The sequence below is a fragment of the Loxodonta africana genome, unplaced genomic scaffold (genome assembly GCF_030014295.1).
Source record: "Loxodonta africana isolate mLoxAfr1 unplaced genomic scaffold, mLoxAfr1.hap2 scaffold_92, whole genome shotgun sequence".
NCBI classification, from domain to species: Eukaryota; Metazoa; Chordata; class Mammalia; order Proboscidea; family Elephantidae; genus Loxodonta; species Loxodonta africana.
Genome location: NW_026975666.1, coordinates 86,000 through 230,178, shown reverse-complemented (window position 1 = coordinate 230,178; position 144,179 = coordinate 86,000). Strand labels below are relative to the sequence as shown.

Below are 144,179 nucleotides of genomic sequence, written 5' to 3'. Positions count from 1 at the left end.
GACAGTCTCAGCAGGGATCTAGCCACCACACACAAGCTACACAATGCTCTGGAATCTCAGAAAAAACAGTCCTCACCAAACAACATAAGTAAACTTTGTATATTTTGCCAGGCTACTCTCTTCTATATATCTGATTCCACCCCTCATTGCCCCAGCCAGCTTCATTAACATTGGAATTCTCTGTGCTAGAGAGTGAAGTGCACTGCTCGATTTTTTTTCTTCTTTCTTTTCTAACCCATTCCCCTGGCCTGAGAAAAGCAGCATTTAACAATCAAAGAAAAAATCCTTCCCTGACTTCCCTAAACTGGAATAACAGTACAGAATCAGCTCCATCCAGGCATTAAGAGACCCATAGTCTTTGGCTTTTACCCTACAGGTAACTAGGTGGCTATTATAATGCAAAGGCGATTCTGATAGAGATCTCACCATAATTATTTTAGCTCGGCAGTGGAAAGGCAAGTTTTGGAGATCAGATACCTCTCTACCTACTAAACAGAGCCCTCGCTGATCCACACCAGCGAACTGAGGGCTGAGACTCCACCCACACCACCTAGCCACCTGCTAGAGGGGTCTGAGAATAGTGACATCTCCCAAGCATTGGGTGCCTAAGATACAGCTGCAGAGCCCACCCACCAGAGTGCTCTAGAGAATAGAGCCACACCTACCTCACTGACACTTGAAGGAAGGCTGTCAGCATCCTGCCCTCCTCGAAATGTGACCCCCTGCCACTAATAGAAACTGGTGCATACAACCATCACCACTACTCCTCTAAGATAATAGGTGAGAGCCTACACCACACACTAGGTTACCAGCTATCAGGACACCTGAGCTGATTCTATTCAAGAATAGTGAATGGGCTCATACAATTATATACCTGGTAACAGCTCAGGCAAGCTGCTAATAGGACGTAAGTGATTCAAAACCTACAGCAATCACCATACCACAACCTAGTAGCCCATCTGAGTGTATTGTAACAGAACAAAACAACAAGATAAGACTCAGTGAGCAAATATAAAAGAAAATATTACAAAATCTTATAGATGGCTCAGAGACAGCAGTCGACATCAAATCACATGAAGAAGCAGACCATGATTGCTTCTACAAACCCCCAAATCAAAGAATCAAAATCATTCCTGGATGTAGATACATTCCTAGAATTGCCAAATATAGAATATAAAACAATTGTATACAGAATGCTTCAAGACATCAAGAATGACCTCACAAATGAAATAAGGCAATCTACAGAAAAAGCCAAGGAATACACGGGTAAAGCAGTTGAAGAAATCCAAAAGGTTAATCAAGAACATAGTGAAAAAATTAATAAGCTGTAAGAATCCATAGAGAGACAGCATTCAGAAATCCAAAAGATTAACAATAAAGTCACACAGACAACTCAATAGGAAGTCAGAGGAGCAGACTCGAGGAACTGGAATGCAGAGTGGGGGAGCTGGAAGATAAGACAATTGACACAAATATAGTTGAAGAAAAATCAGATAATAGAATTTAAAACTATGAAGAAACCCTAAGAATCATGGGGGACTCTATCAAGAATAATTTGCGTGTGACTGGAGTTCCAGACAGGGAGGGGTAACAGAAAATACAGAGAGAATAGTGGAAGATCTGATGGCAGAAAAATTCCCTGGCATCATGAAAGATGAAAAGATATCTACCCAAGATGTTCATCGAACCTCATACAAGATAGACCCCAAAAGAAAATCACCAAGACATATCATCAAACCTGCCAAAACCAAAGATAAAGAGAAAAATTTAAAAGCACCCAAGGATAAACGAAAAGTTACCTACAAAGGAGAATCAATAAGTTTGCACTATTCGGCAGAAACCATGCAGGCAAGAAGGCAATGGAATAACATATATAGAGCACTCAAAGAAGAAAAACTGTCAGCCAAGAATCATATATCCAGCAAAACTCTAAAACCTGAAGGTGAAATTAAGATATTTACAGATAAACACAAGCTTAGAGAATTTGCAAAAACCAAACCAAAACTGCAAGAATTACTAAAGGAAATTCTTTGGTCAGAAAATCAATAATATCAGATTCCAACACAACACAAGGTCACAGAACAAAACATCCTGATATCAACTGAGATAGGGAAATCACAAAAACAAAATAAGATTAATTAAAAAAAAACTGCTCAAAACAGGGAATCATTGATGTGATTATGTAAAAGATTACAATAGACAAAAAAGAGGGACTAAAATACAGGAGGCATAGATCTTACATATGGAGAGGAAACCAAGGCGATACAGGACAAAACAACTTAGGTTTTTACTTAGTCAAACCGGGGTAAATATTAAGGTAACCACAACGAGGTCTAACAATTCCATACTTCAAAATAAAAACCAAGATAAACATAACGACTCACCAACATAAACTCAGATACTATAAAAAGGAGGAACACACATTCTATAAAGAAAAACTCAGCACAAAAAAGTAAATGGAAAAATGAAATTGTCAAAAACAGGCATCAAAATGACAGCACTAAACTCATACTTATCTATAATTATATTTAATGTAAATAGACTAAATTCACCAATAACGAGACAGAAAGTTGCAGACTGGATAAAAAAAACACGATCAGTCCGTATGCTGCCTAAAAGAGACATGCCATAGACGTAGAGACACAAATAAACTAAAACTGAAAGGATGGATAAAAATATATCAAGCAAACAACAATCAAAAAAAGACCAGGAGAGGCAATATCAATTTCCAACAAAATAGACTTTAAAGTTAAATCCACCACAAAGGATAAAGAAGGACACTACATAATGATTAAAGGGACAATTTACCAGGAAGATATAACTGTATTAAATATTTATGCACCCAATGATAGGGCCGCAACATTCATAAAACAAACGTTAACAGAATTAAAAAGTGAGACAGACACCTCCACAATTATAGCAGGAGACGTCAACACAACACTCTCGGTGAAGGATAGGAAATGCAGTAAGAAGCTCAATAGAGACACGGAAGATCTAATTGCTACAATTAAACAACTTCACTTCATAGACTTATACAGAACACTCCACACAACAGCTGCAAACTATAATTTCTTTTCTAGTGCACATGAAACATTCTCCAGAATAGATCACATATGAGGTCATAAACCAAGCCTTTACAGAACCCAAAACACTGAAATATTACAAAACATCTTCTCTGAACGAAAGACCATAAAAGTAAAAATCAATAACAGAAAAACCAGGGAAAAGAAATCAAATGCTTGGAAACTGCACAATACCCTGCTCAAAAAAGACTGGGTTATGGAAGACCTTAAGGAGGGAATAAAGAAATTCACAGAATTCAACGAGACTGAAAACACTTCCTATGAAAACCTTTGGGACATGGTGAAAGCAGTGCTCAGAGGTCAATTTATATCAATAAAGGCACACATATTAAAGAAGAGCCAAAATGAAAGAACTGTCCCTACAACTTGAACAAACAGAAAGAGAGCAACAAAGGAAACTGTCAGGCACCAGAAGAAAGCAAAAAATAAAAACTACAGCAAAATTAAATGAATTAGAGAATAGAAAAACAATCGAAAGAGGTAACAAGGCCAAAAACTGCTTCTTGGAAAAAATTAACAAAATTGATAAACCATTGGCCAGACTGACTAAAGAAATACAGGAAAAGAAACCAATAATCCAAATAAGAAATGGGATGGGCCATATCACAACAGATCCAACTGAAATTAAAACAATCATAACAGATTACTACAAAAAATTGTACTCTAACAAATTTGAAAACCTAGAAAAAATGGATGAATTCCTAGAAACACACTACCTATCTAAACTAACACAAACTGAAGTACAACAACTAAATAAACCCTTAACAAAAAAAGAGATTGAAAATGTAATCAAAACACTCCCAACAAAAAAAAGCCTTGGCCCTGACGGCTTCACTGCAAAGTTTTACCAAACTTTCAGGGAAGACTTACCACTACTACTGAAGGTATTTCAAAGCATAGAAAAGGACGGAATACTACCTAACTCCTTCTATGAAGCCAGCATAACCCTGATACCAAAACCAGCTAAAGACAACACAAAAAAAAGAAAATTACAGACCTATATCCCTCATGAACATAGATGCAAAAATCCTCAAGAAAATTCTAGCCAACAGAATTCAACAACATATGAAAAAAAAATCCACCATAACCAAGTAGGATTTATACCAGGTATGCAAGGTTGCTTCAATATTAGAAAAACAATTAATGTAATCCAGCACATAAAAAAAAAGACAAGAACCACATAATTTTATCAATTGATGCAGAAAAGGCATTTGACAAAGTCCAACACCCACTCATGATAAAAACTCACAGCAAAATAGGAATAGAAGGAAAATTCCTCAATATAATAAAGGGTATTGATACAAAGCCAATACCCAGCATCATCCTAAATGGAGAGAGCCTGAAAGCATTTCCCTTGAGAACGGGAAACAGACAAGGATCCCCTTTATCACTGCTCTTATTCAACATTGAGCTAGAGGTCCTAGCCAGAGCAACTGGGCTAGACAAAGAAATAAAGGGCATCCAGATTGGTAAGGAAGAAATAAAATTATCTCGATTTTCAAACGACATTATCTTATACACAGAAAACCCTGAGGAATCCTCAAGAAAACTATTAAAACTAGTAGAAGGGTTCAGCAAAGTTTCCGATTACGATATAAACATACAAAATCAGTTGGATTCCTCTATATCAACAAAAAGAACATTGAAGAGAAAATCACCAAATGAATACCATTCACAGCAGCCCCCAAGAAGATAAAATACTTAGGAATAAACCTTACCAAAAATGTAAAAGAGCTATACCAAGAAAACTACAAGGTACTACTGCAAAAAAACAAAAGGGACCTACGTAATTGGAAAAACATACCTTGCTCATGGATAGGAAGACAACATTGTAAAATTGTCCGTTCTACTAAAAGCCATCTATAGATACAATGTACTTCCGATCCAAATTCCAATGACATTTTTTAAAAAGATGGAGAAACAAATCACCAACTTCATATGGAAGGGAAAGAAGTCGCGGATAAGTAAAGCATTACTAAAAAAGAACAAAGTGGGAGGACTCACTCTTCCTCATATTACAACCAATTATACTGCCACAGTAGTCAAAACAGCCTGGTACTGGTACAACAACAGACACATAGACCAATGGAACAGAATTGAGAATCCAGATAGAAATCCATCCACATATGAGCAGCTGATATTTGCCAAAGGCCCAGTGTCAGTTAATTGGGGAAAAGATAGTCTTTTTAACAAAAGGTGCTGCCGTAACTGTATATCCATCTGCAAAAAATGAAACAGGACCCATACCAGGACCCCTACCACACACCATGCACAAAAACTAACTCCAAATGAATCAAAGACCTAAACATAAAATCTAAAACGATAAAGATCATGGAAGAAAAAATAGGGACAACATTAGGAGACCTAATACATGGCATAAACAGAATACAAAACATTACTAAAAATGATGAAGAGAAACCAGATAACTGGGAGCTCCTAAAAATCAAACACCTATGCTCATCTAAAGACTTCACCAAAAGAGTAAAAAGACCACCCACAGACTGGGAAAAAGTTTTCAGCTAAGACATCTCTGCCCGGTGCCTGATCTCTAAAATCTACATGACTCTGCTAAAACTCAACCACAAAAAGACAAACACCCCAATTAAAAAATGGGCAAAGGATATGAACAGACACTTCACTAAAGAAGACATTCAGGCAGCTAACAGATACATGAGGAAATGCTCTCGATCATTAGCCATTAGAGAAATGCAAATCAAAAAACTACAATGAGATTCCATCTCACTCCAACAAGGCTGGCATTAATCCAAAAAACACAAAATAATAAATGTTGCAGAGGCTGTGGAGAGACTGGAACTCTTATACACTGCTGGTGGGAATGTAAAATGGTATACAACCACTTTGGAAGTCAATTTGGCGCTTCCTTAAAAAGTTAGAAATAGAAATACCATACAACCCAGCAATCCCACTCCTCGGAATATATCCTAGAGAAATAAGAGCCTTCACACAAACACATATATGCACATCTATGTTTATTGCAGCACTGTTTACAATAGCAAAAAGATGGAACCAACCAAGGTACCCATCAATGGATGAATGGATAAATAAGGTATATTCACACAATGGAATATTACACATCAATAAAGAACAGTGATGAATCTGTGAAACACTTCATAACATGGAGAAACCTGGAAGGCATTATACTGAGTGAAATTAGTTGCAAAAGGTCAAAAAGTGTATAACACCACTATTATAAGATCTTGAGAAATAGTTTAAACTGAGAAGAACATATTCCTTTGTTGTTACGAGAGGGGGGAGGGAGGGAGGAGAGGGGAGGGGTATTTACTAAAGAGACAGACAAGAACTACTTTGGGTGAATGGAAGGACAACACTCAACACAGTGGAGGTCAGCACAACGGGACTAAACCAAAGCAAAGAAGTTTCCTGAATAAACTGAATGCTTTGAAGGTCAGCAAAGCAGGGGCAGGGGTTTGGGGACCATGGTTTCAGGGGACATCTAAGTCAACTGGCATAATAAAATCTATTAAGAAAACATTCTGCATCCCACTTTGAAGAGTGGCATCTGGGATCTTAAATGCTAGCAAGCAGCCATCTCAGATGCATCAATGATTCTCAACCCACCTGGATCAAGGGAGAATGGAGAACACCAAGAACATAAGATAATAACGAGCCTAACAGACAGAAAAGACTACCTGAACTAGAGACTACATCATCCTGAGACCAGAAGAACTAGATAGTGCCGGGCCACAACCAATGACTGCCCTGACAGGGAACATAACAGAGATCCCTTGAGGGAGCAGGAGAACAGTGGGATGCAGACCCCAAATTCTCATAAAAAGACCAGACTTAATGGTCTGACTGAGACTGGAAGGACCCCAGTGATCATGGCCCCCACACCTTCCGTTTACCCACTACGGGAACCATCCCCAAAGCCAGTTCATCAGACATGGGTTGGACTAGACAACGGGTTGGAGAGGGATGCTGGTGAGGCGTGAGCTACTTGGTTTGGGTGGACACTTGAGACAATGTTGGCATCTCCTGCCTGGAAGGGAGATGGGTGGGTAGAGGGGCTTAGAAACTGGCAAAATGGTCACGAAAAGAAAGAGTGGAAGGAGGGAGTGGGCTGTCCCATTAGGGGGAAAGTAATTGGGAATATGTAACAAATTGTGTATAAGTTTTTATGTGAGAGACTGGCTTGATCTGTAAACTTTCACTTAAAACACAATAAAAATTATTAAAATAAAAAAAAAAGAAGCTGACCCATGATTGCTTCAACAAGCTCTCAGAACAAAGACTCAAGCAATCTTCTGGATGAAGGTGCAATCCTGGAATTACCAGATGCAGAATACAAAAGATTAATATACAGAACTCTTAAAGACATTAGGAAGGAAATGAGGCAAGATGCAGAACAAGCCAAGGAACACAAAGATAAAGCAGCCGAAGAAATTAAAAGGGTTACTCAAGAACATAATTAAAAATTTAATAAGCTGCAAAAAACCATAGAGAGACTGCAATCAGAAATTCAGAAGATTAACAATAAAATTACAGAATTAGAAAACTCAATAGAAAGTAGGAAGAGCACAATTGAAGAACTGGAAGGCAGAATTACTGAGACTGAAGATAAAACTCTTGGGACTAATATATTTGAAGAGAAAGCAGATAAAAGAATCTTAAATGAAGAAATCCAAAGAATCATGTGGGACTTTATCAAGAGAAATAACTATGAGTGACTGCAGTACCAGAACAGAGAGAGCTAACAGAAAATACAGAGGGAGCTGTTGAAGATTTGTTGGCAGAAAACTTCCCTGATATCATGAAAGATGCTCATCAAAATCCATATAAGGTATATCTCAAAAGAAAGTGACCGAGACATATAATAATCAAACTTGCCAGAATCAAATATAAAGAGAATTTTAAGAGAGGCTAGGGATAAAGGAAGTCACCAACAAAGGAGAGTAAATAATAATAAACTTGGACTACTCAGCAGAAATCATGGAGGAAAGAAGGCAATGGGATGACTTATACAAAATACTGAAGGAAAAAAATTGCCAGCCAGGAATCAAACCATAACCCTGGCCCTCTAACTCTAGCCCCTAAGCCCTAAGCCCCAAAGCCCCTAAGACCCTAAGCCCTTAGGTCCTAACCCCCAAGGCCCTAAACTCTAAATCTAACCCAAACCCTAACCCCTATACCCTAAAACCTACAACCTAAACACCTACACCCCAAAACACTACACACCAAAACCCTACACTCTATACTCTAAGCCCCAAACCCTAAACCCAAACCTCAAACCCCAAAGCCCAAACACTAAACCTAACCATAAACCCTAAACCCTAACACCTAACCCTAACCACCCTAACCCTAACGACCCTAACCCTAACCCTCGAACCCTAACCCTCTAACGCTAACCTGAAACCCTAACCCAAAACCCTAACCCTCTAACTCTAACCCTCTAACCATAGCCCTAAACCTAACCCCAACCCCCAAACCCAACTCCAAACCCTAAACCTCAAATCCCTAGCCCTAAACCTAAGAATGAGCCTAAGCCTAACCCTATCACTTAACCTTAAACCATAACACTTAAAACCCTAACACCCTTAGCCCTAACACATTTAACCCGAACACCCTAAACACCAAAACCCTAAACACTAACACGCGTAACCCCAACCTCTAACCCTAACCCCTAAACTTAAACGCTAAACCATCGAACCCTCTAACCCTAATACCCTAACCCTAAACCCTAACCCCAGCCCCCAGTCCAAACCCTCACTCTAAGCCTTAAACCCTAAACCTTAAGCCCTAAACCCTAGGCTCTAAGCCCTAAGCCCTAAACCCTAAGTTCTAAAACCCTAAACAAACCCTAAGTCCTAAAACCCTAAACTCTAAGCCCTAAACCTAACCCTCTAACCCTAAACCCTGAAACCTAACCCTAAACCCATCCCAAACCCCTAAACCTGAACCCCTAAACCCTAGCCCTAACCCCTAACCCTAAACCTCTAAACCATACCCCTAATCCTCTAACCCTAAACCTCAAACCCTATCCCTCTAACCCTAAGTCTCTAACCCTAACCACAACACCAACCCCAACTTCTGAACCCTGAAACCCTAACCCCCTAACCCGCTAACCCTAAGACTCTGAACCCTAAGCCTAAACCCTCGAACCCTAAACCCTAACCTTTACCCCCTCACACCCTCACCTTCTCACTCCCTCACTCTATAATCTTCTCAACCTCTAACCCCCTCACCCTCTAACCCCTCACCCTCTAACTCCCTCAATCTCTAACCCCCAACCCCCTAACACCCACCCTCTAACCCAAACCACATATCCCAAACAAACCCAACACCAACCCCAACCCTAAACCTAAACCCTAACCCCTAAAACCTAACCCAAACCCTAACGACTAAACCCCAAAACACTAAACCCCCAAAACCCTAAACCCCAAACTGCAACCCCTAACACCTAACCTATAATTCCAAACTCTAACCTCAAACCCTAAACCTAACCCTAACACCTAACCCCAATCCAAAAACCCTAACCGAAAAACCCTAACACTAAACTCCAACCCCAAACCCTAACTCTAACAACCCTAACTCTAACATCCCTAACCCCAAACCCTAACCCTTTTTGTTAGCGGCCATAGCACTTATCCACTAGCCACCAGGGTTTCCATGAGCAGTCACAGGAATTGACATATGCACACCCGTGTTCACTGCAACATTATTCACAGTAGCAAAAAGACGGAAACAACCTCAGTGCTCATCCACGGAGGAACGGATAAACAAACTACGGTACATACACACGGTGGAACCCTACACGACAAAAAAGACCAATAATGAATCTCCGAAACATCTCACACCATGGATGAACCTGGAGCACATCACACTGACTAAGTCAATCACAAAACGACATACACAGTGAGAGACCACTATCATAAAATCTCATGAAAACATTTACGCACAGAAACAATCCTTGATGTTCACCAGGGAGACGGAGTGGGTAGAGAAAAGCTAACTAAACAATAACCAAAACAACGAAACCCACTGCCGTCAACTCGATTCCAGCTCATAGAGACCCTATAGAACAGATTAGAACTGCCCCATAGAGTTTCCAAGGAGTGCCTGGTGGATTCGAACTGCAGACCTTTGGTTAGCACCGGTGGCTCTTAACCACCACGCCACCAGGGTTTCCTACCAAACGACAGATATGTGGTAACTCTGGTGAAGGACGAGACAGTACACAAGACTGGGGAATCGACCTCAGCCTCACTCCAACCCTAACCATAACCCTAAACCACTTGTGCCCAAGCCTAGTAACCCCAGCCCTAACCCCAACCCCCAACCACCTAAAACCTATACCCCTAAACCTAACTCCCAAACCTCTAACCCCCAGACCTGAACCCCTAACACCAAACCCTAACCCCTAACCCTAATCCTCTAACCCTTCTGCATCTCTGGGCCTCTCGAGTCTCCGTCTATTTTCTCCCTCCAAATCCTACTAACACTCGGTGGAATTTTGAAGTTTCAGCTGTGCTTTGCTTCTTGTTGTCTCCACCGGTCCCATCAAGGCACTGCATCATTTGCTCTGCTTCACTATTGAGTTCCAGAACCATGGCTTAGAATCCCCTTACACTGAACTTCAGCGATTCGGCGCAAGGGGGCGTGAGGGCGCGCGCACCGCCGGTTCTGTTCTGCCCACCAGGCCCTCCGAGCATGGGAACCTCCTGGACCTAAGCCGGGACGACCTGGGTACCGCTCCAGTGGCGACAGCAGAAGCTTTTCTTCCCGAGGGACTCAACGCCCCAGGGCGCTCTCTCAATACTCCCATTAATGCTATGATTATCCTAACCCACTCCTTCTGCAAGACCTAGTGGGTCCTCGACCAGGCCCAGCCTTCACGACCCACACCCCCCCTGCCGTGGTCACGTAGAGGAACCTGCAGGGCCGCGCCCTCCCTGCCCAAGCTCTGCCCCTCCATACCCTGATGCCCTGCAGGCCTCTACGAGGTCCCCGCGCAGGGGAGAGCTGTCGCCCCGCACGAGGAGGGGGGGCCACGAGGAAACATTCGGAAACCACCCCCCAGGCATGAAGCCCACTGCCCCTATTGAGACCATGTGAGCAGGGCTGCCCCGCCGACTGGAGCCTGCAGGGCATCACTCACGTTTGTCAGCATCTCACCGCCCTCTGGGCTCGGGGTCCCAGAGCAGCCAATCCCCCCGGGGCGGGGGAGGCGGTCGGTCCGCAGGGGCTGGAAGATCGGGTTGGTGCCCATGGCCGGAGCACTTAAAACCCTTATAAACCCTCATAAACGGCCAGCTCCAGACCTTCAAATGTCAGCCCGAGAGACACCTAATCTCCTCCAACCTAAAAAAAAAAAAAAAAAAAAAAACCACACCTGTGGCCATCGAGTCAATTCTGACTCATAGCGACCCTATAGGACAGAGTAGAACTGCCCCACAGAGTTTCCAAGGAGCGCCTGGTGGATTCAAACTGCCAACCTTTTGGCTAGCAGCCTTAGCACTTAATCACTAGCCACCAGGGTAACCCACTAAACCCACTGCCACCAGAGTAGAGGCTCCAAATCCCGCCAGTGTGAGGAACCCTCAAATCCCCTCAGCACCAGAGACCGCGTCCACAGCGACCGGTACACAGCGCCGCACAAATGCTCAAGTTAACAAACAACATGGGCGCTCAGGACCCCTTCCTGCTACCCCCACCCCCGCCACCCAGAGGGGGAGCGGGACCGGCATCCACACTGTTAACACACACTGAATCGCTGCTTCCACAAGGAGTAGGATCCCCGCACTGCTCCACAGATTCCCAGGACCCCTTCCTTTCCACGTGGGGCCGGGGCCGCGCCGACGCCGCAGCCCTGAGAGTAGACCAGCTGGGCGCGGGCGAGGGCGCGGGGTGCCTCAGCCTCCCAGGCACAGAGCCCAAAACAGTAAGGGGCAGCGGGGCCTTGGGCGGGGGATCGCTCTCTCCCCGTCCCTGGCACCCTACGGAGTCTGGTGGGGGTGGGACGACGAACGGGGGCCAGTGCCCCGTCCTCAGTCTGGAATGTCACCGCCCCCGGGCGAACTCTGGGCCTTGGTTTCCCCCCTGGCACAGGGAGCAGGTGGGGGGTGGGGGGCAGGCGCCCATCCCCCAGCTTGGCCCGCAAACCTGCCCCAGGCAGAGTAGGGACCTTGGCGCAGCCCTGGACACGGCCTTTCTCCCCAAACCCTTCAAGCCCCCAGGCCCGAGGGCACTCCGCAGCTGGATCCCGCGGCTGGACCCCCCCCCCGCAAATCTATGGGGATGCAAATTTCGCAGACCCCTAGAGTGGCTGTGTCCGCCCGGCCCCGCACCGTGTCCGCCCCTGGGGATCACTCGGGACGCGGTACGCTGGAGGGGGCGATGCAAGCTGCTAACCCAACGTCCGGACTCTCCAACCTCTGGAGCCCACGAGATGCTGGCACTGGAAACCGCCCTCCTGGCGCCTTCCCTCCACACCTTCGAGGGGCCGGGCTTGTTCAGTCTGGGAGCGGGTCCCTCCACCCACCTGCCGGAGTTTCATACCTTTCAGAAAACACGGCACGGAAAGCAGCAGGAACAGCATCCTCTCTAAGGCGCGCCATCCAGCCCAGGCCCCTCACCACCCCACCGGGCGCTTCCGTGAGTAACTGGCTGGACGGCGTGGAACATGGCTGCTGGCCCCGCCCAGCGGCCGGGTGTGGGGCGGGCGTGGGGGGGTTGGGCCTCCAGAGGGGAGGGTGGGGTCTAGAAGCAAGGACTACGCCAAGGTGTAAGGGGTGAGGAGACAGAAGACGTCAGGAGAGGGCCCTCTCGCGTACAGAGTTAAGTATTGGAGGTGCAACGGTTAAGTGCTTGGCTAACTGAAAGGTGGGCCGTTGGAACCCACCAGCTCAGGGGTTGAAAAGATCTGGAGATGGGCTCCCATAAAGATTCTAACCAAACAAAATACAAACCAGTTGCTGTTGAATCAATTCAGACTCGTAGTGACCCTATAGGGCAGAGTAGAACTGCCCCATAGGGTTTCTAAGACTATAAGTCTTTACAGAAGCAGACTGCCATGTATTTCCGCCAAGAAGCAACTGGTGGATTTGAACTGTCCACCCTTTGGTTAGCAGCCGAGCTCTTAACCACCGTGCCACCGGGGCTGCACCATAAAACGCTGCAACCTAGGAAACCTTGTGAAGCAGTTCTAAGTTGTCATACAGGGTTGATATGAGTCAGAATCTCCTGATGGCACACAACCATGATTGTACTAAGAAAAATTCCTCCAAGCAGCTGTCTACATGACTCCTGAAGCAAACATGCATGCACGCTACCAAAGCAGTGCGGTCAAAGACAGGAAACTGGAATAGAGACATTATAGAGTGGACAGTGAAAAGTGATTTCTGAGGGGCGTGCAGCTCAAGCGGAGGAGGTAGCATACAACTAAATGCCCTTCTCCTTCTATTGTTCAATGGTCTTGAGAAAGAATGTGTCCCAGGAATTAACTGTAGCCCAGGAGAACTTGAAGACAGCAAATACAGAGGACCGGTCAGGATGCCTCTGCAGTGGTCAGGGTGAGCAGTGATGGTGGTAGTGCAGGTGGGAACAGTGGGCAGGCTTGAGGTGTACTTTGGAGCTTGAGCGGCCAAGAATTGCTGGTCGATCAGACGTATGGGATGAGGGGAATGGAGAATCAAAGGTGACTTCTGGAATTCAGGCTACCATGAGAGCATGGTCACCAGAGCCATTCTCTACCATGTGGAAAACCATGGAGGAACAAACTTGAGAAAATGACCAAAAGATTTTTTCTGGACATGTTAGATTTGGATGTCTGAGGTCATCCAAGTGTGGAGAACAGTTTCCAGCTGTGGATACCACTCTGAGGTAGAATAGTTTTCCAGGTTCTAAGAATTTGGAGATCATCAGCCTATAGCTGATTTGAAAGCCACTGGTGGTGCAGTGGTTATGCATTTGGCTGCTACCAAAAGGTCTGCAGTTTGAATCTACCAGTTGCTCCTTGGAAACCCTGTGGGGAAGCTCTACTCTGTCCTGTACGGTCCCTATGAGTCAGAATCCACTCGATAGCGACTTCTTTTTGTTTCATTTTGTTTTAATACTAAGGTCAGAAAAGTTGTGTGTCAGGGTTGTATTTTTTCACAATACTTATTCAAGCAGTTCGAATCTACCAGCCACTCCTTGGAAACCCTATGGGTCAATTCTACTCTGTCCTTTAGGGTCGCTGTGAGATAGAATTGACCCAACAGCAATGGACTTAGAACTTGGACTTAGAGGAGCCCTTTCTTTGTCAAAGCTGAAAGTTTTACTTCATACTTTTTAAAAACTGCCATGTCTCATGCTACGTGGCTACACTTACAGGAGCATTTTTGGTGCTAACTTGACTTGTTCTTGGTGAAGGGCTCTGTATTCATTTTCTAGGGCTGCCATAGTAAATCACCAAAAACTCAGTGTCTTTAAAAAAACATATAATCCATACAGTCCAAGAAGCTGGATCATATGAAGAAGAAGGGGCACCAGGATTGGAGGAAGACTCATTAACAGCCTAGACATGCAGATGACACAACCTTGCTTACTGAAAGTGAAGAGGACTTGAAGCACTTACTGATGAGGATCAAAGACTTCAGCCTTCAGTATGGATTACACTTCAACATAAAGAAAACAAAAATCCTCGCAACTGGAACAATAAAAAAATCACAATAAACAGAGAAAATACTGAAGTCGTCAAGGACTTCATTTTACTTGGATCCACAGTCAACACCCATGGAAGCAGACTTCGAGAAATCAAATGACATATTTTATTGGGCAAATCTGCTACAAAAGACCTCTTTAAAGTGTTAAAAATCAAAGATGTCACTTTGAGGACTAAGGTGTGCCTAAACCAAGCCATGATATTTTCAGTCGCCTCATATGCATGCTAAAGCTGGACAATGAATAAGGAAGACAAAAGAACTGAAACTTGAATTATGTTGTTGGTGAAGAATAATGAATATGCCAAGGACTGCTAGAAGAATGAACACACCTGTCTTGGAAGAAGTACAGCCAGAATGCTCCTTAGAAAACTGGGTGGCAAGACTTGGTCTCACGTACTCTGGACATATTATCAGGAGGAATCAGTCCCTGGAAAAAGACATCGTGCTTGGTAAAGTAGAGAGTCAGTGAAAAAGACAAAGATCCTCAATGAGACAGATTGAGACGGCGGCTGCAACAGTGGGCTCAGACATAGCAATGAGAAAGGCCCAGGGCTGGGCACTGTTCCGTTCTGTTGTACACAGGGTCACTATGAGTTGGAACTGACCCAACAGCACCTAACAACAACATCATAAACTCACTAGATCTCCTGGGGATAGAATGTCATATTCACTGTGGAGTAGATAGTTTGTCTGTTTGTTTACCATATTTACTAATACTATGATTTACATTTGATAACTTCCACAATCAGTTGGATCGCTTTTCTTTGGAGTGGACACAAACGTGCATCTCCTGCAGTCTGTTGGCCAGGTAGCTAGCTTCCAAATTTCTTTGCATGGTGGAGTGGGCATGAACAGTGCTGCATCTGTTTGTTGAAACAACTCAGTGGATGTTCTGTCAGTTCCTGGAGCCTTGTTTTTCGCCAGTGCCTTCAGTGTAGCTTGGACTTCTTGCTTCACTACTACCAGTTCTTCATCATGTGCCACCTCATGAAACGACTGAAAGCTGACCATTTCTTTTGGTACTGTGACTCTGTGTATTCTTTGCATCTTTTGTGTGCGTGTGCTTTAAGTGAAACTTTACAAATCAAGTCAGTCTCTCATACAAAAATTTGTATACAGCTTGCTATGTACTCCTAGTTCCTCTCCCACCAATGAGACAGCACACTCCTTCTCTCAACCCTGTATTCCCCGTGTCCATTCAGCCACTTTCTGTCCCCCTCTGCCTTCTCGTCTCCCCTCCAAACGGGAGCTGCCCACATAGTCTCATGTGTCCACTTGAGACAAGAAGGTCACTCCTCACCACTATCATTTTCTATCCTATAATCCAGTCCAATCCCTGTCTGAAGAGTTGGCTTTGGGAATGGTTCCAGTCTTGGGCCAACAGAAGGTCTGGGGACTATGACCTCCAGGGTTCCTCTAGTCTCAGTCAGATCATTAAGTCTGATTTTTTTTTATGAGACTTTGAGGTCTGCATCTCACTGTTCTCGTGCTCCATCAGGGATGCTCTGTTTCGTTCCCTGTCGGGGCAGTCTTCGGTTGTAGACGGGCATCATCTAGTTCTTCTGGTCTCAGGCTGATGTAGTCTTGGATTTACGTGGCCATTTCTGTCTTCTGGACTCATAATTACCTTGTATCTTTGGTGTTCTTCATTCTCCTTTGCTCCAGGTGGGTTGAGACCAATGGATGCATCTTAGATGGCCGCTTGATAGTGTTTTTAAGACTGCAGACGCCACTCACCAAAGTGGGATGCAGAATGTTTTCTTAATAGATTTTATTATGCCAATTGACCTAGATGTCCCCTGAAAACATGGTCCCCCAACTGCTGCCCCTGCTACTCTGGCCTTTGGAGCATTTGGTTTATTCAGGAAACTGCTTTTGATTTAGTCCATTTATGCTGACCTCTCCTTTATTGTATGTTGTCTTTCCCTTCACCTAAAATAGTTCTTGTCTACTATCTAGATTTGCAAATATCCTTCTCCCTCCCTTTCTCCCCACCCTCATAACTATCAAAGAATATTTTCTTCTCTGTTTAGACTATTTCTTGAGTTCTTATAATAGTGGTCTCATACAATATTTGTCCTTTTGCAACTGACTAATTTCACTCAGCATAATGCCCTCCAGATTCCTCCAAGCTATGAAATATTTCACGGATTCATCATTGTTCTTGATCTGTGTGAAGTATTCCATCGTGTGAATGCACCACAATTTATTTATCCATTCATCTGTTGATGGGCACCTTGGTTACTTCCATCTTTCTGCTATTGTAAACAGTGCTGCAATGAACATGGTTGTGCATGCATCTGTTCATATACAGGCTCTTATTTCTCTAAGATAGATTCCAAGGAGTGGGATTGCCATATCCTATTGTAGTTGTATTTCTAGCTTTTTAAGGAAGTGCCAGATTGATCTCCAAAGTGGCTGCACCATTTTAAATTCCCACCAGCAGTGAATAAGTGTTCCAGGCTCTCTACAACCTCTCCAACATTTATTATTTTGTGATTTGGCATTAATGGCAGCCTTGCTAGAGTGAGATGGTGTCTCGTTGTAGTTTTGATTTACATTTCTCTAATGGCTAATGATTGTGAGCATTTCCTCATGTATCTGTTACCTGCCTGAATGTCTTCTTCGTTGAAGTGCCTGTTCCTATCCTTTGCCCATCTTTAAAATGGATTATTTGTCTTTTTGTTATTGAGTTTTTGCAATATCATGTAGATTTTAGAGATCAGAGGCTGATCGGAAATGTTATAGCTAAAAACTGTTTCCCAGTCTGTAGGTAATCAGTTTACTCTTCTGGTGAAGGCTTGGGATGAGCGTAAGTGTTTGATTTTTAGGAGTTCTCTTTTCTCTTTGGGTGCTTGCACATTGTTAGCAATGTTTTTTGTACTGTTTATGCTACATATTTTTTTTTTTTATTAGGGCTCCTAGTGTTGTCCCTGTTTTTTCTTCCATGATTTTTATCATTTTAGATTTCATATTTAGGTCTTCGATCCATTTTCAGTTAGTTTTTGTGCATGGTGTGAGGTATGGATCTTGTTTCATTTTTTTGTGGAGGGATATCCAGTTATGCCAGCACCATTTGTTAAAGAGGCTGTCTTTCCCCCATTTAACTGACTTTGAGCCTTTATCAAATATCAGCTAATAAGTGAATGGATTTATGTCTGGTTTCTCAGTTCTGTTCCATTGGTCTATGTGTCTGCTGCTGTACCGGTACCAGGCTGTTTTCACTACTATGGTGGTATAATAAGTTCTAAAATCAGGTAACGTGATGCCTCCCACTTTGTTCTTCTTTTTCAGTAATGCTTTATTTATCTGGGGCCTCTTTCCCTTCTATATGAAGTTGGGGATTTGTTTCTCCATCACATTAAAAAATGTCCTTGGAATTGGGATTGGAATTGCAGCATTATCTATAGATCGCTTTCAGTAGAAGAGACATTTTTACAATGTTCAGAGTTCCTATCTATGATCAAGGTATGTTTGTCCACTTACGTAAGTCTCTTTTGGTTTCTTGTAGTAGTGTCTTGTAGTTTTCTTTGTATAGGTCTTTTATGTCTCTGGTTACAATTATTCCTAGTATTTTATCTTCTTGGGGGCTACTGTAAATGGTATTGATTTGGTGATTTCCTCTTCAATGTTCTTTTTGTTGGTGTAGAGGAATCCAACTGATTTTTGTAGGTTTATCTTGTATCCTGATATTCTGCTGAACTATTAGTTTTAGTAGTTTTCTTGAGGATTCTTTAGGGTTTTCTCTGTATAAGATCGTGTTATCTGCAAATAGAGATACTTTTATTTCTTCTTTACCAATCTGGATGCCCTTTATTTCTTTATCTGGCCTAATTGCTCTGGCTAGGACCTCCAGCATACTGTTGAATAAGAGTGGTGATAAAGGGCATCCTTGTCTGGTTCCCGATCTCAAGGGAATGCTTTCAGGCTCTCTCCATTAAGGGTGATGTTGGCTGTTGGCTTTATATAAATGCCCTTTATTGTGTTGAGGAATTTTCCTTCTATTCCTATTTTGCTGAGAGTTTTTCTCATGAACGGGTGTTGGACTTTGTCAAATGCCTTTTCTGCATCAGTTGATAAGATCCTGTGGTTCTTGTCCTTTGTTTTACCTATATGGTGGATTACTTCGATTGTTCTTCTAATGTTGAACCATCTCTGCATACCTAGTATGAATCCCACGTGGTCATGGTGAATTATTTTTTTTGACATGTTATTGAATTCTATTGGGTAGAATTTTGTTGAGGATTTTTGCATCTAATTTCGTAAGGAATATAGGTCTGTAATTTGTTTTTTTTTTTTGTTTTTTTTTGTAGTGTCTTTACCTGGTTTTGGTATCAGGGATATGCTGGCTTCGTAGAATGAGTTTGGGAGTATTCCATCTTTTTCAATGCTCTAAAATACCTTTTCTAGTAGTAGTGTTAACTCTTTCCTGAAAGTTTGGTAGAACTCACCAGGGAAGCTGTCAGGGCCAGGGCTTTTGTCGTTGTTCTTGGGAGATTTTTAATTTTTTTAATTACCTTTTTCAACTCTTCTTCTGTTATGGGTTTATTTAACTGTTCTACCTCTGTTTCTGTTAGTTTAGGTAGGCAATGTGTTTCTAGAAATTCATCCATTTCTTCTAGGTTTTCAAAGTTGTTAGAGTATGATTTTTCATACTAATCTGATATGATTCTTTTAATTTCAGTTGGGTCTGTTGTGATGTTGGGTAATTTGCTTCTTCTCCTGTTTTTCTTTTGTCAGTTTGGCCAATGTTTTAGCAATTTTGTTAATTTTTTCAAAGAACCAGCTTTTGGTCTTGTTAACTCTTTCAATTTTTTTTCTGTTCTCTATTTCTTTTAATTCTGCTCTACTTTTTATTATTTAATTTCTTCTGATGCCTGAGGGTTTCTTTTGTTGCTCTCTTTCTATTTGTTCAAGTTGTAGGGATAATTCTTTGATTTTGGCCCTTTCTTCTTTTTGGATGTGTGCATGTATTGCTATAAATTGACCTCTGAGCACTGCTTTACCTGTGTCTCAAAGGTTCTGGTAGGAAGTGTTTTCATTCTCATTGGATACTGTAAATTTCTTTATTCCATCCTTAATGTCTTCTATAACCCAGTCGTTTTTGAGCAAGGTATTGCTCAGTTTCTGAGTGTTTGATTTCTTTTCCCTGATTTTTTTGTTTGTTTGTTTTTGATATCTACTTTTATAGCTTCATGGTCAGAGAAGATGCTTTGCAATATTTTGATGTATTGGATTCTGTTAAGGTGTGCTTCATGGCCTAATATGTGGTCTCTCCCAGAGAATGTTCCATATGCATTGGAAAAGAAAGTATACTTGGCTGCTGTTGGGTGGAGTGTTCTGTATATGTATGTGAAGTCAAGTTGGTTGATTGTGGCATTTAGATCTTCCATGTCTTTACTGAGCTTCTTTCTGAATGTTCTGTTTTTCACCAAAGTGGTATGTTGAAGTCACCTAATACTGTCGTGGAGCTGTCTATCTCACTTTACAATGCTGTTAAGAGTTTGTTTTATGTATCTTGAAGCCCTGTCATTGGGTGTGTGAATATTTAATATGGTGATATCCTCCTGGTATATTCTCTGTTTAATCATTATATAGTGTCCTTCCTTATCCTTTTTGGTGAATTTAACTTTAAAGTCTATTTTGTCAGAAATTAATATTGCCACTCTTGCTCTTTTTTGATTCTTTTTTGCTTGATATATATTTTTTCCATCCTTTGAGTTTTAGTTTGTTTGTGTCTTTAAGGAGTGTCTCTTGTAGGCAGTATATAGATGGATCGTGTTTTTTAATCCATTCTTTCACTCTCTGTCTCTGTTTGTGCATTTAGTCCACTTACAGTCAGTGTAATTCTGGTAGTTATGAGTTTTGTGCTGTCATTTTGATATCTTTTTTTGTATGTTGTCGAGTTTCTTTTTTCTGCTTAATTTTTTGTACTGAGTAGTTGTTCTTTGAATATGGTCTTTTCCTCTTATTCATTGTTGATTTTTTTTTTCTGAGTTGTTACCTTTTTCTTGTATTTTATTTTGATGTGTAGGATTGTTAGTCTCCTTTTTGGTTCCCTTAATATTTGCCATTATTTTTCTAAGTTTAAATCTAACTTTTATTTCTCTCTACCCCTTGACTATCTCTCTATATGAAAGATCTATGACTACATTTTTCAGTCCCTCTTTATTATTTTAGTATTGTCGTCCTTTACGTAATAACATCACTGTTTCCCTGTTCTGAGCATTTTTTATCTTGATTTATTTTTGTGATTTCCCTACCTGGGTTGATATCTGGTTGCTCTGTCCTGCATTCTAGTCTTGGGTTGATATCTGATATTGTTGATTTATTAACCAGAAAACCCTCTTTAGTATTTCTTCTAGGTCTTTTTTTTTTTTTTTTTTTTTACAAATTCCCTAATCCTCTGTTTATCTGCAAATGTCCTAATTTCACCTTCATATTTGAGAGACAGTTTTGCTGTGTATATGATTCTTGGCTGGCAATTCTTTTCCTTCATCACTTTATATAACTCATCACATTGCCTTCTTCCCTGCATGATTTCTCTCGAGTAGTCTGAGCTTATTCTTATTGAGTCTCTTTTGTAGGCGACTTTTCGTTTATTCCTAGCTGCTCTTAAAATTCTCTCTTTGTCTTTGGTTTTGGCAAGTTTGTTTATAATATGTCTGGGTGACTTTCTTTTGAGATCTACCTTATGTGGGGTTCAATGAGCATTTTGAATAGATATCTGCTGCTCATCTTTCACGGTATCAAGGAAATTTTCTGCCAACAAATCTTCAACAATTCTCTCTGTTTTTTCTGTTAACCCTCCCTAATCTGATACTTCAATCACTCTTAGGTTATTTCTCTTGATAGAGTCCCGCATGATTCTTAGGATTTCTTCATGTTTTTAAAAATAATTTTATCTGATTTTTCTTCAAATATATTGGTGCCACGTTATTTATCTTCAATCTCACCAATTCTGCTTTCCATTTCCTCAATACTGTTCCTCTGTCCACTGAGTTGTCTAATTCTGTAATTTTATTGTCAATCTTCTGAATTCCTGATTGCTTTCTTTCTATGGATTGTTGCAGCCTATTAAATTTTTCTTTATGTTCTTGAGTAGCCTTTTTAATTTCTTCATCTAATTTATCTGTGTGTTCTTTGGCTTGTTCTGCATTTTGCCTGATCTCCCTGATCTCTTGAAAGTTCTGTATATTAACCTTTTGTATTCTACATCTGGTAATTCCAGGAAGACACCTTCATGTGGAAGATTCCTTGATTCTTTGTTTTGAGAGATTGTTGAAGTGATCATGGTCTGCTTCTTTATGTGATTTGATATTGACTGCTGTCTCTGAGCCATCCATAAGTTATTTTATTTTATAATTTTACTTTTGCCTACTGTATCCTAGCTTTTTGCTTTGTTTTGTTTTGATATGCCCAAATAGGCTGCTTGAGTAGGTGAGCTTGATCATTTGCAACTTTCAAGATTTAACGTCCTGTCACCAGATGGCTAGAGCAACCAGGTATATGAGCCTAGGAGTCCATTCACTTTTCTTGTATAGATTCAGCTCAGGTGTCTAGATAGTTGGTCATCAATTGTAGGTCATCAAGTCCTACAGTCTTAGATTGGGAGGGGTGATTGTTGGAGACACAGGTATCTGGTTGAAGCAGGGGGTCACACTCTGAACAAAGGCAGGGGGCTGACAACCATCTCCGAAGTATCTGTGAGAAAAGTGCACCCCTGTTTTCTATAGTGCACAGGTAGCTGGGTTCTGCATTTATACCACAGGCACCCTATGCTTTTGGTTGTAAGGACTGGGAGGCACCTGTTATCCTTGGACCCCTGTCTTGGGTGTCTAGATGATGTGGGTGGAGCCACCACTCCTCAGGCCACCAATGTAGGTAGGTGAGGACCCTGTTTAATAGGCAGAGCAGTGTCAAACATCAAAAACACACCTCTCCACTGCAAGGTAAAACAGTTGAAGTTGGATACCCAGCACATACACCATTGCAGTAACAAGGGCCTAATCTCCTGAGATGGGCCTACACAGGTCCATGCAGGGGTGAAAGGTATTTAAAGTCCGTGGACCATTTGTGCCTGGAAAGGAGCTTCTTCTGTCCTGAGCTCCCCAGCTTAGTGGAGCTGGCAGATTATCTTTTCCACCAGTTGTTAATTTATTCCTTCTTCAAGGCCAGGAGAATGGCTCAGGCTGCACAGCAACACCTATCTCAGGTGCAGGGAAATCTACAGCTACTGAAGCTGTCTTGGGGGCTGAGCGCACAGTAAAACGAATGCAAGTACTTAGCTTTTGCCAACAGCACTGTTCTTCTCTGGTTCCGGAGTTGTGAGTAGACTGTGTGACTTGCTGTCTCCCCCTGAGGAAACTGCATCCTGAATGCTACTGCCAGCCCTGCCACTGTCCCTCCAGGGGACTGTGTCCAAGGGGTGCAATTTCTCACCAAGTCAGGTCCGGCAACTGCTTCCCACTTCTGAACCGTGTCTCCCTCCCCCTGCCACTCAGTCTGATTTCCTAACTTGCCTTTGATGTTCAGGGCCCTTATCTTGTCATGTATAAAATTGTTCCACTTGTTTTTTCAGGTCTTTATTTTTTTTTTTTTGGTTTTTGTTGTAAGAGGGATCACTGGAAGTGTCTGACTACTCCGCAATCTTGACTCTGCCTCTCTCTATCTTCTTTTGATGCTTTCTGTGTCATTTAATATTTTCCCTGTAGAATCCTTCAATATTGCAACACAAGGCTTGAATTTTTTTCTTCAGTTCTTTCAGTTTCAGAAATGCCGAGCATGTGCTTCCCTTTTGGTTTTCTAAACTCCAGGTTTTTACACATTTCATGATAATATTTTACTTTGTCTTCTTGAGGTGCCCTTTGAAATCTTCTATTCATCTCTTTTACTTCATTATTTTCTTTTTGCTTTAGCTACTCTACATTCAAGAGCAAATTCGGAGTTTTTTCTGACATCCATTTTGGTCTTCTTTTTTTCTTTCCTGGCTTTTTAATGACCTCTTGCTTTCTGTTTTTTCCAACAGATATACATATATATTTTATTTTATATCTTTATTGTCATACTTTAGATGAAGGTTTACAGAACAAACTAGGTTCCCATTAAACAATTAGTACACATATTGTTTTGTGACACTAATTACCAACCCCACAATATGTCAACACTCTGCCCTTCTAGACCCTGGGTTCCCTATTACCAGCTTTTCTGTCCCCTCCTGCCTTCTAGCCCTTGCCCCTGGGCTTTTGTGCCCCTTTAGTTTTGCTTTATGGGTCTGTCTAATCTTTGTCTGAAGGGTGAACTTCAGGAGTGACTTCATTACTGAGCTAAAAGTGTGTCCGGGGGACATATTCAGCATCTCTCCAGTCTCTGTCAGGTGAGTAATCTGGTCTTTTTTTGAGAGTTAGAATTTTGTTCCACATTTTTCTCCAGCTCTCAGACCCTCTATTGTGATCCCTGTCAGAGCAATGACCTCTTACTTTCTTCAAGTATGATGTCCTTGATGTCATTCCACAACTCATCTGGCCTTCAAGCATTAGCCTTCGATTCATCAAATCTATTCTTGAGATAGTCTCTAAATTCAGGTGAGATATAATCAAGGTTGTACTTTGGCTCTCGTAGACTTGCATATGAGAAATTGATGGTCTGTTCCACAGTCAGCCCCTGGTCTTGTTCTGACTGATGATATTGAGCTTTTCCATTGTCTCTTTCCACAGATGTAGACATTTGATTCCTGTATATTCCATCTGGTGAAGCCCATGCGTATACTCACCATTTAAGCTGTTGAAAAAAGGTATTCGCAATGAAGAAGTCATTGGTCTTGCAAAATTCTATCATGCTGTCTCCAAGGCCAGATTTTCCAACTACTGTTCCTTCTTGTTTCCAACTTTCACATTGCAATCATCAGTAATTATCAATGCATCTTGATTGCATGTCTGATCAATTTCAGACTGCAGAAGTTGGTAAAAATCTTCAGTTTCTTCATCTTTGGCATTAGCAGTTGGTGCATAAATTTGAATAATAGTCATATTAACTGCTTGTCATGGATTGAAATGTGTCCCTAAAAAATATCTGTCAACTTGGCTAGGCCATGATTCCCAGTATTGTATGACTGTCTACCATTTAGTCATCTAATGTGATTTCCCTATGTGGTGTAAATCCTATCACAATGATGTGATGAGATGGATTAGTCGCAGTTATGTTGATGAGATCTATAAGATTAGATAGTGTCTTAAGGTAATACCTTTTGAGATATAAAAGAGACAAGAGAGCAGAGAGATATGGTGACCTCATAACACCAAGAAAGCATCCCCAGTAGCAGAGGATGTCCTTTGGACCCAGGGTCCCTGCACCTGAGAAGCCCCTTGACCAGGGGAAGATTGATGATGGAGACCTTCCCACAGAGCTGACAGAGAAAGTTTCCCCTGGAGCTGACACCCTGAATTTTGAATTCTAGCCTACTAGACTGTGAGAAAATTAATTTCTCTTTGTTAAAGCCACCCACTTGTGGCATTTCTGTTACAGCACCACTATATGACTAAGACACCGGTCTTCCTTGTAGGCATATGGATATTATCCTATCACTGACAGCATTGTACTTCAGGATAGATCTTGAAATGTTGTTTTTGATGATAAACTTAATGCCATTTCTCTTCGATTTGGCATAGTAGTCCATGTGATTGTCTCATTCAAAATGGCGAATATCAGTCCATTTCAGCTCACTAATGCCTAAGATATTGATGTTTATGTGTTCCATTTCATTTTTTAATGATTTCTAATTTTCTTAGATTCATACTTCATACATTCTATGTTTCTATTATTAATGGATGTTTGCAGCTGTTTCTTCTCATTTTGAGTCATGCCACACCAGCAAATGAAGGTCTCGAAAGCTTGATTCCATGCATGTCATTGAGGAGTGTGTGCAGTTTTGTTCTTATGTAACTTGTATCTTTTAAAATAAATCTTGTAAAGCTTTTGTTTAATTATATGGTTTTGAAAATTCATCTAAAACCATTGCTAAGCTTTCTGTTACACTTCATCAATTGCATTTAATTTCTATTAGGTTTTCTGTTTACACTATTGTATAACCTTCAATAATAATTTTTTATATCAATTCACAACCATTATAATTTCTTTCTCTTTCTTTTTTGGGGGGGTGTAAATCTGAAATCTGAATATGAATAGAAGTGTTAAGAGCAGATATTATTTTCTCATTTCTTCTGTTAAATAAAGTTTTTTTTATTAACTTTTATTGAGCTTCAAGTGAACGTTTACAAATCAAGTCAGTCTGTCACGTATAAGTTTATACACATCTTACTCCTTACTCCCACTTGCTCTCCCCCTAATGAGTCAGCCCTTCCAGTCTCTCCTTTCGTGACAATTTTGCCAGCTTCCAACTCTCTCTATCCTTCCATCCCCCCTCCAGACAGGAGATGCCAACACAGTCTCAAGTGTCTACCTGATATAATTAGCTCACTCTTCCTCAGCATCTCTCTCCTACCCACTGTCCAGTCCCTTTCATGTCCGATGAGTTGTCTTCGGGAATGGTTCCTGTCCTGTGTCAACAAAAGGTTTGGGGACCATGACCGCCGGAATTCCTCTAGTCACAGTCAGACCATTAAGTATGGTCTGTTTATGAGAATTTGGGGTCTGCATCCCACTGATGTCCTGCTCCCTCAGGGGTTCTCTATTGTCCTCCCTGTCAGTGCAGTTATTGATTGTGGCCAGGCACCAACTAGTTCTTCTGGTCTCAGGATAATGTAGGTCTCTGGTTCATGTGGCCCTTTCTGTCTCTTGGGCTCTTAGTTGTCATGTGACCTTGGTGTTCTTCATTCTCCTTTGCTCCAGGTGGGCTGAGACCAATTCATGCATCTTAGATGGCCACTTGTTAGCATCTAAGACACCAGACGCCACATTTCAAAGTGGGATGCAGAATGTTTTCATAACAGAATTATTTTGCCAATTGACTTAGAAGTCCCCTTAGAGCATGGTTCCCAAACCCTGGACCTTGCTCCGCTGACCTTTGAAGCATTCATTTTATCCCGGAAACTTCTTTGCTTTTGGTCCAGTCCAATTGGGCTGCCCTTCCATGTATTGAGTGTTGTACTTCCCTTCACCTAAAGCAGTTCTTATCTACTAATTAATCAGTAAGAAACCCTCTCCATCCCTCCCTCCCTCCCCCAGTCGTAACCACAAAAGTATGTGTTCTTCTCAGTTTTTACTATTTCTCAAGATCTTATAATAGTGGTCTTATACAATATTTGTTCTTTTGCCTCTGACTAATTTCGCTCAGCATAATGCCTTCCAGGTTCCTCCATGTTATGAAATGTTTCACAGATTCGTCACTGTTCTTTATCAATGCGTAGTATTCCATCGTGTGAATATAGCACAGTTTATTTACCCATTCATCCGTTGATGGACACCTTGGTTGCTTCCAGCTTTTTGCTATGGTAAACAGAGCTGCAATAAACATGGGTGTGCATATATCTGTTTGTGTGAAGGCTCTTGTTTCTCTAGGGTATATTCCGAGGAGTGGGATTACTGGGTTGTATGGTAGTTCTGTTTCTAACTGTTTAAGATAACGCCAGATAGATTTCCAAAGTGGTTGTACCATTTGACATTCCCACCAGCAGTGTATGAGAGTTCCAGTCTCTCCGCAGCCTCTCCAACATTTATTATTTTGTGTTTTTTGGATTAATGCCAGCCTTGTTGGAGTGAGATGGAATCTCATCGTGGTTTTAATTTGCATTTCTCTAATGGCTAATGATCGAGAACATATTCTCATGTGTCTGTTAGCTGCCTGAATATCTTCTTTAGTGAAGTGTGTGTTCATTTCCTTTGCCCACTTCTTGATTGGGTTGTTTGTCTTTTTGTGGTTGAGTTTTCACAGAATCATATAGATTTTAGAGATCAGGCGCTGGTCGGAGATGTCATAGCTGAAAATTCTTTCCCAGTCTGTAGGTGGTCTTTTTACTCTTTTGGTGAAGTGTTTAGATGAGCATAGGTGTTTGATTTTTAGGAGCTCCCAGTTATCGGGTTTCTCTTCGCCATTTTTGGTAATGTTTTGTATTCTGTTTATGCCTTGTATTAGGGCTCCTAGGGTTGTCCCTATGTTTTCTTCCATGATCTTTATCGTTTTAGTCTTTATGTTTAGGTCTTTGATTCACTTGGAGTTAGTTTTCTGCTTGGTGTGAGGTATGGGTCCTGTTTCATTTTTTTGCAAATGGATATCCAATTATGCCAGCACAATTTGTTAAAAAGACTATCTTTTCCCCAATTAACTGATACTGGGCCTTTGTCAAATATCAGGTGCTCATATGTTGTTGGATTTATATCTGGGTTCTCAATTCTGTTCCACTGGTCTATGTGCCTGTTGTTGTACCAATACCAGGCTGTTTCGACTACTGTGGCTGTATAATAGGTTCTGAAATCAGGTACAGTGAGGCCTCACACTTTCTTCTTCTTTTTCAGTAATGCTTTGCTTATCCAAGGCTTCTTTCCCTTCCATATGAAGTTGGTGATTTCTCTATCACATTAAAAAATGACATTGGAATTTGGATAGGAAGTGCATTGTATGTATAGATGGCTTTTGGTAAAGTAGACATTTTTGCTATGTTAAGTCTTCCTATCCATGAGCAAGGCATGTTTTTTTACTTAAGTAGGTCCTTTTTAATTTCTTGTAGTAGAGCTTTGTAGTTTTCTTTGTATAGGTCTTTTACATCCTTGGTAAGATTTATTCCTAAGTATTTTATCTTCTTGGGGGCTACTGTGAATGGTATTGATTTGGTGATTTCCTCTTCGATGTTCTTTTTGTTGATGTAGAGGAATCCAAGTGATTTTTGTATGTTTATCTTATAACCTGAGACTCTGCCAAACTCTTCTATTAGTTTCAGTAGTTTTCTGGAAGATTCCTTAGGGTTTTCTGTGTAGAAGATCATGTCATCTGCAAATAGAGATAATTTTACTTCCTCCTTGCCAATCTGGATGTCCTTTATTTCTTTGTCTAGCCTAATTGCCCTGGCTAGGACTTCTAGCACGATGTTGAATAAGAGCGGTGATAAAGGGCATCCTTGTCCGGTTCCCGTTCTCAAGGGAAATGTTTTCAGGCTCTCTCCACTTAGAATGATGTTGGCTGTTGGCTTTGCATAGATGCCCTTTATTATGCTGAGGAATTTTCCTTCAATTCCTACTTTGGTGAGAGTTTTTATCATGAATGGGTGTTGGACTTTGTCAAATGCCTTTTTTGCATCAATTCATAAGATCATGTGGTTTTTGTCTTTTGTTTTATTTATGTGATGGATTATATTAATGGTTTTTCTGATATTAAACCAGCCTTGCATAAAAAAAAAAAACCTGGTATAAATCCCACTTGATCGTGGTGAATTATTTTTTTGATATGTTGTTGAATTCTATTGGCTAGAATTTTGTTGAGGATTTTTGCATCTATGTTCATGAGGGATATAGGTCTGTAATTTTCTTTTTTTGTAATGTCTTTACCTGGTTTTGGTATCAGGGAGATGGTGGCTTCAGAGAATGAGTTGGGTAGTATTCCGTCATTTTCTATGCTTTGAAATACCTTTAGTAGTAGTGGTGTTAACTCTTCTCTGAAAGTTTGGTAGAACTCTGCAGGGAAGCCGTCTGGGCCAGGGCTTTTTGTTTTTGGGAGTTTTTTGATTACCGTTTCAATCTCTTTTTTTTTTTATTGAAGTTTTTTGATTACCGTTTCAATCTCTTTTTTTGTTATGGGTCTATTTAGTTGTTCTACTTCTGAATGTGTTAATTTAGGTAGGTAGTGTTTTTCCAGGAATTCATCCATTTCTTCGAGGTTTGCAAATTTCTTAGAGTACAGTTTTTCATAATAATCTGATATGATTCTTTTAATTTCAGTTGCTTCTGTTGTGATGTGATCCTTCTCGTTTCTTATTCGGGTTATTTGTTTCCTTTCCTGTATTTCTTTAGTCAGTCTAGCCAATGGTTTATCAATTTTGTTAATTTTTTCAAAGAACCAGCTTTTGGCTTTAATTCTTTGAATTGTTTTTCTGTTCTCTAATTCATTTAGTTCAGCTCTAATTTTTATTATTTGTTTTCTTCTGGTGCTTGATGGATTCTTTTGTTGCTCACTTTCTATTTGTTCAAGTTGTAGGGACAGTTCTCTGATTTTGGCTCTTTCTTCTTTTTGTATGTGAGCATTTCTTGATATAAATTGGCCTCTGAGCACTGCTTTTGCTGTGTCCCAGAGGTTTTGATAGAAGTATTTTCATTCTCGTTGCTTTCTATGAATTTCCTTATTCCCTCCTTGATGTCTTCTATCACCCAGTCTTTTTTCAGGAGGGTATTGTTCATTTTCCAAGTATTTGATTTCTTTTCCCAGTTTTTCTGTTATTGATTTCTAGTTTTATTGCCTTGTGGTCTGAGAAGATGCTTTGTAATATTTCGATGTTTTGGACTCTGCAAACGTTTGTTTTATGACCTAATATGTGGTCTATTCTAGAGAATGTTCCATGTGCGCCAGAAAAAAAAGTATACTTTGCAGCAGTTGGGTGGAGAGTTCTGTATAAGTCAATGAGGTCAAGTTGGTTGATTGTTGTAATTAGGTGTTCCGTGTCTCTATTGAGCTTCTTACTGGATGTCCTGTCCTTCTCCGAAAGTGGTGTGTTGAAGTCTCCTACTATAATTGTGGAGGTGTCTATCTCAGTTTCCAGTTCTGTTAAAATTTGATCTATGTATCTTGCAGCCCTGTCATTGGGTACATAAATATTTAATATGGTTATGTCTTCCTGGTCAATTGTCCCTTTTATCATTATGTAGTGTCCTTCTTTATCCTTTGTGGTGAATTTAAGTCTAAAGTCTATTTTGTCAGAAATTAATATTGCTACTCCTCTTCTTTTTTGCTTGTTGTTTGCTTGATATATTTTTTTCCATCCTTTGAGTTTTAGTTTGTTTGTGTCTCTAAGTCTAAGGTGTGTCTCTTGTAGGCAGCATATAGATGGATCGTGTTTCTTTATCCAGTCCGAGACTCTCTGTCTCTTTATTGGTGCATTTAGTCCATTTACATTCAGCGTAATTATAGATAAATAAGTGTTTAGTGTTGTCATTTTGATGCCTTTTTATGTGTGTTGTTGACAATTTCATTCTTCCACATACTTTTTTGTGCTGAGACGTTTTTCTTAGTAAATTGTGAGATCCTCATTTTCGTAGTGTTTGACTTTATGTTTGTTGAGTCGTTACTTTTTTCTTGGCTTTTATCTTGAGTTATGGAGTTGTTATACCTCTTTGTGGTTACCTTAATATTTACCCGTATTTTTCTAAGTAAAAACCTAACTTGTATTGTTCCATATCGCCTTGTATCACTCTCCATATGGCAGTTCTATGCCACCTGTATTTAGTCCCTCTTTTTGATTATTGTGATCTTTTACATTTTGACTTCAGTGATTCCCTGTTATGAGCATTTTTTTTTTAATTAATCTTAATTTGTTTTTGTGATTTCCCTATTTGAGTTGATATCAGGATGTTCTGTTTTGTGACCTCGTGTTGTGCTGGTATCTGATATTATTGGTTTTCTGACCAAACAATATCCTTTAGTATTTCTTGTAGCTTTGGTTTGGTTTTTGCAAATTCTCTAAACTTGTGTTTATCTGTAAATATCTTAATTTCGCCTTCATATTTCAGAGAGAGTTTGGCTGGATATATGATCCTTGGCTGGCAGTTTTTGTCCTTCAGTGCTCTGTATATGTCGTCCCATTCCCTTCTTGCCTGCATGGTTTCTGCTGAGTAGTCTGAACTTATTCTTATTGATTCTCCCTTGAAGGTGACCTTTCTTTTCTCCCTGGCTGCTTTTAAATTTTTCTGTTTATGTTTGGTTTTGGCGAGTTTGATGATAATATGTCTTGGTGTTTTCCTTTTTGGATCAGTCTTAAATGGGGTTCGATGAGCATCTTGGATAGATATCCTTTCGTCTTTCATGAAGTCAGGGAAGTTTTCTGTCAGCAGATCTTCAACTATTTTCTCTGTGTTTTCTGTCCTCCCTCCCTGTTCTGGGACTCCAATCACACACAAGTTATCCTTCTTTATAGAGTCCCACATGATTCTTAGGGTTTCTTCATTTTTTTTAATTCTTTTACCTGTTTTTTTTTTTCCAGCTATGTTGGTGTTAATTCCCTGGTCCTCCAGATGTCCCAGTCTGCATTCTAATTGCTCGAGTCTGCTCCTCTGACTTCCTAGTGTGTTGTCTAATTCTGTAATTTTATTGTTAATCTTTTGGATTTCTACATGCTGTCTCTCTAAGGATTCTTGCAACTTGTGAATTTTTCCACTATGTTCTTGAATAAATGTCTTTCTTTACTCTCTGGTTCTTTTTAAGATTTTTTATTGTATTCATGTACTGAAGTTTCACTACATTATATCTTGATTCAGATTTATTTTTACTTTACCCTCTTGGGATATCTTTGCCTTCCCTAATCTAAGGATTTATATGTTTCATTGTTTTTAGTCACTAGTTCCCCAAATGTTTTTTCCTATATTTTTGAAGGGATAGAATTCCTCCACGTTTTGTGAATATATGTACATCATATTTACAATCACGTTTTTAAAATGGTTTTGCCCACGAGGTAGCTAATATTTTCCTAAATTAAAGAAGTGGGGAAAACAGCACAATACAGAAGTAAGGAATGCCACATCAGATCAGTTATTTGATGCCATGTCTTATGACTGCCAATGTAACATATTGTTTTTTATCCATGTCTCCCTGTTTATGTGCTAGTATCCTGTCCTGTGAACTCATTTCAAGGGCTGTGTGCCTGACCCGGAAGCAGCTTTAAGCATTTTCCCCAGGTCTAAATAGAAGAGGATGTTTTTTCTTCTGTAAAAATAAATCCAAATAGGTTTTTTTTTTTGTCCCTTTTATTTTTATTTTATCCATTGAAAGAAAAATAAATATTTATTTGTAGTCTATTTACAAAACTTTTAACCTGTCTTTATTTTTAATTTTCCCCCATAATTTTGTGATATGGGCACTAGCATTTATTACATTATACACAAAAAGAAAGGACAAGGAGAAAAAAATCTGATGATAGTTTCAGAGAAGAAACAAAAGTGGGAGAAACAAGCCTTAAATCTGGACCATGACCATACATGGGAGGTAAAACTTTTATTCACCACCTTCACTGGGTGACACCTAAAATATTTCAGGATTTGTGTCAGGATTAAATTGTAGTTTATACTTCACACAACCTCTTAAGGTTGATATCACCACTGACATTTTATAGATGATAAAATTGATATGAGGGATTTTAAGTAGTTTTCCCTAAATGTCCAGCTAAATTATGTATATATATAAAACCTTTTAAAATACATACCCTGTAAACCAAACCCATTACCATAGAGTTGATTCCAACTCACAGCTACCCTATATTATCTCTCAACTATTTGGAACTGGTGAATCTAAAGGGTGGTACACTTTTTAATGACATAGAACAGAAAGAGAGAGAGAAAGGAAAGAAGTAAAGGAAGGGAGGGAGGGAGGAAGAGAAAGAGAGAGGGAGGAAGGAAGGAAGGTAGGAAGAAAGAAACGAAAGTTATTAAAATAGAAATTCTCTGTATATAGTACAGGATCAAAAATATATATAAAAGAATTTTTATTCCCAGATGAAATTGTTTTAGTGTTAAAAATTTATTCATTTTAACAAATTCTTGTGTTTATATTTCATCATATGTCCTGGCTCTAACATATTCTCATTCAACAGTGAGTTATTCTAAAACAACCAAAATCTAATGAATGATAGAAGGAGAATGCGTATATTTACTTAAGAGTCTTAACTAAATATACGCATTCTTCTCTTTAAGTATAACTTCTCCGTAAAACAGCCTTTCAGGAAAAGAGATTGAAAAGAGGTCAGCATTGCTCTCCTTTGAGTGCTTACACCCGAAATTTACTAAGAAAATCACCCTCATAGAAAATTTCTTTCAATGACGTCACACATTTATTATGACGTTTCAGGGGAATGAGGTCATTTCTAAGTTCCAAAGGAACAAATTCATTGGAATTCAATGCATGTGGAATTAAAGAAAAATAACTTCTTAAAAAATGGGGGGGGCGGAGCCAAGATGGCGGACTAGGCAGACGTTACCTCGGATCCCTCTTACAACAAAGACACGGAAAAACAAGTGAATCGATCACATACATAACAATCTACGAACCCTGAACAACAAACACAGATTTAGAGACGGAGAAGGAACTAATACAGGGAAGCAGCGATAGTTTCCAGAGCCTGGAGCCAGCGTACCAGTCAGGTACGGCACAAGCACAGAGACCTGCTCCACCCCCCTGAACTAACCCCGGGAGGGGGACCAGCCGGATCCACGGGCGGCGTGGGACACAGCCGGTAGGAGAAGTCCCCGGGAGGCAGTGACCGATCTTGGAGCAGAAAGAGCAGCATCCGAGCCGGGGAACCGTCCCGCAGGGATTTGGACTGCTCGCAGGTACGCCATAAACACGGAGAGTTGCTCCACCCCCTGAACTAACCCCGGGAAGGGGACCAGCCGGGTCGCGCGGGCGGCATGGGACGCAGCCGGTAGGAGAAGTCCCCGGGAGGCAGCGACTGGTATTGGAGTGGGGAGAACAGCGTTCCAGCCGGGACACTTGGTTGCGGCACAAGCACGGGGAGCTACTCCACCCATCTGAACTAACCCCGGGAGGGGGCCCACCTGGTTCACGGGGGCGGCACGGCCACGCGGCTGGAGGGACGAGAAGTCCCCGGGAGGCAGCGACTGATTTTGGAGTTGAGAGTGCACCGTCCCAGTAGGGGAGCCTTGATGCTGGGCGTGGGGCTGGAAGCGGAGGATCTGACTGTGACTCCAGCGGGCCAGACCCCCTGGGGGCAATCTCCACACAGCCAGCACACATAGGCGACGCGCCCGCGGGAATCTCAGATATAACAGTCATTCCAAGCAAGACAAGCAACTCTGGCTATATTCTGAGGTGCTACTCTCCTATCTCTCTGTTCCCTCCCCCACCCTCCCCAGGCGGCTTCATTAACATCTGAATAGCCTGAGCCAGAGGGAGAACTCTGATAGGGACCTGACTGCAGTTTTTTTTTAGCGGATTTTCTGGAAAAACTAGTTTCCCAGTGATGGCTCGGAGACAACAATCCATATCAAACCACTTAAAGAAGCAGACCATGACAGCTTCTCCAACCCCCCAAACAAAAGAATCAAAATCTTTCCCAAATGAAGATACAATTTTGGAATTATCAGATACAGAATATAAAAAACTAATTTACAGAATGCTTAATGATACCACAAATGAAATTAGGATATCTGCAGAAAAAGCCAAGGAACACACTGATAAAACTGTTGAAGAACTCAAAAAGATTATTCAAGAACATACTGGAAAAATTAATAAGTTGCAAGAATCCATAGAGAGACAACATGTAGAAATCCAAAAGATTAACAATAAAATAACAGAATTAGACAACACACTAGGAAGTCAGAGGAGCAGACTCGAGCAATTAGAATGCAGACTGGGACATCTGGAGGACCAGGGAATCAACACCAACATAGCTGAAAAAAAATCAGATAAAAGAATTAAAAAAAATGAAGAAACCCTAAGAATTATGTGGGACTCTATCAAGAAGGATAACCTGCGGATGATTGGAGTCCCAGAACAGGGAGGGGGGACAGAAAACACAGAGAAAATAGTTGAAGAACTTCTGACAGAAAACTTCCCTGACATCATGAAAGACGAAAGGATATCTATCCAAGATGCTCATCGAACCCCATTTAAGATTGATCCAAAAAGAAAAACACCAAGACATATTATCATCAAACTCACCAAAACCAAAGATAAACAGAAAATTTTAAAAGCAGCCAGGGAGAAAAGAAAGGTTTCCTTCAAGGGAGAATCAATAAGAATATGTTCAGACTACTCAGCAGAAACCATGCAGGCAAGAAGGGAATGGGACGACATATACAGAGCACTGAAGGAGAAAAACTGCCAGCCAAGGATCATATATCCAGCCAAACTCTCTCTGAAATATGAAGGCGAAATTAAGATATTTACAGACAAACACAAGTTTAGAGAATTTGCAAAAACCAAACCAAAGCTACAAGAAATACTAAAGGATATTGTTTGGTCACAGAACCAATAATATCAGATATCAGCACAACACAAGGTCACAAAACAGCACGTCCTGATATCAACTCAAATAGGGAAATCACAAAAACAAACAAATTAAGATTAATTAAAAAAAAAAAAAACACATAACAGGGAATCACGGAAGTCAATAGGTAAAAGATCACAATAATCAAAAAGAGGGACTAAATACAGGAGGCATTGAACTGCCATATGGAGAGTGATACAAGGCGATATAGAACAATACAAGTTAGGTTTTTACTTAGAAAAATAGGGGTATATAATGAGGTAACCACAAAAAGGCATAACAACTCTATAACTCAAGACAAAAACCAAGAAAAACGTAACGACTCAACTAACATAAAGTCAAACACTATGAAAATGAGGATCTCACAATTTACTAAGAAAAACGCCTCAGCACAAAAAAGTGTGTGGAAAAATGAAATTGTCAACAACACACATAAAAAGGCATCAAAATGACAGCACTAAAAACTTATTTATCTATAATTACCCTGAATGTAAATGGACTAAATGCACCAATAAAGAGACAGAGAGTCACAGACTGGATAAAGAAACACGATCCATCTATATGCTGCCTACAAGAGACACACCTTAGACTTAGAGACACAAACAAACTAAAACTCAAAGGATGGAAAAAAGTATATCAAGCAAACAATAAGCAAAAAAGAAGAGGAGTAGCAATATTAATTTCTGACAAAATAGACTTTAGACTTAAATCCACCACAAAGGATAAAGAAGGACACTATATAATGATAAAAGGGACAATTGATCAGGAAGACATAACCATATTAAATATTTACGCACCCAATGACAGGGCTGCAAGATACATAAATCAAATTTTAACAGAACTGAAAAGCGAGATAGATACCTCCACAATTATAGTAGGAGACTTCAACACACCCCTTTCGGAGAAGGACAGGACATCCAGTAAGAAGCTCAACAGAGACACGGAAGATCTAATTACAACAATCAACCAACTTGACCTCATTGACTTATACAGAACTCTCCACCCAACTGCTGCAAAATATACTTTTTTTTCCAGCGCACATGGAACATTCTCTAGAATAGACCACATATTAGGTCATAAAACAAACGTTTGCAGAGTCCAAAACATCGAAATATTACAAAGCATCTTCTCAGACCACAAGGCAATAAAACTAGAGATCAATAACAGAAAAACTAGGGAAAAGAAATCAAATATTTGGAAAATGAACAATACCCTCCTGAAAAAAGACTGGGTTATAGAAGACATCAAGGAGGGAATAAGGAAATTCATAGAAAGCAACGAGAATGAAAATACTTCCTATCAAAACCTCTGGGACACAGCAAAAGCAGTGCTCAGAGGCCAATTTATATCAATAAATGCACACATACAAAAAGAAGAAAGAGCCAAAATCAGAGAACTGTCCCTACAACTTGAACAAATAGAAAGTGAGCAACAAAAGAATCCATCAGGCACCAGAAGAAAACAAATAATAAAAATTAGAGCTGAACTAAATGAATTAGAGAACAGAAAAACAATCGAAAGAATTAACAAAGCCAAAAGCTGGTTCTTTGAAAAAATTAACAAAATTGATAAACCATTGGCTAGACTGACTAAAGAAATACAGGAAAGGAAACAAATAACCCGAATAAGAAATGAGAAGGACCACATCACAACAGAACCAAATGAAATTAAAAGAATCATTTCAGATTATTATGAAAAATTGTACTCTAACAAATTTGAAAACCTCGAAGAAATGGATGAATTCCTGGAAAAACACTACCTACCTAAACTAACACATTCAGAAGTAGAACAACTAAATAGACCCATAACAAAAAAAGAGATTGAAACGGTAATCAAAAAACTCCCAACAAAAAAGAGTTCTGGCCCGGACGGCTTCACTGCAGAGTTCTACCAAATTTTCAGAGAAGAGTTAACACCACTACTACTAAAGGTATTCCAAAGCATAGAAAATGACGGAATACTACCCAACTCATTCTATGAAGCCACCATCTCCCTGATACCAAAACCAGGTAAAGACATTACAAAAAAAGAAAATTATAGACCTATATCCCTCATGAACATTGATGCAAAAATCCTCAACAAAATTCTAGCCAATAGAATCCAACAACACATCAAAAAAATAATTCACCCTGATCAAGTGGGATTTATACCAGGTATGCAAGGCTGGTTTAATATCAGAAAAACCATTAATGTAATCCATCACATAAATAAAACAAAAGACAAAAACCACATGATCTTATCAATTGATGCAGAAAAGGCATTTGACAAAGTCCAACACCCATTCATGATAAAAACTCTTACCAAAATAGGAATTGAAGGAAAATTCCTCAACATAATAAAGGGCATCTATGCAAAGCCAACAGCCAATATCACTCTAAATGGAGAGAACCTGAAAGCATTTCCCTTGAGAACGGGAACCAGACAAGGATGCCCTTTATCACCGCTCTTATTCAACATCGTGTTGGAAGTCTTAGCCAGGGCAATCAGGCTAGACAAAGAAATAAAAGGTATCCGGATTGGCAAGGAAGAAGTAAAGTTATCACTATTTGCAGATGACATGATTATATACACAGAAAACCCTAAGGAATCCTCCAGAAAACTACTGAAACTAATAGAAGAGTTTGGCAGAGTCTCAGGTTATAAAATAAACATACAAAAATCACTTGGATTCCTCTACGTCAACAAAAAGAACACCGAAGAGGAATTAACCAAATCAATACCATTCACAGTAGCCCCCAAGAAGATAAGATACTTAGGAATAAATCTTACCAAGGATGTAAAAGACCTATACAAAGAAAACTACAAAGCTCTACTACAAGAAATTCAAAAGGACATACTTAAGTGGAAAAACATACCTTGCTCATGGATAGGAAGACTTAACATAGTAAAAATGTCTATTCTACCAAAAGCCATCTATACATTTAACGCACTTCCGATCCAAATTCCAATGTCATATTTTAAGGGGATAGAGAAACAAATCACCAATTTCATATGGAAGGGAAAGAAGCCCCGGATAAGCAAAGCACTACTGAAAAAGAAGAAGAAAGTGGGAGGCCTCACCTTACCTGACTTCAGAACCTATTATACAGCCACAGTAGTCAAAACAGCCTGGTATTGGTACAACAACAGACACATAGACCAATGGAACAGAATTGAGAACCCAGACATAGATCCATCCACGTATGAGCAGCTGATATTTGACAAAGGACCAGTGTCAATTAACTGGGGAAAAGACAGCCTTTTTAACAAATGGTGCTGGCATAACTGGATATCCATTTGCAAAAAAATGAAACAGGACCCATACCTCACACCATGCACAAAAACTAACTCCAAGTGGATCAAAGACCTAAACATAAAGACTAAAACGATAAAGATCATGGAAGAAAAAATTGGGACAACCCTAGGAGCCCTAATACAAGGTATAAACAGAATACAAAACATTACCAAAAATGATGAAGAGAAACCCGATAACTGGGAGCTCCTAAAAATCAAACACCTATGCTCATCTAAAGACTTCACCAAAAGAGTAAAAAGACCACCTACAGATTGGGAAAGAATTTTCAGCTATGACATCTCCGACCAGCGCCTGATCTCTAAAATCTACATGATTCTGTCAAAACTCAATCACAAAAAGACAAACAACCCAATCAAGAAGTGGGCAAAGGATATGAACACACATTTCTCTAAAGAAGATATTCAGGCAGCCAACAGATACATGAGAAAATGCTCTCGATCATTAGCCATTAGAGAAATGCAAATTAAAACTACGATGAGATTCCATCTCACACCAGCAAGGCTGGCATTAATCCAAAAAACACAAAATAATAAATGTTGGAGAGGCTGCGGAGAGATTGGAACTCTCATACACTGCTGGTGGGAATGTAAAATGGTACAACCACTTTGGAAATCTATCTGGCGTTATCTTAAACAGTTAGAAATAGAACTACCATACAAGCCAGAAATCCCACTCCTAGGAATATACCCTAGAGATACAAGAGCCTTCATACAAACAGATATATGCACACCCATGTTTATTGCAGCTCTGTTTACAATAGCAAAAAGTTGGAAGCAACCAAGGTGTCCATCAACGGATGAATGGGTAAATAAATTGTGGTATATTCACACAATGGAATACTACGCATCGATAAAGAACAGTGACGAATCTCTGAAACATTTCATAACATGGAGGAACCTGGAAGGCATTATGCTGAGTGAAATTAGTCAGAGGCAAAAGGACAAATATTGTATAAGACCACTATTATAAGATCTTGAGAAATAGTAAACCTGAGAAGAACACATACTTTTGTGGTTACGAGAGGGGGAGGGAGGGAGGGTGGGAGAGGGTTTTTTTATTGATTAATCAGTAGATAAGAACTGCTTTAGGTGAAGGGAAAGACAACACTCAATACATGGAAGGTCAGCTCAATTGGACTGGACCAAAAGCAAAGAAGTTTCCGGGATAAAATGAATGCTTCAAAGGTCAGCGGAGCAAGTGCGGGGGTCTGGGGAGCATGGTTTGCGGGGACTTCTAAGTCAATTGGCAAAATAATTCTATTATGAAATCATTCTGCATCCCACTTTGAAATGTGGCGTCTGGGGTCTTAAATGCTAACAAGCAGCCATCTAAGATGCAGCAATTGGTCTCAACCCACCTGGAGCAAAGGAAAATGAAGAACACCAAGCCCACATGACAACTAAGAGCCCAAGAGACAGAAAGGGCCACATGAACCAGAGACCTACATCATCCTGAGACCAGAAGAACTAGTTGGTGCCCGGCCACAATTGATGACTGCCCTGACAGGGAGCTCAGCAGAGGACCCCTGAGGGAGCAGGACATCAGTGGGATGCAGACCCCAAATTCTCATAAAAAGACGAAACTTAATGGTCTGACTGAGACTGGAGGAATCCCGGCGGCCATGCTCCCCAGACCTTCAGTTGACACAGGACAGGAACCATCCCCGAAGACAACTCATCAGAAATGAAAGGGACTGGTCAGCGGGTGGGAGAGAGATGCTGATGAAGAGTGAGCTAATTATATCAGGTGGACACTTGAGATTGTGTTGGCAACTCTTGTCTGGAGGGGGGATGGGAGGATAGAGAGAGAGGGAAGCCGGCAAAATTGTCAAGAAAGGAGAGACTGAAAGGGCTGACTCAAGACGGGGAGAGTAAGTGGGAGTAGGGAGTGAGATGTATGTAAACTTATATGTGACAGACTGATTGGATTTGTAAACGTTCACTTGAAGCTTAATAAAAGTTATTATAAAAAAAAAAAAATGAACTACCATAAACAGTGCCACTTTACAATGGAGACTTTGTCTTCCACAGCAGTGCCCCCAAAGGGTGGTGGGTCTCTGGGGAAGAAGAAAGAAAGCATGGGGTCTGCAGAGGTGGAGGATGTGGTGATGGAGAGGCCTCCAGCGGTCCCTATGACCAAAGCTTTGGGGTCACAGGTGAGCATAAGGACCCTGAAAGCTCTACTAAATCTACTCTCTATTCTCAGAGGTCTCTATCCAAGAGGAAAATGCCCAGGAGTCAACAATACCCCAAGCAAAAAGCCCAAGTTCCAGGCCCAGGAAGATTCCAAAAACCATCAGAGAGCTCTTTTCCTTCATTTTCCACCAAGCAAACCTCTCACTCCTCCAGCTAGGGGGCTGCCCCAGGAAAGCGATGGGTCATGTGCGCATATTTCACCAAGGTGCACACAGTCAAGGGGGTGGCGGTCGCCTGGCAGACCAAAACCTCCTTTGCCCCGTGGGCAAGATGCCCCAGGTCTTTGAGGCCAAGCTCTCTGAGGAGAGCACGATCAGCTCTGCCCCTACACTGGCCAATACTCAGTCCCTGGTCAGTACCCTGGAGCCCTGGCAGGACGGGACCCAGACCTGTACTCCGGACACCACCGACCAAGGGGAGGAGCATGGGGAGAACCCCGCGCAACCACCCCGGAGTGGCTGGTGAACCGTGAGCACGGCTTCCGCTGCGTGGTCCGCTGCCCCGTGTTCGAGTCCCGGGAGGCCCTGGTTGCGCACGCGGCGCGTGGTGTGACTCAGGGCTTTAGCTACCGGGTCTTCTTTGAAGAGCTGCTGGAGAGGTGGCTGCCACGCTCAGTCCAGTGCAGGCGCCAACGCTGCCACCAGCTGGCCAGGCGTTACCTGATGGCCTACAAGAAGAGGGAGGTGAGGGAGAAGAGAGCAGTCTGCAGGCACCTGTAGGAGCAGCTGGAGAAGCAGAGAGAAGAACTGAAGAGGCTGAGGCACCAGCTGGACAGGCTGCAGAGGCAGGCCAGGCTGCAGAAGGCACAGCACCAAGGCCAGAGGGGGAAGCACCTAAAGACCTGCTAGTACCCTGGGACTAGGAGGAGCAGGGCCTTTGGGCTGGAAACGTGGGCCCTTCAGGAGAGACCTCCATTCAGGGTCGTTTAACCCAGCTTCCCTGGAAGATCCTAGCCTCCTTCCCGTGTGCCCACCAGCCTTCAACCCCAAGGGCACAAAGAGCTCCAGCCCTAAGCGGGATCTGGATGGAAGAAGCCCCAGATAGCTGAACACAGACACCAGGTCCCCTCAGAGGCTCCCCTGGCCCAGGAGAGGACAGGACAGGCCTCATCTTGATGGTGAGGTCTTGGGACCCTAAGGATGAGCACAGCGTAAGTAGGGAAAGGGGAATGGGATTTCAGTGGGACTTGGGAGGCTAAGGGGGACCCTGTTGAGGTGTGATGGTGAAGGGGGTATCACTGAGTTCTTTGGAGAAGGAATCAGAGAGATGGCAGGGTGTCAGGAAACCTGCCTGCAGGTGAGCAGTGGGCATAAAGCCCTAAACGAAGGACTCTGGGTCCCTTCCCAGCAGCATACAGGCAGAGAAAGAGGTAGGGCTTGGCAGAAGGAGAGGAGGGCCCAGTGAAGGAAAATGAATTCACCCCAGCCATGTCTTCTGGTCTCCTAGGGTGAATTTGGGGTTATGATTAGGATGCATTGTTGTTGCCTCATTAGGGGAATGTAACTGGGAGGTGGTGTAGAAAAATCCCCCTGGGTGTTAACCATTTCTGGATAAGAGTTGATCCAGCGCTTGCAGGGTATTTCTTGTAGAGTATGTCCTCGGGTAAGGGGCAGAGCTTTGGAACTTTTTCTTCTCCTTTAAATAAAGCTGTACATTCCGGTTCTTGACACGTCAATAAATCTTGTTAATTTTTTTTCCCCCCCTGTGGTCAAATCTTACCTGTCCCGAGGTCAAAGAACTGGAAGAAAAAGGCCATCTGAGATCAAAGAAGCAAAAGAGAGGAGAGGCTTCTGAACCTGGGGAGAACAGCGAGAACACAGGTGACCAGAGGTATGGATGGGAAGAGGCAAATTCAGGCCCAGACTCAACAGTGGACAAAAAAGACCAAGTCTCAGTCACAACATCAAATCCCAGGTGTGGGGAAACCCTGGACATGACAGGGATGTATCCATCTCTCTGGGCAATGAGACCGCAGAGGGCAGAGGAAAGGAGGGCAGGGTCTCTAGGATGGACACCTCCGTCCACAGTCTGTCCTGTGTGTATGCCTCAGAGTGACAGAGACAGCTCCTGTGAGGGAGAGGGTCACAGGCAGAGAAGAGCCAAGGTGTTCAGGCCAGGTAAATTCTGCAGTCTCCTAAGGATCCAAACCGAAAAATCAGAGATTCTCAGAGGTATCAGGGTGGGAGGAGTTGGCATTCCCAGGCTGGGGAGAGGCTGGCTGGGGAGGTGCTGCTTTCTGAAATCTTTTGATCAACGTCTTTCTTCTTAAAAGCTACCTTCCCAGTTGATGTCCTCTTTTATGCTCTAGGCTCAGACCTGAAAAGGGCCTCGAATGCACAAAGGCGGGTTATACAGTGGGTCAAGGCAGGGAGGAGGTGGTACCAGCACATCCAGGAAAGAGAATTTTCTGGAGCGCCATGAGTTACCTAGTGAATCGCACATGGTGTCCAGCCTTCTACATTTAGCTGTAGACATGTGCTTGCAAACGTGTTTGGGGGTTAATTCTACTGAGTTCCCAAAATTATTTTTGGTCATTTCCAGTTATAGAGACCAGAAGAGCTCACTGGTTCCAAGAACAAGAAGAAATGCACTGGATCTGATTATTACCGTCTGTGGTGTGCTCTCCTTCCAGTGATTAAAATCTTTTGTCTGTCATTATAGAAAATTTTCACCTATTTAAAATATCTAATGAAACACATTAAAATATACATGTATCTATGATGTTTATCAACTTCCAAAGTTCTGAAATTGTTTTTTATTACATTTTCAAGATTACAGATTTGTATGACAAAAAAGTTATGTCAGGGTCCCACCCTCATATGTAATTTGCTCCCACTCCCACAAGGTATCCAATGTTAATAGACACATGTGTGTCTTTCCCTACATTTCTCTGCAGGGAAACATATACACAGTTATAGGTACACAAGTACATCTGCTGGAGTGTTTGCTTTTATGGAGACTTCGTCTCACTCTACCCACATTGTTCTCGCCCCTTCTTTCACTTGACATTCTACCTTGATTCTCTGTAAGTCATTAGATATGGCACTAACACTATATTTTGGGGTCTTTAACTTACATGAATAATTTAAATAGATGGTATCAACTCAGTACACTTTATCTGGACTTATACATGTTGTTGTTAAAAGCTATCAAGTCAGTTCTGAGTCACAGTGACCCTAGGCACCACAGAACAAAACTCGGTCCGGTCATTGCAATCCTAATAATCGTTGCTATATTCGAGCACACTGTTGCAGCCACTGTATCAATCTCATTGAGGGTCTTCCTCTTTTTCCCTGGACCTCTGCTTTACTAAGCATGATGTCCTTTTCCAGGGACTGGTCCCTCTTGATAAGATGTCCAAAGCCATCCTTACTTCTAAGGAATATTCTGGCTTTCTCTGCTCAAGATAGATTTATTTGTCCACACATAACACTACTAATACAGAAGCATTATCATCCATGCTTTTTAAGTCCACTCTTCCTGCATGTTCTAATTCTCCTCCCCCTGTTCCTTCCCACAAGTGAATCCAAGGTAATTCAGGTTAACAATGTAGTAAGTAGTCTCTCCTATCCTTGCTTAAACAAGCACACACAGACATACATGTATCCTCATCTTCTCATTTATACACACACATAAACATCAACAGGTATTCAAGCATATTCAAACAATTGATATTGTTTAACCCAGATGTGCTCATTTTATATACACTTCTCTGCACCTTGATTGTTTCAGTAATACTTCCATAATACTTCATAGAGATTTCTCCCACTCAACTACTACAACTCTTTTTCATTCTAATGACTCCCTGTTTTATTGAGGATGTAGCTTTACCATAAGTTCTCTATCATTCCACCATCAATGGACAAAGTTTGGTCATATTAATAATAACTATCCTTTCTATACTATAGGATTTGTTTCTGTGGAATAGACTCCACAGAGTGAGATTTCCAATTCAAAGAATGTTAAAAGTACACAGCCATGGCCATGTCTTTCCCCTAGAGGCTGCCATAATGCACCTTTCCAGCCACGTCTCAGGGTATCCTTCTCTCCACAGCCCAGCCAGCCGTAGGTTGCGCTGATTTTCCAATTCTGCCAGTTTCACTGGCAGTTTGATATTTTCTTAACTTGGACTATGTTTACTGGGCATGTGGATTTGCTCTGAATGAACTGTTTGAATTCACTGCTCATTGTTCAAGTGCTTAACTTTTATCCTTCTGTGTAAAATGGAAATTGTTATTAAGCCTTGTCCTCTCCATTTCACATGATTTTCCAAATCTATCATTTGTGTATCACATTTTTGCAAGCTTTTTCCCCCAGAACAATCACTTGAGTCAGCACCATTTATTAAATAAATATAATTTTCTTGAAATGCTACCTTTGTAAGTTATTGTGACTTCTTAACAGATTTTCTGTTTCATTGGTCTACTTGTCACCTTCTATGCTATGTAATATCAATTTGTTCTGTTACCCGAAGAGATAGACACCTGTTACTATCCTGCTTTTTCATGTTTTACTTTGGTAAAACCGCCCTGGTTTTGCAGCGATTAAGTGCTCAACTGCTAATCCAAAGAAAGTTTGGCAGGTCGGACCCACCAGGTGGCTCCAAGGGAGAAAGACCTGGTGTTCTGCTCCCATAATGATTACGACCTAGAAAACCCTATGGGGCAGTCAGATGGGATGGCTTTGAGTCCAAAATCGCCTCCAAGTCTCGTAACAACAGGAATATTCCTTGTTATCTATTCTTTGTTATCTACTGTACTATTTGTAGAATATGATCACTGTATACAGTTCAAAACAACTATCTTAATATTCTGGCTAGAAATGCATTCCACTTATATATTAGTTTTAGGGACCTTCATTTAATTGACAAGACGTTCCATTTGAAAATATGGCATATTTTTGCATATATTCAGGTTTCATTTTATGTACTTTAATACATTGTCTTCCCTCATAGAGGTCCTTTGCTGCTCTGGTTAAAACAATGTTTTGCTAAATATTTTACAGTTTTGGACACAGTGTGGTACAGTCAAGTAGTAGGGGAAAGAGAACGGTCTGCCCTTCCCACCCTTGCCAATTTTAGACCCTTATTCTATACTGGAGAGAAACCATTGATTTTGATGCATTTGTCTTTTATGCAGGTATGTAATTATATCATCATTATTTTAAATATCTTTTAATACTTGTACTAGTTATTTAAATTTTCTAGTTCATTCCTTCACCTAAAAACTATGTTGAGTAATACCAAAATTTTTGTCTAGTTCCAAATTTATCAGAATGGGTTTAATATTTTTCCATTTATCTCACACCTGATAAGTTTGGGGATATTTTGTTATGCACCAATAGATAACTAATACTCTGAGCTACTGACCTTTATGGTAATCTACACACAACTTGTTTCTGACAGTTAAGTACTTCCACCTGGCCTCTGTTCAGCTGGGATACCATGATTTACATTGCTACTTGGCAGCCCAGCCTCCACTAAAACCTGAGCCTATAGAGAATTGTTCTTGTTAGCTGTCATCAAGTCATTTCTGACTCATGACCACCCCATGTGGGCATAGTAGAAGTGTTCAATAGGGTTTTCAAGGCTGTGATCCTTTAAAAGCAGATCGTCAGGACTGTCTTCTGAGGTGCTTTTGAGTAGGTTCAAACCACCAAACTTTCAGCTAGTATAGAACACTTAACTGTTTGCGGCGTCCAGGGACCCCCTGCAAAGGTACATATTGGTAAGCTCCATGTTGCTGGTGCTCCCCTCAGCTCTACATTCCTTATTCTTTTAATGAAATGGGTGTCCTTCAGGACCTCCAAGAAATGGTCTTATAGAAGACTAACTCAGACATGCCCACATATTGGAGGCTTTTATTCCCTCTTCCAACACCTGACACAGTAGGTCTGGTATTTCGATTTCATAGAATGTGGGCCGTTGCCTTTTCCAAACTTCCAAAAGCAATCCCACAGCATATTAAACCCATTTCCAGAACCCTTGCTATGGCAATAAATCCTTGTCAACAAACAAAGTCTACATAAGAATTACAGTGTTTCCTTGAATGGACAACATTTTACATGCCCCCATAAAGAAAATGCCTCAAGGGCAAAGTTTAAGAGTAAACCAAGGCATTTCCCATCACTCCTTACCTGAGAGGCTCTTTGTGAGGATTTCCTGACACACATGGCAAAGGACGTAGTAGACACTGCCTTCTTTTTTACCTCTTCCCTCCTAAACAAACAGAGACCTTTGCTAAGATGTCAGGTGTCAATTCCCAACTCCTCTTCTTATCCTGTATGTAAGTTCTGTAATGAGACGAGGACCCAGGCAGTATTTCCCATCTTTCAAAGTTTCGAGGTCCAGTGAAATCCTGTTACAAGTCACTAGATCAGCCCAGGAGCTGGAAGACTGAAATTCCTGGTCCTCTGACAAGTGGGAAGGGCAGGATGGGATTGGGCAGAGCCTCCTTGACCATCACTTGCCCCAAGAGGCTCTGGAGGCTGCTTCATGTTATAAGTCAAAGGCCCTTCCAGCCCAGTCGCATAAGAGCAGCGAAAGACTTTTTCCATTGAAATAAAAGATGGGCTCAGGAGCAGCAGATTTGAGGCCATTCAGCTTCGGTCAGCTTTGCAGCTTCAGGACATCCTGGCCGCTGGTCACCTTCACAGCTGGGCCTTTATACCTTTTCACCTCTCTCTCCCTCCCATTTTTCTCCCAGTACCATGGGCTGTGGCTTCTGCTAGTTTCAATGATTTCAGTGTTTCAGTAGCTCCTCGCCCCGCTCAGAGGAGGCAGCTTTGCAGGGTGTGAGGGACAAACCCATAGTGCTGCTTAGGTGTCCTTCAACAGAAACAGTCCTGAGGTGACAAGCTGTCCTGACTGATCCTGACACCAAGACAGAGAGAAACTCAGTGAAAGGGTCATTGGCTTCTGCAAGTGTCAGCACTCTCAGGGTCATGTCCTGGGGTCATGCCCAATTGCAGGAAAAATGAACTGGCTCTGAACCAGTACACAGGCCCCGGAAGCCTCAGGAGGATTCTGTCTTAGTCTAACCCAGCACTGGGGAAATCCTCATGGGGTGGGAGCAGTGATATTCCTGGGATCTTTATTCAAAAATCTCAGAGCAGTTGATACAGTCTTGGGAGGTGGGAAAAGAGAAAGCTTGGGACCACAGGGTGGCAAAAGAAGGAGCCTCTTATCACTCACTCTCTCTGGGGTCTTGTTCAGGTTTTTTTTTTTTAATGCAACTTGGGCTCCAGGCAGGCACTTATTGCTAAAGTTCTATTTCTCTGTTTTAATTTGTGATATCTAAGTCAAATCTGGAGTCTTGAGCTCATTTTGATAATTCGTCTTTAGTCTGTGCAGACAAGAGTCCGCTCACAGCCATAATGAGAGCAGAGGAAATAAATTCCCTAGCCTAGACCAGGGCTGGCTCTCTTGCTCCTCAAAATAAGAGTACCACACTTGGGGAGCTCTCCTAGGGCAGCACAGGCGGTGAGTCCAGTCTGGGGCCCTGGGAGGGGGACAGAGGTGGGTGCCAGGCAGTATGGCCTCTGTGGCTTCACCTTCTCCTCCGGGAAGTGCATCTCGAAGGCCTCCACATTCGGATCCTGACGCTAACCAGAAGTTCCCACCCTTCTGTGTCCACTGTCTGGACCCAAGTCCCCATATGCCTCCTCTGCCCTCCTATCCCATCATAAGCACTATGATAAGGCTTAGGTATATACCCTGGATCTCGCCCTCTATGGCCTTAGGCTTCCCCTAATTCTATTGGGACCTGCCAGCCTGCTGAGTCTGAGGTCCAGGTGGGGCTGGGTGGGCTGGGACTGTCACAAAAGGCTCCTGAAGCCAGCTCTTTCCTGCTCCCCGCCAGCTTGTGGTAGGGCTGCCCGGGACCTCGCGCCTCCCCCGGGTGCCCCTCTCTGAGCATCCCTGCTGCCCCCTCCCCTAGCTCTTGAGGCGCCTTCTCTTGATGCACAGGTGCAACTGGGCACCTCACCACACTGAACCCGAAGTCGGTTCTCAGCTAGATTATAGACCTGAACCTGAAATGCACAACCTTAAAACCACTAGAACCAATAACTTGTTGTCATCTAATCCATTCCAACTCATAGGGACCATAAAGGGCAGAGTAGAACTGCCCTGTAGGGTTTCCAAGGAGCGCCCGGTGGACTTGAACTGCCAACCTTTTAGTTAGCAGCTGTAGCTTTTAACCACTACTCCACCAGGTTTCTTAAAACTGCTAGATAGGTGTGAAATGAAAAAAGAAAAAAAAAGGAAAATAAAAAAAATTTAAGAAAAAGAACAATTACAGAATATATAAAAGAAAAAAATAACAAAACAAAAAAACAACTACAAAAAAATCACATAATATGAGACTGTAACCTCACATTATGGACTCAAGGAGGCTGGGTTGTATCTTTCTTTGCAAATAAGTCTTAGATAAGGGAATTGGTACCAGGAGTAGATACACACTCTCACTTCAGGAAAATGGAAAATCTGGGATTAATTGACCTGGATGAGGTGGAAAACAGTGATAACCACATAATATTTAAAGATGAAATCCTAACAGCCTAAAACATGCAGTGGAAATTTGTCTAAGTAAAGTAGCATCAGAAGAGGCCTTTAATCACTACACAAAATGGGTCAGTAGTTCGAGATCTCCCTACAAAGATGGAATCAACTCGATGGCCAACTGGTTTTGGGTTTGGTAGATCACTTTTAGGCAGGTTCCAGCAAACATGCAAAAAACAGATCATTTCAACCTTGTACACAGTCAATAAAGAAGAGAAAGCTATGAGATGCTCCCCAACTTGTTCCCTAAGGCTACTTTAATATTGATACCAAATTAGAAAAGGAAGGTATAAGAAGAGTTACAGGACAAGCACACTAAGCAACTGAGATGCAAAAACCTACATAAAATGCTGGCAAAGAAATCCAGCAAAGTATAAAGCACGTAATATGCGAGCATCAAGGGGGGTTATTGTCAGCATACAAGCTTGAGTGAACGTTAAAGATTTAATAATTTAATTCACCACATGTGTAGGTTAAGGAAGAAAAGACATAGGTTCACCTCAAGAGACGGTGAAAAGGCAGTGATAAAATCCAACCACACTGAGACATAAGAACTCTGAGCAAACATGGAACAGAAAAGGAGTTCCCGAATATGGAAAACTACAACTCGCATGATAATTCCTGGTGAAATGTGGGACATTCTCTTTAAAATTAATTAGAAATAAAATAAAGATGTTTTCTCTCATTATTTCTATTAAATATTTAACACGGGAGTACAAAAAGAAAAACATATAACTCTTATTATTCATAGATTACAGGAATGTCTCCACAGAAAAATTTAAGAACCATAGAAAATATTAGAATTAATATTAGTTAATCATAAATTTTTTTTTTTTTATAAATACAAAGTAAAAAATAAAGTGAATGTCTATGCAGCAGCATCAAGGCAACTCTGTCATAGCTCTCAGTGAAAGCAGAGGACACTGACAGGGAAACAGCAGGATTCAGGTGGGCTAGACCACGGAGGGGAGAGCACTATTTTACACTGGGCTGGATTTATAAGCACAGGTATGTGTGTTAGTTACCTAGTGCTGCTGTAAGAAAAAAAAAAATGACAGTTGGGTGGCTTTAAAGAACAGAAATTCATTTTCTCACAGTTCAGGAGGCTACCTGCCTGAATTCAGGGCACGGCTCACGTCTACTTCAGCTTCTAAAAGCTTCCAGCCACCCTTTGTGTTCCTGGTCTTGTAGATGCATCTGCTCCGTTGTCTGTCTTCCTCTGCCACTGAGTGTGTCTGTGTCTATTCTGCTCTTTGTATAACTCAGAAGGGACTAGGTTTAGGACCCAACCTACACTGGTATGGCCTCGTCAATATAATTTTAAAATCCCTTATATCCAAATCAGGTCACATTTACTGGTACAGTGGTTAGGATTTCAACATACCTTTTGGGGTTACACAATTCAGTCCATAATAGTGCCCTCACCAGATACTCTGGACTGAGAATACTAGCATGAGCAGTTGAGAATGGTTCTATTTTTTTTTCTGCATTAGTTGTTTGTAACTTGTCTCAATGGTCACTCATATGAACTTTGGAGCAACTTATTATGAAGACCCTGACCAACCTTTTGTACCCATGTCCATTGTGTGGAAAAACACACAGACTCCCATCACTGAAGCCTTGGGAAATCCATTGATAAGTGTGGGGAATGGAGTTGGGACCAGAATTGTTTCGTGGCCTTGATAACATGGCATAGCTGTTAGATACCCACATGGAGATGTCAGGTAATAATACTAACAGCTAACACTTACTGAGTACATGCACTGGTGCCAGGATTCTTGTAAGGGCTTCTCCTTTCCTAAGATATTTGTTCTGCTTGATAGCCCTGTGAGGAATGTACCATTATAATGCACATTTTATACATGAAGAGGCCGATACAGAGATTTAAGCTGATATTTGAGTATAAGTCTGGACCCAAGAGGAGTTGAAATGGCTGGAGGTGTGAATCTCACATCCTCAGCTACAGACCGATGGCTGTGGACTCACTGAGGCATCTCAGAGAGAGGGTGTCAACACAGAGAGAGGACTAAACACCGAGCGCTAGGGCACCCTGACGCCTACAAGCTGGCCAGGTGAACCACAGCCAATAAAGCTCTCTGAAGGTCAGTGTGGTTCCTGGAAGGTGGTCTGTCCTTTCTCTAGGCCGAATTTCCCACTGCCTCTCCCACCTGCACTGGCTTGTCCCCTTCCTAATGGCAGGGACAGTGTGTAACTTTCACCACTGCCCAAGATCCCAAGGTTACAATAACATTGGTATGGAAAGCAGAATGATGGAGTCAGGAAGCCTGGTGGTCACATGCAACCAGTTGGAAACGGAAAAGAGGAAATAAAGACGGGGAGAAGACCGTGAGCCAGAGGAGTGGGAGAAATGAATATTTCCTGAGTGCTAAGTAAGGCTGGGCGACTGCTAGTGGCATGTAGTTCCTCACTTAAACTTCAGAGGGACACAATGGGTGGAATAGACATTGCTATCCACTTTCATCATGCAAACGTTTTATTATCTTTGATTTTAACAGTAACTTCTTACAAAAACAAATGAGAAAATAGAAAAGAGTATAATAAAAGAATAAAAAAAGAAAACATCTCATCAATTCAGTACTATCATTTTGCCTCAGCAGCTACACATTTTTGTTGTTGATGTAAATATAACACACAACCTTTGCCAAGTGAACGAGTTATAAAGGTGTACACACTATTGACAGGAATTACATTAATAGGCTGTGCAACCCTACCCTTAATCAGTGTGATTTTTCCATAATTGTAAACAGAAACTCAGTTTCCATATGCAATAAAAAAAAATATGCAATAACACCCCTTTATTCCCTCCCTCCTGTCCCTGGGAACCCCTATAAACTTTCGTCTCTATACATTTGCCTGTTTTTGTAAAAGGCATGCTTTTTAATTTGAAAGTTCATGACAAGCTACAAGGGAGAAATCATGTGGAAGCAGAAGTTATTTGCAATACATACATCCTACTACAAACTTGGTTCTAAAATATGCAAAGGATGATTCATAAAGAAAAAAAACAATTCAATAGACAAGTAAATACTTGAGTGCTCTCTAAAAGATTTCTGTATGGCCAACATACATATGGAAAGGGACTACATCAGTTATCAGAGGAATTCTAATAAAAGCTCACAATGTGATCCTAACCCTGCACACCAGAATGGCTAAAATAAAAAAAAAAAAATGGAAATACCAACTATTTGGTAGAACACGGAGCAACTGGAATTCTAATCTACTGCTAGTGAAAGTGCAATTTGGTACAACCACTTTAAAAATGCTTTGGCCATATCTACTACAGCTGTGAACATCCATATATTCTATGACCCAGCAATTCTACTTCTAGATACATACCCAATAGAAATGGGTACATATGTTCACCAGAACACATAAGTCTAACCATCTGCTAAGGAATGAACACCCTCCTTCTGAATGCCTAACTTTTGTTTTTAATTGTTCTTTAGATGAAGGTTTACAGAGCAAAGTAGCTTCTCCTTAAACAGTTAGGACATATATTGTTTTATGACATTGGTTACCAACTCTAAGACATGTCAACACTCTCTCTTCTTGACCTTGGGTCCCCTATTACCAGCTTTCCTGTCCTCTCCTGCCTTCTAGTCCTTGTTCCTGGGCTGGTATGCCCCTGGAGTCTCATTTTGTTTTATGGGCCTGTCTACTCTTTGGTTAAGGGTGAACCTCAGGAGTGACTTCTTTATTGAGCTAAAAGGATGTCTGGGGGTCATATTCTCAGGGTTTCTCCAGTCTCTGTCAACCTAGAATTCTGGGTTTTTTTTTTTTTTTTAATTAGGATTTTCTTCTATATTTTTCTCCAGTCCTGTCCTGAATGTCTCACTTAAAAAGCACTATTCTCGTCTGTTCTAAGGTGATGGCCATATATAATGATAAACTTATAAAGAAAAGTCTAGAGCTTTCTGTGAAATGCAGCAGCAAATCTCTGGAGGCTCATGTTCTTATAGCTTCTGCTCCCTCTGGAGCTACTGCTTCTGTCTGTCCTTCTGCTGGGCTGCACCACATGGAACCAGTTATAAAATTCAACCTCATCTTATAAATTCACAGGAGTCCTACTCACACAAAATTTTTATTGGCTATGAGAACAGGTGTGTAGAGGAGGTATAGAAGGGATTTCTATTGCAGCAAAGCAAAACCTTAATATGAAATGGCTGGGAATGGCGGGCCTCCTGTAAAAATGCTTTTCTACATGGAATATGGGAAAATGCAGTTAAGATATGGCTTATGCAAAAAGGCAAAAAGGAGTGCTTGCAGCAATTTGGTAATCATTTAGATCACCTGTAAAAATATTTTCATCCTTTTTCTCATAGCTTACAGGAAATGAAATTCCAAAAGGATCGCATATTTAAAAGTAAAATACGTCACCATACAAATTTCAGAAGAAACTATGAGAGATTTTGTTTTGCTTTTTGTTGGTAAAAAACAAAGATTATCTAAAAATCCCAAAGCTGTGAAGGCTAAAACTGGTAAGATACAGATATAGATGTTTGGCATATGAAAAACTATATGAAGAAAGCAAAAATACAGGCAAAAATCTGAAGAAAAATTCGTAGGCTAAGGATTTGAATAGACATTTCTCCAAAGAAGATATAGAAATGGTCAATAATCACATGATAAGAAGCTCAACCTCATTAGTCATTAGGGAAATGCGAATCAAAACCAAAACGCACTATTATTTCAAAACCACTGAGATGGCTCAAATCAACAGGATGGACAACACAAGTGGTGAGGATGTGGAGAAACTGGAACCCTCATACATTGCTGGTGGACATGTAACATGATCCAATCGTTTTGGAAAACAGTTAGGTGCTTGCTCAGAAAGTTAAACATAGAGTTAGCATGAAACATAGCATTCCACTCCTAGGTATGCATCCAGGACAACTGAAGCACGTTCACATTATAACTTACAAAAGAATTTTCATAGCAGAATTATTTATAAATAGCCAAAATGTGGAGAGAATCCAAAAGTCATGAATTGATAAACTGTGATATACTCGTAAAATGGAATATTACTCAGCCATTAAAAGGCATCAGGTACTAATACATGGCACTATATGGACAAACCTTGAGAACGTTATGCTAAGTGAAAGAAGCCAAACAGAAATGACCGCATGGTGCATGATTCCATTTACATGAAATACCCAGAACAGACAAACCAACACAGACAGAAAGTAGATTAGCAGTTGCTATGTCTTGGAGGAAAGGAGTAATGAGATGACTACTAATATGTAGGGCGTTTATTTACAGGGTACTGAAAATATCCTGAAGCTAGACAGTGGTGATTGTTGCACAACTCTGTCCATATACTAGCAACCACACAATTGTGCACATTATAAAAGGCAATGTTATGGCCGGTGAATTATATCTCAATAGAAATATTTGTGATTCCCGAAAGACTAACATTTCAATGAAATATATACAATCCATAAATCAGTAGGCGAAAACAACCCATTTTACCATATCTCTCTCCAGCCAAAGTGAAGGGGGTACATTCTATTAATACATCTTATTTTTTTATCTCTTCATGAACAAGTTCTGTTCTCATTATACATAACTAGTCTCCATTTCTAATTATACATAACCAGTCTCCATTTCCTTATGCCTGTTTTCACTATTGTAACTACATAAACAGAGCACTTCCATGGCTTTTATAAAAACCCACCCACTCATTCAATCAGACATATCATATTTGGAAGCTTCTTAGGTGCCAGGAACTAGGATACTCTGACCAACACAGCAGACAAGGTCCTGCCTGCATGGGCCTTCTATTTTTGTGGAGCACTCAGATGATAAACCAGCCAAACAGTATGTAATGTTACCTAACATCAGGAGGGAGACGTATAATTTTGGAGGTGTCCCAAGCTGTGTCTCTCTCATGAAGAGTTCCCTCTTGCCTCTGAACCCAGTGGAAAGTAAACACTTTGAAGGAACTGTGAGGTCAGTAAGTGTGAAAAAAGACATTTCATTTCAGTTTCATTTTGTTGGTTTTACCTGCTACGCTGTCGACATTTTTTTAAACACTATCCTGCAGCTGACATCAACCAACCCCCCAAAAAACAAAAACAAAACCCGATGCCATGCAGTCGATTCTGACTCACAGCGACCCTGTAGGACACAGTAGGGTCTCCAAGGAGTTCCTCGTCTTAGCGCACAAATAATTCCTGCTTATGAGAATCTGAAAGTTGTTCACTGTGGATGTGTGAGGGACTCAGTAACACTTGCAGAGATTCCATGTGGGTGTGGTGCTCAAGTGTGAGAATCGGGGGGAATGGACCCCATGGCACTTTGCATCCTTCTGGAGATTATGACACAACAAACATTCCCTCCTCATCGTCCTGCATCTTGTAAGAGAACAGAGGGAATTGTTAGGCAGAACCATTTGAAAATGCATGGCAAGAAATTTTATTGAAACATTAAATTCAAAATAAAATCTTCCTATGTTTTTCAACCTTCCCTACCTCATTTCAAGAGGTAACTGGACTCACAGAGTTAAAGCCCTGAAACTTCGAGACTCTGAAGAGTCTGTTGGAAGAGTCTCAGCTCATTGCAGTAATCACACCGAGTGAACTGGAAACCAAGGGAAGAGTGGGAGTCAGACAGCAGAGACCTACACATTGGGAAGGGGTGAGGCCTGCTTCTTGATAATGCCCTGGGCTAGGTGGCAGCACCTCAAAGGGTAATGCAGGCACACAAGTAGACAAACCACGTTATGGTGTTCCCAGCCCTGCCAAGGTTCTCATGCTCCATCTGAGAATGGAAGCAGCAGAGACAATGCTTCTAGAGAGATCACCCACATAGGCTGAGGCGATGGGTGTGTTAAAGATCTTCAAACCTTGGTCTTTCTTTAGACCCCGGGGTACCTAGAAAATAAACCAACACCAAATATACCCCTGCAAAGAAGTAAGGTTAAAATTTTACCCCAATTTTGTAAGCCGAGAGCTCTGAGTTGGAATTCAGTTTATTTAAAGAAATATCAAGTTTTCTTGTACACATGAATTTGTGCTGATTCACTTACAATTCGTATTATTCATTCATCCACGAAGTCAGCAAACATTTACACTATAACAGCTACATGTGAGACCCTAAGGCAGTTGCTCTTGATGATGAAATGACTCAGAGAATTTCCCTCAATGCCTGGTGAGAGAAACAGCCAAGTTAACAGTTGTATCAGTCATGTATTGCTCTGTAACAAATGACCCCAAATTGTCGTGTCTTAAAAGAGCAACAATTTACCAGCTCACAATTTTTCAAGTTGTCAGTTTGGAGCTCTTCTGATCTGGGCCAGCCTCAGTGGCTCACAACACGGCTTCCTCATGTGTCTACAATTTGCTTCCAGGTAGCTGGGAGCCAGTTCATAACATCAAGTCAGTGAAACCGCTGGATCCTCCCTCCATTGGTCTTCCATCATCTAGCAGGCTGGCCTGAGGATGTTCCCATGAGTTCTCAGGGTTTAAGAGCAACAAAAGGGAAGTCTCAATGTAAAGTCTTTCAACTCTCTCATTTTATCAGGTTTTCTACCATCCCAATGTCCAAAACAATAATGTCAGCCCCAACTAAGGGATGGAGAAAGACTCCTACTGCTAATGAAAGGCTCTCCAGAGTCTCATAGAAGGCATGGGCACAGACAGCAGATAAATGTGTAGACATTTCTTACATCAACCACAAAAAGTAAATGCAATTGTGTTTTATGCTGTGGTAAAGGGTTTTGCAGGTACAATGGAGTAGGGAGCAAGAAGTGAACAAATCTACCAGGAGGATATTTAGGGACGTGATGTCTGAACCAAGTTGAGAATATGATTGGATAGTTAAGGGGTGACAAAAGGCCCGGGTCCAGGAAGCCCCATGTCTTCTCCAGAGAGAAGTCTGAGGAGACAGGCTGAAGCCACTGAGGCATTTGGTACATTTGTGACCAGATGCAGATCATCTTTTGTTCTACTGTTTTCCAACCACTCATCCCTATTTATAGTTTGGAGTCATACAAGAGTAGACCCTAGCATTTCCCTGTTGAAAATTTATTTTCCTCTGAGAAGTCATCACCACCCCAATGTTCTTAATTGCTTCCTCAAATGCTGTCTCCATTTACCAGCTCCTTTTCTAAATGGGCTCCAGAGTGAAAGCAGAGCCTGGAAGATGCAGAGGTCATGGACTTTCCCCAAGTCAACTCCTAAACCTCCCATTCTGGCTGACCACAAATTCCTGAGTCTTAGCATTTTATGGTGAGCTCATAAGCCCAATCTGTTCCAGTGGGGTCAGTTCTCTTAACCACCATGCTTCACCAGAGAGTAGGCCATCAGATGGGATGGGAGAGAAAATCTAGTCACGGGGAAGAGCCTGTGTGAAGCCTCAGAGGCTAAGGAGACCTGAGAGGTGTTCAGAGTGGACGTTGTATGACCAGGGCTGGAGAGACACGATTCCAAGAGAGTCAAATGAGAAGTTTTGGAGAAATCAACTCCTGGTCACACTGTAACGATTCCATGTACTCTCTCTCTCCCCACCAAGGGATAGTAACGACATGGAGTGCAGAGAAAAGTTGCAATTCCTTTTTTATATCCAAGCCCCCTTTTCCCAGTCTGGGACTGGCAGTATTCAGGCTCCTACTTGAACTGTTTCATATTTTTCTTTTTCCTGTGTTTCTATTCAAAGTGGGACCATGGAACTGAGCAATGTCAGGAATGATGTCACACAGGGTTATGGAAGCCATGCCGTTCATGCTGATCTCACCTACTCTTTTGGAGAGGGTGTCGATCTGAGATCCTGTGGGAGAGCACCTGGAACTACTCTATCACAGAAATTCTGGACTAAACCGGGGTCCCCAAGTCACCAAACGGTCATGCATCATGAAGAACTGGGAAAAGGGATAAAGATCCTTCAGAACATCATTATGATTGGACATCTTCACCCAGAGAGGATGAAACACTGATACAGAAGGAAGAGGCCTTTCTCTAAGACTCTAGATAAGGGTGAGAGGAAAAATTGTCCCAGATTGATGTGTGTTACGGAACAAAGGGTCTGGTTTCCACCAGAAAAGACAGCCATGATAGGACAAGATGAAGGAATTGGGAATGGATAAGGTCATAAGGAGGAGCGTCCTGAGAAAGCATTTCCTGTCATTTGGTGGACAATTAACCAAATTCTTATATCAACAAGAAATGTAGGAAAAAGTGAGGGATCAAGCTACAGAATTCATTGGGAGTTTGAGAGCTTTCCAGAACAGATTCAGACGAGGCACTCTGCTGTTTAAGATCTGTACCTGGTGGAAAGGAAGGAAGCCAGTGGACAACTAGGGCAGAGAGTAGAGGATGGGGCAAAGGGTGGTTAGAGAGAAGCGTACTTATTATATTTTCTAATGACATGATATTAATGTACTATGTGAAGAATTAAGAAAATATCTCAGGAGGTTCTGGCAGTGAGAAGTTGAAGGAGCCCAGAGCCCACATCATTGAGGGCAGAAGATGGCTTGCAGACTCCTCCCCTAGATCCAGCAACTCCCCTTCTCCTCCTATGTCTTCTCCCCACATCTCCCGAAGGGCCTAAGAAACCCTTACAGCAAAGAGAGCTGTAGGATAGAATTTTTTTACATTCCTACTTTTCTTAACCTGAATTTTGTCTAGGATCTTTAATTTGCCACTCCTTTCAGGGCAGTTTTGTTGCCCTCTCCACTACCATTATTTTTGCTGCCCCCCACCACTACTCCAGTGCTGCCCTCCACTGGCCCTATTTCCTTTTGCTTCCTAGGTTTCTAACTGGCCTCTAAAACCCTCTTGAGAGATCCTCTGCTACAACTTCTGTCACGGAGTTTGCACTCCACTCCCAAGCTGCTTCCATCTCTTTCTTCCTTAACTCGCCAATCCTACCTTCATACTCAGAAAAATACAGACCCTTATGTTGACATATACAACCCACCCACACACACAGTTGATGTGGTTGTGTCTTGGCTACTGAGATTTGTACCATCGGACTCTCAAATATGGACATCTCTTTCGGCCTCACACTGAAAGAGTATTTCTCATAATGACATGGTGAGAGCTTTCTGTTCAGGGAAAGGCAATTTTAAAGGAGAAGCTTTAAATTATACATATACAAATTTTGCTCTAAGTATAATTTTTTGAATAACAGGTCTTCCTTTAATGGCCACATAAACCAGGGACTCCATCAGCCTGAAACCAGAAGAACTAGGTGGTGTGCAGCTACAGTCAATAACTGCCCTGACAGAGGATACTTGCAAGTTATAAAAATGATGGTACCCTCAAATACAGCCCTTATACTGAAAGAAAAGACCAATATGAGTGTCAGAGATACTCTGAAACTTGCTCTTGAACGTAAAGTAGCTAAAGGAAATGAAAGAAAAGATGAAGTAGAAGAGCTGAAGAGAAGATTTCAAAGGGCGGCTCGAGAAGACAAAGTATGATAATGACATGTGCAAAGACTTGGCGTTAGAAAAACAAAAGGGAAGAACATGCTTGGCATCTCTCAAGCTAAAGGAACTGAAGAAAAAATCCAAGCCTCTACATGCAATAGTGAAGGATTGTACGGGCAAAATATTGAACAACACAGGAAGCATCAAAATAAGATGGAAAGAATACACAGGGTCACTGCACAGACACACACACACACAAAAGCATGGGTCGATGTTCAACCATTTCAGGAGGTAGCATGTCATCAAGAACTGATGGTATTGAAGGAAGAAGTCCAAGCTTCACTGAAGGCATTGGCAAAAAACAAGACTCCAAGAACTGACAGGTACCAATTGAGATGTTGCAACAAACAGATGCAGCACTGGAGGTGCTCAATCGTCTATGCCGAATAATTTAGCCATCCGATTGGAAGAGATCCATGTTTGGGCACATTCCAAAGAAAGTGATTCAACAAAATTCAGAAACTATCAAACAATATCATTAATATCAAAACCCAGTAAAATTTTGCTGAAGATCATTAAAAAGAAGTTGCAACAGGAATTCAAGTCAGATTCAGAAGAGGATATGGAATGAGGAATATCATTACTGATGTCTGATGGATCTGGGCTGAAAGCAGAGAATACCAGAATACCAGAAAGATGTTTCCATGCGTTTTATTGACTATGAAATGGCATTAAACTGTGTGAATCATAACAAATTATGGGTAACACTTCAAAGAACGGAAATTCCAGAACACTTAAGTTTGCTCATTTGAAACCTGTACATAGACCACGAGGCAGTTCTTCAGAGAGAACAAGGGGTACTATGTGGTTTAAAATCAGGAATAGTTTGTGTCACGGTTCTATCCTTTCATCACATTTATTCAATCTGTATGCTGAGCAAATAATCCAAAAAGCTGCACTCTATGAAAAAGAACGTGGCATTAGGTTTAGAGGAAGATTCATTAACAACCTACGATATGCAGATAACACAAACTTGGTGAAAGTGAAGAGGACCTGAAGCACTTAGTGGTGAATATCAAAGACTACAACCTTCAGTATGGGTTGCACCTCAACATAAAGAAAACAAAAATCTTCACAACTGGACCAATAAGCAACATCATGATAAACAGAGAAAAGATTGAAGTTATCAAGGATCTCATTTTATTCAGTTCCCCAGTCCACGCTCATGGAAGCAGCAATCAAGGAATCAAATGATGTATTTCAAATCTGCTGCAAAGAACTCTTTAAGCTGGTGACAAGCACAGATGTCACTCTGAAGGCTAAGGTGTGCCTGACACAAGCCATGACATTTTCAAACGCCTCATACGCATGTGAAAGCTGGACAATGAATAAGGGAAACCGAAGAAGTGCTGCCTTTGAATTATGGTGTTGGTGAACAATATTGAATATACCATAGACTGCCAGAAGAACAAACAAATCTGTCTTGGAAGAAGTACAGCCAGAATATTCCTTACAAGCACAGATGGTGAGTGTTTGTCTCACATACTTTGGACATGTTATCAGGGGAGACCAGGCCCTGGAGAAGGACATTATGCTTGGTAAAGTAGACAGTGAAAAAGAGGAAGACCCTCAGTGAGATGGATTGACACAGTGGCTGCAACAATGGGCTCCAGCATAATAACAAGTGTGAGAATGGCACAAGACTGGCCAGTGTTCTGTTCTGCTGTATATAGGGTCACGATAAATTAGAACTGACCTGATGACACCTAACAACAATACCCTGTTCGGCTCACTGCCTGTCTCTTAGTTTGCTGTACTGTGGTGGTTTGGATGTTGCTATGATGCTGGAAGCTAGGCCACCAGTATTTTAAATACCAACAGGGTTATCCATGGTGGACAGGTTTCAGTGGAGCTTCAAGACTAACACACACTAGGAAGAAAGACCTGGAGATTTACTTCTGAAAATTAGACAATTAAACCCTTACAGATCACAAGAGAATACTGTCCAATTCACTTGCTTTGGACATGTCATCAGGAGAGATTAATCAGTCCTAGAGGAGAATATCATGGTTGATGAAGAAGAAGGCCAACAAGGCTGTAGGAGACCCTTGGTGAGATGGACTGGCACATTAGCCATAATGATGGAATCTAAATTGCTGGCACTTGTGAGGATGACACAGGACCTGGCAACCTTTAGTTCTGTGGTACCTAAGTTCACCATTAGTCGGAGTCACCTCAATGGCAGCTAGCAAAACATTACTGTTTGAGAGGAGAACTGAGATATGAACTTGATACAATATACCAAATATTAAAATGTTCAAAGATCTCATGTTTACTATAAAAGAATAGGAATTGAAAATACAACTTTCAAATCGCTAGAAGGAAAAAAAAAGTAAGAGAAATTTCATCATTCCAATAAAAAAAGAAACAGGAAAAGCAGAATAATAATAAAAAAAAAGAACAGTGAATATGAAGTATAATATGGGAATTATGTCTAAATGTATGAGTAATAGCAAGAAAAAGGGATTAATACCTAAGGAAAAAACATGTACACTCAGCTTAGACTTGCAAATCCACCCATATCTTATTTATAAAAGAAAGTTAAAACATAATGTTAGAAACTTTTAAATTATGTAAATGAAGAAATTTCTACTGTTAATGACTACATGAACAACCCTCTGCCAGATACTGTTGATACAGAAATGATTAAGAAAAGATTCCTTGCAGTCTGGTGAGAGAAACAGCCCAGTTAACAAATCAGTTATCAATTGCTGTATAACAAATGACCCAAAAATGAAGCGCCTTAAAAGAACAAGCAGTTACTTCGCTCACAGTTTTGCGGGTTGGCAGTTTGGGGTTCTTCTGGTCTGGGGCAGACTCAGCTGCTCTCAGCTGGGCTCCCTCATGTATCTGGAATCAGCCACCATGTCAGCTGGCGGGCAGAGGGCCTGAAATCTTCTCAGCGGGATTCTCTCTCTAATGGTCTCTTGTCATTTATTAGGGTGGCCTGGGCTGTTCCCATGGGTTCTCAGTGTTTGAAGAGCAGCAAGAAGTCAAGGAGCAGCCCTGGTGGTGCAGTGGTTAAGGGCTCAGTTGCTAAAGGAAAGGTAATCAGTTTGTACCCACCAGCTGCTTTGCGGAAGAAAGACATGGCACTTTCCGTCTGTAAAGATTACAGCCTTGGAAACCCTATGGGGCAGTTCTACTCTGTCCTTCAGGGTCACTATGAGTTAGAATATTCTTGAGAGTGATGGGTTTCGTTTTTGGTAAGAGAGCAAGTCACGATGTGTCTAATTATATTCGGTCTCTGCTTCTATTGGTCTTTGTACTGTCCCAAAGGCCAAAGCAATCATAGATCAGTCCAAATTCAAGGAGTGGAGGAAGAATCTTGCTCTTGAGAAAGGGAGCTGTAGGTCATATAATATGTATGGATACATACATATTAGAACATGTGGCCATTTTTGCTATCCATCACAACATGTAAATGCAACCAAGTTTGTCCCTAGTTGTGGCAGAAGCGTTTCTTAAATACAATACAGTGTGGAGCAGGGTGGGAAATTCTACCAGGTGTGGGGTCGGAAAGGCTTCCACCAGGAAGTGATGTTTGACCTAAATTTTGAAATACGAGTGGATGGTTAGGAGATTTTCTTTTTTTTATATATTTCCAACCACTTGCCCACATTCTACCATCTGTCGTCACACAAAGCGAGCCCTCTGCTCCCATGTTGACATCTTTATTTTTCCTTCAAATCCTCAGGCTCTCCTCTACCTACCAAGCACAACTTCCCAAACCCTGCCTTAAAATGTTTCAACAATTTGCTTGTTCCTTTTCTAATCGCCCCCTGGACAAAAAAGGAGATCAAGCAGAGGACAGTGGACCTTTCCCTGAGGGCTCTCCTAAGCCTCCCAGGCAGGTTGACCACAGACGTCTGGAGTCTCAGTGCTTTTCTGTGATGATGTAATCCTACCCTTTTTAGTGGCTCCAAGGGAGAAGCATGTGGACAGGCCAAGAGGCTTCACAGGGTTGAGAGTCAGGAGGTCAAGAGAGAGTGGCCTAGACACCACCGAGTGATGGTACCTCCAGGCAACAGACCAAAAACTCCATTGTGCACGGATGGCTACGAAGGGTGAGTCTTTTGGAAGAGTTTTCTTTTATTTAATCAATAGATATATATTGGGTATCTCCTATGGGTGGGGTTCTGTCTCACTTTCTGGGACTGCCAAATATGAGGCAGACCTTGTCTTTGTCCCCAAGTTATTTACAACACATTTGGAAGACACAAATTGGAAATTGAGCATCTCCTATGACTCAGTGCTATGATGGAGGATTACTAAAAGATTACTAGGTCCTCTGAATACATAAGGCAGGAGCACAGACTGGGTACCTTGGAGGAGGAACCAGTCAACAGGAAGGGAGAGAACGTCTACTAGTCAGAGGGAACAGCCTGTGTGAAGCCTAAGTGGCAAAGGAGGCCTGAGAGGTGTTCAGAGTGGACATTGTGTTTCTAGAGATGGAGAGATTTGATTCAGGGCCAGAGAAGAGGTTTGGGAGAAATAGCGACTCATTATACTCTTCTATTTCCTCAACTCACAGTTTCCTTCCTCTTAGATGTTGACTTCTTTAAGTGAACATTTCAATTCATTTTTAAGATATAATTTCCCTCCTCCCAGCCTCCTAGCCTCTCCCACAACAGTTGCCATATTTTTTCCTAGTGCGGTGTTTAGATTCAAACTGGGACCTTGGAACTGAGCGATGTCAGCGATGATGTCACACAAGAGTTACTGGAAACCTTGGTGCTCACTCAGATCCCAACTGCTCTTTGGAGAGGTTGTGGGTCTGAGGTCTCCTGTGGGAGAGCGACTTTGGATACCAAATTACAAACGGTTCTCCCTAAATCAAGGTCCCCAACTTGTGAGAGTTTGGGACATCATCTCTACGTGGGAGGAGGAGAAACATCTTGCTGGTGACCATCCTTTGTGGTTCATCTTCACCCAGCCAGAATGGAGCGGCAATACATGAGGAAGAGGCCTTTCTCTAAGGCCCGAGGCAAGGGTGGGAGGAAAATTCAGTCTGTGCGATGGGTGCTGGGCAGCAAGGGGTTTGATTCACCCCGGAAACAAGGACCACAAGGGATCACCGAGGCTTTCACCTGAAAAAACTTCCTGTCAATTAGTAAACAGTAAGAAATTATAGTGTGAATAAATAAATGAAGGAATAAATATGTGAGTAAAGTATAGAACTCTACTGTCATCTGAGGGGCTTTCCATAACAGTAGCAGACAAGTCAGATTTGTGAACTCTCGTGCTTTGTTAGTGGAAAGAACGCAGGTGGGCAACTGGGGCAGTGGGTATAGAACCAGGGAGAAGGGTGGTTACAGAGACTTGTAAATAATTTTTTCATGAGAATGAATTAATATATCATGCGAATTAAAAAAAATATCAAATTTATCAGGAGGTTTTGGGAGTGGGTGGTGTGATGGAGCACAGTACGACACATTCATTCAGAGTTTCCAGTCAATGTAAGCTGCCACAGTCCTCAGCCTGGACTCAGGCAGAAGAAGGTCCAGGAAGGCCCTGCCCCTCTAGCTCTAGGGATTTCCCTTCTCCTCCAAGGTCTCCTGACCATCTTTACCTAAGGGTTTAACATTTCTTCTAGGTAAAGACAGCTATAGTATAGATCGTTTTTTTTTCTCTTGTAATTGCAAAGTTTTATTTTTTTAAATTGTGTTGAAAATATACATAAAATATAACTGAATAATTGCTAATGTATGAGTCAGTGATACTCATTACATTCTTCAAGTCATATAACCATTCTCAATATCCTTCTCCAAACTTTTCTACAACCATTAACATAACCTCAATGCCCCAGTGGAAAAACTTCCCCTTCCCCCTGCCCACAACTGCCAACCACCAATAATCCTTGCTTTCTATATATTTGCTTATTTCATATAAGTCAGATCGTACAGTATTTGCCCTATACTTAGGGCAAATACTAACTTATTCCATTTAGCATGATGTTTTCCAAGTCTAGCAGGAAAGAATTTTAAAATTCCAACTATAGCTAACCTCAGTTTCTGCTATCATTCTTAGTTATCCATTCTTTCTCTGACTAGTCTGCCCCCCCTTTGTCTTCTTTGTTGCTGCCCCATTCTGCCCTTCAGCGGCTGAGCCCTGCTTTCTGCTCCCTCCTTGATCTCTGTATCCTTCTAACCAACTGCTGGCATGTTCCATCTCTGAATCTTGTCTCTCTCTCAAGTTTTCTCTCCATCCAACACACCCGACCGAGCTCCATCTCTTTCTGCATCCTGAACTCTGCAGTCATTCCCACAGATTCAGAAACATACACAGACCTTTAGGTTGACACAGACAACCCACTGCGACATACACAGGAGAGGAGGCTGTGTGTTCTCCATCTGAAGTTCTCGCATCAAGGTTCTCAGATACGGCCATCTCTTTCTGCCTCACTTCATCTACTAAGGACTGGGCTTCTATTCCAAGAAAAACAATTTTCATCTTCTACTGTGGCTGGGTTAAGAAGGGTGCAAGGAAGAGGTATACATGTAAGAATCATAACTAAATATACACATTCTTCTCTTTACGTATAACTCCTCTATAAAAAGCCTTTCAGTAAAAAGAGGATGAAAAGAGGTGACCATTGCTCTGGAGTGTTTACTCTCCAAATTTACTAAGAATATCACCCGCATACAAAACATCAAGTCACACATTTATTATGAAGTTTCATGGGAATGAGGTCATTTCTAAGTTCCAAAGGAACAAATTCATTGGAATTCAATAAATGTGGAATTAAAGAAAAATAACTTCTTAAAAAATGAACTACCATAAACAGTGCCACTTTACAATGCAGACTTTGTCTTCCACAGCAGTGCCCCCAAAGGGTGGTGGGTCTCTGGGGAAGAAGAAAGAAAGCATGGGGTCTGCAGAGGTGGAGGATGTGGTGATGGAGAGGCCTCCAGGGGTCCCTATGACCAAAGCTTTGGGCTCACAGGTGAGAATAAGGACCCTGAAAGCTCAAGTAAATTAACTCTCTATTCTCAGAGGTCTCTATCCAAGAGGAAAATGTGCAACAGTCAACAACATCCCATGAAAAAAGTCGAAGCTCCAGGCCCAGGAAGATTCCAAAACAATCCGAGAACCCTTCTCCTTTATCTTCCACCGAGCAGACCTCTCACTCCTCCAACTACGGGGCTGCCCCAGGAAAGCCATGGGTCAGGTGCGCATATTTCACCAAGGTGCGCACGGTCAAGGGGGTGGCGGTCTCCCGGCAGACCAAAACCTCCTTTGCCCCCGTGGGCAAGATTCCCCAGGTCTTTGAAGCCGAGCTCTCTGAGGAGAGCACCATCGGCTCTGCCCCCAGTCTGGCCAACACTGAGTCCCTGGTCAGCAACCTGGAGCCCTGGCAGGAGGGGCCCCAGACCTGTACCCAGGAGCCCACTGACCAACGGGAGGAGCATGCTGAGAGACCCCGCGCAACCACCCCGGAGTGGCTGGTGACCCGTGAGCGCGGCTTCCGCTGCGTGGCCTGCTGACGCGTGTTCGAGTCCCGGGAGGCCCTCGTGGCCCATGCGGAGCATGGTGTGAGCCAGGGCTTCAGCTGCCGGTCTTCTTTGAAGAGCTGCTGGAGAGGCGGCTGCCACGCTCAGTCCAGCGAAGGCCCAGACGCTGCCACCAGCTGGCCAGGCGTTGCCTGATGGCCGCCAAGAAGAGGGAGGTGAGGGAGAAGAAAGCGGTCTGCAGACGCCTGGAGGAGCAGCTGGAGAAGCAGAGAGAAGAACTGAAGAGGCTGAGGCACCAGCTGGACAAGCTGAAGAGGCAGGAGGCCAGGCTGCAGAAGGAGCAGGCGCACCACCGAGGCCAGAAGGGGAAGCGCCTGAAGACGTGCTAGAACCCCGGGACTAGGAGGAGCAGGGCCTTTGGGCTGGAAACGTGGGCCCTTCAGGAGAGACCTCCATTCAGGTTCGTTTAACCCAGCTCCCCTGGAAGATCATACCCTTCTTCCCCTGTGACCCCAACCCTCCCAACCCAAGCGCACAGAGAACTCCAGCCCTAAGGGGGATCTGGATGGAAGAAGCCCCAGATACCTGACTGCAGACACCAGGTCCCCTCAGAGGCTCCCCTGGCCCAGGAGAGGACAGGACAGGCCTCATCTGGATGGTGAGATCTTGGGACCCGAAGGATGAGCGCAACATAAATAGGGAAAGGGAAAGGGGATTTCAGTGGGACTTGGGAGGATTGGGGGGGGGCCCTGCTGAGGTGTGATGGTGAAGGGGGTGTCACCGAGTTCTTTGGAGAAGAAGGAATCAGAGAGATGGCAGGCTGTTGGGAAACATGCCTGCAGGTGAGCAGTGGACATAAAGCCCTAAACAAACAACTCTGGGTCCCTTCCCAGCAGTATAGAGGCAGAGAAAGAGGCAGGGCTTGGTAGGAGGAGAGGGGGGCAGGTGGAAGGAAAATGAACTCACCCAAGCCATGTCTTCTGGTCTCCTAGGGTGAATTTGGGTTTATGATTGGGATGCATCCTTTTTGCCACATTAGGGGAATGTAAGTGGGAGGTGGTGTAGAAAAATCCCCCTGGGTGTTAACCATTTCTGGATAAGAGTTGATCCAGGGCTTGCAGGATATTTCCTGTAGAGCATGTCCTAGGGTAAGGGGTAGAGCTTTGGAACTTTTTCTTCTCCTAAATCAAGCTGTACATTCCGGTTCTTGACATGTCAAACAAACTTGCTAATTTTTTTTTTGTTTTCCTGTGGTCAAATCTGACCTGCCGCGAGGTCAAAGAACTGGAAGAAAAAGGCCCTCTGAGGTGAAAGAACCAAAAGAGAGGAAAGGCTTCAAACCCAGGGAGAACAGCGAGAACACAGGTGATCAGAGGTAATGGTGAGCAGGGGCAGATTCAGGCCCAGACTCAACAGTGGACAACAAAGCCCCAGTCTCAGTCACGACATCAAATCCCAAGTCTGGGGAATCTCTGGACATGACAGGGGTGTACCCATCTTTCCAGGAAATGAGACCACAAGTATCACAGGGAACCCCCCAGGGGCAGAGGAATGGAGGGCAGGGCCTCTAGGATGGGCACCTCCATACAGTCTGTCCTGTGTGTATTCCTCAGAGTGACAGGGACGGCTCCTGCGAGGCAGAGGGTCACAGGCAGAAAAGAACCAAGGTGTTCAGACCAGGTAAATTCTGCAGTCTCCTAAGGATCCAAACCGAAAAATCAGAGATTCTCAGAGGTATCAGGGTGGGAGGGGTTGGCATTCCCAGGCTGGGGAGAGGCTGGCTGGGGAGGTGCTGGTTTCTGAAATCTTTTCATCAACATCTTTCTTCTTAAAAGCTACCTTCCCAGTTGATGTCCTCTATGATCTAGGCTCAGACCTGAATGGGGCCTAGAATGCACAAAGGTGGGTTATCCAGTGGGGCTAGGCAGAGAGGAGGTGGAAGCAGCATATCCAGGAAAGAGAATCTTCTAGAGGCGCATGAGTTACCTAGTGAATTGCACATGGCGTCCAGCCTTCTACATTTAGCTGTAGACGTGTGCTTGCAAGATGTGTTTGAGGGGTAACTCTACTGACTTCCCAAAATTATTTTTGGTCATTTCCAGTTATAAAGACCAGAAGAACTCACTGGCTCCAAGAACAACAAGAAATCCACTGGATCTTATTATTACTTTCTGCGGTGTGCTCTCCTGCCAGTGATTCAAATCTTTTGTCTGTCATTCTGGAGAATTTTCACCTATTTTAAATATGTAACAAAACACGTTAAAATATACATGTATCTATGATGTTTATGAATTGCCAAAGCTCTGAAGTTGTTTTTTTTATCACATTTGCAAGATCACAGATTTGTGTGGCAAAAAAATTTATGTCAGGGTCCCACCCTCATATGTAATTTGGTCCTGCTCCCCCAGGGTATCCAATGTTAATAGACACACGTGTATCCTTCCCTACGTTTCTCTGCAGGGACACATACACACAGTCACAGGTACACAAGTACATTTGCTGGGGTGTTTACTTTTATGGAAGCCTGGTCACACTCCACCCACATTGCTCTCGCCCCTTATTTCACTTGATATTCTACCTTGATTCTCTGTAAGTCATTAGATATGGCACTGACACTATATTTTTTGATCTTTTAACTTACATGAATAATTTAAATAGATGATCTCAATTCAGTACACTTTATCTATACTTCTACATGTTCTTGTCAGAAGCTATCAAGTCAGTTCTGACTCACAGTGGCCCTTTGCACCACAGAACAAAACACCACCTGGTCACGGGCAATCCTAATAATCGTTGCTCTATTTGAGCACACTGTTGCAGCCACTGTATCAATCTCATTGAGGGTCTTCCTCTTTTTCACTGGACCTCTGCTTTACCAAGCATGATGTCCTTTTCCAGGGACTGGTCCCTCCCTCTTGATAACATGGCCAAAGCCATCCTTGCTTCTAAGGAATATTCTGGCTTTCTCCCTTTAAGACAGATTTGTTCGGCCATACATAACACTACTAAAATGGAAACATTATCATCCATGCTTTTTAAGTCCACTCTTCCTGCGTGTTCTAGCTCTCCTCCCCCTGTTCTTTCCCGCAAGTGAATCCAAGATAATTCAGGTTAACAATGTGGTAAGTAGTCTCTCTTATCCTTGCTTAAACAAGCACATGGACTTATACACACTCATAAACATAAACAGGTATTCAAGCATATTCAAACAATTGATTTTGTTTAACCCAGATGTGCTCATTTTATATACACTTCTCTGCATGCACCTAGATTTTTTCAGTAATAAATAATACTTCACAGATATTTTTCCCACTCAACTACTACAACTCATTTATTGATGATGTAGCTTTACCATAAGTTATCTATCATTCAACTATCAATGTACAGTCAATGTTTGGTCAACATTAATATTAACTATCCGTTGTATACTACAGGATCTGTTTCTGTGGAATAGACTCCATAGAGTGAGATTTCCAGCTCAAAGTATGTTTTAAAAGTACAGAGCCATGGCCGTGTCTTTCCCCTATAGGCTGTCCTAAAGCACCTTTCCAGCCATGTCTCAGGGTATCTTCTCCCCACAGCCCAGCCAGCCACAGATGGTGTTGATTTTTAAATTGTGCCAGTTTCACTGGGACTTTGATATTTTCTTAACTACCAGTGTTTTTGAGCAACTTGGACTATGTTTATTGGGCATGTGGATTTGCTGTGAACGATCTGTTTGAATTCACTGCTCATTTTTCAAGTGCTTAACTTTTATCCTTCTGTGTAAAATGGAAATTGTTATTAAGTCTTATCATCTCCATTTCACATGATTTTCCAAATCTATCATTTGTGTATCACATTTTCTCAAGCTTTGTCCCCCAGAACGATCACTTGAGTCAGCACCGTTTATTAAATAAATATAATTTTCTCAAAATACCGCCTTTGTATCAATGGTTATTGTGACTTCTTAGCAGATTTTGTTTCATTGGTCGACTTGTCAGTTTCTATGCTATGTAATATCAATTTGTTCTGTTACCTGAGGAGGTAGACACCTGTCAGTATCCTGCTTTTTCATGTTTTTCTTCTCTATACCTTTTAAAGCAGCCATGGTGTTGCAGTGATTAAGTGCTCATCTGCTAATCCAAAGAAGGTTTGGCAGGTTGAACCCACCAGGGGGCACTGAGGGGAAAGACCTATTGTTCTCCTCCCATAATGATCACAGCCTAGAAAACCCTATGGGGCAGTGAAATGGGATCACTATGAGTCAGAAATGGACTCCAAGTCTCCTAACACCAGCAACATCCTCTGTTATCTACTGTACTATTTGTAGCATACGATTACTGTATACAATTCAAAAACAACTATCTTAATATTCTGACTGGAAATACATTCCACTTATATATTAGTTTTAGGGACCTCCATTTGATTGACAAGACTTCTCATTTGGAAATATGGCATATTTTTTGCATATATTCAGGTTTCATTTTATGTATTTTAGTACATTAGTTTTCGTCATAGAAGTCCTTTGCTGCTCTGGTCAAAACAATGTTTTCCTAAATATTTTACAGTTTTGAACACAGTTTGATCCAGTCAAGTAGTAGGGGAAAGAGAACGGTCTGCCCTTCTCACCCTTGCCAATTTGAGACCCTCATGTCTATACTGGAGAGAAACCATTGATTTTGATGTATTTGTCTTTTATTCAGCTATGCAATTATATCATCATTATTTGAAAAATCTCTTATTATACTTATACTAGTTATTTAAATTTTCTAGTTTATTCCTTCACCTTAAAACTATGTTGATACCAAAATATTTGTCTAGTTCCAAATTTATCAGAATGAGTTGAATATTAATTTTCCATTTATCTCACACCTGCTAAGTTTGGGGAACTCTATTATGCCCCAATAGGTAACTACTACTCTGACCTGCTGACCACTATTGTAATCACACACAACTTGTTTCTGACAGTTAAGTACTTCCACCTGGCCTCTGTGGAGCTGGGATCCCATGATTTGCATTGCTACTAGGCAGCCCAGCTCCCACTAACAACCTGAGCCTATAGACGATTGTTGCTGTTAGTTGTCATCAAGTCATTTCTGACTCATGACCACCCCATGTGGGCATAGTAGAACTAACTGTTCAATAGTGTTTTTAAGGCTTTCATCCTTTAGTAGCAGATGGCCAGGACTGTCTTCCAAGGACCCTCTGAGTACGTTCAAACTGCCAAACTGCCAGACTTTCGGATAATAGTCAAGCACTTAACTGTTTGTGGTGTCCAGGGACTCCCTACAAAGTATACATATTGGTAAGCTCTGTGTTGCTAGTGCTCCCCTCATGTCCGCATTCCTTATTCTTCTGATGAAATGGGTATCCTTCAGGACTTCCAAGAAATGGTCTTATAGAAGACTAACTCAGACATGCCCACATATTGGAGGCTTTTAATCCCTCTTCCAACATCTGACACAGCAGGTCTGGCATTTCGATTTCAGAGAATGTGGGCCATTGCCTTTTCTAAGCTTCCAAAAGCAATCCCACAGCATATTAAACCCATTTCCAGAACCCTTGCTACGGCAATAAATCCTTGTCAACAAACACTCCTTGACCCAACTTTATATTAAACACCCCTTGACTCAGCACCTTCAGCACCCACTCCTCAGCACACCCCCGTCCTGCTCACACAAGGCAGCCAGGTCTTGCAGCTCCTTCAGTGTACAGTCCCTCCCCCCCAACCACAACCAGCACTGCCCCCGGTGGCTATGCTGGTATCTGACAACTAAGTATCTGGACAAATGCATGGGTCACTATCTCAGGACTCTGCAAAGGAAAGTGTTGAAGGTGGATGGGGGCAGGGCGGAGCCAGAACATAAAGTATGAACATTCTAGAGGCTGAAATTAAATGACCCCAAATCTCACAGCTGCACACCCGTTGTGGACAGAAACAGCTCTGAGAGAAGCCCTCTCTCATATAAATGGGATAGAAGGTCCGCAAAGGAGAGAGACAGGCAGCTGGGTAGGTGGGCAGACACCTGAAACTCTGGCAGAGGAGAATCCTTCTCTCTGACCAGAGTATGGAAGAACCAAATATTGTAGAGAAAGCTCCATTACATTTTCTCTCTCTCTGCTGTTAACTGACACCTAGTCAATTCTACCTCAAAGGGTGAGACTTTTCAAAAGCTGATTGCCAGGCTTGTCTTCTGAGGTGCTTCTTGACACGTTCAAACTGCCAGCCTTTTGGCTGGTTGTCCAGTGCTTTGGCCCCATAGGCAGAACCAGTCACTGATGTGCACAACAGAATGAGGAAATTAAAGCCCCAGCATTCCCGCCAGTGGGCCAGGAAAGCACTCCTTCTGAACTCAGAGAGCAGAAGAGAAAGAGAGAGAGGAGGCTGTGCAAGAAAGAGATTCTGCAGACTTGCCATGAACTCCTGGTTCACCCCCCAGGTGCATATCCATTGCCCTGACCCAAAGAAGCATTATCAAATCCTTTAAGACCTGCACTATGGGTTAGAATGCCATCAAGGTTCCATACTGAGTGGCGCTCACATAGATTAGACTTTAATACAGCTGCAAAGCCTTCAAAAATTGAACTCACATTTGAACCATAGAATACAGAAGATGGGACAGAACTTGGAGCCTGAACATAACTGGGTCAATTGACTGCTAAAAACAAAAAAATTCTCCATAAAATTTAAGCAGGACTTGTACTCTCAAAATCATAAGAAACAGATTTTAAAATGCTATTCTAATCCAAGAAATAACAGGGACACTTTTTAAATAAATGGAAAGATAATAGGTGCTATTTGCAAATGAAAATTTTACATGTTAAAAGTACAATTGTAGAAATCAAAAATTCAGTTGATATTTTCACAATAGCAGAATGGTGATGACAGAGAAAAAAACTAAATACTTGAAATAAGATCAGTAGAAAATATCCATTCTGCAAACAGAGAGCAAAATATGGAAAAAAAATGGACAGTGCCTCAAGAACTAGACAAAAAGCTTATTTATTGGAACTCCAGAAGAAGTGGACAAAATGTGTGGTGAAGAAAATAGTATTTGAAAAAATACTGGCTGAACACTTTCCAAATGTAGTGAAAGACATAAACTTACAGATTCAAGAAGTTCAGCAAACCACAGCAAGTTAAAGAATTCCATGCCCCAATACTGTATTTGCACAAAAATATTCTGCGGGTTATAGGTTTTTTGCCAACCCAGTGGGCCTTACCCCACATCCCAAGTATATTTGTAAGTACATTACTCTAATTTTGTTTTTTTTTTTTTTAAACAGCAGCGTGTAAAAAGAAAAAAACAGTATACTGTACTCACAGACACACCCGGGAGGGGAGAAACAGTTGACACATATATATATATATATATAGAACATGGGTTACTTGCATAAAAATACCATACATCATAATCAACTGCAGAATAACAAAGGTCAAGAAAATACTCAGGAAGGAGGTAGAGAGAAAACAACACATTTCACCTGAGAAAAATAATTTGAATGACTCTGTATTCACTATCAGAAGCCATGGAAGCCAAAAAAATAGATTGTGAAACATCATTTTTTCAACCCTGAAAGATGGAAATATTAACCCAGAATTCTATGTATCATGTATCTATGTATCATTACCTTCAGGAGTAAAGCACAAATAATGCCATTCTTGGGGGAAAGAAACCTGAGAGAATTCATCACCAGACTTCTAAGTGAAACACTAAAGGAAGTACTTCAGGTGGTAGACTTGGAATTTCAGTTGTATTTATGGAAAGCAGAAAACGTGGAAACTATGTGGTTAATATACTACGTCAACACTGTAGTTACTGCACAACATGGCGCTGGACAAGCCTCTTTGGAAAGTTTTTCCAGTCTCTTGGAAACGCTTGGAAATATGTCCTGGCAAATCATTATTAGAGAATGGAATTAATTTTGACAATACCTGAGAGATGTCTGCAGTCAAGTCTCGTGAATAAACTGGAAAATAAATTTACTGACTGAAACTAAGGTGTGGTAACAAAACATGAGCCTCAGTTCTCGTGTGGCCATGAGCTGGCTCTGAAGGCCAACCTTCCCCAGAGAGGCACTTCAAGCACATGGGGGGCAACGGCTTCCTGTTGTTATTGCTAGGTGCCATCGAGTGGGTTTCTGAGTCATTGTGGCCCAGTGTAAAAGGAGAACTGCCCCGATAGGGTTTCCTGGTTTGTAATCTTAACGGAAGCAGTTCGCCAGGTCTTTACTCCTTAGAACCTTTTGGTGGGTTCAAAAAACTAACCTTCGGTTAACAGCCGAGTGCTCAAATTTGGCACCACCTGGGCTCCTTGGAGCAATGGCAGCACCACAGAATTTGGTAGAAACCTTCCCATAGGCCTTCTCTGAGAGGTAACCCCTTGCTTAAGGACCAAGTTTAGGTTTTATATATACTCATTCTACATAAAGTCTAGATAAGAACTACAGTGCTTCCTTGAGCGGACAATATGTATATGCCCTCCATAAACAAAATGTGTCAAGGGCAAAGTTTAATATTAAACCAAGGCATTTCCCGTCAGTCCTTACCTGAGAGGGTCTTCGTGAGAATTTCCTGAGACTCTTGGAAAAGGACTTAGTAGACACTGCTTCTTTTTACCTCTTTGCTCCTGAACAGAAACCTCTGCTAAGAGGTCATGCGTAAAGCTCCAAACGCCTCTTCTTATCCTGAATGTAAGCCGTGTAATAAGACCAGGAACTAGGCATTCAGCTGGGTGAAGAAACCCAGGAGTACTTCCTGTCTTCAACACCTTCCAGTTCCAGCGAAATCCTGTTACAAGTCACTAGATCAGCCCAGGAGCTGGAAGACTGAAATTCCTGGTCCTCTGACAACTGGGAAGGGCAGGGTGGGGTTAGGCAGAGCCTCCTTGACCATCACTTGCCCCAAGAGGCTCTGGAGGCTGCTTCATGTTATAAGTCAAAGGCCCTTCCAGCCCAGGCACATAAGAGCAGGGGAAGACTTTGTCCATTGAAAGAAAAGATGGGTACAGGAGTGGCAGGTTTTAGGGCACTCAGCATTGGTCAGCTTTGCGACTTCAGGACATCCTGGCCCATGGTCGCCTTCACGACTGGGCCTTTATAGCCTCTTCACCTCTCCGTCCTTCCCAGTTCTCTCCCAGCACCATGAGCTGTGGCTTCTGCTAGTTTCAATGATTTCAGTATTTCACTAGCTCCTCACCCCACTCAGGGGAGGCAGTTTTGCAGACTGCAGGACACAAATCCACAGTGCTGTTTACGTGTCCTTCAGCAGAAACACTTCCGAGGGTACAAGTTGGCCTCAGAGATTCTGAGACCCAGGCAGAGAGAAGCCCAGGGGGAGGGTCACTGGCTTCAGGAAGTGTCAGCACTCTCAAGGGTCATGTCCCTGGGGTCGTGCCCAACTGCAGGAAAAACAAAGTGGGCTCTGAGGCTCCGTGTGCTGACCGTCCAGTACACAGGCCCTGGAAGCCTTGGAAGGATTCTGTCTTAGTCTAACCCAGCACTGGGGAAATCCTCACAGGGTAACAGCAGTGATATGCCTGGGGATCTTTATTCTAAAAGTCTCAAAGCAGTTGATACAGTCTTGTGAGGTGGGAGATGAGAAAGCTTGGGACCACCGAGAGAGGGTGGAAAAGAAGGAAGACTTTATCACTCCCCCTGTTCAAGTTTTTTTTTTTTTTTTAATTGCAACTGGGGCTCCAAACAGGTCTTTGTTGTTAAAGTTGTATTTCTCTGTGTTAATTTATGATCCTTAACTCAAATCTAGAGTTTCGAGCTCATTTTGATAATTCCTCTTTAGTCTGTAGAGACAGGAGTCTGCCTTCAGCCAGTGGTGAGAGTGGAAGAAATAAAGTCCCTAGTCCAGACTGGGGCAGGCTCTGCTGCTCCGCAAACTAGGGGTGCGGTCCCTGAAGAGCCCTTCTGAGGACAGCACAGGAGGGGCGTCCAGCCTGGAGAAAGGGCAGAGGGGGGTGGGGGATTGTTTGTGTGAGCAGTGTGGCCTCTGTGGCTTCGCCTTCTCCTCCTGGAAGTGCAACCTGGGGCCCTTCACGTGCGGAGCCAGAGTCCTAGGGTGACCACAACTCTCCCACCCTTTCTGGGTCACCCTCTGGACCCAAGTCCCCATACGCCTCCTCTGCCCTCCTATCCCAGCATAAGCACTGTGACTGGGCTCAGGGGTGTACCCTGGGACTTGACATCGGTAGCCTCAGGCTTCCCCTAGTTCTGGTGGGACCTGTGAGCCTAGCGGGTCTGAGTTCAGGGCAAGGCTGGGTGGGCTGGGACTCTCGCGAAAGGCTCCTGCAGCCAGCTCCTTCCTGATGCACGTGAGATTGTGGTGGGGCAGCCTCCGACCTGGCACCTCCCCTAGGCGCCCCTCTCCACACAGCCCTGCCCAGTTCCCTCCCCCCCCCAACAGCCCAACCACCTCCTCCTGCCTCCTAGTTCTAGAGGAGTGCTCTTTTGATGCGCATTTGCAACTGGCACCCCATGGCCCTGCACAGAGTCAATCCAGCTAATGACCTCAACCTGAAGTGCACAACTTTGAAACTGCTAGATAGGTGGGAAATGAACAAAAAAAAAAAAAAGAGGAGAAACACTTAACAACAGTTACAAAAAAAGTTATATGGGACTGTATTCTCACATCATGGACTCAAAGATGCTGGGTTGTATTTTTGTTTGCAAAGAAGTCTTAGATAAGGGAATTGGTGCCAGGAAAAGATGTAGAGTCTGACTTTGGAAAAATGAGGGAAAATCTGGGATTGAGTAATTGACGTGGATGAGACTGAAAATCGTGATAACAACATAACATTTAAAGATGAAATCCTAGCAGCCTAGAACATGCAGTGGAAATTTTTCTAAGTAGCACCAGAAAAGACCTTTAATCACTACACAAAATGGATCAGTAGTTCAAGATCTCCCTAAGAAAATAGGAGGCCGAGACCACTTTCATTCAGGTTACAGCAAACAGGCAAGAAACAGAGCATTTTAATCTTGTGCAAAGTCAGAGAAGAAGAGAAAAAGATGAGATGCTCCTCTACTTCATCCTTAAGGCTAGTTTAATATTGACACCAAATTAGACAGGGATGGTAGAAGAAGAGTTACAGGGCAAGCACACCAAGTAACTGGGATGCAAAAACCTACATAAAATACTGGCAAAGGAAATCCAGCAAAGTATAAACCAGGTAATACGCCATCATCAAGGGGGTTTATCGTCAGCATGCAAGCTTGAGTGAACATTAAAGATTTAATAATTTAATTCACCATAAGCATAGATGGAAGAAGAAAAGACATGCTCACCTCAAGAGATGGGGACAAAGCAGTTGATAAAATCCAATCACACTGAGAGATAAGGACTCTGAGCAATCATGGACCAGAAAAGGAGTTCCTTAAGTTGGAAAGATACAACTGGCATGATAGTTCATGGTGAAATGTGGGACATTCTCTTTAAAATTAATTAGCATTAAAATAAGGATGCTTTCCCAATTTGAAGACTGGCGTCTGGCGTCTTAAACATTAGAAAGCAGCCATCTAAGGTGCATCCATTGGTCTCAACCCACCTGGATCAAAGGAGAATGAAGAACACCAAGGACACGAGGTGATTACGAGCCCAAGAGACAGAAAGGGCCACGTGAATCAGCTACTACATCATCCTGAGACCAGAAGAACTAGATGGTGCCCGACTACTACCAATGACTGCCCTGACAGGGAACACAACAGAGAAACCCTGAGGGAGCAGGAGAACAGTGGGATGCACACCCCAAATTCTCATAAATTCATACTTAATGGTCTTACTGAGACTGGAAGGGTCCCAGTGGTCATGGCCTCCAGACCTTCCGTTGCCCCAGGAAAGGAACCATTCCCGAAGCCAACTCTTCAGACATGGATTGGACTGGACAATGGGTTGGAGAGGGATGCTGGTGAGGAGTGAGCTTTTTGGATCAGGTGGACACTTGAGACTATGTTGGCATCTCCTGCCTGGAAGGGAGATGAGAGGGTGGAGGGGGTCTAGAAGCTGGCGAAAAGGACACGAAAAGAGAGAGTGCAGGGAGAGAGCAGGCTGCCTCATTAGGGGGAGAGTAATTGGGCGTGTGTAACAAGGTGTATATGCGTTTTTGTGTGAGAGACTGACTTGATTTGAAAACTTTCACTTAAAGCACACAAAAAAATATTAAAAAAATAAGGATGCTTTCTATCATTATTTATATTAAATATTTAACACTGGAGGTCCAAGCTAGAACAAAACGACAACAAAAAGAAGGAAAAGCTGCAACTGCTATTATTCATAGATTACAGAAATGCCTCCACAGAAAAATTTACAAACCATTGAAATTAATGCCAGTCAATCGTAAATATAAACTAAAAAATAAACTGCATTTCTATGCATCAGCATCAAGCCGACTCTGTTGTAGCTCTTAGTGAAAGCAGAGGACACTGATAGGGAAATAGCAGGATTTGGGTGGGCTAGACAAGGAGGGGAGAACACTATTTTACACCAGGCTTCATGTATAACCATGGGTATTTGTTAGTCATCTAGTACTGCCATGAGAAAAAAATAACACAATTGGGTGGCTTTAAAGAACAGATATTTATTTTCTCACAGTTCGGGAGGCTAGAAGTAGGAATTCAGGGCATGGCTCATGTCTACTTCAGCTTCTAGCAGCTTCCAGCCACCCTTTCCGTTCCTGGCCTTGTAGATTATCTTCCCCTTTGTCTGTCTCCCTCTTCCCCTGTTTGTGTCTGTGTCTATTCTGCTCATTTTGTAACTCAGAAGGGATTAGGTTTAGGACCCACCCTACACTGGTATGGCCTCATTAAAATAATTTTAAAAATCCCCTATTTCCAAATCAGGTCACATTTATAGGTACAGTAGTTAGGATTTCAACGTACCTTTGGGGTTACACAATTCAGTCCATATAGTACCCTCACCAGATATTCTAGGCTGAGAGTACAAATATGAGCAGCTGAGAGTTCTATTTTTTGTCTATATTAGTTGGCTATCACTTGTCTGAGTCCACCCATATAAACTTTGGAGCAACTTATTATGAAGGACCAGGCCAACCTTTATTAGCCATGTCCATTATGTGGAAAAACACACACATTCCCATCACTGAAGCCCTGAGAAATTCATCGATAAGGGTGGAACGGGGTTGGGACCAAGAATTGTTTCATGGCGTTGGTAACATGGCATAGCTGTCAGACATCTACGTAAAGATGTCAGGTAATAATACTGACAGCTAACACTTACTGGTGCCAGGACTCTTGTGAGGGCTTCTCCTTTCTTAAGATACTTGCTCTGCATGATACCCATGTGAGGAATGTATCATTATAAGGCACATTTTACAGATGAAGAACTCAGTACAGAGAGTTACGCTGACATTTGAATAGAAGTCATGAACCAGGAGGAGTTGAAATGGATGGAGGTGTAAACATCACATCCTCAGCTACAGACAGACAGCAACCGACTCCCTGAGGCATCCTAGAGAGAGGGTGTCAATAGAGAGAGAGGACTAAGCACTGAGCCTGGGGGCACTCTGACATCTAGAAGCCGGACAGATGAACGGCAGCCAACAAAGCTCTCTGAAGTCCAGTGTGGTTCCTGGAGCATGGTCTGTCCTTTCTCTTGACTGCATTTTACCAGTTCCCCTCCCACCCGCACTGGGTGTCCCCTTCACAATGGCAGGGACAATGGGTACTTTCACCATTGCGTCCACATGATGTAGACTATTCCTGGCACATGGAATCTTTATCTGAAATTCCACAGCAAATCTCTAGAGGCTGACGTTCTCATAGCTTCTGTCGCCTCTGCAGCCCCTGCTTCTGTCTGTCCATCTGCTGGGCTGCACCACACGGAACCAGTTATGAAATTCAAGCCCATCTTGCACTCGCCAAGGTCCTACTCACACAAAATTTGTATTAGCTTAAAAGAAAAGGTGTGTAGATAAGATACACAAGGGATTTAATTGCAGAAAACAAACCTTAAAATGAAATGGCTGGGAATGGTGGCCTCCCTTTATAAAAAGGCGTCTCTGTACGGACTACGGGAAAATGCAGTGAAGATATGGGTCATGGGAAAAGGAGCGTTTGTAGCAATCTGGTAATCACTCAGACCACCTGTAAAAATGTTTTCATCCTTTTTCTCATACCTTACACAAAACGAAATTCCAGATGGATAGAATATTTAAAATTAAAATATGCAACCATAAAAATTTTAGAAGTTTTTATTTTCTTTTTATTGATAAAAGAGAAAGACTTTTTAAAAATCCCAAAATATGAAGGCTAAAACTGTTAAGATCTATAGATCTTTGGCATATCAAAAAGTATATGAAGGGAGTAAAAATACAGGCAAAAAGCTGAAAAAAGGTTTGCAGGCTAAGGATTTGAATAGAGATTTCTCAAAAGCAGATACAGAAACTGTCAACAAGCACAGGAAAAGAAGCGTAACCTCATTAGTCATCAGGGAAATGCAAATCTAAACTAAAGTGCACTACTATTTCAAAAGCAGTAAGATGGCTAAACTCAACAGGATGGACAAGTGTCGGCGACGATGTGCAGAAGCTGGAATACCGCTGGTGGAAATGTAAAATGATCCAATTGTTTTGGAAAACGGTTTGGAAATTCTGCAGAAAGTTAAACATAGAATTACCACACAACACTGCAATTGCACTCCTAGGTCTGCACCCCGGAGAATCAAAAGCATATTCACATACAAACTCACACAGAGGATTCCTAGTAGTGTTATTCATAACAGCCAAAATGTGGAGAGAACCCAAATGTCATGACCTGATAGACAGGATGTGGTATATTCATAGACTGGAATATTACTCAGCCACAAAAAGGCACCAAGTACTGATACATGCCACAACATGGACGAACCTTGAGAACATTACGCTAAATGAAAGAAGCCAAACACAAATGACCGCAACGTGCATGATTCCATTTACATGAAATGTCCAGAACAAACCAACACAGACAGAAGTAGATTAGTGGTTGCTACGGCGTGGAGGAAAGGAGTAATGAGGATGACTGTTAATACGCCTTCATTAACAAGGGCCTTTATTTACTGGGCACTGAAAATATTCTGAAGCTAGACAGTGGTGACTGTTGTGCCAAGTCTGCCCATATACTAAAAGCCACGGTATTGTGCATATTTTCAAAGGCAGTGTTACGGCAGGTGAATTGTATCTCAACAGAAGTATTTGTGATTCCTAAAAGACTAACTTTTCAATTAACATATAGAACCTATAAATCAGTAGGGAAAAAACGATCCAATTTTAAAATGTCTCCCTCCAAAGCAAAGGGAAGGGGGTACATTCCATCCACACAGCTTATTTTTTTATCTCTTCATTATTCAACTTCTATTCTCACCTTATGTAACTCTAAATTATACAAATAATTGTCTCCATTTTCCTTATCCCTGTTTTCACTATTTAACTAAATAAAGACAGCAACACAGTGTTTTTTTATAAAAACCCACCCACATTCACTCAAATAATTTTTTAGCACTTCTTAGGCACCAGGTACCAGGATACTCTGACAAACACAACAGACAAGTTCCTGCCTGCATGGGCCTTCTATTTTTGTGAAGCAGGCAGATCATAAACCAGCCAACCAGCTCTTAATGTAACCTAACATTAAGGAGGGAAACGTAATTTTGGAGCTATCTCAAGCTGTTGTCTCTCTCACAAAGATTTCTCCGAATCTAGTGAAAAGTAAACACCTCGAAGGAACTCTGTGGGGCCAATAAATGTGAAAAAGCCATTACATTTCAGTTTTGTTTTGTTACTTTCACCTGGTACTTTGTCATCATTTTTTAATAACACGATTATGGAGCTGACATCAAACTCTCACCACTTGGCTGAAAGAAAAAACCAAACCTGTAGCCATCTAGTCAATTCTGACTCAGAGACCCTATACGACAGAGTAGAACTGCCCCATAGGGTTTCCAGGGAGCAGCTGGTGTTAGGACACAATTCCCTCTTATAAGAATCTGAAAGCTGTTCACTGTGGATGTGGGAGGGACTCAGTAACACTTGCAGAGATTTCCACGTGGGTGGGGTGCTCTAGTGTGAGCATCGGGGGAATGGACCCCATGTGCACTTTGCAGCCTTCTGCAGATTATGACACAACAAACATTCACTCTTCATCGTCCTACATCTTGGAAGAGAACAGAGGGAATTGTTAGGCAGGACCCTTCAAAAATGCAGGGCAAGAAATTTTATTGCAACATTAAATGGAAAATAAAGTCTTCCTACATTTTTCCTCCTTCCCTACCTCATTTCAAGGAGATAGCTGGACTCACAGTGTTGAAGTTCTGAAACTTCAAGACTCTGAAGAGTCTGTGGTAAAAGCCTCAGCTCACTGAGGTGATCACACTGAGTGAACTGGAGCCCAGGGGAAGAGTGACAGTCAGATAGTAGTGTCCTAGACATTGGGAGGAGTAGGAGCTCCTTCTTGATAGTGCCCTGGGGTAGGTTACAGCACCTCAAAGGCTGATGCAGGCACATAAGTAGACAAACCCTGTTATGCTGTTGACAGCCCCACCAAGGTTCTCATGCTCCAGCTGAGAATGGAAACAGCAGAACGAATGCTTCTAGAGAGACCACCCACATAGGCTGAGGCAATGGGTGTGTTGAAGGTCTTCTCCAAGCACTGGTCCTTCATTAGACCCTGGGAATTACTGCATATCTGGATGAGGGAGTACCCTAAAAGTAAGTGAGGTTAAAAACTCCCCTCAATTTTGTAAGCAGGTAGTTCTGAACCTCAATTCATTTTATTTTTTAAAAAATCATGCTTTTTTTCATACATGATTTTGTGCAGACTCGCACATAAAATTCGTATTACTAATTCATGCAGTAAGTCAACAAAGATTTCCTGTATAAACAGCTACATGTCAGACCCTAGGCCAGATGCTCTTGGTGATGAAATGACTTAGAGAAGTTGCCTCACTGCCTGGTAAGAGAAACGGCCAAGTCAACAGGTGTATCAGTCACGTATTGCTGTGTAACAAATGACTCCAAAAGGTAGTGTCTTAAAAAAACAACCATTTACTAAGCTCACAATTTTTCAGGTTGTCACTTTGGGGTTCTTCTGATCTGGGCCAGCCACAGTGGCTCGCAGCAGGGCTTACTCATGTGTCTACAATTTGATTCCAGGTCACCTGCGAGCCAGTTTCATAAAATCAACTCAGTGAAACCGCTGGATCCTGTTTCCAATGGTCCCTCATCATTCAGCAGGCTGGCCTGGGGTCATTCCCACAGGTTCTCAGGGTTTAAGAGCAACAAAAGGGCAAGACTCAATGTAAAATCTTTTCAATTCTCTCCTTCTATCATCTCTGCTACTATTTCAATGGCTGAAGCAACCGTAAGGTCGGCCTTCAACAGGTAGAAGAAGACTCCTACTGCTAATGAAAGGTGTTCTGGAGTCTCATAGAAGGCATGGGCACAGAGAGGGGAAGAATGTGTAGTAAATGCAATTGTGTTTTATGCTGTGGTAAAGGGTTTCCTGGGTACAATGGAGTACAGAGCAAGAAGTGGACTCATCTACCAGGAGAAGATTCAGGGAAGACTACAACCAGGAAGTCATGCCTGAACCAAGTTGGGAATATGACTGAATAGTTAAGGGATGAAAAAAGGCCGAGCATCCAGGAAGCCCCAGGTATTTTCCACAGGCTTCAGTAAAAGGGGAAGGATGGCTTGATGAGAAAAGTCTGAGGAAACAGGGTAAAAGCACTGGGGGATTTGTTACATTTGTGAACAGGCACAGATTATCTTTTCTTCTATTGTTTCCCTACCATTCCTGCCTCTTCTGTCCTTTTCGGTCACACAAAACAAACCCCTACCATCCCCATGTTGGAATTTTTATTTTCCTTGGAGAAGTCTCCTCCTTCCTCATCACCACCCCAACCTTCTTAATTTCTTCCTCAAATGGTCTCCCCATTTGCTGGTTTCTCTTCTAAATGGCCTCCTAAACAAAAGCAGAGTCTGTCATGGGCTTTCCCCAAGTCAACTCCCAAACTTCCCATTCTGGCTGACCACAAAATTCCTGAGTCTTAGGGCTTTTTGGTAAGTCATAAACCTCATCTGTTCCAGTGGGGTCAGTTTTCTTCACCTCCACGCTTCACCAGGGAGAGTAGGCCAGCAGATGGGAAGGGAGAGAACATCTCCTAGTCAGAGAGCAGAGCCTGTGTGAAGACTCAGAGACTAAGGAGACCTAAGAGGGGCTCAGAGTGGACATTTTATAACCAGAGCTGGAGAGACATGATTCCAACAGAGTCAAATGAGAGGACTGGGAGAAAGCAGCTGCCCATGATACTGTTATCATTCCCTGTGCTCTCTTTACCCACCAAGGGATAGTAACCCCTTACACGGCACCGAAAAGTTTCAATTCATTTTTAGTATCTAATCTCCTTCTTCCCACATTGGCACTAGCACTTCTCAAGCGCCTACCTGACAGTTTCATGTTTTTCTGGTTGCCGTGTTTAGCTTCAAACTGGGCCCATGGAACTCAGCAGTGTCAGCAATGATGTCACACAGGATTACGGAAGCCTTGGTGCTAACTCAGATCTCAGCTGCTTTTTGAAAAGGGTGCCAACCTCAGGTCTTGTGGGAGAGAAACTGTAGCTACTGAATCAAGGAAATTCAGGAGCAAGCCAGAGTCCCCAGGTTATTAAAGCTTCCTGCTGGGAGAAGGGATAAAGGTCCTTCAGACCATTATGTTTGGACATCTTCACCCAAGCAGGATGAAACAGTGATACACGAGGAAAAGGCCTTTCTCTAAGACTCCAGATAAAGGTGAGGAAAAGTTGTCCCCGATTGATGAGTGCTACAGAACAAAAGGTCTGACTTCCACCAGAAAAGAGAGCCATGGTAGGACAAGATGAAGGATTTGGGGTGAATGGATAAGGTCATAAGGAAGATTCTCCTGAGAAAGCACATTCTGTCATTTAGTGGATAATTAACCAAAGTTTATTTTGTCAATAAGAAATGTAGGAATAAATGAGGGATGAAATGAAAGAATTCAATTGTAAGTTTGAGAGCTTTCCAGAATAGCTGCAGAAAAGGCACTCTTTTGTTCTGGATCTGAACATGGTGGAAGGGAAGGAAGCCAGTGGGCAACTGGGGCAGAGAGTATAGGATGGTGGAAAGGGTGGGTTGCAAGAAGCGTACTTCATTATTATATTTTCTAATGAGATGGAATTAATATACCATGTGAAGAACTAAGGAAATTTCTCAGGAGGTTCTGGGAGTGGTAGGTTGAAGAGGCCAGAACCCACATCATTGAGGGCAGAAGAAGGGCTGTAGACTCCTTCCTAGATCCAGGAACTCCCCTTCCCCTCCTGTGTCTCCTGCCCACCTCCCTCAAGAGCCTAACAACCCCTAACCACAAACATGGCTACAGGATAGAATTTTTTATTTTCCTACTTTTCTCAACCTGAGCTTCATCTAGGATCAGTCATGTATCACTCTTTTCAGGCCAGTTTTGTTGCCCTCCCTACTACTATTACCTCTGCTATCCTCCTCCACCCAGTGCTGCCCTCCACTGGCCCTGCTTCCTGCTGCTTCCTGCTTTTCTGACTGGCCTCTAATACCCTTTGAGAGATCCCCCACCCCATCTTCTGTCTGTCACTGGAGCTTACACTCCCCTCCCAAACTCCTTCTCTTTCTTCCTTAACTCGCCAATCCTTCCCTCAAACTCAGAAAAAAACTGACCCTTAAGCTGACATATACAAGCCCCGCTCGCCCACACAGGAGGCATGGTTGTGATTCAGCTACTAAGGTTTGTGCCATCAGACTCTCAAATACGGACATCTGTTTCTGCCTCACGCTGAAGGACATGGTAATGGGCTTCTGTTCAGAGAAAGGCAATCTTAATCTCCTGGTGTAGGCTAGTTAAGGGTACGAGGAGAAGTTTTAAATCACACATAAAAGTACAAATTACGCTGTCTCTTTAAGTATAATTCCTTCTGTGAAAATCCTTCCCTTAAAAGGAGTATGAAAACAAGTTACAAAGAGGAGACCGATTCTCCTGTTTCAATGTTTACACTCTAAATTTACTAAAAAAAATAACTTTCATAGAAAACAGTTTTTAGAGAAACCATGTATTATCATGAAGGTGCAGAGGATGAGGTAACTTCCATATTCCACAGGAGCAAATTCACTTCCATCCAACAAACGCAAAAAAAAAAAAAATTTTTTTAATGTGGCGATCCTCTGTTTATATTATAAACTATCACAGGATAAACCTTCGGCTGCTAACTAAAAGGTCTGGCAGTTGGAATCCACCAGCTGCTCCTTGGAAACCCTAAGGGGAGTTCTACTCTGTCCTATAGGGTTGCTATGAATTGGAATCTACTAAAAGAAAACTGGGAGTTTTATTTTTAAATCAATGTATTATAATTTTTGGAAAAACGATAGACTTTTGCTATAAGGTAGTACCATCGCTGAAATTTTCTGGAGGAGACATTATTGCCCAGAGTAAATTCCCTAAAGTATGGTCTGTGCCTGGGGAAGAAGAAAGAAACCATGGGGACTGTGGAAGTGGAGGATGGCGGTGATGGAGAGGCCTCCAGGGATGCCTAGACCAGAGACTTAGGTCACAGTTGAGACACCAGAGCCCAGAGGGCTCATGTAAATTAACTCTCCATTATTGCAAGTCTCAACCCAAGAGGAAAGTGTCACTCAGGGTAGAACATGAGAACAAAAAGCCCAAGTTCCAAGCCCAGGAGGATTCCCCAAGTATCAGCGAGGCCTTTTGCATCAGCTTCCACTAGGCAGAATTCCCACTCATCAAATTACTCCAGAGATCCATAGGTCAAGTATGAGTATTCTACCCAAGTGTGTAAGGTCAAGGGGTTAGCCATGGTCTGGCAGACCAGACCAAAACATCTCACACCCCTGTCGGCAAAAGGCCCCTGGTCTTGAGGCCGAGTTTTTGAAGAAAGTGAGTGCCATCAGGTCTGCCCTCAGTCTAACCAACACTGAGTCCCTGGTCAGCATCCTGGAGTCCTGGCAAGAAGAGCCAGGCACCTCCAGGAGCATCTGGAGGAGGAGACAGGGGCTGAAGAGGCTACCACACCTACTGGTGCTGCTACACATGTCGGAGACCTGGCTGCAGAGGGTGCAGGCATGGCCTCAAGGTCAAAGGAGAAAGCACCTGAAGACGTGCTAGGACACTTAGACTGAGAGGAGCAGGATGTCTGGACTGCAAAATATGCACCCTTCAGGGAAGAACTTCATTCAGGCTTCTTAAACCCACCTCACCTGGAAGATCCACTCTTTTAGCCTTGTGCCCCTTCCACGACCCCTCAAGTACATGGAGAGATCCAGCCCTAGAGCACCAGGGTGGAAGAAGCCCCAGGATAGCTGTCCAAAGACATGAGGTCCACTCCAAAGCTCCCCCCGCCAAGGAGAGAAGAGGACAAGACTCACCTGCAGATGAGGTCTCAGGGCCCTGAGAATGAGCACAATGTTTGTAAGGAAAGAGAAATGGGATTTCAGTGGGACATGGAAGTCTGAGAAAGAGCCTCTGCAAAGATAGCTCTAAGGGAGGTGTGATTGTGAAGGTGGGCTGGTCACTGAGTTCTTTGTAGTACAAGGTACCAGACAGAAGCCAGACTCTGGGGGGAACCTGCCTGCCGGTGAGCAGTGGGCTTAAAACCCTAAACCAATGAGAATCGAATCCCTTCCCAGCAGCTTCTGCACAGATCAGTGATGTTTGCTTGGTCTTTCTCTTTTCTGTGGTCTAACCTGATGTGTCCTGAGATCAGAGAGTTGGAATAGAAAAGCCTGACTGAAATGAAATGAGCAAAGAGAAGACAAGGCCTCCTAAATCTGGTGAAGACAGAACACAGATAACCAAAGGTGAGGATGGGAAGAAACAGATTGAGTTCCAAGTCCCATCCACAGTATCCCAGGGCCTGGGAATCCCTGGAAGTGCCAGAGGTGTGTACTCCCTGGGAGATGTGACCCCAAGTGTCGGAGGAAGCCCTACGGAGCAAGGAAGGGAGGGCAGGGACTCTAGGATGGGCACTTCCATACAGGCTGCCCATGTGAATTTCTCAGAGTGACCATGACAGATCCTGAGAGGGACAGTTTGAGGCAAAGGAAAGTAAGTTTTCTGAAGAGGGGTGAATTCCACAGTCTCCTGATAATGAAACAGAAATCCCGTCCTGCTCAGAGGTACTGAGTAGGAGGGATTGTGAATTCCCATCCTGCACAGAGGCTGGCTGGGAAGTTCGACTGTCTAAAGACAATGTGGCCAAAGTCTTCTTTATCTTTCAAAGATGTATCTTCAACTTCCTGCAAATTCAATCCTGGAAAAAAGCCTAGAATATACAAGTGTGGGTTTTTCAGGAGAGCAACAAGGGGAGAAGGTGATAGTGGCATATCAGAGAAGGAGAACAACAGTCTAATAGTCCCTGTGTTACTTAATGAATCACACATGGTGTCCAGCATTATTCCTTATCTGTAGACATGTAAATGCAGTAGATGTTTTAGCAATAACTGAATTAATCCTCACAGAATTCTTTTTGGCCATTTCCAGGTACAGAGACCAGAAGAAGTCATTAGTTACAAGAGCAAGCAATAATTCGCTGGTCTGAATTTTGTTCAATTTCTGTGTTTGCCCTTCATAGATTGATAAAAGTCTCTGAATCTGGCATTGAAGACAGTGTTTTCTCTGTTGTTATGGATTGAATAGTGTCCCCCAAAATGTGTGCCAACCTGGCCAGACCATGATTCCCAGTATTGTGTGGTTGTCCTGCATTTTGTGATCTGATGTGATTACTTATGTGTTGTAAATTCTAACCTCTGTGATGTAAATAAGGCGGGATTAGAGGCAGTTAGGTTAATGAGGGAGGACACAATCTACAGGATTAGGGTGAGTCTTGAGTCAGTCTCTTTTGAGATACAAAGAGAAGAGTGAGCGGAAATGAGAGGGACCTCATACCACCAAGGAAGAAGTGCCTGGAGTGGAGCACGTCTTTTTGACCCAGTGTCCACGCGCTGAGAATTTCCTAGGCCAGGGGAAGATAGATGACAAGGACCTTCCCCCAGAGCCACAAAGAGAGAGAGCTTTCTCCTAGACCTGGTGCCCTGACTTCAAACTTGTTGCTTCTTAAACTGTGAGAGAATAAGTTTCTGTTTGTTAAAGCCATCCACTTTTGGTATCTCTGCTATAGCCACACTAAAAAAAAAACTAGATAACTAAAAAACACATATATAAAATAGTCAAAAGAAAAAAAGTTTCAAATACACACACATACACGTATGATGTTATTAAACTTTAAAAGCTTTTACATTCTTATAACACATTTAACAATAGAGATTTGTATATAGAAGTTATAATAAGAGCCATCCCCACATAAGTATATTATACCTGCTCCCCTGAAGTGTCCAGTGTCCAAAGATACATATGTACCCTTTTACACACTTCTTTTTGCCGGGACACATGTAAGTACATTCATTTGTTTGTTTTTATGGAAATTAGGTCACACTCTATCCATGTTTTTCTCTGAATCACTCTTCACTTGGTCAATATCATGAGTCAGAATCAGGGCAGGGGCTGACCGCAGAACAGATGATCAGTTGCTCATATTCACGTTCAAGTTGAAGCTGAAGAAAATTAAAACAAGTCCATGAGTCAAAGTATGCCCTTGAGTATATCAAACCTGAATTTAGAGACCATCTCAAGAATAGATTTGATGCACTGCACACTAATGATCGAAGACCAGATTAGTTGTGGGATGATAGCAAGGACATCATATATGAAAAAAACAAAAAGTCATTAGAAAGACAGGAAAGAAAGCAAAGACCAAAGAGGATGTCACAAGAGACTCTGAATCTTGCTCTTGAATGTACAGTAGCTAAAGAGAATGGAAGGAAAAATAATGTAAAAGAGCTCAACAGAATACCTGAAAGGGAAGCTGGAGAAGACAAAGTATGATAATATAATGTGAACAGATCTGGAGTTAGAAAACCAAAAGGGAAGAAAACACCTGGCATTTCTCAAGCTGAAAGAACTGAAGGAAATATTCAAGCCTCTAGGCGCAATACTGAAGGATTCTATGGGCAAAATATCGAACAACAGAGGAAACATCAAAAGTAGATGGAAGGAATACAAAGACTCAATACACCAAAAACAATTGGTCGACGTTCAACCATATCAGGAGGTAGCATAGGATCAAGAGCTGATGGTACTGAAGGAAGAACTCCAAGCTGCACTGAAGGCATTGGCAAAAAACATGGCTCCAGGAATTGATGGCGTACCAAATGAGATGTTTCAACACAGGGACGCAGTGCTGGAGGTGCTCACTTGTCTATTCCAATATATTTGGAAGACAGCTACCTGACCAAATGACTGAAAGAGATCTATATGTGTGCCCATTCCAAAGAGAGGTGGTCCAACGCAATGCGGAAATTATCGAGCAATGTCATTAACATTACATGCAAGAAAAATTTTGCTGAATTTAATTTAAAAACAGTTGCAGCAGTACACAGACAGGAAACTACCAAAAATTCAAGCTGGATTCAGAGGAAGACATGGAACATGGGATATCATTTCTGATGTCTGATGGATCTTGGCTGAAAGTAGAGACTATCACTAAGATGTTTACCTATTTTTGTTTACTATACAAGCACACTCAACTGTGTGGCTCATGACAAATTATGGATAGCTTACCAAAGAATGGGAATTCCAGAACACTTAACTGTAGTCATGCGGAATATCTATGTAGACCAAGAGGCAGTCATTTGAGTAGGGCAAGGGGATACCGTGTGGTTTAAAATCAGAAAGTTATGTGTCATGGTGGTATCCTTTCACCATACTTACTCAATCTGTATGCTGAGCAAATAATCTGAGAAGCTGGTCTGTAAGAAGAAGAACATGGCATCAGTTTTGGAGAAAGATTCACTAACAACCTATGATATGCAGCTGATACGACCTTGCTTGCTGAAAGTAAAGAGGACTTGAAGCAGTTACTGATGAAGAGCAACCACTACAGCCTTCAGTATGGATTACACCTCAACATAAAGAAAACAAAAATTCTCACAACTGGACCAGTAAGCAACACCATGATAGAGAAAATACTGAAGTCATCAAGCATTTCATTTAACTTGAATCCATAATCAATGCCCACAGAAGCAGCAGTCAAGAATTCAAACAATGTATTGCATTGGGCAAATCTATTGCAAAAGACCTCCTTAAAGTGTTGTGAAGGAAAGATGTCACTTTGAGGACTAAGGTGTGCCTGAGCAAAGCCATGATATTTTCTATCACCTCACATGCTTGAGCAAGTTAGACAATGAATACGGAAAACCAAAGAACTGATTCATTTAAAATATGGTGTTGGCAAAGAATACTGAATATACCATGGACTGCCAGAAGAATAAACAAATCCATCTGGGAAGAAGTACACCAAGAATGCACCTTAGAAGCAAGGATGGCGAGACTTCGTCTCACGTGCCTTGGACATATTTTCAGGAGGGACCTGTCCCAGGAAAGGCTCATCATGCTTGGAAAAGCTGAGGGTCAGAAAAAAAGAGGAAGGCGCTCAACAACATGAACTGACACAATGGCTGCAAGAATGGGCTCAAACATAGCAATGATTGTGAGGATGGTTCAGGATCAGGCAGTGTTTCATTCTGTTTTACACAGGATCGATGGCCTCTAACAGCCACAACTAACATATGTAAGCATATATGGGTGGGTGGGTGTGTGTGTGTGTGTGTACCCATTGCCGTCGAGTCGGTTCCAACTCATAGTGACCCTACAGGACAGAGCAGAACTGCCCCACAGAGTTCCCAAGGAGCGCCTGGTGGATTCGAAATGCTAACCTTTTGGTTAGCAGCTATAGCTATTAACCATTATGCGACTAGGGTTTCCATATAAAAAAAAAATTTTTTATATATATATATATATATATATATATACACACACATACACACACGTATATATACACACACTCTTTTTTTTTATATATATATGTGTGTATATATATATTCTGTTCACCAGTTTTGCATCTCTAGAGATCCCAGGCTAAGACATTTGGTACCTACACTGGTTCCAGAGGAACCAAATCTTAAGGATGAGTTTTCTGAATTGATTCTCAAGTCTGGCTAATCTTAAAGGCACTGATGACTGTCTCCAGTAGTAAATAGGCTATTGCTAATCCATGGTGGGAGGTGACAATAGAAATACGCAAAATACTACTACAACTGGATCAAATATTTGTGAGAGACAAGGCTCTGCCTGATTACATATTTGATACTTTTCTATAATTTTGTCAGAATAAGAATAATAAGGAAGCTGCTTGGTTGGTCCTGCTTTTGCTAGCCACACTGGTGAATGAAAGAAATGGACTCAAAGCTCAAGCACCACATACAAGATCTGAAAGCTGCCACTTGTGCCCAGAAAGAAAACCATATTTCTTATACTAACAAGGCTAATGCTGCCAAAAATAAACTCAGATTCTTATCATAAGAGTGACTGAATTAAAGCACCAGTTGAATATCCAACCTCAAATGGTTTCTGAAGTTAAAGTAAGGGCACTGATTGGGAAGAAATGGGATCCTGAAACTTGGGATGAGGACATATGGGCAGATAGTCAGGAAGCGGGGGACAATGAACCTCCAATTTCTGTTGAATCGCTCTTCCTAACAGAACCAGATCTCTTACTCCCATCTAAAGAGATTCTCTAACTTTGCCGGCTAAGCCACCCTTCCCAGTAAAACAATTATCCCTTCCACCTCCATCTGATGAGATTACCCCAGCTGTGCCTGAAGTGTCTTGTTTGAGTTGTCTCCTGGGGTGGTGTCTGGGGCATTGCCTGGGGCATCACCTTAGGCAGATGCCTTATAAGACACGGCTGAACATCCCACTGCCTCTGCCCATTTTTGCTTCTAGACCTATACCTAGACTTCAGTCCCAACAAGCCCCAAAAGGTGAGCTATGAAGTGTGACCCAGGATAAGCTATGCTAAACTCCAAAAGAACTGCTTGATTTTTCTAATATATACATACAGAAACCTGGTGAATATGTGTGGGAATGGCTATTTTGGGTGTGGGATAACGGTGCAAGCAACATAAAGGTGGATTAGTCTGAGTTTATTGATATAGGCCCAGGAAGCATAGATTCTTCATTCAGTGTTTCAGCTTGAGAGGTTAGAAAAGGATCTCATAGTTTATTTGGCTGGTTTACTGAAGCATGGATTAAGTGGTGGCCTAAAATAAATCAAGTGGAAATGGCAGATCTGCCATTGTATACTGTAGGAGAAGGTATCCAAAGGCTGAGGGAAATTGGAATGTTAGAATGGATTTATTAGGCTGGACCCACAGACCCACACACGGAGTGCCCAGAGGGCTCTCTTTTTACCATAGCAGTGAGGTACAAATTTGGGAAGCAAGCCCCAGCATTATTGAAGACTTCTGTGGTTGCTATTTTATGTAAGTAAGAGTCCACAGTGAGAACTGCCCTAACTGAATTAAGACACCTGACTACAATGCAGTTGACTGGACCCCATGGTGGTAGCATCCAAGTGGTGGCACTCAATCAACAAAGACAAGGTGGGTGTGGTTACCATAACAGACAGTAGAGTCAAAGCAGTAATCAGAACAGTCTGCTCGCATGGATTTATGGCATTGGCTACTTAGTCATAGTGTCCCTGGGAGCGAAAGAGCTGGGAAATGTACATCTCCTGGTACCTAGCGTCTTAGATATCTAGTGCTCCTGTAACAGAAATACCACAAATGGATGACTTTAACAAAGAAAATTATTCCCTCACAGTCTAGGAGGCTATAAGTCCAAATTCAGGGTGCCAACTCCAGGGGAAGGCTTTTTCTCTCTGTCACTCCTACGAGAAGGTCTTTGTCACCAATCTTCCCCTGGACAAGAAGGTTCTCAGCACAGGGATCCTAGGTCCAAAGGATGCACTGCTCCTGACACTTCTTTCTTGGTGCTACTGAGGTCCCCCTGTCTCTCTGCTCTTTTCTCTTTTATATCTTAAAAGAGATTGACTTAAAACACAACTTAATCTTGTAGACTGAGCCCTGCCTCCTTAACATAACTGCTTCAAATCCTCGATCATTAACATCATAGAGGTATGATTTACAATACATTGGAAAATCACATCAGCTGACAAAATGGTGGATAATCGCACAATACTGAGAAGCATGGCCTAGTCAAGCTGATATATACATTTTGGGAAGACAGAATTTAATCCGTAACACCTAGTATGCAGCTATCGACCTGTTAATGCCTTTTTCTCCATACCTGTTTCAAAGTATCACCCGAAACAGTGTGCCTTCTCTCTGACCTAAGTATATAAGGACCAAATAATGTACAGGAATCTCTGTTACATTTTCTCCATCTTACCATTATTTGGCCTCATACGCAGACCCAGTCACTTAATTGTGCAGCAGAATGAAGAGATTAAAGCCCCAACATTCTTGCCAGTGGACCAGGAAGGTAGCTGCTCAGACATCAGAGAGCCTCAGAGAGACAGAGACCAGGCGGCTCAAGAGGGGGATACCATAAAGTTGTTTTTCATACCCCTCCCCACTCCCACAGTTGCATATGCTTTGCTCTGACCCTAAGAAGTAGATCAATCCTTTGAGAACTGCATTATGGGTTAGAACACCAACAAGGTCCCAGACTGAGTGACACTCCCATAGATTACATCCAAATATCACTGCAAAGTCTTCAAAATCTGAACTGACATCTGAGCCACAGCACACAGAAGTTGGGAAAGAACCTGCAGCCTGAACATAACTGGGTCAAGTGATTCCTAAAACAAACAACATCGACATTTTCTGTAAGATTGAAGTAAGACACAGTCTTGGAATCACAGACAAAAACTTTAAAAAGCTACTTTAACCATGCTCAAAGAAGTAACAGGCACAACTTAGAAAAATAGAAAAATACATAGAAACCATTCACAAATGAAAATTTTAGACAGGAAAAACAGAAAAATAGGATAAAAAATTCACTTGATCAGCTCTACAGCGGAATGCTGTTGACAGACAAAAGGATCAATGAGATGAAAACAGTTCAATTGAAAATATCCAATCTGAAAACAGAGAACAAATATTGAAAAAAAATGAACAGAGCCTCAAAAAAATTCAAAAATATCTAACATTTATTTATTGGAATTCCATACGGTGTAGAAAAAATATGTGGTGTAGAAAAAAGTATCTGAAGAAATACTGGCTCAACACTTTCCCAATTTGTTGAAAGACACAAACTTACAGATTCAAGAAGCTATGCAAACTCCAACAAGTTAAACTCACATAATTTTATGCCCAAATGCCTCATTGTCAATTGTGGAATAACAAGGACCAAGAAAATATCTTCAAAGAAGCTAGAGAGAAAACAACTCATCTCACACAGGAGAAACAATTGGAATGACTCTGTATTCATCATCAGAAGCCATGGAGGCGAAAAGGCTGTGAAAACAACATTTTTTCAACACTGAAAGAAAAGAAACATTAACCCGGTGTTCTATAGGCTGTTATTTCCTTCATGAGTAAAGGAAAAATATTGACATTCTCAGGTGAAAGACGCTTAAGAGAATTCATCGCCACCAGACTTGCTCTAAATGAAACACTAAAGGAAGTTCTTCAGGTGGCAGGCTTGGAATTTCAGGAATTATGGAAAGCAACAAAGTGGAAAGTATCTTCGGAAGTTCGCCCTCCACCAAAGATTAGACAGGTCTATAAAACAAACAACAACACACGTGAAGAAAGTGTTTCTTAGTTCAATCATGTGTATGAGACCAAAAGTACAAAACCAGCCCAAAAGCACTGAAAAGAGGGCAGGACAGAACAGGAATCATGGCGGATGGAAACGGGGAACTGGAGCATAGGAGAGGACAATATTGACACATCATGAATATTGCAACCAATGTCACAAAACAATTGTGTATAAATGGTTGAACAAGAAAGTAATTTGCTCTGTAAAGTTTCAAATGAAGCACAATAAAAAATTAAAAAAAGTGGTAGGTATCTCGGTAAACATATTATGCCAACCCTGTTGTCACTGCACAACATGGCGCAGGACTCCCCTCTTTGCAAAGACTTTCTAGCCTATTGGAAAAACTTTGGAATATACTCTTGGTGGCACATTAGTATTAGAGAATGGGGTTAATTTTGAAAATATGAGATGTCTGTACTCATGCCTGGTGGATAAACTGGATAATAATATTTTCAGAGCGAAATGAGATGTTCTAACAGAAAAATAGGCCTGAATTCCCACGTGGGCCATGAGCCTACTACTCTGAAGGCCTTTCCCAGAGAGGCATTTCAGGCACTTCTAGAGCAGCAGGAGCGCTGGGGAATGCAGGTGTCAACCTCCCCCAGGGCCTTCTCTGAGGGGTAAGTACCTGCTTTAGTACTGAGCTTAGTGGTTCATAAATTGTCATTCTGCATAAGGTCTTCAGGTTCAAGTCTGTAATCCAGCTGGGATTCTGTGTGTGCTGCATCTCTGCATCAAAAGAACATGCTTCTAGAAGCAGAATGCCAGGAGAGAGGCGGTTGGGCAGTTGGCGTTGGGGGGTGCTGCGCAGACAGGGGTGCCCGAGGGAGGCACAATATAGTCATTCTGCAGGAGGTCTAGTCCTTCTGCACAAGAATTAGAATGCTTCTCAATGCACAACAGTTTACATGCAGGACATAAACAAAGTTACTGAAGGACAAAGTTGAATAGTAAACCAAGCCACTCCCTGTCAATCCTTACCTGAGAGGGTCTTCATCAGGACTTCCGGGGATGGAGAAGGAAACAGCAAACGCTGATTTATTTTACCTCTTCCTTCCTCAAGAAACAGGAACTGGTGTTAAGATGTCAGGTGTCAAGCCCCAAACTCCTCTTCTGGTCTGTATTTAAGCTGTATAATAAAACTGGGAATCAGGCAATCAGCCATGAGCAGACAGACCCAGAGTATTCCCAGTGCCCCACATCTTTGAGCTCCAGTGAGATCCTGTTCTTAGTCCCTAGATTAGCAGAGGAGCTGAAAGACTGAAATTCCGTGTTTTCAGGCAACTTGGGCTTCAAGCAGGCACTTATTGCTAAAGTCGTATTTCTCTGTGTTAATTTATGATCCTTAACTCAAATCCGGAGTTTGGAGCTCATTTTGATAACTCCTCGTTAGTCTGCCTAGACAAGAGTCTGCTCACAGTCAGTGATGACAATGGAGGAAACAAAGTCCCTAGCCCAGAGGAGGGACTGTTCCCCAAATTTAGGGAAATGCCCCTGGGGAGCATCAGCGAGGTGCACTGTGGCCTCTGTGGCTTTGCCTTCTGCTCCTGGAATTGCACCCTGGGGGCGTCCATATGCAGACGCAGAGTCCGTGGGTGACCACAACTCCTGCCCTTCTGGGTCATCGTCCGGACGCACGTTGCGATATGCTTCCTGCCCTCCTTCCCAGCATAAGTGCTGCGATCACACGTGGCAGAACCAGTTCCCAGGTCCAGACCCTAGGTCTTGTCCTCCTTGGCCTCAGGCTTCCCCTAGTCCTGGGGGAACCCGCAAGCCTGGCGGGTGCGAGGTTAGCACCCGGCTGGGCGGGCTTGGGCCTGTCTCAAAAGGCTCATGGTGCACGCAGGTTCCGCCTCCTTGGAGTCTGCGGGCTTGCGGTGGGCAGCCCGGCATCTCCTGCCTCCCTCGGGCGCCCTCTCTGGGCAGCAGCTCCCCTCCCCCCGCCCCGCCAACCACCGAACAGTCGCACTGCCTGCTTTCTGCTTCTAGAAGCGTGTTCTTTTGATGCACACATGCAGCACACACAGAATCCCAGCTGGATTACAGACTTGAACCTGAAACGCACAACTTTAAAACTACTAGACTGGGGTGGGGGGCGGTATTGGCAGTGAAAAAAGGAAAAAAAAAAAAAAAAGAAAGAGAACAATTACAAAAAAAGTATTAGAAGACTGTAACCTCACGTTATGGACTCAAGAAGGCTGCGGATACACAACCGCGTAGATAGCATACTGTTGTATCTTTCTTTGCAAATAAGTCTTAGATGAGGGAATTTGGTACCGGGAATAGTTGCAGAGCCTGACTTTGGGGAAATCTGGGATTGATTAATTGGCTTGCATGAGGCTACAAGCCCTGATAATCAATATTTAAAGATGAGATTCGAGCAATCTAGAACATGCATCAGAATTTTTTACAAGTAAATTAGCACCAGAAGAGGCCTTTAACCACTAAATAAAATGGGTCAGTAGTTCAAGATCTCCCTACAAAGAAAATGGCAGACCTAGATCGTTTCCAGTCAGGTTCCAGCAAACATGCAAGAAACAGTCATTTTAATCTTGTACGCAGTCAACAGAGATTAGAAAACCATGAGACACTCCCCTAACTTGATCCTTATGGCTAGTTTAAAAATGATAACAAATTAGAGAAGGAAGGTAGAAGAAGAGTTAGAGGACAAGCACACTCAGTAACTGAGATGCAAAACCCTACATAAGATGCCAGCAAAGGAAATCCAGCAAAGGGTAAACCACGTAACATGCCATGATCAAGGCGGTTTATTGTAGGCATACAAATTTGAGTGAACATTAAAGATTTAGTAATTTCATTCACCACATGCATAGGTGAAAGAAGAGAAGACATATGCTCACCTCAAGAGATGGGGGCAAAGCAGGTTGATAAAATCCAATCACACGGACAGATAAGGACTAGGTGCAAACATGGAACAGAAAAGGAGTTCCCGAACGTGGAAAACTACAACTAGCATGATAGTTCATGGTGACGTGTGGGACATTCTCTTTAAAATTAATAAAAAATAAAATAAGGATGCTTCTATCATTATTTTTATTAAACATTTAACACTGGAAGTGTAAGCTAGTACAAAAAAAGTATAACTGCTATTCATAGATTATAGGACTGTCTCCATTGAAAACTGTAGAAAATATTGGAATTAATAGTAATCATAAATAAAAAATAAATTGAAATTTCAATGCGTCAGCATCAAGCGGACTCTGTCATAGCTCTTAGGTGAAAGCAAAGGACACTGATAGGGAAAGAGGAGGTTCGGGTGGGCTAGACCAAGGAGGGAAGAAAATTATTCTGCACTGGGCTGAACTTATAAGAACGGGTATGTGTGTTAGTTACCTAGTCCCTCCATAACAAAAAATAACACAACTGGATGGCTTTTAAAGGACAGAAATTTATTTTCTCACAGTTTAGCAGGTAGTAGTTCGAATTCAGGGCATGGCTGTAGTGGGAGGTCCTTCCTTGTCTACCTCAGCTTCTAGTAGATGCCAGCAATCATTTGTGTTCCTGGCCTTCTAGAAGCATCTGTCTTCTTTGTCTGTCTTCCTTTTCACCTGTTTGTGTCTGTGTGTATTCTGCTCCTTTTATAACTAAGAAGAGTTAGGCTTAGGACCCACCCTACATTGGTATGACCTCATTCACATAATAAAAGCAGGCCCCTTATTTCCAAACAAGGTCAGAATTACAGGTACAGGGGTTAGGATTTCCACATACATTTTGGAGGGACACAATTCAATCCCTAACAGTTGATTTACCAGATATTCTGGATTGAGAGTACTCACATGAACAGCTGAGAGTAGTTCCAATTCTTTGCTACATTCAGTGGCTGAAACTTGTCTCAATGGTCACCCATAGGAATGTTGGAGCAATTTATTGTGCAGGACCTGGCCTACCATTCCTAATCATGTCCATTGTGTGGAAAAACACACACTCCCATCACCGAAGTCCTGAGAAATTCATCGATAAGAACGGAATGGTGGTTGGAACCAAGAATTGTTTCATAGCCTAGATAACATGGTGCAGCTGTTAGATATCCACATGGAGATGTCCGGTAATAAAACTTCACCCCACACGGAGATGTCAAGAATAATACCAACAGCTAATGCTCATTGAGTACCTACACTGGTGCCAGGCACTCCTGTGCTTTTCCTTTCATGTTTGCTTTTCATGATGGCCATATGAGGAATGTATCATTATAATGCATAAAGAGGTCAATACAGAGAGTTAGGCTGACATTTGAATATATGAGTCTGGACCCAGGAGGAGTTTGAATGGATGGAGGTATAAACCTCAGGTCCATAGCTACAAATAGACAGCAGTAAACTCACTGAGGCATCCTAGAGGGAGGGTGTCAATAGAGAGAGGAGCAGGCACCAAGCCCAAGGGTACTCTGGTATCTAGAAGCCTGCCAGGTGAACAGCAGCCAACAAGCCTCTCTGAAGTCCAGTGTGGTTCCTGGAGGGTTGTCTGTCCTTTCTCTCAGCTGCATTTCCCCAGTGCTCCTCCCACCTGCACTGGGTTGTCCCCTTCATGACGACAGGGACAGTGTGTACCTTTCACCACTGTATCTGCATAACATAGACTACTTCTGGCCCATGGAATATACTGACTGAATGAAAAATAAACAAAGGATAAGTACGTAAAATCCTTCGTAGTTGATACCTTGAAATACATTAAGGGGCTTCATGAGTAAGAGGGAGAAAAATTGATCAGGGCTGCTTCTGAGACCATCCCTTAGGCGTAATGAGTGTTAAACAACACTTAAACAAAGAGATTTAATGGCAGAGATGTATGTTAAAAAGAGGTAAGTATAGGTTGAAGATTACTAGAAACATGTACATTATTGCAACTATAGTCAAATCGCTAAAAACCATATACTACATGCACACAGAATATTACAAAGTAATTTAATGCCCTCATTAAAAAAAAACAAAAAAAAATTACCATGAAAAGACTAATGTTGAATGAAAATATCAGGATGTAATATCTGTGTTAATATACATAAATGTGTGTGCTAATACACACATAAAACCAGTTGCCACTGAGTCAGTTCTGATTCATGATGACACCAGTGTGCCAGAGTAGAACTGTACCCCATAGGGGTTCCAATGGCTGAGTTTTCGGAAGTAGGCTGCCAGACCTCTCTTTCACAGCAATTCTGGGTGGACCTGAACTCCAACTTTCTGTCAGCAGCTCAAGATATTAACCATTTGCATCAACCAGAGACTCTAATACACATACATGCCAATATAAGCAAGAAAATAGACATATCGGAACGTTAATAATTTATTCTATGCATTAAGTATGTTTTTTTTTTTTTTTTTTTTTTGCATACTTTCCCATTGCTTCCAAGTTTTTGAGGAATAGAATGTACTTCTGGAAAAATTCATGAGAGATTTTTAAGTAATGAAATAATTAACAGAAACAGAATGAGTAAATCTGTGGCAAGGCAGCCCATGAACCCAAGATTACAGTAACACTGGTATGAAAAGCAGAATTGTGGAGTCCTGAAGCTCAGTGGTTCCATGCATCCATCAGGAAAGAGGGAAGAGCAAATAAACAAGGAGAAAATACAGTGAGCCAGAGGAGTGGGAGCCCTCTGTTGTGGGCACAGTTTTCTCATGAAACTTTAGATGGACACAGTGGGTGGGATTATCCACTTCCATCATACAAACATTTTTATTACCCTTGATTTTAACAGAACTATGTTATAAAAACAAATAATAAAATAAAGTATAATAAAAGAATAAATCTCATCAGTGGACTACTATCATTTTCCCCAGCCACTGAGGAGGGCAGGAGACACACAAGGGAAAGAAGATGGACCAGTGTGAAAACTCATGCTAAGTGGGGAGGAGAGTGTTTCTGAGACAGGCCTTAGCTGCTACCACCTAGGGAAGTAGGCAGCCATGCACAACCAACTGGAAGAAATGGTACATTATTTCTGAGACCTACTCCAGCTCATAACAAATTATGGATAACATGGGGAAGAATGAGATTTCCAGGACACTTAACTGTTTTTATGAGAAACCTGTACATAGAACAAGAGGCAGTCATCTAAACAGAACAAGGAATACAGCATGGTTTAAAGTCAAGAAAGGTGTGCATCACCGTTGTATCCTTTCACCATATGTATTCAACCTGTATGCTGAGCAAATAATCTGAGAAGCTGGTCTGAAGAAGAATAAGGCATCAGGATTGGAGCAAGACTCATTAATAACCTGAGATATGCAGATGATACAATCTTGCTTGCTGAAAGTGAAGAGGCCTTAAAGCATTTACTGCTGAAGATCAAAGACTACAGACTAACAGCCTAACAACTGGACCAATAAGCAACATCATGATAAACGGAGAAAATGTTCACGTCATTAAGGGCTTCATTTTTACTTGGATCCACAATAAACACCCACGGAAGCAGCAGTCAAGAAATCAAACGACACATTGCATTGGGCAAATCTGCTGCCAGAGGCCTCTTAAAGTGTTCAAAAGTACAGATGTCACCTTGAAAACTAATGTGCGCCTGACTCAAGCCATGGTGCTTTCAGTCGCCTCATACGCATACGAAAGGTGGGCAATGAATAAGGAAGACCACAGAAAAATTGAAGGCATTGAATTACGGTGTTTGCAAAGAATATTGAATATACCATGGACTGCCAAAAGAATGAACAAATCTGTCTTGAAAGAAGTACAGCCAGAATATTCCTTAGAAGCAAGAATGGCGAGGCTTCATCTCACATATTTTGGACATGTTGTCAGGAGAGATCAGTCCCTGGAGAAGCAGGTCATACTTGGTAACAAGTGGCCACAACAATTGGCTCAAACATAACGACGACTGTGAAGGTGACGATAGGTAGTTTAACATACATTTTGACCCATATGAATTAAAATTTAAACAATTATTTCATGCCTTTTTGTAGGGGTTTTAGAATATACAATTAAAATAAATGTAAACAATTAATAGAAAAAATCTCTGAAAATAAAATTTAATTTTTTTAAATCACTGCTCCATACCCCAGATCTAAATGGCTTGATATAAAGCACTGGTCTTTGTGATTCACAAAAAGGAGGTGCCAATTCCTGGAGGGGGGATGGGAGGATAGAGAGAGTTGGAAGCTGGCAAAATTGTCACGAAAGGAGAGACTGGAAGGGCTGACTCATTAGGGGGAGAGCAAGTGGGAGTACGGAGTAAGGTGTATACAAACTTATATGTGACAGACTGACTTCATTTGTAAACGTTCACTTGAAGCTCAATAAAAGTTAATATAAAAAAAAAGCCCAGCCCTGACCAATGTTTGCTTAAAAACTTTGAAAGTTTGTTCCTCTCTAAAATAAAGCAGGGTCTAACTTTAAAAATAAATAAATAAATGTAAACAATTATTAGAAAAAATCTCTGAAAATAAAATTTAATTTTTTTAAATCACTGCTCCATACCCCAAATCTAAATGGCTTGATATACAGCACTGGTCTTTGTGATTCACAAAAAGCAGGTACCAATTCCTGAACAAGAACTGAAGTGACAGGAGAAACCCCCCATGCTGTTAGAGCCCTGAGTATGGGCCCTAATCCAATGATCTGTCTTCATTAATTCCTTTTTATTTCATCTCTGTGAAAGAGGGGAGGGAGAAGGTGAGAGAGGGTTACATGTGCCTATTCTGTTCTTTAGCATCCAGTTCACTGCCAGGAACAAGTATTCGTAAGAGTCTAAAAAACGTTAAAGTACAAATAAGGAGGAAAACCTCCTAGTATATATATGTATTAGGTGGCACAAAGAGTTAAGTGCTCAGCTACTAACTGAAAGGTTGGCAGTTTAAATACACTCAGAGTTGCCTTGGAAGAAAGGCCTGGCAATCTACCTCCAAATAGTCACAGCTATTGAAAACCGTATGGAGGGCAGTCCTACTCTGAAAACTCACGGGGTCGTCATGAGTGAAAATCTACTCAATGGCAACTGGATTGGTAATCTATATATGGCATAAATGTTCGGAAAATTAGTTTCTGAACATATACACGGCATACAGAATACACTGCACATTAGTATTATGTGCCAAAACCCACTGTCATCAAGTCGATTCTAACTCACAGTGACCCCAAAGGACAGAGTAAAACTGCCCCATAGGGTTTTCACTGAAGCAGACTGCCACATCTGTCTCCTACAGAGAGGCTGGTGGGTTCGAACCACTGACCTTTCAGTTAGCAGCCAAGTTCTTTAACCACAGAGCCACTAGGGCTCACTGCTGTCATGTACAGTGATTACATAAGCAAATTCTGAAACAAACTGCCTGGGTTTAAATCCTAACTCAATTTATCAGCTGGGTGATCTGGGCACGTTACTTTACCTCTCACTGCCTCAGTTTCCCATTTCTAAAATGGGTCTTATTCAAAAGGTTGTTACGCAGGTTAAAGAAAACACACAAGGCACTTAGAAAAAGGCCTTACACACAGAATGAACACAATAATTGTTAGCTTTCATAATTATTAAGGGAATACAAACAAACGGCTAGGTTGAAGGAACTTCCATTGAGAAAGAGTTGAGTTCCAAAATTCATGTGTAAAGTCATTTACATCAACTGTTAAAGTTGTATGTTTAGATTCAAGTGATTACTGAGGTGTGTTATGATCTTGAACAGAGTTCTGGGGACTATACAGGCAGACTCTGCATGCCCTTCTCCTGCACATCCATTCCATCTCCCTTGGAGCCCAGACATCATGTTATCAATTAAACCCCTCCCACACTGGTGGTGTACTGTTTAAGAGCTATGGCTGCTAACCAAAAGGTCATCAGTTCAAATCCACCAGGCGCTCCTTGGAAAGTCTATGGCACAGTTCTGCTCTGCCCTATAGGGCCGCTATGAGTTGGAATAGACTCAGTGGCAATGGGTTTTTAACGGGTGTGAGGTAACTGTTCAGTGCTTAAAGACGTACCAAAAGCAACCACTAACACAAAAGTATAGTAAAAGGTTCTTATTTCAGAGTAGCAAAACCTTAGTTTCTAACACAGTGGTGAATTAGGGTGGACTGTGGATCAAGAGGAGCCCTGGTGGCATAGTGGTTAAGAGCTCAGCTGCTAACCAAAAGGTCAGCAGTTCGAATCCACCAACTAGTCCTTGGAAACTCTATGGAATACTTCTATTCTATGCTATAGGGTCTCTATGAGTTCGAATCAACTAGGGTCTCTATGAGTTGGAATCAACTTGATGGTGACAAGTTTGGTTTGGTGGGTGTCATGGATTGAATTATGACCCTAAAAAATGTGTGTCTCAACTTGGTTAGGCCATGATTCCCACTATTGTGTAGTTGTCCTCCATTTTGTGATTGTAATTTTACTTTAAGAGGATTAGGGTGGGATTGATTGTAACACCACCCTCACTCAGGTCACCTTTCCCTGGGGTGTGGCCTGCACCACCTTTTATCTCTCCAGAGATAAAACGAAAGGGAAGCAAGCAGAGAGTTGGGGGCCTCAGACTATCAAGAAAGCAGCACCAGGAGCAGAGCATGTCCTCTGGACCCAAGGTCCCTGCACCTGAGAAGCTCCTTGACCATGGGAAGGCTAAGGACAAGGACCTTCTTCCAGAGCCGAAAGAGAGAGAAAGCTTTCCCCTAGAGCTGATGCCTTGAATTTGGACTATTAGCCTACTTTAGTGTGAGGTATTACATTTCTCTTGGTTAAAGCCATCCACTCATGGTATTTCTGTTATGGCAGCACTAGATGATGAAGACAGTGGGTCAAGGTGGAAGGGGTGGATGAAGGACAAAAAAAGAAAAATGGACAACAGGAGAAATATAAGAATTCAGAGAACTGTGAAAATTTAATTCCTGAATATACTTTCTTTCTCCTCCCTATAACTGGAAGGACTTTTCTCATATACAGCGTATATAAGTAAATCCTGGCAATATTTAAAACACTTAGATTTTTGTAAAACTCATTCTCTGAAAATTCATGGTGGCCCCATTAATTTATGGCTTAAAAACAACTCAGAACTAAAAAGAAGCATGAATAAATAAATAAAGGCACTGCTGTCATTTGCGGGTGATGTTCTTTTCCTGCTATCCACAACCCACACACTCGGGTTAATTTTCCAGGGTCAGTGTTCATAGACCATCCTCTTTCTCTTACCACCACCCCACCACCCTTAATTATTTAGAAAAGGCAGGGCCAGTCAGTGCTCCAAACATTAAGTTTTCTCTCCAAAATGCCAACTGGCACTTGGGGAACAGGCTACATTCTCAGCTATCAGCACTTCCACTAGCCCCTGCACATAAGGAATGTGTCTCCACTGAACTGTTCATTGTAATTAAAAAAAAAAAAAAAAAAAAGTAAAAAACTGTTTCTTAAAAAAAAAAAAAAACAAAACAGGCATTTCCCTATTACCCACCCACCCCACTCTCCCACACCCAGTGCACTCCCACCACACACACACTCAAATATTTCCTACCAAGGGTGTGTCCCAAGCACGGGGTCTGGCTCCACTCTTCTTTTACACCCCTTGGAGGCCTCTGGAGAAACCATACCTTTGGTTGGCAATTCCCTGAACCCTGCCTATTCAAGCTGGCACTTATTCAAAAAGGCAGGTGAGTCTTCAAGTCAGGTTTTTATAAGGAGTTTAAGAGGAGCCAGGTGATATGCCTACTCACCCTCAAATTTCTCAAAGGTAATAATTTCTTCAGATGTTTACAATGTCTCAACTATGGGTTAATTAAATCCCTTAGGATGGTGGGCATAGGAAAATCCTCCATCTCAATGCCCCCCATTTCGAAAAAAAAAGAGAGGAATCTCCAAAATTACAAATTTCAATTTCTACATACTTGATTGAACTAAGGAGTAAGTTCCTCACATGTGTTATTCTTGGTCTGAGTCCTGGTGGTGCAGTGGGTAAGAGCTAAGCTGCTAACCAAAAGGTCTGCTGTTTGAATTCACCAGCTGCTCCTTAGAAACCCTATGGGGTAGTTCTACTCAGTCCTATAGGGTTGATAAGAGTTAGAATTCACTGGATGACAATTGGTTTGTTTGCTTTTCAATCTTTGGCTGAAAGGTGGACTTTGTTATCAATTTATTAAATCAACTGGTAATTTGCTGGATATTTCTCATACAGGAACTTATGATGTCTTCAAATCCAGCTAATCAGGTTTAGGGAGAGAGAAACTTCTCTACCTTAGCTTCCCTGCCACTCCCACACCTTTTTCATTGATTTCCATGCCCTGTTTAAGTAACATCACTCATCACTTCTCACTGTCTAGGTTATCTGAGCCAATTCATGGCAGTCAATTCCACCTGAGCCCTAGGATACCCTCATTTACATACTCTGCCCTGTTCCTTCACCAATGGCTGACCTCACATCTCCACTGGAATGTCTACTAGGCATCTCAAACTTAATGTGGTTCAAATAAAATTCTTCGTCCAAGTGTCTTATCTACCTCCCAGTCTTCCTTATCTCAGCAAATGTTCTCACTATCCTCTGGGTTGTTCAGGACAAAAACCTAGAAATCATCCTTCATTTCTCTCCTTTATTCAAATCTTGCATCCAATCCATTGACATATTCTGGACTCTTGGCACTACCTTAACATAAATCCTGACTCTATCCACTTCTCACTACCTCCACCTTACATCCACCATCATCTCTTGGTTAAAACTGGACTCCATGCACCGATCTTCCCTCTTACAATCTACATAACAGCATCATTTCAGTGGCTTCTCATAGCAATTAGGAAAAATTCCCAAATCCTTCCCATGGTCTTTCATGATGCGGGGCTTGCTCACCATACTAACCTCATTTCCTAACAGTCTTCCCTCGGTTCACTCCACACTAGCCATGACTTATTTCCTGAGCTTCCTCAAATGTGCCAAAACACTTGGTTATTTAAGGGCCTCAGAAACAACTCTTTCCTTTATTGGCAATATCCCTCCCTTCAGAACTTCATAAACCTATTCTCTCCTTTGATATAGGTCAGTTATCTCCTCAAATATCCTGCTCCCATAAGCCTTTACTATTAATCTAAAACAGCTCACCCCACTCATTCCCTCACACGCAACTCTGTCTTATTTTCAAAATATTTAGCTCTCCTTGACATTTTTTGTTAATTATTACCTGTATTTTTTCTGGTTGAGAATATATGCAGCAAAACATACACCAACTCAACAGTTTCTACCTGTACAATTTAATAACACTGGCTACATTCTTGAAGTTGTGCAACCATTCTTACCCTCCTTTTCTGAGTTGTTCCTCTGTCATTAACATAAACCCACTGCTCCTTAAGGTTCCTATCTAATCTTTTCAGTAGCTGTTGTCAATCTGATGCCATGTAGACAGTTCTTAAAAGAGCATATGCTCAAGGTAGACCATTTTTATTGGTTAAGTAAGCTAATGTTCTGGAGCCCTCATGGCACAGTGGTTAAGTGATACGGTAGCCAAGCAAAAGAAGAGCAGTTTGAATCCACCACCTGCACCTTTGAAACTCTATGGGGCAGTGCTATTCTGTCTTACAGAGTCTCTGAGTTGGAATCAACAGCAACAGTTTGGTTTTTTCTTTTTCATACTTCGGTTTTAAGACGATTCAAGGGAATGCTTTTGGTGTAATGTTCAAAGATTATCTCACGGCAATAGTTTCAGGAGTTCATTCACCCTCAGTGGCTCCAAAAAGTCTAGGGTTCATTTGAAATTCTGTTCTGCATTTTCCCCCTTTTGATCAGGGCTTTTCTATGGACTCTTTGATCAAAATGTTCAGCGACAGCAGCTGGGAACCTTCTGGTTCTTCTGGTCTCATGGCATGCTAGATGTTCTTTTAAAAAACATGAGTGGATGCTGAAGGTTATCAAATACTTATTTTATTACACCTATTAATATAATCACATTTATTTTTCCTGTACATATGGCAAATTATACTGATTCATTTTTGAATGTTAAACTAACCTTGAATTCTTGGGATAGACCCAACTTGGTCATAATATATTCTTCTTTAGAGTATTGCTGGATTTGTTTTGCCTATTTCTTTTTATATTTTGCATCTATGTTCATCAGTGACATTGGCCTGTAATTTTCCCATCTTCTGCTGCTCTTGTCAGGTTTTGGTATCAATATTCATTCTACAAGCTTTATAAAATGAGTTTGGGTATATATTTCCTTTTATATTGAAGAATTTGTGAAATATTTCTTGAATATTTGGCAGAATTTGCAGGAAAAGCCATCTGATATGAAGTTTTCTTTTTGAGAATAGTTTGAGCTCTAATTCAATTGTATTAACAGTTGTGAAATTACTTTTGCTTCCTGTTTCTTCCTGAATCGTTGTTATTAACTTACATGGTATGATACGTTTGCCTACTTTACCTAAATTTGCAAATTTATTGGCTAATACGGTTCATAACATTCTCACATTATCTTTATGTTCTGCAAGATCTGTAGTCATTTTCTTTCTAATTCCTGATATTCGTTTTTTATATCTTCATTCTTTTTCACTTGATCAATCTTGCCTAAAGTTTGTCAATTTTACTAGCATTTTCTAAGAATCAACTTTAGTCTTTGTTGATCATCTGTTGCATGTATTCAATCATTAATAGAAACAAAAATTCCTATGAATGTTTGTTTCTGGTTTTTTCCCAACATTTTGAATGGATGTTTAACTCACTTATTTTTCAAGATTTGTTCTTTCCAATTATATTTTTAAGGCTATAAGTTTCCTATATTATATTGTCTGTACTGCACAAATTTTTGTATGCACTATCTCCATAATTGTTTACTTCAAAATGTATTCTAATTTTCATTATGATGTCTTTTTTGACTCATAGTATTTTAAAATATCCAAGCACATGGAGATTTTGTATTTTCATTTTCTAAGATGGTTTTTTTTTTTTTTTAATTATGGTGTACTTACATAAAAAAAAAATGGAGATTTTGTATTTTCATTTTCTAAGATGGTTTTTTTTTTTAATTATGGTGTACTTACATAGTATCCTCTATATTATTACAGACTCTTGAAATTTGTTGAGACTTGCTTTATAACACAGTATACAGTTAATTTTTATACACACTATGTTATGTATGTGCATGAGATGAATGTATATTCTTTCATGGTTAGATAATACACACAAATACACATATAGCAATTTGGTATTTTTTTACATGTTAAATCTTCTGTATCCTTGATAATTTATGGACTTCTATGTTTCTGAGGGGTGTGTTAAAAATCTATTATGATGCATGATGTCAAAAGGAGCCCCAGTAGTGCAGTGGTTAAGCACTCAGCTGTTAAACGGTTTGATTTGATCCACCAACTACTCCACAGGAGAAAGATATGACCGTTCCCTTCCATAAAGATTACAGCCTTAGAAACCTTTGGAGAAGTTCTACTCCATCCTATAGTCACTATGAGTCAGAATTGACTCAACAGCACACAAGAAAAAATGTATGATGTGATGGAAACTCAGAAGTACGAAGCTAAAAAGAATTGGTCCTACCTCCAGGGTCAAAGGATGAAGGACAGAGAAAACAGCAGAGACATCCAAAAGCTTGGAAAAAGGGCTGAAAGGACAATGGTTGGTGGTTTAAGGGCTTTGAAGGGCTACCATATATACTGAGGAATCTGAAGTGCAATGTTCTTGCCTAAGGATGAAGACATGCTCATAAAGATCCTGACAAAGCTTTAGGCTTGCATCTCTGGCTGATCTTTGGGCTCCATGGGGGCAGGAAGTGAAGGCTAGGGCAGAGTTTTAGGCACTCTTGCTTAGCATTGAAAGAACGTGCCAGTTCAGAGCCAATCTGCAAAGACTGGGATAATGTTACTTTTTCTTTTTGGCTACAAGCATTTAAAGAAAGCACTGTCAGGTCATGAACTGACTGCTGAGATAACAGAACAGAACTTCAGTGTCCACACATGAGAAGACATACAATCTTTGCAGAAATAGTTTGGAAACATCACTAAGCAAATGGATGACTGGCCCTCAACAATTAAAAAAAAAAAAAAAAGCAAACCCTAATGACAGGAGGGAATCTTATTTCCAGAGTCACATTATAATATCTAAGATATCCAGTTTGCAACACACTATTCTAAGTCATAAAAAGAAAAAAGAAAAGGATGGTTCATTTGTTAAGAAGAAAGAAAGAAGAGAAATGAACAGAAAGCATCCCTAAGGAAACACAGATATTGGGATTACTAGACAAAGATTTTAAACCAACTGTCTTAAATTTCCTCAAAGAGCTAAACAAACCATAGACACACACACAAAAAAAGGAAACCAAGAGAAGAATGTATGAACAAGTAGAAAACATTAATAAAGAAATATTATACAAAAGAACCAAATAGAAATTATAGAGCTGAAAAGTTGAATAGCTGAAATAAAAATTTCATTAGAGGAGCTCAACAGGAGATTTGAGCAAGAAAGCAGGAAAATGTAAGCTTGAAAAAGCACAACTGAAATTGTTCTAACTGAGGAGCATAAAGGAAAAAGAATGAAGAAAATGAATAGAGCCTAAGGGACCTGCGGGACAACATCAAGCATACCAATATACTCATTAAGGGAGTCCCAGAAAGGAAAGAAAGATGAAAGGACAGAAAGAATATTTAAAAACGTAATGACTGGAAGTTTCCCAAATGTCATCTAGATATCCAAGAAGCTCAATAAACTCAAAGGACAATAAATACATAGATATCCACAGACAGACATAATCAAAATGTCAAAAGACGAAGACAGAAACTTGAAAGCAGCAACAGATAAGTGACCCCTAATGTACAAGAGAGTCTCAACAAGTTTAACTGTTGATTTTTCATCAGAAACCATTGAGACAAGAAAATAGTCGGATGATGTATTTAAGGTACTGGAAAAAAAATACAGAAACAAAACTATGAACCAAGATGTCAATATCTAGCAAAACTATCTTTCAAAAATGAAGGTGAAATTAAGACATGCCCAGATACACAAAACCTGAGGGAGTATGTTAGCAGCAGAACTGCCTTATGAGAAATGCTACAGGGAATCATCCTGGCTGGCACGGAAGGACACTAGACAGTAACTTGAAGCCATAAAAAGAAACGAAGACTCCGTAAAGGTAACTACTTAGATAAAACAAAGTCAGTAATATTTTTATATCACGACTCTTTTTTTCATATATGATTTAAAGCACAAATGCATAAAAATACTTACACATCTCTCTTAATGGACACACAATGTATAAAGATGCAATTTTTGTAACAGCAACGTAAGTAGGGGAGGTAACTGAGCTGAATAAAAGCAGAATGTTGTATACTGTTGAAGCTAAATTTGTATTAATTAAAAGAAGATTGTTATAAACATAAGATATTAATTGTAATCCTCATGGTCACCACTAAGAAGTTAAAAAATATAAGGAAAGGAAATAAGGAGAGGATCAAAATTGTACACTTGAAAAAAATCAGTCAAACACAAAAGTGGACGGTAGTGAAGAAAATGAGAAACAAAATACATATATGACCTACTACAAAGTAGAAGACATAAGTCCTTCCTTATCATTAATTGCTTTAAATTTAAATAGATTAAATTCACAATTGGGATCATTAAAGTTGTGTGTCAACTTTGTTGGACCATGATTCTCAGTGCTTTGGCAGTTATGATGTAGTTTAGCAGTCGAATAACGATGCAATCATTTCCATGATGAGATGTGATATAATGTGATTACCTCCATGATGGAATCTGCTGTGAGTAGCCAATCAGATCTAAGGGAGTTTCCTCGGAGGTGTGGACTGCATCCAATATAGGTGGACTTTCTGGCAAGGCTCTTGAGCTTTTGCTCACTCTGAATCCTGCAGCTGGCTCCTCTTCATCTGATCTCAAGTTTTTGGGACTTGAACTCTCAGCTTACCTTCCAATTTGGGGATTCACCAGCCTCCGCAGTCTGTGAGCCGCAGCCTGCCAGCTTACCTGCCGATCTTGAGATCTGTCAGCCTTTGCAGCCTGTGAGCCACAGACCTGTTGTATGACCTGCAGATCTTGAGTTCTGCAGTCCCTGCATCTATGTGAGTCAGGAGAAGCCACAAGCCTGACCCATGGACTTGAGACTTACCAGCCTCTACAGCCTCGTGAGCCATTTTCTTGATATAAAGCTATTTATATATAAATATATATATATACACCTCACTGGTTTTGTTTCTCTAGAGAACCCAGCCTAAGATACCAATTAAAAGACAAACATTGGCAGAATGCATAAAAAAATCATTCGATTGCTGTTAAGCTGATGTGACTCATGGTGACCCCTCCCCTCATGTGTGTCAGAGTAGTACTGACACACAAGTGTGTCAGTTCAATGGCTAATTTTTCAAAAGTAGATCACCAAGCCTTTCTTCCAAAGTGCCTCTGGGTGGACTCAAACCTCCAACATTTTGGTTAGCAGCTGAATGCATTAACCGTTTGTACCTCCCAAGGACTACAACATGTATCTATGTTTATTTCTGTATTACTTCTCTTTATACTATATACATACATACACACATACACACACATACATACACACACACATAGACATCCATGAGTGGTTCATACAGATGCTTTGGACTTCAACTAGCAGGGCTCTATTAATTATTGATAGAAAAGTACTGATACCAGTTATAAATGCGTATTTGTCCATTTCCCCTTTCAGATTTATTAGTTTTTGTATTTTGGAGCGCTGTTGTTAGACACGTACACATTTAGGAGTGTTGTATCTTTTTGGAGAATTGAACCTTTATTATGTTATGTCCCTACTTATTCCCAATAATACTCCTTTTTCTGAAGTATAATTTGTCTGATATTAATACAGCCACTGCAGTAGAACTGGATAATTTTCAACCATTTCAATAGGTAGCATAAGATCAAGAACTGATGGTATAAAAGGAAGGAATCGAAGCTGCATTGAAGGCATTGGTGAAAAAACTACCCTCTCTCCACCATCTTCACTAACTCTGACACCAACTGTCCCTCACACAGCACTCCCTACTTCTCTGCCGGGTTCAATAACTCATTGCAATGGCCACACAGAACTCATAGTCCATATTCACGATTATGGGGTTTATTAGGGAAGTAACAGTTATAGCTCAGGCTCAAAGACACTCAGAACACAGTTTTTCTATCAGGACAGCCTCTTCCCTCCTGTGCTCATAGGCGTGCCTCTGCCTGGCCTTGGGCCGGCCTCTCTCCAAAGGCACTCAGCTTTCCTTCTCCCTGGGCCATCATCTCCTATAGCCAGGTCCCTGTTGCTCGGTCTCTCCTGCCATGGCATCTTACCATCTTCAGGGTTACAGCTTCCTCTCTCTATCTCAGTCTCCTGCTTCTAGGAGCTTCTCAGTGCAGGGATCTCAGGTCCATAATATACGCTCGGCTCTTGGCTGTTCTTCCTTGATGGGAGTTGAATCCTCCTCTTTGCTCTGGAACTGGTTCTCTTTGAAGGCAAAATAAACAATCCTCTTGGTGAGCCACAATTACCCTATCACACAGTCCTGCCCAAGCACCAGGGTGGATGTTATAAGACCATGGCTAGAAAGGCCACACAAAGTAAACAATCACATCACAGTACCTTGGACTCATTTTTCAAGTGAAGTACCAAAAATCCCATACAAACAGATTGGTAAAGAATATAATCAACAGCAAGAACATTTTCATACTTACGTTTTCTGTATTTGGAAGAAATCTATAGCACTATTCTTATTTTGCCAATTCAAAGGGATCACAGAGATTAGTGGTAGATGTTGCAGTACCAGAAAACTCTCTGGTAAAACAGTCTGTGAGCAGTCTTACAAACATGGATATTCCACCAGAGTCAAAAGAATGACGTTACATATCATCAAAGAGAACATTTCAAGATCTAGCCTGAAGTACAATGTTGTCACTGATAGGCTAAAATCCATACACTTACAAGGAAGACTAGTTTATATGACTATTCAAATTTATGCACCAACCACTAATGCCAAAGATAAAGAAATTGAAGATTTTAAACAACTTCTGCAGCCTGAAATTGATCAAAGATGCAATCAAGATGCATTGATAATTACTGGTCATTAGAATGTTAAAGTTGGAAACAAAGAAGGAAAAGTAGTTGGAAAATACAGCATCACTGAAATAAATGACGCCAGAAATCTCATGAAAGAATTTTGCAAGACCAGTGACTCATCCACTGCAAATATTTTTTTTCACCAACATAAACGGCAGCTATACACGTGGACTTTACCAGATGGAATACACAGGAATCAAACTGACTACATCTGTGGAAAGAGAAGATGGGAAAACTCATATCATCAGTCAGAACAAGGCCAGGGATCGATTGTGAAACAGACTGTCAATTGCTCATATGGGAGTTCAAGTTGAAACGGAAGAAAATTAGAATAAGTCAAAAGGGGCCAAAATATGACCTTGAGTATATCTCACCTGTATTTAGAGACCACCTCAAGAACACATTTTACGTGTTGAACACTAACGACTGAAGACCAGACGAGTTGTGGAATGACATCAAGGACATCACACATGAGGAAAGCAAGAGATCCTTTAAAAGACAGGAAAGAAAGAAAAGACCAAAACGGATGTCGGAAGAGACTCTGAACGTTGCTCTTGAATGTCGAGTAGCTAAAGTGAAAGGAAGAAATGATGAAGTTTTGAGTATTGAGACGCCACCAGTGATCCCTCTTACAAAAAAGACCAGAAAAAACAAGTGAAGCGATTATATTTATGACAAGCTAGGAGCCCTGAACATCAAAGGTAAAGTTAGAAAATGGACTCAGCGGCAGGGGGAGGGAGAGACTATTCAGAAGTGGAGAGGAGTTACTGGACCTGAACAGCCAGGAACCCTCAGGCACCGTTCCCTGGAGCGACTGCAGCGGGGCTGGCAGTAGTGTTCCAGAGGCGTTTAGCTCAGGGAAGGACAGCAAGTTGCACAGACTACTCACACCTCCAGAACAAGAGAAGAACGGCACTCTCAGCAAAAGCTAATTACTTGTGTTTATTTTACCACGCCCCCAGCCCCCAAGCCGGCTTCAGTGGCTGTCAACTTCCCTGGGCCTGAGATAGGCCCTGGTACCACTCTGAGCCATTTTTCCATCCTTGAAGAAGGTATAAGTTCACAACTGGGGGAAAGATAATCTGCCAGCTCAATTAAGCTGGGGAGCTCAGGACAGAAGCAGCTCTTGTTCAGGCACAAACAGTCCATGGGCTTTGAATACCTTTCACCCCAGCATGGACCTGTGTGGGCCCATTTCAGGAGAATAGGCCCTTGTCGCCAGACTGCAACTGTTTCAGCTGAACGGTGGAAAGATGGGTGTTTGATGTTTGACACTGCTTTGCCTATTAAACGGCGTCTTCACCTACCCACATCAGGGGCCTAAGGACTGGTGGCTCCACCCACAATACCTAGCCTCCTGTGACAGGGCTCCAAGGGTAAGTAGTACCTCCCAGAACTTACAACCAAAAGCATTGGGTACCCATCGCCCTTCTGCAGAACCCACCCGTGTGCTCTACAGAACAGGGATGCACTTTCCTCACAGACACTCAGAGGACAGCTGTCAGACCCCTGCCTTGATCAGAGCCTGACCCCCTACTGCAGCCAGATACTTCTGCCTACACCAATAACCCCTGCCCCTCTAAGACGGTAGGACAGAGCCTGTACCACACACTTTATGACCAACTACCTGGGCACCTGAGTTGAATGCATACAAGAAAAGTAAATGAACTCCTAGGCTCATATACCTGGTAACAGTGCTAGCCATCTGGTGATAGTACATTAGAGCTTCAAAGGTGAAAATAATCAACCTAGCGCACTCAAGCAGCTTATTTGGGAATACCAAAACTAAACAAAGCAAGAAGCTAGGATACAAAAAGCAAGCATAAAATAAACTAATACAATAACTTATAGATTGCTCAGAGACAACAGTCAATATCAAATCACATAAAGAGGCAGACACGGGGGCAGGACCAAGATGGCTGACTAGGTAGAAGATTCCGCTTATACTTCTTGAAACAAAGACTCGAAAAAACAAGTGAACTGATTACATAAAGGACAATCTACAAACCCTGACCATCAAACACAGAACTAAGGAGTTGACCTGAGTGACGGGGGAGCGAAAGCCACGCTGCAGCAGGGACCGCTTCCAGAGCCAGTGTCCCACGCCGCAGCCTTGAGCCCTCGCGGTTTCCTGGTGTCAGAGTGGTGGGGCTGATTGTGGTTTACTGAGACAGGGAAGAACAGATATAGGCCTAACCCTCAGGACCAACCTCAGAGGGGACCCAGGCAGCACACGCAGGCTCCACACAGACGCGGCTGACAGGGAAACGAAAAACTATAGGGAAGCAGCGACTGGTTTTGGAGCCTGGAGTGCAGCGTCCCAGAAAGGAAACCTTGGTGCTGGGCTTTGGACTAAGTGTGGGGGAGCCGATTGTGGCTTCCTGAGACAGTGTGAGCATGGATGCAGCCCTAACCCTCTGGGACAGTCTCAGCAGGGATCCAGCCAGCACACACGAGCGACACAATGCTCTGGAATCTCAGAAAAAACAGTCCTCACCAAACAACATAAGTAACTTTGTATATTTTGCCAGGCTACTCTCTTCTATATATCTGATTCCACCCCTCATTGCCCCAGCCAGCTTCATTAACATTGGAATCCTCTGTGCCAGAGAGTGAAGTGCACTGCTGAATTTTTTTTCTTCTTTCTTTTCTAACCCATTCTCCTGGCCTGAGAAAAGCAGCATTTAACAATCAAAGAAAAAATCCTTCCCTGACTTCCCTAAACTGAAATAACAGTACAGAATCAGCTCCATCCAGGCATTAACAGACCCATAGTCTTTGGCTTTCACCCTACAGGTAACTAGGTGGCTATTACAATGTAAAGGCAATTCTGATAGAGATCTGACCATAATTGTTTTAGCTCAGCAGTGGAAAGGCAAGTTTTGGAGGTCAGATACCTCTCTACCTATTAAACAGAGCCCTCGCTGATCCACACCAGCGAACTGAGGGCTGAGACTCCACCCACATCACCTAGCCACCTGCTAGAGGGGTCTGAGAATAGTGACGCCTACCCAAGCATTGGGTGCCTAAGATACAGCTGCAAAGCCCACCCACCAGAGTGCTCTAGAGAATAGAGCCACACCTACCTCACTGACACTTGAAGGAAGGCTGTCAGCATCCTGCCCTCCTCGAAATGTGACCCCCTGCCACTAATAGAAACTGGTGCATACAACCATCACCACTACTCCTCTAAGATAATAGGTGAGAGCCTACACCACACACTAGGTGACCAGCTATCAGGACACCTGAGCTGATTGTATTCAAGAATAGTGAATGGACTCATACACTTATATACCTGGTAACAGCTCAGGCAAGCTGGTAACAGGACGTAAGTGATTCAAAAGCTACATCAATCACGATACCACAATCTAGTAGCCCATCTGGGTGTATTGTAACAAAACAAAATAAGAAGATAAGACTCAGTGAGCAAATATAAAATATTACAATATCTTATAAATGGCTCAGAGACAGCAGTCGACATCAAATCACATGAAGAAGCAGACCATGATTCCTTCTACAAACCCCCAAATCAAAGAATCAAAATCATTCCCAGATGTAGATACATTCCTAGAATTGCCAAATGTAGAATATAAAAAAATTATATACAGAATGCTTCAAGACATCAGGAATGACCTCACAAATGAAATAAGGCAATCTACAGAAAACACCAAGGAATACGCGGATAAAGCAGTTGAAGATATCCAAAAGATTATTCAACAACATAGTGAAAAAATTAATAAGCTGTAAGAATCCATAGAGAGACAGCATTCAGAAATCCAAAAGATTAACAATAAAGTCACAGATTCAGACAACTCAATAGGAAGTCACAGGAGCAGAATCAAGGAACTGGAATGCAGAGTGGGGGAGCTGGAGGATAAGGCAATTGACACAAATATAGTTGAAGAAAAATCAAATAGAATTTAAAACTATGAAGAAACCCTAAGAATCATGGGGGACTCTATCAAGAATAATTTGCGTGTGATTCGAGTTCCAGAACAGGGAGGGATAACAGAAAATACAGAGAGAACAGTGGAAGATCTGATGGCAGAAAAATTCCCTGGCATTGTAAAAGATGAAAAGATATCTACCCGAGATGCTCATCGAACCTCATACAAAATAGATCCCAAAAGAAAATCACGAAGACATATCATCAAACCTGCCAAAACCTAAGATAAAGAGAAATTTCAAAAGCACCCAAGGATAAACGAAAAGTTACCTACAAAGGAGAATCAATAAGTTTGCACTACTCGGCAGAAATCATGCAGGCAAGAAGACAATGGGATAACATATATAGAGCACTGAAAGAGGAAAAACTGTCAGCGAACAATCATATATCCAGCAAAATTCTAAAACATGAAGGTGAAATTAAGATATTTACAGATAAACACAAGCTTAGAGAATTTGCAAAAACCAAACCAAAACTGCAAGAATTACTAAAGGAAATTCTTTGGTCAGAAAATCAATAATATCAGATACCAACACAACACAAGGTCACAGAACAAAACATCCTGATATCAACCCAGATAGGGAAATCACAAAAACAAAATAAGATTAATTAAAAAATTGCTCAAAACAGGGAATCATTGATGTGATTATGTAAAAGATTACGATAGTGAAAAAAGAGGGACTAAATACAGGAGGCTTAGAAATTACATATGGAGAGGAAACCAAGGCGATACAGGGCGAAACAACTTAGGTTTTTACTTACTCAAACCAGGGTAAATATTAAGATAACCACAACAAGGTCTAACAATTCCATACTTCAAAATAAAAACCAAGATAAACATAACGACTCACCAAAATAAATTCAACTACTATAAAAAGGAGGAACACACATTCTACAAAGAAAAACTCAGCACAAAAAAGTAAATGGAAAATGAAATTGTCAAAAACAGGCATCAAAATGACAGCACTAAACTCATACTTGTCTATAATTACACTTAATGTAAATGGACTAAATTCACCAATAAAGAGACAGAAAGTTGCAGACTGGATAAAAAAACACGATCAGTTTGTATGCTTCCTAAAAGAGACACGCTTTAGAGTTAAGAGACACAAATAAACCAAAACTGAAAGGATGGATAAAAATATATCAAGCAAACAACAATCAAAAAAGAGCAGGAGAGGCAATATTAATTTCCCACAAAATAGAGTTTCAATTTAAATCCACCACAAAGGATAAAGAAGGACACTACATAAAGATTAAAGGGACAATTTACCAGGTACATATAACTGTATTAAATATTTATGCACCCAATGATGATAGGGCCGCAACATTCATAAAACAAATGTTAACAGAATTAAAAAGTGAGATAGACACCTCCACAATTATAGCAGGAGACTTCAACACAACACTCTCGGTGAAGGATAGGAAATGCAGTAAGAAGCTCAATAGAGACACGGAAGATCTAATTGCTACAATTAAACAACTTCACTTCATAGACTTATACAGAACACTCCACACAACAGCTGCAAACTATAATTTCTTTTCTAGTGCACATGAAACATTCTCTAGAATAGATCACATATTAGGTCATAAAACAAGCCTTTGCAGAACCCAAAACATTGAAATATTACAAAACATCTTCTCTGAATGAAAGACCATAAAAGTAAAAATCAATAACAGAAAAACCAGGGAAAAGAAATCAAATGCTTGGAAACTGCACAATACCCTGCTCAAAAAAGACTGGGTTATGGAAGACCTTAAGGAGGGAATAAAGAAATTCACAGAATTCAACAAGACTGAAAACACTTCCTATGAAAACCTTTGGGACATGGTGAAAGCAGTGCTCAGAGGTCAATTTATATCAATAAAGGCACACATATTAAAGAAGAGCCAAAATGAAAGAACTCTCCCTACAACTTGAACAAACAGAAAGAGAGCAACAAAAGGAACTGTCAGGCACCAAAAGAAAGCAAAAAATAAAAACTACAGCAAAATTAAATGAATTAGAGAATAGAAAAACAATTGAAAGAGTTAACAAGGCCAAAAACTGCTTCTTTGAAAAAATTAACAAAATTGATAAACCATTGGCCAGACTGACTAAAGAAATACAGGAAAAGAAACCAATAATCTGAATAAGAAATGGGATGGGCCATATCACAACAGATCCAACTGAAATTAAAACAATCATATCAGATTACTACAAAAAATTGTATTCTAACAAATTTGAAAACCTAGAAAAAATGGATGAATTTCTAGAAACACACTACCTACCTAAACTAACACAAACTGAAGTAGAACAACTAAATAGACCCATAACAAAAAAAGAGATTGAAAAGGTAATCAAAACACTCCCAACAAAAAAAAAGCCCTGGCCCTGATGGCTTCACTGCAAAGTTCTACCAAACTTTCAGGGAAGACTTACCACTACTACTGAAGGTATTTCAAAGCATAGAAAAGGACGGAATACTACCTAACTCCTTCTATGAAGCCAGCATAACCCTGATACCAAAACCAGCTAAAGACAACACAAAAAAAGAAAATTACAGACCTATATCCCTCATGAACATAGATGCAAAAATCCTCAACAAAATTCGAGCCAGTAGAATTCAACAACATATCAAAAAAATAATCCACCATAACCAAGTAGGATTTATACCAGGTATGCAAGGTTGGTTCAATATTAGAAAAACAATTGATGTAATCCACCACATAAAAAAAGGACAAGAACCACATAATTTTATCAATTGATACAGAAAAGGCATTTGACAAAGTCCAACATCCACTCATGATAAAAACTCTCAGCAAAATAGGAATAGAAGGAAAATTCCTCAACATAATAACGGGTATTGATACAAAGCCAATACCCAGCATCATCCTAAATGGAGAGAGCCTGAAAGCATTTCCCTTGAGAACGGGAAACAGACAAGGATCCCCTTTATCACTGCTCTTATTCAGCATTGTGCTAGAGGTCCTAGCCAGAGCAACTGGGCTAGACAAAGAAATAAAGGGCATCCAGATTGGTAAGGAAGAAATAAAATTATCTCTATTTCCAAAGACATTATCTTATACACAGAAAACCCTGAGGAATCCTCAAGAAAACTAATAGAAGGGTTCAGCAAAGTTTCAGATTACAATACAAACACACAAAATCAGTTGGATTCCTCTATATCAACAAAAAGAACATTGAAGAGGAAATCATCAAATGAATACCATTCACAGCAGCCCCCAAGAAGATAAAATACTTAGGAATAAACCTTACCAAAAATGTAAAAGAGCTATACCAAGAAAACTACAAGGTACTACTGCAAAAAAACCAAAAGGGACCTACGTAATTGGAAAAACATATCTTGCTCGTGGATAGGAAGACAACATTGTAAAATTGTCCATTCTATCAAAAGCCATCTATAGATACAATGCACTTCCGATCCAAATTCCAATGACACTTTTTAAACAGATGGAGAAACAAATCACCAACTTCATATGGAAGGGAAAGAAGTCGCGGATAAGTAAAGCATTACTAAAAAAGAACAAAGTGGGAGGACTCACTCTGCCTGATATTAGAACAAATTATACTGTCACAGTAGTCAAAACAGCCTGGTACTGGTACAGCAACAGACACATAGACCAATGGAACAATATTGAGAATCCAGATATAAATCCATCCACATATGAGCAGCTGATATTTGCCAAAGGCCCAGTGTCAGTTAATTGGGGAGAAGATAGTCTTTTTAACAAAAGGTGCTGGCGTAACTGTATAGCCACCTCCAAAAAATGAAACAGGACCCCTACCACACACCATGCACAAAAACTAACTCCAAATGGATCAAAGACCTAAACATAAAATCTAAAACGATAAAGATCATGGAAGAAAAAATAGGGACATCAGGAGACCTAATACATGGCATAAACAGAATACAAAACATTACCAAAAATGATGAAGAGAAACCAGATAACTGGGAGCTCCTAAAAATCAAACACCTATGCTCATCTAAAGACTTCACCAAAAGAGTAAAAAGACCACCTACAGACTGGGAAAAAGTTTTCAGCTAAGACATCTCCACCCGGTGCCTGATCTCTAAAACCTACATGACTCTGCTAAAACTCAACCACAAAAAGACAAACACCCCAATTAAAAAATGGGCAAAGGATATGAACAGACACTTCACTAAAGAAGACATTCAGGCAGCTAACAGATACATAAGGAAATGCTCTCGATCATTAGCCATTAGAGAAATGCAAATCAAAACTACAATGAGATTCCATCTCACTCCAACAAGGCTGGCATTAATCCAAAACACACAAAATAATAAATGTTGGAGAGGCTGTGGAGAGACTGGAACACTTATACTCTGCTGGTGGGAATGTAAAATGGTATACAACCACGTTGGAAATCAATTTGGTGCTTCCTTAAAAAGCTAGAAATAGAACTACCATACAACCCAGCAATCCCACTCCTCGGAATATATCCTAGAGAAATAAGAGCCTTTACACAAATAGATATATGCACATCTATGTTTACTGCAGCACTGTTTACAATAGCAAAAAGATGGAACCAACCAAGGTGCCCATCAATGGATGAATGGATAAATAAATTATGGTATATTCACACAATGGAACACTGCACATCAACAAAGAACAGTGACGAATCTGTGAAACACTTCATAACGTGGAGAAACCTGGAAGGCATTATGCTGAGTGAAATTAGTAGCAAAAGGTCAAATATTGTATAAGACCACTATTATAAGATCTTGAGAAATAGTTTAAACTGAGAAGAACATATTCCTTTGTTGTTATGAGGGGGGAGGGAGGGAGGGTAGGAGAGGGGTATTTACTAAAGAGATAGACAAGAACTACTTTCGGTGAATGGAAGAACAACACTCAACACAGTGGAGGTCAGCACAACTGGACTAAACCAAAGCAAAGAAGTTTCCTGAATAAACTGAATGCTTCGAAGGTCAGCAAAGCAGGGGCAGGGGTTTGGGGACCATGGTTTTAGGGGACATCTAAGTCAACTGGCATAATAAAATCTATTAAGAAAACATTCTGCATCCCACTTTGAAGAGTGGCATCTGGGATCTTAAATGCTAGCAAGCAGCCATCTCAGATGCATCAATGATTCTCAACCCACCTGGATCAAGGGAGAATGGAGAACACCAAGAACATAAGATAATAACGAGCCCAAGAGACAGAAAGGACTACATGAACTAGAGACTACATCATCCTGAGATCAGAAGAACTAGACAGTGCCGGGCCACAACCAATGACTGCCCTGACGGGGAACATAACAGAGATCCCTTGAGGGAGCAGAACAGTGGGATGCAGACCCCAAATTCTCATAAAAAGACCAGACTTAATGGTCTGACTGAGACTGGAAGGACCCCAGTGATCATGGCCCCCACACCTTCCGTTTACCCACTACGGGAACCATCCCCAAAGCCAGTTCATCAGACATGGGTTGGACTAGACAACGGGTTGGAGAGGGATGCTGGTGAGGCATGAGCTACTTGGTTTGGGTGGACACTTGAGACAATGTTGGCATCTCCTGCCTGGAAGGGAGATGGGTGGGTAGAGGGGCTTAGAAACTGGCAAAATGGTCACGGAAAGAAAGAGTGGAAGGAGGGAGTGGGCTGTCCCATTGGGGGGAAAGTAATTGGGAATATGTAACAAGTTGTGTATAAGTTTTTATGTGAGAGACTGGCTTGATTTGTAAACTTTCACTTAAAATACAATAAAAATTATTAAAATAAAAAAAAAAGAAGCTGACCCATGATTGCTTCAACAAGCTCTCAGAACTAAGACTCAAGGAATCTTCTCGATGAAGGTGTAATCCTGGAATTACCGGATACAGAATACAAAAGATTAATATACAGAGCTCTCAAAGATATCAGGAAGGAAATGAGGCAAAATACAGAACAAGCCAAGGAACACAAAGATAAAGCAGCTGAAGAAATTAAAAAGGTTACTCAAGCACATAATTAAAAATTTAATAAGCTGCAAGAAACCATAGAGAGATTGCAATCAGAAATTCAGAAGATTAACAATAAAATTACAGAGTTAGAAAACTCGATAGAAAGTAAGAAGAGCACAACTGAAGAACTGGAAGGCAGAATTACTGAGATAGAAGATAAAACTATTGGGACCAATATATTTGAAAAGAAACCAGATAAAAGAATTTTAAATGAAGAAATCCAAAGAATCATGTGGGACTTTATCAAGAGAAATAACTATGAGTGATTGCAGTACCAGAACAGGGAGGGCTAACAGAAAATACACAGGGAACTGTTGAAGATTTGTTGGCAGAAAACTTCCCTGATATCATGAAAGATGCTCATCAAATTCCACATAAGGTGATCTCAAAAGAAAGTGACCGAGACATATAATAATCAAACTTGCCAAAATCAAACATAAAGAGAATTTTAAGAGAGGCTAGGGATAAAGGAAGTCACCAAAAAAGGAGAGTAAATAATAATAAACTTGGACTACTCAGCAGAAATCATGGAGGCAAGAAGGCAATGGGATGACTTATACAAAATATTGAAGGAAAAAAATTGCCAACCAGGAATCAAACCATAACCCTGGCCCTCTGGCCTTAGCCCTCTAACTCTAGCCCCTAAGCCCTAAGCCCCAAAGCCCCTAAGGCCCTAAGCCCTTAGGTCCTAACCCCCAAGGCCCTAAACTCTAACCCTAACCCAAACTCTAACCCCTATACCCTAAACCCTAAATCCTAACACCTAACCCCTAACCACCCTAACCTTAACAACCCTAACCCTAACCCTAACACTCGAACCCTAACCCTCTAACGCTAACCTGAAACTCTAACCCTCTAACCCTAGCCCTCTAATCCTAGCCCTAAACCTAACCCCAACCCCCAAACCCAACGCCAAACCCTAAACCTCAAATCCCTAGCCCTAAACCTAAGAATGGGTCTAAGCCTAATCCTAAACTGTAAACCCTAACACTTAAAACCCTAACACACAAAACCCTAACACCCTTAGCCCTAACACATTCAACCCTAACATCCTAAATGCCAAAACCCTAAACACTAACACCCTTAACCCCAACCCCTAAACCCTAAACTTAAACGCTAAACCATCTAACCCTCTAACCCTAATACACTAACACTAAACCCTAAACCCTAACCCCAGCCCCCAGCCCTAACCCTCACTCTAAGCCTTAAACCCTAAACCTTAAGTCCTAAACCCTAGGCTCTAAGCCCTAAGCCCTAAACCTTAAGTCCTAAAACCCTAAACTCTAAGCCTTAAGCCCTAAACATAACCCTCTAACCCTAAACTCTAAAACCTTACCCCAGACCCATCCCACACCCCTAAACCTGAACCCCTAAACCCTAGCCCTAACCCCTAACCCTAAACCTCTAAACCATACCCCTAATCTTCTAACCCTAAACCTCCAACCCTAACCCTCTAACCCTAACTCTCTAACCCTAACCACAACACCAACCCCAACCTCTGAACTCTGAAACCCTAACCCCCAACCCTAAGCCTCTGAACCCTAAGCCTAAACCCTCTAACCCTAAACCCTAACCTTCACCCCCTCACACCCTCACCTTCTCACTCCCTCACTCTATAATCTTCTCAACCTCTAACCCCCTCACCCTCTAACCCCTCACCCTCTAACTCCCTCAATCTCTAACCCCCAAACCTCTAACACCCACCCTCTTACCCCAAACCACATATCCCAAACAAACCCAACACCAACCCCAACCCTAAATCTAAATCCTGACCCCTAAAACCTAACCCAAACCCTAATGACTAAACCCCAAAACCCTAAACCCCCAAAACTGTAAACCCCAAACTGCAACCCCTAACACCTAACCTGTAAATCCAAACTCTAACCTCAAACCCTAAACCTAAGCGTAACACCTAACCCCAACCGAAAAACCCTAACCCAAACCCTAACAACCCTAACCCTAACATCCCTAACCCCAAAACCCTAACCCCAACCCCTAAACCCAAACCCTAACAACCAGAACTCTAACAACCCTAACCCTAACATCCCGAACCTCAAACCCTAACCCTTTTTGTTAGCAGCTGTAGCACTTAACCACTAGCCACCAGGGTTTCCATGAGCAGTCACAGGAATAGACATATGCACACCCGTGTTCACTGAGACATTATTCACAGTAGCAAAAAGATGGAAACAACCTCAGTGCTCGTCCACAGAGGAATGGATAAACAAACTACGGTACATACACACAGTGGAACACTACACGACAATGAAGACCAATGATGAATCTCCGAAACATCTCACACCATGGATGAATCTGGAGCGCATCATGCTGACTAAGTCAATCACAAAACGACATATACACTAAGAGACCACTATCATAAAAACTCATGAAAACATTTACACACAGAAACAATCCTTGATGTTCACCAGGCAGACGGAGAGTGGGTAGAGAAAAGCTAACTAAACAATAACCAAAAAAAACAAACCCACCGCCGTCGAGTCGATTCCAGCTCATAGAGACCCTATAGGACAGATTAGAACTGCCCCATAGAGTTTCCAAGGAGCGCTTGGTGGATTCGAACTGCAGACCTTTGGTTAGCACTGGTGGGTCTTAACCACTATGCCATCAGGGTTTCCAACCAAACGACAGATATGTGGTAACTCTGGTGAAGGAAGAGACGGTACACAAGACTGGGAATCAACCTCAGCCTCACTCTAACCCTAACCATAACCCTAAACCACTTGTGCCCTAGCCTAGTAACCCCAGCCCTAACCCCACCTAAAACCTATACCCCTAAACCTAACTCCCAAACCTCTAACCCCCCAACCTGAACCCCTAACACCAAACTCTAACCCCTAATCCTCTAACCCTTCTGCATCTCTGGGCCTCTCGACTCTCCGTCTATTTTCTCCCTCCAAATCCTACTAACACTCAGTGGAATTTTGAAGTTTCAGCTGTGCTTTGCTTCTTGTTGTCTCCACCGGTCCCATCAAGGCACTGCATCATTTATTTGCTCTGCTTCACTATTGAGTTCCAAAACCATGGCTTAGAATCACCTGACACTGAACCTCAGCGATTCGGCGCAAGGCCGCGAGAGGGCGTGCGCACCGCCGGTTCTGTTCTGCCCACCAGACCCTCCGAGCATGGGAACCTCCTGGACCTAAGCCGGGACGACCTGGGTACCACTCCAGTGGCGACAGCAGAGGCTTTTCTTCCCGAGGGACCCAACGCCCCAGGGTGCTCTCTCAATACTCCCATTAATGCTATGATTATCCTAACCCACTCCTTCTGCGAGACCTAGTGGGTCCTCGACCAGGCCCAGCCTTCAGGACCCGCAGCCCCCTGCCGTGGTCATGTACAGGAACCTGCAGGGCCGCGCCCTCCCCGCCCAAGCTCTGCCCCTCCATACCCTGATGCCCTGCAGGCCTCTACTAGGTCCCCGCCCAGGGGAGAGTTGTCGCCCCGCACGGGGGGGGGGGGCCACGAGGAAACATTCGGAAACCACCCCCCAGGCACGAAGCCGACTACCCGTATTGAGACCGTGTGAGCAGGGCTGCCCCGCCGACTGGAGCCTGCAGGGCATCACTCACGTTTGTCAGCTTCTCACCGCCCTCTGGGCTCAGGGTCCCAGAGCAGCCAATCCCCCCCGGGGGGGGGGCGGTCCGTCCGCAGGGGCTGGAAGATCGGGTTGGTGCCCATGGCCGGAGCGCTTAAAAACCTAACAAACCCTCATAAACCGTCAGCTCCAGACCTTCAAATGTCAGCCCAAGAGACACCTAATCTCCAACCTAAAAAAAAAAACCACACCTGTTGCCATCGAATCAATTCTGACTCATAGCGACCCTATAGGACAGAGTAGAACTGCCCCACAGAGTTTCCAAGGAGCGCCTGGTGGATTCAAACTGCCAACCTTTTGGCTAGCAGCCTTAGCACTTAACCACTACGCCACCAGGGTAACCCACTGAACCCACTGCCACCAGGGTAGAGGCTCCAAATCCCACCAGTTTGAGGAACCCTCAAATCCCCTCAGCACCAGAGACCGCGTCCACAGCTACCGCTACACAGCGCCGCACAAACGTTTAAGTTAACGAACAACATGGGCGCTCAGGACCCCTTCCTGCTACCCCCACCCCGCCACCCAGAGGGGAGCGGGACCCGGCATCCACACTGTTAACAGACACTGAATCGCTGCTGCTTCCACAAGGAGTAGGATCCCCGCGCTGCTCCACAGATTCCCAGGACCCCTTCCTTTCCAGGTGGGGCCGGGGCCGCGCCGACGCCCCAGCCCCGAGAGTAGACCAGCCGGCGCGGGCGAGGGCGCGGGGTGCCTCAGCCTCCCAGGCACAGCGCCCAAAACAGTAAGGGGCAGCGGGGCCTTGGGCGGGGGATCGCTCTCTCCCCGCCCCTGGCACCCTACGGAGTCTGGTGGGGGTGGGACGACGAACGGGGGCGAGTGCCCCGTCCTCAGTCTGGAGTCTCACCCCCCCGGGCGAACTCTGGGCCTTGGTTTCCCCCCCTGGCAGAGGGAGCAGGTGGGGGGCGGGGGGGCAGGAGCCCATCACCCAGCTTGGCCCGCAAACCCGCCCCGGGCAGAGGAGGGACCTTGGCGCAGCCCTGGACACGGCCTTTCTCCCCAAGCCCTTCAAGCCCCCAGGCCCGAGGGCACTCCGCAGCCGGATCCCGCGGCTGGACCCCCCCCCGCGCAAATCCATGGGGATGCAAATTTCGCGGACCAGCTGCGTCCCCCGGGCCAGAGGCTCCCTCTCGCAGCCCCTAGAGTGGCTGCGTCCGCCCGGCCCCGCGTCGCGTCCGCCCCAGGGGATCACTCGGGACGGGGTACGCCGGAGGGGGCGATGCCAGCTGCTAACCCAACGTCCGGACTCCCCAACCTCTGGAGCCCAGGGGATGCTGGCACTGGAAACCACCCTCCTGGCGCCTTCCCTCCACACCTTCGAGGGGCCGGGCTTGTTCAGTCTGGGAGCGGGTCCCTCCACCCACCTGCCGGAGTTTCCTACCTTTCAGAAACCACGGCACAGAAAGCAGCACGAACACCGTCCGCTCTAAGGCGCGCCATCCGGCCCGGGCCCCTCACCACCCGTCCGGGCGCTTCCGGGAGTAACTGGCTGGACGGCGAGGAACATGGCTGCCGGCCCCGCCCAGCGGCCCGGGTGTGGGGCGGGCGTGGGGGGGTTGGGCCTCCAGAGGGGAGAGTGGGGTCTAGAAGCAAGGACAAGGCCAAGGTGTGCGGGGTGAGGAGACGGGAGACGTCAGGAGAGGGCCCCCTCGCGTGCAGAGTTAAGTATTGGAGGTGCAACGGTTAAGTGCTTGGCTAACTGAAAGGTGGGCCGTTGGAACCCACCAGCTCAGGGGTTGAAAAGATCTGGAGATGGGCTCCCATAAAGATTCTAACCAAACAAAATCCAAACCAGTTGCTATTGAATCAATTCCGACTCATAGTGACCCTACAGGGCAGAGTAGAACTGCCCCATAGGGTTTCTAAGACTATAAGTCTTTACAGAAGCAGACTGCCATGTCTTTCTGCAAATAACCAACTGGTGGATTTGAACTGTCCACCCTTTGGTTAGCAGCCGAGCTCTTAACCATGGTGCCACCAGGGCTGCGCCATAAAGACTGCAACCTAGGAAACCTTGTGAGGCAGTTCTAAGTTGTCATACAGGGTTGATATGAGTCAGAATCTCTTGATGGCACACAACCATGATTGTACTAAGAAAAATTCCTCCAAGCATCTGCCTACATGACCCCTGAAGCACATATGCATGCACGCTATCAAAGCAGTGCGGCCAAAGACAGGAAATTGGGATAGAGACATTATAGACTGCACACTGAAAAGTGATTTCTGAGGGGCGTGCAGCTCCAGCGGAGGAGGTAGCATACAACTAAATGCCCTTCTACTTCTATTGTTCAATGGTCTTGAGAAAGAATGTGTCCCAGGAATTAACTGTAGCCCAGGAGAACTTGAAGACAGCAAATACAGAGGACCGGTCAGGATGCTTCTGCAGTGGTCAGGGTGAGCAGTGATGGTGGTAGTGCAGGTGGGAACAGTGGGCAGGCTTGAGGTGTACTTTGGAGCTTGAGCTGCCAAGAATTGCTGGTCAATCAGACGTATGGGATGAGGGGAATGGAGAATCAAAGGAGACTTCTAGAATTCAGGCTACCATGAGCGCATGGTCACCAGAGCCATTCTCTACCATGTGGAAAACCATGGAGGAACAAACTTGAGAAAATAACCAAAAGATTTTTTTCTGGACATGTTAGATTTGGATGTCTGAGGTCATCCAAGTGTGGAGAACAGTTCCCAGCTGTGGCTACCACTCTGAGGTAGAGTAGTTTTCTGGGTTCTAAGAATTTGAAGATCATCAGCCTATAGCTGATTTGAAAGCCACTGGTGGTGCAGTGGTTATGCATTTGGCTGCTACCAAAAGGTCTGCAGTTTGAATCTACCAGTCGCTCCTTGGAAACCCTGTGGGGAAGCTCTCCTCTGTCCTATAGGGTCCCTATGAGTGAGAATCCACTCAATAGCGACTTTTTTTTTGTTTTGTTTTAATACTAAGCTCAGAAAAGTTGTGTGTCAGGGTTGTATTTTTTCACAATACTTATTCAAGCAGTTCGAATCTACCAGCCACTCCTTGGAAACCCTATGGGTCAATTCTACTCTGTCCTTTAGGGTCGCTGTGAGATAGAATTGACCCAACAGCAATGGACTTAGAACTTGGACTTAGAGGAGCCCTTTCTTTGTCAAAGCTGAAAGTTTTACTTCATACTTTTTAAAAACTGCCATGTCTCATGTTACGTGGCTACCCTTACAGGAGCATTTTTGGTGCTAACTTGACTTGTCCTTGGTGAAGGGCTCTGTATTCATTTTCTAGGGCTGCCATAGTAAATTACCAAAAACTCAGTGTCTTTAAAAAAACATATAATCCATACAGTCCAAGAAGCTGGACTCTATGAAGAAGAAGGGGCACCATGATTGGAGGAAGACTCATTAACAGCCTAGACATGCAGATGACACAACCTTGCTTACTGAAAGTGAAGAGGACTTGAAGCACTTACTGATGAGGATCAAAGACTTCAGCCTTCAGTATGGATTACACTTCAACGTAAAGAAAACAAAAATCCTCACAACTGGAACAATAAAAAAATCACAATAAACAGAGAAAATACTGAAGTCGCCAAGGATTTCATTTTACTTGGATCCACAATCAACACCCATGGAAGCACACTTCGAGAAATCAAATGACATATTTTATTGGGCAAATCTGCTACAAAAGACCTCTTTAAAGTGTTAAAAATCGAAGATGTCACTTTGAGGACTAAGGTGTGCCTGAACCAAGCCATGATATTTTCAGTCGCCTCATGTGCAGCTAAAGCTGGACAATGAATAAGGGAGACAAAAGAACTGAAACTTGAATTATGTTGTTGGTGAAGAATAATGAATATACCAAGGACTGCTAGAAGAATGAACACACCTGTCTTGGAAGAAGTACAGCCAGAATGCTCCTTAGAAAGGTGGGTGGCAAGACTTGGTCTCACGTCCTCTGGACATATTATCAGGAGGAATCAGTCCCTGGAAAAAGACATCGTGCTTGGTAAAGTAGAGGGTCAGTGAAAAAGACAAAGATCCTCAGTGAGACAGATTGAGACAGTGGCTGCACCAGTGGGCTCAGACATAGCAATGAGAAAGGCCCAGGGCTGGGCACTGTTCCATTCTGTTGTACACAGGGTCACTATGTGTTGGAACTGACTCAACAGCACCTAACAACAACATCATAAACTCACTAGATCTCCTGGGGATAGAATGTCATATTCACTGTGGAGTAGATAGTTTGTCTGTTTGTTTACCATATTTACTAATACTATGATTTACATTTGATAACTTCCACAATCAGTTGGATCGCTTTTCTTTGGAATGGACACAAACATGCATCTCTTGCAGTCTGTTGGCCAGGTACCTAGCTTCCAAATTTCTTTGCATAGTGGAGTGGGCATGTACAGGGCTGCATCTGTTTGTTGAAACAACTCAGTGGGTATTCTGTCAGCTCCTGGAGCCTTGTTTTTCGCCAGTGCCTTCAGTGTAGCTTGGACTTCTTGCTTCACTACTACCAGTTCTTCATCATATGCCACCTCATGAAGCAACTGAGAGTCGACCATTTCTTTTGGTACTGTGACTCTGTGTATTCTTTGCATCTTTTGTGTGTGTGTGCTTTAAGTGAAACTTTACAAATCAAGTCAATCTCTCATACAAAAATTTGTATACAGCTTGCTATGTGCTCCTAGTTCCTCTCCCACTAATGAGACAGCACACTCCTTCTCTCAGCCCTGAATTCCCTGTGTCCATTCAGCCACTTTCTGTCCCTCTCTTCCTTCTCATCTCCCCTCCAAACGGGAGCTGCCCACATAGTCTTATGTGTCCACTTGAGACCAGAAGGTCACTCCTCACCACTATCATATTCTATCCTATAATCCAGTCCAATCCCTGTCTGAAGAGTTGGCTTTGGGAATGGTTCCAGTCTTGGGCCAACAGAAGGTCTGGGGACCGTGACCTCCAGGGTTCCTCTAGTCTCAGTCAGATCATTAAGTCTGATTTTTTTATGAGACTTTGAGGTCTGCATCTCACTGTTCTCGTGCTCCGTCAGGGATGCTCTGTTTCGTTCCCTGTCGGGGCAGTCTTCGGTTGTAGACGGGCACCATCTAGTTCTTCCGGTCTCAGGCTGATGTAGTCTTGGATTTATGTGGCCATTTCTGTCTTTTGGACCCATAATTACCTTGTATCTTTGGTGTTCTTCATTCTCCTTTGCTCCAGGTAGGTTGAGACCAATGGATGCATCTTAGATGGCCGCTTGATAGTGTTTTTAAGACTGCAGACGCCACTCACCAAAGTGGGATGCAGAATGTTTTCTTAATAGATTTTATTATGCCAATTGACCTAGATGTCCCCTGAAAACATGGTCCCCCAACTGCTGCCCCTGCTACTCTGGCCTTCGGAGCATTTGGTTTATTCAGGAAACTGCTTTTGATTTAGTCCAGTTACGCTGACCTCTCCTTTATTGTATGTTGTCTTTCGCTTCACCTAAAATAGTTCTTGTCTACTATCTAATTTGCAAATATCCTTGTCCCTCCCTTTCTCCCCACCCTCATAACCATCAAAGAATATTTTCTTCTCTGTTTAAACTATTTCTTGAGTTCTTATAATAGTGGTCTCATACAATATTTGTCCTTTTGCAACTGACTAATTTCACTCAGCATAATGCCCTCCAGATTCCTCCAAGCTATGAAATATTTCACGGATTCATCATTGTTCTTGATCTGTGTGAAGTATTCCATCGTGTGAATGTACCACAATTTATTTATCCATTCATCTGTTGATGGGCACCTTGGTTACTTCCATCTTTCTGCTATTGTAAACAGTGCGGCAATGAACATGGTTTTGCATATATCTGTTCGTATAAAGGCTCTTATTTCTCTAAGATATATTCCAAGGAGTGGGATTGCCATATCCTATGGTAGTTCTATTTCTACCTTTTTAAGGAAGTGCCAGATTGATTTTCAAAGTGGCTGCACCATTTTAAATTCCCACCAGCAGTGAATAAGTGTTCCAGTCTCTCTACAACCTCTCCAACATTTATTATTTTGTGATTTGGGATTAATGGCAGCCTTGTTGGAGTGAGATGGTATCTCATTGTAGTTTTGATTTACATTTCTCTAATGGCTAATGATTGTGAGCATTTCCTCATGTATCTGTTACCTGCCTGAATGTCTTCTTCGTTGAAGTGCCTATTCCTATCCTTTGCCCATTTTTTAAATGGATTATTTGTCTTTTTGTTATTGAGTTTTTGCAATATCATGTAGATTTTAGAGTTCAGATACTGATCAGAAATGTTATAGCTAAAAACTGTTTCCCAGTCTGTCGGTAATCAGTTTACTCTCCTGGTGAAGACTTTGGATGAGCATAAGTGTTTGATTTTTAGGAGTTATCTAATTTCTCTTTGGGTACTTGTACATTGTTAGTAATGTTTTTGTTACAATCCCACCCTAATCCTCTTTAACATAAAATTACAATCACAAAATGGAGGACAGCTACAGAACACTGGGAATCATGGCCTCACCAACTTGATACACACATTTTTCGAGGGGGACATAATACAATCCATGACATCCACCTTTTAGTATATTTTGGGGACTGGCTCTTTTAGTCAGAAACAGGTTGAATAAAAGTGCTTCCTTACCAGCAGTTTCCCAGCAGTGTTGGTGACGGATCCCCAGTTGGATACACACAATCACACTGACTGCATTTGCGGTGCCTCAGCAAGTCCCACTTGCCTTCATAACACTGATCTCTAGAACAAAACACAGCTCTGTAAGCAAGTCAATTAAAAATAAAGGCATTGGCTATTGAACATCACTAAAGACATAAGTGCATATTGGTTCTGTGTTGGTTGCCGGAATCTAATTCTCTTGATTAATTCATATTTTTTGTAGATATTTTTCTTGCTCCATATACCCAGAGCTCTGTGTACATATAATGAACATTCTACACGTAGGTTTCTCACAAATATTACCCAATATCATTCATTTTTTTGACCATTCACTCAATGTTCAAGAATAAATTGAAGTATAGGAAATATTCTTACGGTTATTTAACTCTAAGGATGAAGAAATTGCATAGTGGGTCTTGGCTCCCTTTAGAAATTCTCTACCTGATGCAGTTCCACACAGCAACACGGACCTTCATCTCAGCACAGGAAGAAAGACAGACAGCTTTGTCTCAATATTTGCCACTGCTCTTCACCTTCTACTAAGGTAAAAATTCTTCAGCCTGCCAAGAGCATTGTTCAAGAATTGGCTCCAAATCTCTCCTTGAAAAGTACAGTGAAAAATCTTATAAAAATGTTAAGTTTTATTATTAGGCAAACCACTATTTCATCAAATCATCGTCTCTATATAAATTTTTCACCACTATGTTTTTTTTTTTATGTGGCTTAAGACAACAATCAGGTGTGTAATAATGTGTATATCATTACATTTCAAATTATAAAGTGATGTTCCAATGGTTTAAAGAGTTGGAGGGACTATTGTGGCTACAGAATACTGAATCAAAAAATATTTTGACATGAAAGTTTCAACAACAAATATGTTCCATAACTATAGGTGTACTTGTAGGTAAATGTTTAATGTAATAATTCGGATGGTTAAAAAAGACAAAAACAAATAAAAACACATTAAACAGCAGAATAAGTCAATAGATACCTATTGTCATGACAGATACAAACAGAAAACAAAGAATAAAAAATAAGTGCAGCAGAGGTTACCAGCGTTATGTAAAAGAGAGGAGCATCTTGACACGGAAATAAAATAGCTAGATGCTTCAAAATGTGCATCCAGCAGCTTTTCCCTTTAGCAGGTGTTGCAATTTCTGATTTATTGGAATTAAACTAGTTGTCCATGTCATTCAAGTATTATTTTAATGCAATAAATCATTTTACAAGTCCCATGCTGTAGAAAAAATGCTTAAATCATTACATAAACATAGCTTTGCTCACAACTCTTCCCATTCTGAATGCTTTACCACTTCCTAAATAGCTGTGAAAATCTTCACAGTGCTGTAAACCCAAGTTCTAGTCCCACCACCATTTTATGTGATACTGATCACTGTGTGTCCCTGTGAAGTCTTTTTTTTTTTTTTTAACATCGTATATATATATATTTTTTTTATAGCACTATGGTCACTATTGTCGACTCAACATGTTTACTGCCTTATTGCGCTCTTTACCTGTTGTTGAAGCCTTGTTATTTACTTTTAAATGTCTTTCTTATTTCTCTACCTTAACACTTAAAACAGTGTTTCATTTTATTTGCTGTTGTTTTTTTCTTTTATTATATTCTTGTCCACTCAGAGTTCAGGCATGATTAAAAAGTAATTACATTTTTGTGGAGACAGAATGGGATTTAGAATCAAGTTTCAATTACCTGGGTTTTACTTCCTTCATTGACTAGCTGTATATCGGCAATACTTACTGACTATAAAACTTAATTTCAACATTTGTAAAACAGGTTACAATCTATCTATGCTTTTTTTAGATATATACATTTCTTTTTAATTTCAAAATATAAATTCACCAAAAATGATGTTAACATTTAGATTTTTCTTGTGTTAAAAAAAACTAAACCAAACCTGTTGTCATCAAGTTGATTCCAACTCATACCGACTCTGTAGGACAGAGGAGAGCTGCCCCATAAGGGCTTCCAAGGAGTGGCTGGTGGATTTGAGCTGTCGGCCTTTTGGTTAGCAGCCAGGTTGGAATCCGCTACATCACCAGGATTCCTTTCTTGTAATAAGTCAGATAAATTGATAAGCTTATATTCCAGCTATGTATTTAGTGCATGAAATATGTCAAAGAGAATTATGTAATGTTTAAAATTTTAAATGTGAATTGATCAAAAATTATAATAAATTCCAAATAAGTAAGATAAAGTGATTAGCTCCAGTTCTCAGTAGGGGTTTAAATGCCTTTGAGACCAGTTGGTGCTCCTGTTTTCACCCATTCTCAATGGCACAAACTCAGCATCAGTCTCTGAATAGTGATTATGATACTAACACAGTAGACAGTCAGGAGTGGTTGGGCTACTATTTTCACATGTTTTGCTGGCTAATAGATTTAAATTATCTTTACTGTCTAATATTTCTTATCTTTTACTTTTGGAGAACGAAGTCAATTGTTCATGTCGTATTATGTATGGTACAGCCCAGAGTGTTTGTAGTGTTCAATACTTTAAATTTCTCACCACTTTCATCATTACTTTTTTGTATAGGAAACTCAGGAATCAAATAGGTATTTTATACTGTCCAGCAATGCTTACATTGTAAGTATAAAGTGGGAGCCATTATAACGTTAAGGGAAATATCATTGATACAATGTTGGCTTTTTAATTACGCAGATTTGTATTTGTAATCCCACTCTGCCCTTAATTGGCTGATGACTTTAAGTATGCTTCTTTACTTTCCGTAGCCTTGATTTACTCTCCCACAAAATGGGATGATGACCCTCATCTGGAAAGAATATACATATATATATATATACACATATATATATGTGTGTATATATATATATATACATACGTATGAAACTTACTTCTGACAATGGATGAAACAAAGCCAATACTAACAAATATTGCTATTTCTTCTACCTGCCTTCTTTACTCACTCCAAGCTTCTAGACAGTTTGCTCAGATACGTTTCCTTCCTTCCCGTCTTCTTTCTTTCTATGCTACCTCTTTTTGTTTCCCTTTCAGTTTCATTGTGAATTCACAAACGCTAGGTTGAATTTCAGTGTTTATATGCTATTGGGGGTATGCATCTAAGTAAGCAATTTACCTTCCTGAAATTAAAATATAGATAATTCCTGCACTGCCTGCCTCACATGGCATGCGAAAGTTATTTAAAATAGTAAGAAAATATAAATATGTTACTTATTATCTATTGAATCCATACATCAGGCTAGATAATTTAACTGTCATGTTGAAGTGATAAATTTATAAATATAGATATTAATATTTTGTTATTAATGTAAGAAGAGTAAGTTAGAAACCTAATATGAAGAGCAGGTGAGGATTTCAAAAGGATTGGTTCTCAGAAGGGTAGGACTAGAACAGTAATAATCAAACAAAATGTAAAATATGTTCATAGCAGGAACATACAGAAGGTTGCTTCTACAATGGTGTTTAAAATAGAATAATGTATATTTGATTAGACAATCATTTATGGGAATAAAAAGATTAAGAAAATTTATCCTTACCTGCAAAATCTTAGAACCAAAAAACCAAACCGAACCCAGTGCCGTCGAGGTGATTCCTACTCATGGCGACCCTAAAGGACAGAGTAGAACTGCCCCATAGAGTTTCCAAGGAGCGCCTGGCAGATTCAAACTGCTGACCCTTTGGTTAGCAGCCATAGCACTTAACCACTGTGTCACCAGAGTTTCCACAAAATCTTAGAAGCAACAACATATTCATCATATTTCATCCAGAACATTCCGGATGTCCTGCAGTCATGCATTTGAACTCATTTGTGCAGAAACATTCATTTTTATAGCTACTTACCTTCCTGGTGGTTACATCATTGGCTCCTAAAGACCAGAAAAAGAACCAAATGCAATTTGGCTGTCTTGACTGGGTCCCAAAGAAGACTCTTAAAGTTAAACAAATGAACAGAAATATCTTAAACAAGCAATATCTTCTAGGTGCAACTGCTTGTGTGTGGCACGAGGAAAATAAACACTAATCAAGGTAACTTAATTCTCAGTGAAATGAAACCTCATATGGAAACATGGGAATTTTACTCTTCCTTGATAATTACATCATCTAGAATCATCTCATGTGAGATTTTTATCATAAAGAAAGGGTTCATGGAAAGGAGATGCCTGACTGGAGCCAGCTGTGGATTATTCTTAATTGCCTCTCCACTCTCAGGGCTTAATATGACTCAAGTACAGCATGAGAAAATGGAATATGTTTACAAATGTCAACACAACTATTTGTAAAATAATTCTATATTTATTAAATCTTTTTGTGAGAAATGAAGTGGCTCTAATCAGACTTAAATAAATGGGTTGACTAATTTTTTTTTTGTTAATATTTGAATGTACCATGCAACTAGGTTGATGGAAGTTGTATATAAAAGTTATCCAAATCACTCAGTAGGATGATTTCGAAGAATCTGAAAAAAGTTAGGAAAATAAATTTGAAATACTGTGGCACTATGAGTCAACCAGAATTACAGAGCGTTCAGTAAATTGGAGTAAAAAAGAACTGAAGGTATCATTTTCAAATTGATTGTTGTTGTTAGGTGCCATCAAGTCTGTTCTGACTCATAGCCAACCTATGTATCACAGGACAAAACACTGCCTGGTCCTGTACCATTCTTAAAATCGTTACTGTCCTGGAGCCCATTGTCGCACCCACTGTGTCAATCTCTCTCTTTGAGGGTCTTCCTTTTTTTCCACTGATCCTGTACTTTACCATGCATGATGTCCTTCTCCAGGAGCTGATCTTTCCTGACAACATGTCCAAAGTATGTAAGACACAGTCTCGCCATCCTTGCTTCTAAGGAGCATTCTGGTTGTACTTCTTCCAAGACAGATTTGTTCCTTCTCTTGGCAGTGCATTCAATATTCTTTGCCAACGCCACAATTCAAAGGCGTCAATTCTTTTTTGGTCTTCCTTATTCATTGTCCAGTTTTCACATGCATATTGGGCGATTGAAAACACAATGCCTTGGGTCAGGCACACCTTAGTCTTCAAGGTGACGTAGTTGCTTTTCAACACTTTAAAGAAGTCCTTTGCAGCAGATTTGCCCAATGCAATGTGTCTTTTGATTTCTTTCTTTTTTTTTTTTTAATTTTTGTTGTGCTTTAAGCAAAAGTTTACAAATCAAGTCAGTCTCTCACACAAAAACTTATATACACCTTGTTACATACTCCCAATTGCTCTTCCCCGAATGAGACAGCCTACTCCCTCCCTCCACTCTCTCTTTTCATGTCCATTCCTCCAGCTTCTAACCCTCTCTACCCTCTCCTCTTCCCTCCAGACAGGAGATGCCAACACAGTCTCAAGTGTCCACCTGATCCAAGAAGCTCACTCCTCACCAGCATCCCTCTCCAACCTATTGTCCAGTCTAATCCCTGTCTGAAGAGTTGGTTCTTGTCCTGGGCCAACAGAAAGTCTGGGGGCCATGACCACCAGGGTCCTTCTAGTCTCAGTCAGACCATTAAGTCTGGTCTTTTTACGAGAATTTGGAGTCTGCATCCCACTGCTCTCCTGCTCCCTCAGGGGTTCTCTGTGTTCCCTGTCAGGGCAGTCATCAGTTGTAGCTGGGCACCATCTAGTTCTTCTGGTCTCAGGCTGATGTAGTCTCTGGTTTATGTGGCCCTTTCTGTCTCTTGGGCTCTTAATGACCTTGTGTCCTTGGTGTTCTACATTCTCCTTTGATCCAGGTGGACTGAGACCAATTGATGCATCTTAGATGGCCGCTTGCTAGGGCCGAAGACTCCAGATGCCAATCTCCAAAGTGGGATGCAGAATGCTTTCTTAATAGATTTTATAATGCCAATTGACTTAGATTTCCCTTGAAACCATGGTCCCCAAACCCCTGCCCCGGCTACTCTGGCTTTCGAAGCGTTCAGTTTATTCAGGAAACTTCTTTGCTTTTGGTTTAGTCCAGTTGTGCTGACCTCCCCTGTATTGTGTGTTGTCTTTCCCATCACCTAAAGTAGTTCTTATCTACTACCTAATTAGTGAATATCCCTCTCCTTCCCTCCCTCCCATCTCTCTTAACCATCAAAGAATATTTTCTTCTCTGTTTAAACTATTTCTTAGTTCTTATAGTAGTGGTCTTATACAATACTTATTCTGTTGTAACTAATTTCACTCAACATAATGCCTTCCAGGTTCCTCCATGTTATGAAATGTTTCACAGATTCATCACTGTTCTTTATCAATGCGCAGTATTCTGTCATGTGAATATACCATAGTTTATTTATTCATTCATTCATTGATGGGCACCTTGGTTGCTTCCATCTTTTTGCTATTCTAAACAGTGCTGCAATGAACATAAGGGTGCATATATCTGTTCCTGTAAAAGTTCTTATTTCTCTAGGATATATTCCAAGGAGTGGGATTGCTGGATCTTATGGTAGTTCTATTTGTAGCTTTTTAAGGAAACGCCAAATTGATTTCAAAAGTGGTTGTACCATTTTACATTCCCACCAACCGTGTGTAAGTGTTCCAATCTCTCCACAACTTCCCCAACATTTCTTGTTTTGTGTTTTTTGGATTAATGCCAGCCTTGTTGGAGTGAGATGAAATGTCATTGTAGTTTTGATCTGCATTTCTCTAATGGCTAACGACCATGAATATTTCCTCATGTATCTGTTAGCTACCTGAATGTCTTCTTTAGTGAGGTGTCTGTTCATATCTTTTGACAATTTTTTAATTGTGTTATTTGTCTTTTTGTAGTTGAATTTTTGCAGTATCATGTAGATTCTAGGGCTCAGGCACTGATTGGAAATGTCATACCTAAAAACTTTTCCTCAGTCTGGGTAATCTTTTAACTCTTTTGGTGAAGTCTTTGGATGAGCATAGGTGTTTGATTTTTAGGAGCTCCCAGTTACCTGGTTTTTCTTCTGCATTATTAATAATGTTTCATATACTCTTTATGCCATGTATTAGGGCTCCGAACAGTGTCCCTATTTTTTCTTCCATGATCTTTATCATTTTAGATTTTATATTTAGGTCTTTGATCCATTTTGAGTTTGTTTTTGTGCATGGGGTGAGGTATGGGTCTTGTTTGATTTTTTTTGCAGATGGATATCCAGTTATGCCAGCATCATTTGTTAAAAAAAAAAAACTGTCTTTTCCCTATTTAACTGTTCTGGTGCCTTAGTCAAATATCAACTGCTCATATGTGGATGGATTTATGTCTGGATTCTCAAATCTGTTCCAGTGGTCTATGAATCTGTTATTGTAGGAGTACCAGGCTGTTTTGACTACTGTGGCAGTATAATATGTTCTAAAATCAGGTAGAGTGAGGCCTCCCACTTTATTCTTCTTTTCCAGTAATGCTTTACTTATCATTAAAAAATGTCATTGGA

At 41.8% G+C, this 144,179-nt stretch overlaps 1 long non-coding RNA gene across 2 annotated transcripts; it reads right to left on the bottom strand.

Moving 5' to 3' along the window:
- Nucleotides 1-46,284: 46,284 nt before the first annotated feature.
- On the bottom strand, nucleotides 46,285-116,192 carry LOC135230265 (uncharacterized). Of its 2 annotated transcripts, none has more exons than XR_010320898.1 (3): nucleotides 115,840-116,192; nucleotides 98,585-98,732; nucleotides 46,285-47,629 (listed from the first exon to the last, which is right to left on the bottom strand). It is a non-coding gene; the product is annotated as an uncharacterized LOC135230265 (long non-coding RNA). The 2 variants fall into 2 exon arrangements; XR_010320897.1 differs by lacking the exon at nucleotides 46,285-47,629 and adding an exon at nucleotides 91,443-91,470 and having other exon boundaries at nucleotides 98,232-98,732.
- Between the last annotated feature and the right edge of the window lie 27,987 nt (nucleotides 116,193-144,179).